The sequence below is a fragment of the Erpetoichthys calabaricus genome, chromosome 2 (genome assembly GCF_900747795.2).
Source record: "Erpetoichthys calabaricus chromosome 2, fErpCal1.3, whole genome shotgun sequence".
Lineage (NCBI taxonomy): Eukaryota > Metazoa > Chordata > Cladistia > Polypteriformes > Polypteridae > Erpetoichthys > Erpetoichthys calabaricus.
Window position 1 is genome coordinate 141,552,071 of NC_041395.2, and position 144,179 is coordinate 141,696,249.

The window sequence follows — 144,179 nt, forward strand, 5'->3', positions numbered from 1 at the left end:
CCTCCTCTCGATTCTGGCTCCCCGAATAGTTGCTACTGGCTCCTTTTATAGCCCACCCAGAAGTGCTCCAGGTGCTCGATTACTTGTTTCCAGCAGCACTTACAGGGGTGGCAGAAGAACTGCCCATAAGGGCTCAGCAGCTCCTGCAGCAGCACCCCCAACAGGGCTGCACCAAACTCCAACTCCCATGCCGCCCTGCAGGAGTCCGAGGCACCGCTGCAACCCAGGGGGGTTGCCATCTAGCATCCTGGGGGAGGTAATGCTCTGGCCACACTTGCTCCCCCGGTCTTCTCAGCGTGGAGGCTTCCCAGCCGGGCAAGAGCCCTGGCTGCACGCTACAAACTCATTGAATTCATTTTCTCGACATCGTTGTATTGTCATAGTGTGCACCATCCTGGATGGGGCCAGTCCGTTGTAGGCCGCGCTATATGCACATCCACGCTGCCTCAAAAAACGAGACTTAACCTAACATTCAAGTCTTTGTGATGTTGATAAAAAACTCCAAATATACAGGCGGAAGAACTTGTCAACACCATACAGGCTGTGGCTGATCAAGAAATTAGATCCTTAAACCCGTCAGGCAATACCGCTAATTGTAACACTGCCATACTTCCATCATCAATGCTATATTAGTAAATATATATTGTGCATTTGTTATTCATTATAATATGAAATACTGTGCTGTTTTGTGCATTGATTTATTTTTTGTATGTTATTTATTCATTATTAGTCTTGACTGCTTTGATTTGTCTTTTGTTTCTTGGAGCTTTTCCTTTGGATATCCTATAACGCACTTTGAGCTATGTCCCGTGTATGAAAATCTGCTATGGAAATCAATGTTGTTGTGTTGACAGTGCCAGTGCTTTCCTCAAAAGAGGCTATCAGATGGCACAGTATTAGATCATTAATGAATTCTTCAACTGGAAGACACAGTGTGCCACAACTGCTTTTTTCTTTTGTCCAGAACACCCACAGTGCAAAGGCCAAACAAAGATTGAGAGGTCCTTTGGACTTTCACCGTGAGGGTAAACATGAATAGAAAACAGGAGGGCCAGCCTTAGCACTCACTGTGGCACATTTACCCGTTGCTCGGAGTCGGGTGGGAATTTGCATGGAGAAGGTTTTTCTTTAAGTGCTCCTCTGGCTTCAGTTAAACGCCTGATGTTTCTCATACTTTAACTCTCTGCCCAGTTTTAGAATGAATTAATGCTAAGGAAAGGGCTGCATTGCTAAATCATTAGTCTTGTTTTGAGGACTTTAATTTACAATTTTACAATTGTAAATTACAATTTAATTTACAATTTTCATCTGACCTTTTTTCCTGTTCGATATTTCATTTTAAGTTAAGCTCTCTGTTGAAGACAGTTTAACACCCAACTGACTGCTCAATACAATATTAATCACTGGGGGGATTCTAAAAGCTTCTACATGTATTGCTTTTGTTGCTTGTTTCAGTTTTTCATTCGCTTTATAGTTTGATACTGGGGGCCTCTCTTCTCAGCGGGAGTATTGAAATATATGCACATCTACTGCAGATATTCATGCCCAGTCCATGACAGCCTATTTGGCTCTTTAATTAAATACTAAAATACTTTTGGGGTCCTGATAAGCAATGTTTCCTTTTCCTTTTTTTCTGTTCAAAATCTGAATTACTGTTTGCAGCACATTTGTCTGGCACTCCTATAAAGATAGTGGAGTCATCTTAGCTCAGTCTTAGCACTAATTAGTCATATTTATCAAAGCACATTTAGCACTTGGCAATTGACACTTCTAAATGGGGACGCTTTTGCCATTACGGAGGCAGATAGGTGCCACACATCAGTCTGTGCCACTCTGGTGACTAATACTGCACATATTATAATGGATTCTGCATTGTAACAGATGCACAGTCTACAGCCCGGCTGCTCTGTGTTACAGTTCTGAGGAGTTTAAAGAAACAGCAGCGCTGACAGTGCCATAATGGGGCTTATGTGAAGGGGGAAGATGTCCATTCTTCATCTGTTGCCAGACTGGAGTATACCCCTCTGTATTTGTGGTTTGTTCTATACCCACAACATTTTCAGCAGGCAAAGTCACATACTGTAAGCCTTTTTATTCTCTCAGGGATGTCACAATGACTGAAAAAATGTGAAAGGAGCATCAGGAATGCATTGATCAGCAGACTTTGGAGCAATCAGAACATGGCTTTGGAGCATTTTTAGATATTTTAATATGGTCAAGTATTATTTGTATATATTTACAGGCTTTTATATGAAATTAGTTTCATGCTTCAAATTGAAAAGAAAAACTTTAGTTTTTGTCACCATTGTATTTTTTCTTTACGGCAAGTTGAGTCGAGTCGTTGAGTCGAGTCACGTGACCACATTTGTTGCATTGATGATATCGTGTTTTATACCATATAAACAGGGCGACCAAACTATTTGTCCACATCCATCAGTGGAAAACATCAACTCTTTGAACTTCATATTGCTAGTTAGTTTCATTTTTCTAGTTGGCCCTAGCAGCAGGGTGTGTTGAATTCTGATTACAACTCCTTTTATGACATTAAATTACAGTATAGTTGTGTCTTTTTTGCTTCCTGTTCACCTGGTTTAGTTTTGCCATTGCACCTTTGATCCTCTACTCTGTCTGATTTCATCTCTTGTCTTAGTAATCATCTCCCGGTCCTTTGCTTACTCACATTTATCCTCCGATACCTTGCATGTCTGTAGCAGGTATGCACCCAACATCAAAAGATAAGAATGCCTATCATCTTTGGCTGAAGGACACTAATACGTTTGAAAACCCCACCAAAACTCCACCAAAGAAGGAGTTCTTGTCTTGCAAGTTCAGGTTTATTGACCTGTACTGTGTACACAAGTCTTACTTGGGTGCCTCTCTCAGACTAGTGACAGTAGTATAATACCAAGAACAGAAAATGAATGCAACACAGGCATTAAGTTCAGCTTCAGATGTAATACGGTATATAAGAAATACACTTGAGGCATAGGCCACAGTTTCAGGGCTTGTGCACTCTGACTTGTCAAGGCAAGGTTTAACATTATTGGCTGGGCTGAATGCATTTTAGATGCTACACCCATTCTTGTTGGAAACAACTGGCATCGAATTCTGAAATTATTTTTCAAAGATAACTTTTGTTTTAATAATAATAATATTAATAATAATAATAATAATAATAATAATACATTTTATTCATATAGTACTGTTCTCATTGGTGGATTCACTTAGTTTTGGAAACCTTTTATTATCCAGAAAGATTTTAAAAAGGAAAAATATGGATCAGGAACTAAGACTAGTAAATCGACTGATCAAACTGTGCTTTTAGAATTGATTTAAATTGCCCTGTGGCAATTAAGGGATTCTGTTTGTGCTCCTGTATTGGCTGAACACTGAATTCTTATGCTAATACTGTGGAATATACAATTCATTAGCTGTGCAGAAGGCTGTCACTTAGGATATGCTTATCTTAAGTAGGTGACTTGCACCTTACACAGATATGCGATCTGCAAACAAACGCCATGCCACCTTGTACTTCTGACTAAACATACCCACTTAAATGCTGTGTATGAAAGTAAAATGGCCTCCTAATCATTCTAATGAAGGTAGCTGTGTGCCTTGATCTAATTTGCCACCCTGCCACAGACCAGCACAACAACTCTGGTTAGTTAAGTGAGTGGAAGGCAGAAGCCTATCATCTCGATGATAAAGCAGTGTCAGGCTCCTGTTATCATTTTTTTCTGTTAAAGTCTTTTCTCTCTTCCTCAGATCTTTTCCCAGTTCCCTTTCATGCCACACGTACACCTGCCACTCTAGCCCCATCCAGAGCTAACGGACACATACACCAAATGTCTGAACCTGCAGTTCCTCTTCTACTGAGGAGGATTCCAATTATGGCAGCACATCATCGGTAGGGTACAGCTAACCTGCCTCATGACGGTCTGAACCCAGCTCAAGTTCCCTATTAGTGAGTGAACAACCCAACGCTTAGTGAAATCTGCCTCACAAAGATAAGAAGAGCTGACATCAAAGGATCAAAAAGCAATGTCGTTATGAACGCTTTGCCTTCACAGGCCAATTATCCCTGTTCTAACTTTTCTGACACCTCCTTCTTGAAAGTCAAAAATCCGGGAGGAATGTGAGGCCCCACTTTCCTGGTATGCACACGTACTGGAAAGCAAGATCAAGCAAGCTTTTGCCCTTCTGCTCCACAGGAGGTTTCTGGCCTCACAGACAGCTTCTCCCTGTGAGGAAAATATTTTCTTACAAAGTCTGCAAAGGGCACTGAGTGAGTTATAACACCATAATATTTTCTTTGTTGTTTAATTTCAAGGACCCAGACAACTCTTATTTTGAGGTTTTCAGGCGGTCCAATGGGTTAATTATGGAGACCCAGAGCCCTAGGACCCCCTCATATTTTGTGCCATCCCTGCTCCATTTATGGCCAGCTAGCATACATTTCTTACCTTATTTTTCAATTGGACATATGAACACAACTATAAGGAGGCATTTCCAGGAAAGTTCAGAAGGCAAGTTCATCGCATGACCCAGTCAGAGGGAATTCATTCTGCGGAATCGCTAATGGCAGCTTATTGAGTGTGTAATGAGGGGTACGTGTGTGTGCATTTGGCATTGTTTATGGTTTCTCTTTGACCTTGTCAGCTAAAGATAAAGAGAAGAACTGCACATCATGTGCACAAATACTCCCTCTGAGGAGTCCTTGCATTATTCTTGCCTAGCGTATACTCAAATGAGCTAATATTTAAAAGTCAGGAAGAAAAAGTGTGTTATTACAACCTCCTCTCAGTATAACTCATGGTCTAGTAAATATGTCAACATTGCTTTATTTGCTAAAGGAAATGAACTAATTTTCTTCTTGTGAGCCTATTAAACTGCTCAATTACATTATGTATCATAGTTAGTTTAAATATAGATTTCTGTGTACAGGATAGCACCACTCAGAGATTCTTTGGCCCCAGGCCATAACTAGAAAATATAACTTCACTGTACCATTAAGAGGTGAAAGATCTAGACAGTTTATAACCAATAATCTATACTAATGTTGTTGTTTGTTCTAAAAGTTTTAATAATAAGCTCATTAAATGCACATATATGCATAGGTTTCTCAATTAGGTAATTGATTGCTGGATTAGGCTCCTGTTGCCCCACAACACTACCCTGGATTAACAGGTTAGGAAGATGGATGGATCAACGAATAATTCAGTCTGGTGTTGCTGTGGTTGATGCGGCTGCCTAACAACTTCATGGGCTTAGGTTTAAATTGTGGCCCAACTAGGGTCATGACTTTCTTAAGTCCATGTGAGTTTTTTCAGGTATTTGAAAGTTTTCCTCCTTCCAAAACACCTAATTGAATCAGAATTCACTTTATTGACCAGGTATACCAATGTGTACTAGGAACTTGCTTTAAAAGTATTGGTTCAACATACAGTACAAGAACAACACAGAATATAAAAGATAAATTGATAAAATATGATGCAGCATACATGGGGCAATACAAAAATTAAAAGATAGAGTAGGATTAAAAAGTCCAGGTAGTCTAGGATGCAGCTATGCATAGATACTGAGTAGAAGCTCAGACCTTGAACATGGAGAAAAACAGTTAGGTGATGGGTTGTTTTAGCCTTCACTGAACTGAGGTGTTTGCCAGAGGGAAGGCTTTGGAACAGGTGATGCCCTGGGTGAATTGGATCAGTATGCTTCCTTACACTGGACTCATACAAGACTTGAATGTGTGGTAAGTTACAGCCCATGATTCTTTCACAGGCTCTGATGATGTGATGCAGCTTGGCCTTAGCCTGAACAGAGGCAGCACCAAACCAGGCAGTAATAGATGAAATGATGATGGACTCGGTGATGCCTGTATAGAAGTGGACCAGTATTGCTTGAGGAACGTTAAATTTCCACAGCTGATGTAAAGAGAAGATTCTCTGATGACCTTTCTTAATAATGTATGTGATGTTATTGCCCCATTTAAGGTTTTCTGATAGCACAGTCCCCAGAAATATACTATAAATAAACGTCTACATGTGGAAGTGTGTGTGTCTGTCTGTCGGGCCCAGAAGTGCGAGGCTACAGCATGACGCTCAAAGAAAGTGACTCTGACGCCAAAGTGAAACTGCTGAGGAAAGAAAACCTTGCTTAGCTGCTAATGCACAACCAAGGCGATTGATTGAATGAAGTGCCAGAAACCATGGTTTATAGGAGCCTGAGCTTTTTACAGCACAGGCTTACACAGTTAGTATACTATAAATGGCTTTGTCATTCCAAAGGCATTTATAGCATGCGATAGGTGAGCAGGTGACTGCATCCTGAAATCTATGATTGTCTCCTGAGTTTTTTTAATGTTATGTAATGTTTTAATTATTATGACTACATTACTATGTCAGATGTTCCACCTCTTGTCTGCAGGTGGACTTTTTGATTCAGAATCAGTGCACTGTGCAATATATATACAGTAGGTGAAGTCTCCATGGTCTGCCTTATGCTGTGTAATTGAGTAAGGAACTGCAAGGTACCACAGAAAAATGTTGGGGTGCCAACCCGATTGTCCCTGTTTAATTCCAGGGTGAAACAAAAGCAAAAGAAACAAAAATGGGCCCCTATGCTTGCCAATGCAAGAAAGTTTGTTCAGAAACAAAAAAGCTGTCAAGCTTGATTAAGCTTGGAAGGGAGCTCCATCCTGCAGTGCGTTCGGTACAAAAGTGACCAAAAAAGGGGTGACTGACTGGGCGTCTTCTCTGTGTTGTGGAGGGAACAAAACAGAAGTTTAGTGCCAGCGTCCCCTCTCGGGGTGTAGTACATATGTCAGATAAGCTCAGGGAGTGATCCAAAGACAAGCAAGTATGACAGCTGCTAGTCTAAATTCTAGCTCCCTATGACTTTGTAACACTAAAAAAACAATTTAGAAAGGGCATGGATGGATAGCTAATTCACCTTGTGTATACAACATATGACTTTCCCGAGAAGAACTGTGAAAAAAGTGCTTCCAGAACTCACCTACAGTAAGATGTTCAGGACAAATGTGACGTCTGACTTCCATACAAGACTATAACTCATGCAAAATTTTCTAAGGTGTTAAATGCAGATTTACAAATATGCACACATACACACAGGGATAGAATTTCAACTTCCTGCATGAGATGAAAATTAATTTCTGCACCAAGGAATGTGGAGAGGGAATACAGGACAGGCATGACCAGACTCTGCTCTATTCATTAAATGAAATGTCAAATGTTCAGCAACGAAATGAGGTGAAGAACAAAGAACTCTGCTGAACAATCATCTTCCCCCACCCCTGACAGTAATAAAAGAGAAATTAATTTCATCACTTTATAGCAATTGAAGCATTGATGTATCTTATAATCAGGGAACTGGGAGCTAATCAGATTCAGGGTGGTAATGCTAAAACATTTGGCAGTTACTTTCATATAATTACAATTACATCGTTTAATTAAGCAAACACCTCTTTTTGACCATTTTTTGCAAATTTCCTTGAGTTAACCTCAAATGTGACAATGTTCTAATTGCTGTCTCTTTTAAGGCTAAAACATAATGGTTTCCAAGTCTGAAGTCACACCATTTTAATGTTACTTCTAGTAAGTATCATCTCACCTCCCAATACATGGCTCGAGTTTGATTGTCAACTGCCATGTTTTCAGCATTAATTTTGTGCACCCCTTCTTTGTTCATTGTGTAATTTCTCCATGAAGACATGGGATCAACATTTTTCTCCACCACCCTTAACCTGCAAGAAGGTCCTCCAACATACATGGAAAACGTGGGGGTTGGTGGCAGGACTGGCACTCCAGTCACAGTGAAAAGCCTCACACTATTCTAGTGTGGTGCTGAGGTGTCACCCACTGCACTCAGGTCCCAATCCAGGTGATTCATCGTGTGCTCATGCTCCCAACCTCCTCCTCCTTCTTTGTTCACATGCAGCCTGGCATAGTCCAAAGTCACATGTGGCCAGTGTGGGTTGATGTAGGTGTGTGGTCATGTGCCCAGCGGTGGGCTGGTGCTTGTTCGCAGTTCATTCCTGCCTATCACTTGATGCTACCAGGCAGGCCCCAGCACCTGCTTACACTGAAATGGAATAAACAAGTTAGAATTAGATAGATAAATCCTACAATAAAAAAAAAAACAAATTAACAAAACTATTTTGAAAACTCCTATTATTAGCATTGGTATTAAATTTTGGGTAACACTTCAGCTTAAATACTACAAAATGCATCGATTACTCATTTATTATTATGTAACAAGACCTTAACATAATCTTCGCATGGGTTTTCATAACACTTACAAAGCATCAATAAGGTATTCATTCATCTCTGTAGTGTTGCCAGTGTTGCAGGAGTCAATGTCTTCCTTTGATTTCAAAGGAGATGAATTTTCTTCCCTTGATTTTCCTCTACTTTGTAATAAGATCGTTGTTTTTTTGGCTGGCTCTGGGTCATCTGACATTTGGAGCTCTGAGTTTTTCACAAGTGGATCCAGACACATCACCTCAGACATGCCTACAGCTTTCTGACAAGATCTTAACAATACTTCTTTAGGTTTTCATAACACCTACAAAAGCATCAGTGTTTATTCATCTCTGCAATGTGACCGACTAACGAAACTTCACTTTGGAGTGGTCTGAGGTGGCCTAACTGAGACACATTTCTCTTGATATTTAGTAGAAGACCTGTGAATCCTTCATATTAACAAGTCATTTTACTATCATGTCAGTACACCACACTGCACAGAGATGAATAACCGATCTACTGATGTTTAACAAGCGTTATGAAGACCAAGTGAAGCCTTTGTTAAGGTCTTGTTACAAATGGGTAATTGAGTAATAGATGCATTTCTGCAGTACCTAAACTAAAGTGTTATCAAATGTTGTTTAAAAATAAAAGTCAAATCACAACAAAGCAGCAAATTGGTCACTTACAGTAATCAAAATCCTTCTAAAACCATCTAAGTTGCATTATATTTGATAAATATCTTATTTAGAAAGACGCATTTGCAGGCTGCAGGTAACTAGAAATACAAATGTCAGGAGTTGTGTTACATTTTTAACATAACACTAAAAAAATCCGAGAGCTATTCTTGGCTACAGCCCTCAATGTGTCCAATTGAAGTGAACTGTACTAAATGTATTGGCTAAATGGGTCTTTAATTCAGCTGAATGACACAGAAGCCAATATCTGCTTTAAAGTAAATTCATCATGTTTTGCATGACACACTTACAAAGGATCTACTTCCCCTCTGGTAATGAGGTTTAGCTATTGCTAATCCCTATTACTGAGTTCACGTGTAACGCTTAGAGTGGTACTTACTGTACAATCATACATATGCCAGCAATAATTTCTGAGACTATAATATGCATTATATAGAGCACTTTTGTCATTCTCAGCACAAAACATTATTTTTGCTCATTTGTATGGTATGTAAGGTGACACAGCTCCCTCCATGGATAGAGCGTTAAATCAAAACAAATTGACATAATAAACTGCTGCTTTACAAAGGCTGCAGGAACTTTGCCCGTGCAATATCATATAGGCTGCTACTTCAAAACCTGCTCTGCCCAACGGGCAAAGAGGGGCATCGTACCAAGTGACTTCATGACAACCTCACCACACACGTTAGGAGGAAGTTAACAAGCAAAGCTGAGAACAATGAAAAGAAATATGGAAATGAAAGCACATTCTTTCACTGTTGTCACACAATTGCACATGAGCATATACTGTATATCTATGCAAAAACATGTGAAATAGTGCAGGGCACTGTGTGACTAAAACCAGAGCCAGCTAACATCAGGTCACCTCTACTGGCACAGGTTTGTGAGAGACATACAGAATGCTCCGATAATTTATACAAATATCTTGTTCTACTCCAAATTTTCATCTATAACGCTGTATATTTTTGTAGGGCTTTATAAAAAACACCATATATTCATTTATTCAATAAGAGAATATGCTACCATAACTACATTTCAGGAAGTCCCCTTACTTAAAACAAACCACTGGCATTTGGCTGATCAGAGACCAGCAAGCCTAGGGTGAGGTAGATGATGATGATGATGATTCTTTGCATTTATATATGGCAACTAACCTACCATGAAAGAGAGCAATGCTGACCGAGACAAGAGCGAGTAGCACATCCTCGATCATCACTCTTAGTACATCGTATCAGAATATAAATGCAAACAGAGTGTATGATAAAAAAAAAGAAACATTCGTCTTCACAGACACGGAGCCGAAACTTGACTGATTCAAAATGGTGGAGTTGGTGGTTTTCAAGGTGGTGAAAGGGAAGGGATGGGCTCAGTAGACCGGAAAATGGTTGCGACATCATTGGAGACCAGTCTATCAATCATCTTTTCTGCAGAGAGATGAAGAGAAGAGTCATTAGATGATAGCGCCAACCCCTGGTTTGGAGTGTAATTACAACTAAATGGGCCCTGAGGTTGTCTCCCAAACACACATGTGTGACAGTAGCCTTTGACTCATCTTAACTCGAAAAAATTCAATGAGCTACAGCATCCAAATTTTCAAGACAGCTTCTTTACATTAATTCATTTACTGTGTTTGTCCATCTGTCATGTGGAATGTGTATGGCTCAGGTGCAGAATAAGTTGGAAGGCATTTCTTCCATTAAAAATGTGAGGATGAGTAATAAATTGATAAAATCTACTGTGAAGAAGAAGGTCGAAAACCAAAAGTGTAAGGAACAGCATACTGAGTCATTGGTACAAAGTAACATGTTACTGTAATTTCATTACATTCCCAAAGTAGTATAATAGCATTACATTTACTAACTTAACTATAACTTTGTAATACATATGCTTCTAAGGAAATAATATCCATCCATCCATTATCCAACCTGCTATATCCTAACTACAGGTTCACAGGGGTCTGCCCGGGATTTGTTTCTGCCTTGCGCCCTGTGCTGGCTAGGATTGGCTCCAGCAGAACCCCGTGACTCTGTGTTAGGATATAGTGGGTTGGAAAATGACTGACTGACTGACTGTTGCCGTACATGACTGGGGGTCAGACCAGGCCGGGATGCCTGGAGGGAACCAGAGGTGGCATATTTGTCCTCCGGGCCACGAGGGGGCAACCGCCCTGGAGCAGAAGAGGGCCACGGAAGGGGAACAGGAAGGCTCAAGTCCGTGGAGGTCCGTATCTACCGCCAGGGGGTGCTCCGAGCCTCATGACGATCCTTCCAGGGTCACCCGGAGTACTTCCGGGTGCTCTCCTGACGCTTCCGCCAAACCAGGACGTGACATCAGGTAGAGCACCTGGAGCTCATCCGGGTGAGGATAAATGGGGCCACCTCCCTCCTATCAATGAGCTGGAGTCAGGAGCAGGAGCAGGATGAAGCTCCTGGAGAGAGAGGACAGGTGGCCCAGGGACGAGGAGAGAGAAGGCCCAAGAGAAAAGTGACTGGGGCTAGAGGTACTGTGAGTTGTGCGGGACTGTGTTGTGTTGTGGAAAAGGAAAATAAAGACAGGATTTGGATAAAGATGTGGTCTCCGACTGATGGTGTCCAGGGAAATATCACACTGTTTTGCAAGTTAATCTTCTTCATCACCAAAATTCAAAGCCAAACAAGCTATATGTTCAAGCCTTCTTTGTTCTTTATGAGAAAAAGAAACACACTGAATGTTACTGGGAAATTTCCAGCAGAATTTAACATTGGACGATAAGACCTCACTCACTTCAAGCTCCCATGACTTTTTAAGTTAAGGACATGGATGTGTGGATGGAATGATGGAAGTCTTCATCTTCTCAGTAAATGAAAATGCCTGCATCAAATGAATAAAATGTAGAGTGAAGAGCCTCCAGATAATGGATGGAATATTTATTTGTTTGGAACTCACAGAATAAGTTTTACCCTGAAGATACTGTCTGTGCCACCAGCCAAGAAGAGTCTGGCTTTGTGTGGCCAGTTTTCAAATGTTGTCCTTATGGCATAGGGACGATGTACGCCTCACACATACACACACAAACACACGCAGACAAGTGGGCACACACATCCAGTAACGGAGAAGCTCTTATGATATTTATCCTTCTCTAATGTCGGCATCTTGCCGGTAATGCTTGCTACTCTCATTAATCTTCACAGCACTTCATCAGAGTCTGTCAATATATCTGCCAACAATTACTCACCTTCTAATCAAAATTCTGTTATATGCACTTATTTCTGGGTACATCAAGAGTAGTGATACGAAATACCTGAGAAAAATAATGCCAAGACAAGATGATTCAACTTTCCGGTTTACCTAACTTTTCCAAAATTCTGTCCAGAGATGAAGGCCATGTTCAAGTGCACTACCTAAAAATGTCTTTCCCACATGTACAGTTCACAGTGTGAACAAATGCATTCTAACCATTAGCTAAATTTACCCTTAATCATCTGCCCCACCCCCCATTAAAAGCCTGAAAAACACTTGGCATCCACCTGACTCATCATAGCATCAAAGTGGATATAAAAATAAAAGTGCAAAAGCCATGTTGCAGATTATTTCAAATAGATAATCCCCCATCAGGCAAGGCACAGCAGAACCAGCAGGATTTGTTACTGTCTGGCAGTTATCTGCTCTCACTATTCCAGATATTCTAAAACTGAATCCCAAGGAAATTAAACATTAACGATACTCATTTTGTAATACATTAAATATTAATTATAATGTTAAAGCAGTCAAACTAACAGTCTTCTTTCTTAATGTGTGCCATTTTTGATACAAAATGGAAAAATTTACTTCCTTGTACACTGCACTAAAATAGTTACTTTTTTACGTAATGTGTGTACAGAGTATTATGCCTTATAATGCTGCTTCTCAGGTTTTCTGACGTCTAGGCTTGACATGCTGCCTCTTTGGAATTTTATTTTTCATCCATTTGCCTTTCATACATCTTCTTTGTTTTGATTTCTTTAGCTGGCAGGGCCAGTCCTGGGGCCTCATGCATAACGCCTAATAATATGATGTAAGCACAAAAGCGGAAATGTGTGTACGCAAAAAAAATTCAGATGCATAAATCTGTGCGAATGCCAACTTTCACGTTCTTCCGCTCCATAAATCCCGGTCAGTGTGAAAAGTAACACACGTGCACGCGCCTGCTGTCCCGCCCCAACTCCTCCCAGAATTACACCTGTTGTGATGTGAGATTTTACATACTTGATAAATGTTTTGTATGTCTTTTTTTCTAATTTGGGCAAAGCAATGTAATTTAGTGTTTGCCCCCCCCCCCCCCCCCCCCTCCCCTTTAGGAATGGGTCTGTTTGAATTTTACGACAGGATTTGGGGGATGTGTTTTAAACCAGTTTGCGAGTGTTTCTTTGCTAAAGTCATTTCTACCCCCGCAAATACGCTAAGGTGTACTTTAACATATGGTTTGGGGGCAGGTGTTAAGATGTTCTATTCCCCTATTGGTCTGAGGTATGGCTGTTTGGAATTGGTTTGTCTCAGAGGCCTTTAAGTACTTCGACGCCCTATTGGCTGTAGGGGTTGGACAGAAAATCTATATATTTACTTGTTTAACCTCACACTCTCTCTCTTACCAACCAACATATGATGAAGAAGAATGATGAAGACAACACAATGAAGAGCACAGTTTAGCAGCCATTTTGAACAGACATGTGGCTGAAAGCTGAGCACCAATGATGCCTTAACTAGAGACATTTAAGTAACTGCAAGTCTGTGTGCCACCTGAACTACATATCACCATTTAATCAGGTTGTATGGTTGCCAATATTCAAATGTACTTTGCATTTTGTTATTATTTCTGAATATTATCAATAATACATTATTTTATGTGTAACTTAACTTCTGCTTGTCTTTTTACTACATCTAATTGCCTGAGGTTATAGATATAGAAGGGAAGGTGGGGATAAGTTATATACAATAATACCTTATAAACAGTAGTAAGTCTGTGAGATTAGGCATTCTAAGGCTACATATTAATAATACAATAGGGGAAAGTAGAGCAATATATATATATTACTCTACCAAGACAAAACAACACCTCTTTGATTATGCAAATCAATATAAATAGCCCTTAAGCTCAGCCTTCTGTGAAAAGGCAATGGCAAAAGCACGAGGGAAAATAGAAGAATTTCAGCGAATACCAAGTGGAGGCAAAGGAAAAACGTACTATTTGTTGGTTTAAACAGTGGTATAAACAACAAAAGGAAGCTGATTGAGTGACATAGCGTGTCGGAGAAACTCGAAAGCTCAAGTTCAAAGTCGCACAGTGCCCGAAATAAAAAGGAAGTTGTGACATATCAAAGTCGGCGTGAAAAGGCAAGTCGTAGCCCACCATCTGAGTGTCATATTAAGCTTATTAGGGTACAGAGAAAAAAAAGGCACACAGTGTGAAAAAAGCACGAAATGTCAACTTTAATCTTGAAATTTCTACTTTAATCACATAGTTTATTTTGTCATTAAAACAGAACATCATAATCTTCATCTTAAAATCATTTAATTTACTAGTTTCTCAATCCCATCGTAACTAAAGTAGCACGTTAAATGCTTTGTTTTGTATTTGATCTTCTATGTGCTCTATGTGTGTGAATCACTACGTGCTTCTGGGCTTTCCTCCGACAGGACACAGAATCCATTACATTCGTGATATTACAGCTCTCTGAATAATTAAAATAATGAGATGTATACGTGATATCATTTTCATGATGATAGGAGTTAAAGCATGTTATTAAACATGGGAACACAGTGGCGCAGTGATTGTTCATGTCTCATGCAAGATGCTTGCTGCGCCATGCGCGACCTTCGATGAAATACTTTATTACAGAAGTACTGTCTCTTTCAAATGTACTAACCTCCAATTCCTGTCCTTACTTTTCTTTCTCCAAATACCCAATTGCCACACAATCAGCTCTGTAATAGACGTGAAGCCATCTGTAAGCTTAGAACGCCGATTCTTCAAAACTTTTAAGGAACATTGAAATATCTTCATAGTACGTGTTTAATTATTCTATTCATCTATCCTTCCAGTGTCACGCCAGCCTCAGCAAGAATACAGCATGAGGCAGGAACAATCCCTGAACCGAGAGCCAGCAGCTCGTTAGCGCTGCGGCACTGTGTCCTCACATGTTTAATTATTAACAATATAGATTATTTAAATGAAGTTAAAGTTTTATCTGTATAATATAATAAACATATTTTGCTGCATTTCATCTTAAAAATGATATCGTCATCATATATAAATACGTGCTTTATAAAGTGGCTCAAGTTGTGCAATATTATAACTGTATCGCAAGTTTACAGTGAGGTAATTGTACTTATAAGTACAAACATGTTCTACAAGGAGCAGTTGATGGACTGATTGAGTGCGTTTAGAGTTCTTGGGATGAAACTGTTTCTGAACCGCGAGGTCCATACAGAAAAGGCTCTGAAGCGTTTACCATATGAGAGCAGTTCAAATAGACAGCATGGCTGAAGCAGCATGTGCTTGATGCTGTATACCGATAATTCTCTTTCTGATCAGCTGCTGTGCAGCTGTGATTCACACTCAGATACAGTGATATAAATACTCTCAGTGGTGCAGTGAGAGTAATATGGAAAAAGATGATCCATTGTGGCAACCCCTAACGGGAGCAGCTGAAAGAAGAAGAAAAAGGTGTAGTGAGAGTAACAACGCTAAAGCAGTTATGGTATTTGGAATAGTTTGGCCATTCTGTGGACCATTATATTGTTACAGGTTAATTACAATCAGATGCATTAAACTAATAAACAATATGCGGTTAATTTCAGTGTATTTATAAAGCCGCGTCAGGGATGTGGATCTAAAAAAGAAAGGGTAACCACACAGGAACAGTAGCACTACTTTGACGCTGGGTTCCGCCAGTCTGCAAAACGGAGCAGAGAACTTGTGTACGACAGGGTATGAGCTACCGTGGAAATGTGCGTGGCTTTACGCCAAGTTTAGGTTTTATACATCGCGATTTGAACATGGAAACGTTGTTGCGTAACTTTTTTGTGCGTATGCACCGTTTATACATGAGGCCCCTGGACAGGACAGCAATTTTTTTTTACGGTAAGTAACCCCAATAAATATTTTCCCAACACATCTGTAGTGTTCAGTGAGGATGGAGCAGAGCTTGAAAGAGTTCTTTCCTGTTTCTGGCTCGATGCTGATGAGACATGGTGCACTTCTCACAATCCTTCATGGGCTAAGTGGGATTCGTTAAATGAAGGAAAGGAAGGTTGGTTCAGTTGCAAACCATACAGAGTTGTTTAAAATATACAACACATCACATCTCATTCTCAAACCTGTTTAGTCCAATTAAAGATAATAGGGAAAAAGTCTTCATCCCTGATTCTTCTTCTTGGACATTTTGTCAATAGAATACAAAAGCTGTTAAGACTCCAGCAAATACATATTGAATTTATTTGTCAAAGATGTCTCAAGAGCATACCATGGAGGATGTTATTCTTGTATTGTAATGACAGCTTTGCTAACAATTCTTGGTTCAGACAAAGCTTGATACATATGAATATAAAAGAGCATCTTTAGCATATAGTTGATAGTATGCAAATTATAGGCAAGTACATTTACTTGAAAAGGTAAGGTAGAATGATCTAAACATGAATAATGGAATACTTTTGTAATGCTTAGACTCAAGGTCAGAGGCTGCTTCCCAGAGAAGCGTCTGCATACTTTAACCAGAGAGACAAAAGTCAATGGAAAGTGGCTTTGTTGTAATGGTAATGTGATGGCCTCCTTTCAAGGATAAGTTCAACACAGCTGCATCTCTTAGAACAATATTTACTTACTTAACACAGAAAAAATGGTAAATTGTTATTAAAAAGGTTTTCTCAAAAAAGGTTATCAGAGGGCCAGAGCCTACCATGTTAATACTGGGAGCAAGGCAGAAAACAGCCTTGGGAGACGGTGTAAGTCCATCGTGGGCTCCATTCATGCATACCCCTCACTTGAGCCAATTTGAGGTTTGCCAATTAACCTTTAGGAATTTAGGGGGAAACCCCACAGAAATATGGGGAGAACGTGCAAACTCTGTGCAAGGAATCACTTAGGGTTGACATTACCACTCTCTCCCAAGCCGTCCAACCTGAGATGGTATAAGTGGAACACAAACCTGTGGGATTGCAAGCCACCAGTTCTACCTCTGCATTAAAGGAAATCTCCCTCAGGCTCTGGCTTATATGGCCACTTAGCTTGTGACAAGGCTGCCCCTCAACAGCGACTATCTCTTTCAGCTGCTTCTGTATGTGATGCGGTGTGGGAATTGAACCCAAGACACCGCATCTGTGAGACAGTAGTGCTACCCACTGGGCCACCTTATACAATGATAATAAAGTTTTAGTATATTTATGGCCTACCTTCTCTATTTATTAGCTAACGAAAAGACAGCAACACTATCTTTCACTGGATTCATTACCTGAGCCCTTTCCTTTTATTATAAAAAAACTATTATGATGATGATGATGATTATGAATCATGTTAACACAATACTCAAAGCCGTCTTAACAGGCACAGTAGTGTGCTGGGGTCCCAGTTTTGACACCAAACCAGAAACATAAATAGGCATAAGAAACTTCGTGGGCTCCTATGCTCCTGGGGCCCCCAGCCAGTGCCCATGCGTTAAGACGGTCCTGACAATACCACAATGTTTGCTTTAGTTTTTTTGGCCACTGTAGAAATTAAGCCAATGCCCCAGCAATGGCACTGGAATTCAAATTCTCCTGCAAGCTTCAACTTACTATGTCATAACTTTTTTCAGAATCCTCACACCACCCAGAGGCACAAGCAGATAGGCGGTTAATGTCAAGCAGAAGGTCAGTAAGACCTAGATATTTTAATTGATAAGTCACAAGTAAAACTTACCCTTAGCTCAAGGGCCGTAAGGAATTACTGTATTCTGCTCCAGAGAAATCTACTGAACAACTCTTTAGTACTTTGTCATTATTTCACAATTATGATAAGCACATTCACAGTGAATATGTGTGCCCTGCCATGGTGTCCCATCCAGGGATAGTTCCTGCCTTACACCCAATGCTTCAGGCCCTGTAATTCTGAACTCTGTGGGAGGATGACAGATAGTTGAATAAAACTGATCCTGTTAAATAAACAGGCTGCTGAAAAAGGATCTACATAAATATTTTACAGTTTGAGCAAAGTAAAGAACTTAATTACATGAAAATGTCTTTTATGGGTTCTTTATCTCGATAAAAATAGAGCCACAGAAGCATATTTACCTGTAACAAGTGCTAATTTGTCATAGAGTCCACATACGTGTAGATGTAATAATGCAAGAGTTTTCTTGCCACTTCACCAAGCAGCATCTAAGAACCCATAAATTGAATTCAAATTCAGATTATCTTCTTCCTGTAGTCAGTGGCATAAATTCTTTTCAACATATTAAAAGCCTCAAGCTTAATCTTAATGTGTAATTTTTTCCAAATCTTCTCAGACTAACCCTGTCTGGAATTTTCTTTCATTAGGCATCAGATGAGAAACAGTCATCATGTACACATGACCTTTACATAAAGTTGTTAGAAACCAAAAGGTTTTTTTTTTGTTTCTTCCCCACCCTGTAAAGACGTCAAAGGCTTGTGAATGCCGGCTGATAAAGTATGCATCCTTTTGTTCAGATGAACAACTTATGACACTGACCTCTTTTTCACACAAAATGATGACTACTACAAGGCAGGGGTGCTTCTTCAACTAAAACTGTTTTCACAGACTTCCACTGTGTATAACAAAGCACTACTATATATTTCAATGCACTGCCACAGATATACCTGATCTTGGTTAGAAACTCACTAGGCTTCTTTGCACAGGTCATGTACAGCCCATAAATCACTGCAGTTTGGGCTTGGCTGTGAGCCAATGTGTCATCACATAATCAGGTTATATTCTCTGAAGATCTTTCCATATGTGCTCATGAGGCTCAATTGATTGTCCTTGTTATGAGGACTCAGATCTTCTCAGTTAAATTCAAACAATCCCATCCAAAACCGGCAAAACTTATGATTTTTGTTCTATAATTTTTACCTATAAGTGGGTATGGCATTTACTCTACGATGGCATGGTGGCACACTGATTACTGCTGTCACCTCACAGATCCAACCTCCTGGGTTTAAATTCTATGTCTGATCTCAGTTGGTGTAGTGTTTGCATGTACATGTGTCTCTGTGGATTTTTCTCCTACATTCCCCAAAGGCTTGTGAATTAGGCTGATCTGATAATTCCAGGGTTGGTTCTATATGAGTGTGAGTGAATAGGCCTTACGTTGGGCTCAATTCTTGTCCAGGATTGACTCTTGCTTTGCGTTACATGTTGGGATAGACTTTGATCTCCCATAACCCTGAATTGAATTAGACGATTTTGAGAATATTAGTTTTAGATAGATAGATAGATAGATAGATAGATAGATAGATAGATAGATAGATAGATAGATAGATAGATAGATAGATAGATAGATAGATAGATAGATAGATAGATAGATAGATAGATAGATAGATAGATAGATAGATAGATAGATAGATAGATAGATAGATAGATAGATAGATACTTTATTAATCCCAAAGGGAAATTCACATACTCCAGCAGCAGCATACTGATAAAGAACAATATTAAATTAAAGAGTGATAACAATGCAGGTATACAGACAGACAATAACTTTGTATAATTTTAACATTTAGTCGCATAGTGTGGGGGAGGAACGATCTCCTCAGTCTGTCAGTGGAGCAGGATAGAGTGCCAGCAGTCTGTCGCTGAAGCTGCTCCTCTGTCTGGAGATGATACTGTTTAGTGGATGCAGTGGATTCTCCATTATTGACAGGAGCCTGCTGAGCGCCCGTCGCTCTGCAGAATATAAATGACTGACTAATTAATTATATGTATATAAAGCTTTTCTAATCTGCCCAAAGTGATTTATATAGAGAGTGGGAAGACATTTCAACCACTACCAATGTGCAGCATCCAGCTGGATGATGTGACAGCAGCCATTCTTGCACCAATATGCCCACCACTCATTAACTATTAGGTAGTGAAGGGGTGAGAGAAATAGTTAGCCAATAAGGGATGGGGAAAATTCCCAGAGAGCAAGGTGTGGGGCCTCTACACTAGGGCCAAAAACAGGCCAGCATCCAACCAAGCCTGACCACAGAAAGCTCACAAGTGACTACTCGAGGGGTTGGCTTCCACCTCTACCTAGGTAATGGCACTTTGGCTTCAAAATGTTCAGAAATATCAGAATAGTCCCAAAAATAATCAAAATGTACACAAGAGGAGAGGATAAGCATCAACATCTGGTTTGTAAAGAGCACAGCAAAAAAATAATTTTTCTGAAAGAAGGCCTTATTAACAACAAATCAAAAATATCACAAAAAGCACAAAAGAACAAAAAGGATTTGCCAACAAGACAATCCTAAGCAAACAAATTACCAAAAAACACAATCCAAATGAAATCCAATTAAACAGGAATGAAACTCAGCAAAACCAGTACATTCAGAGAACATAGAGATAATAATATTTAAAGTAAAGACAAAACCACCCTCACAAGAGAGCATTTGAATGAACTGCAAGGGACTGCAAAACCCATGAGCCTTTGCTTGGCTGTAATGAGGAACTACCCACAAAATAAAAAACAAGACAGACTATACACGCAAAAAAGCTAAACAGTAATCACAATTGAGAAAAAAATATATAATTATACAAATAATAAATCTAAATAACAATAAAAACAAACAATGATAATTACAAAATGTAAAATAAATGACAAAATGCATAAAAAAGAAGTTTAAGATTTAAACATAACAGTCAGAATGATCGGGCTGTAGTGGGCAGTTCAGCTAGGAGACTGGAGTACATCCTACTCTTTTTGAAGGACGCCCAGAATCTTTTATGACCACTGAGACTCAGGGCCTCAATTTTACAACTCATCTGAAGGACAGCATCATTTTGTCAGCACTGTGTCCCTGTCACTGCACTGGAGCATTGGGATCCACACACAGACCACAGGGATGAAACCCCTCGATAGCCTCACCAACATCTCTTCCATCAGCAACCCAAGCTCTTCCTAGTTGGTCTGCCATCCAAGTAATAGCTGGGCCCCAACATGCTTAGCTAAGGATGGATGACCTGTTCTGAAGTTCATTTTAACAAAACACACCAATTTTCCAAACCCACTTTTTCCATTGTGGTGGGTGGCATGGTAGGGTAGTAGATATTGCTTCTGCCTCCTAGCTCTAGGGACAATTACTGAACTGTTTGCTATGGTGGAGTCCGTGCATTCTCCCTTGACCTGTTTGGGTTTCATCATAGGACTTCTCGTTTCCCCCAAAGACCCAAAATGTTCATGTGTAGTTATTTGGAGATAATAATTGATCTGTAATGAGTGCATGTACAGTATGTGGATGACTGAGTGAGGTACTCTTATCTCATAGCAATGCTTCTAGGATGTACTTTGGGTCTCCACAATCCAGTAATGAAAAGTACATTTAGAAAAGTGAGTTGAAGGAAAATCATTAACATCTTCAAGTCATTACCAAATTAAAATGATTTCATACCTGAAAACAACAAATCCAAGCAGTTGCACTCTTTGCTTTATAAGGTTTTAGCTTGCACTACACCACAGAATGTGCATCACTGGTAACACAATCCCCCATAATTGAAATGACTTTTCTACATGTTTCAAGTCCCTCAGCCGTCTGTTAGCAGCCCTCTAAATTCTTTCTCTTAATAAGCACCGAGAAAATTCCCCAGCATTTTCTTCATTTAATCATACGTGAGGCCACAGGAACGTTGGCAGCTGTATGTCAGTTACACCCATTTTATGCTTGACTAAAATAACTATGTAAATTGCTAAAAAGTAAGTTTTTGTATTTTCCATAATGATGGAAACCACATGCTACAGAATGCCAAATCTGTAAAATGTAATATAGATTTAAGAATCCCTGAGGATTATGCAGACATAATAATGTGGAATTTAAAACCAGAATAGTAAACACATTTGCTTAGGTGAGTGCAGTAAATGTATTTTTTGTAAGTCATTATTAGTGGGCTCTGTGCTGAGGAAAACATTTTAAGCAGTATAACAGAGTAGGGAGGCTCAAGCAGAACTGTACAGGAATACAGTGGGGCCGAAAAGTCAGACTTTACTGTTCTTTAACTTTCCTTGTCCAGCTACTTTACTGTCCCAAAGTGAAAATATAAATACACTGATCAGCCACAATAAAACCACCTGCCTGATATTGTGCTGCCAAAATAGCTCTGACTGGTCGAGGCATGGGCTCCACAACATCTCTGAAGGTGCCCTGTGGTATCTGGCACCAAGACTTTAGCAGCAGATCCTGTAAGTCGCGAGTTGGGGCCTCTGTGGATCGGACTCGTTTTTCCAGCACATCCCACAGATGTGTGATCAGTTGAGATCTGGGGAATTTGGAGCCAAGTCAACATCTTGAATTCTTTGTCATGTTCCTTAAACCATTTTGTGGCAGGGTGCATTATCCTGGTGAAAGAGGACACTTCCATCAGGGAGTACCATTGGCATGAAGTGGGGTATGTGGTCTTCAGCAATCTATAGGTAGGTGTTACATGTTAAAGTAACATCCACATGAATGCCAGGAACCAAGGTCTCCCAGCAAGACATTGCTCAGAGCAACACTGCCTCCACCAGCTTGCCTTCTTCAAATAGTGATCCTGCTGCCACCTCTTACTCAAGTAAAAGCCGTACACACATGACCATCCACATGATCTACAATAAAGCAAGATCTCAACAGACCAGTCCACCTTTTTCCATTGCTCCATGGTCCAGTTCTGACATTCATATGCCCATTGTAGGTGCTTTCAGTGGTGGACAAGGAAGAGCTTGAATAATCTAACTGGTCTTATAGCTCCGAACACAGCAAGCTGTGATGTGCTGTGTGTTCTGATACCTTTCTCTCATGTCCAGCATTAAAGTTTCCAGCAGTCTGGTCTACAGTAGCTTTTCTGTGGGATCAGACTCGACAGGCCAGCCTTTGCTCCCCACACACATTAATGACCCTTGGGTGTTAATGACCAGTTCACTGGTTGTCCTTCTTTGGATGACTTTTGGTAGGTACTAACCACTGCATAATGGGAACACCCCACAAGACCTGCCATTTTGGAGATGCTCTGACCCCAGTCGTCCAGCCATCACAATTTGGCCCATTATTAAAGTCACTCAGATCCTTACGCTTGCCCATTTTTCCTGCTTCTAACACATTCCTTCAAAAACTGCCTGTTCAGATGCCATTGTAACAAGATAATCAATGTTATACACATCAACTGCCAATGGTTGATTGGTGTATGAATTGAATACAATGACCTAAAGATTGAAATTAAAAACAGAGAGTTGCATCGTCCTCTTATCAATGAGATGTTATGTTTCAGCAAGGGTGTTTTCCTTGGCTTCTGTCTATTTTCCTTTTTTGTGTCTGCTTTATTTATTTTCATATTTTACTTTTCATATGTTTATCGTAATTCTGTTTTTTTGTTGTTTTTTTTTATTTATTACTAGGAAACACTTGGTCCTTAAAGATAGTTGATTCATGCGCTTTTCACAAAACACAGCAACCCAGGTCACTCTGCCGAAGGTACCACCACCTTTGTCGGCCCCTAATAGTGTGTATGACCGTCTTCTGCAGTTAGACTGTATGACTTCGATTTGTGATGAAAATGTTTTTCACTGTCATTATATGTCGCTGTGGTCATTTTCCTGTCGGCCACACCGGTATTTGCTGTGAAAAGAAACTGAAGCCCAATAACGTGATGGAGCAAAGGTGCACCTCCAAATCATTGGTTGTGTATGATTTTCTGTTGCATTTTCAATGAAAACGATTAGTCGACCTGGGTAATGTACTTCACTGTCAGCAGAGGTCACCACAGTTATTTTTCTGTCAGCAATCCCGTATGTCAGTGCAACTGTTCTTTTCCTGTTAGCCCAATTATGCAGAAGAAGTACCCATACCTCCAATTTGTGAATCATATTACACATATCACATCAAAACCTCTGGAAGGTTCAAGGGCCAGTGGGTAATGGGTTTTTGTGTGACAGACAGACAACTCTTAGCATTTTCTATGTATTTTAGTTTCTATGTATTTTGTATAGTCTCCTATGTTCCTTGTACTTTGTGTGTGGGGCCACCCTGATGTCACAGCTGAAGGACCGCCACTGCCTTTATATTCCAAAGCTGAGAGCAGATCCTTCAGTGGCCCATTACTGTTTGGAAAGTGCTATTTGTTTTATAAAATGTATTCCTTTTATTGCTTTTTAGATTTTTTCTCCTGCTCTCAGATTTTGATTACTGGATTGTAGATTAAGATTTGTTGCTGTGGGTTGCCTTGTGAGGCAAACAATTTTTGCATTTTCATTTTTGCTATTTTTGTTCTTGTTTTGTTTATAAAATACAAGGTGGTTTGCCCCCTGCTTGCTTTGCTCAACAACCCCCCTTGCCTGCACTACGCACCAGCCACTTCGCATCTCTGCTGCTCATGTTGTGAAGAGGGGGGCTGAACGTACCCCAAGGAGACGCAGTCGTTCCTCCGAAACCCCCTCTTAAACGGTGATACAATGGGAAACAAATACAGTTTTTTTTACCTCTTCTTTGCTTGATCAGCTGCTGGCTTGCTACCGCTGCAGTGCCGCGTGATCTTCATCTCGTGTGGCGCTTCGATCATTTAAAAGCCTGTACAGCAGCTGTCTTTGTCATCTACTCTTTGTCTTTTATTTCCGGCCCCGGGTGTGGTTAAATCTTTTGGCACAAAGTCCCGTCTCGCGAGACATGAGTTCTTGATATTTTTTAGTTTATAATTTTAAAACAAAATAAGAATCTGAAAATCTAACAACATCACATTAAAGTTTGATAAATTCTGAAAAGAATGATACCAAACATATATATGTAGATTTTAAAATAAGCCCGATTTAAAACGTGACATAAAAAAATATCACATAAAATCATTGCACTTTTAGGCTTAGGATTTTATATATATAGAGTAAACATATTTCTCTTATAAAAACTCTTTGTGGACAACATTTTTTAGGGGTTTCCTTTCCATTGAGAGGCATATTGATATATTTAAGGACATTTCAACTTTAAAATCCTGTTCCTCATTTTTAGGGCCTGGACGGGCCCATGGCCTGTCTGTGGAGTTAGGAGCTCAGGCTGCATAAGGTGAGGCCTTTTCTAGGCAGGCTAGGGAAGACTTTGGTCTGGTTTTCTGGGCCTTTTAGAGACCTCATAGCATTTTTCTATTTTTTGTGCTGCTTCATCACAACTTGAGAGAAGACAACTTCTTTCACCTAACCAGTTCTGTCTATTCTACTGTGAGGTATGCTATCATATTGCTGCTTAGGCCCAGGCAGCACCTACTGTCATGTGTCCTGTACAGGCTGGTGTGGGTTTAGATGTTCCAGGCAATGTGGTCCAGGGTTTAGATTTGCTGTTACATGTTGCCTTTCACTCTACCTTTATTGCTTTCTCATGATTATATCACTCAAAATGCCTTGTAAATTTAACAAAATCTTCCTCAGGTTTTAATAACATGTCAAGAACAGTATGGTTTCTTAATGTCTGACTGCCTCATTAGTGAAAATAAAAAAAAGTATGAAATGGCCGTACATATGAGAATTAGGTCTTTGCAGCACAACATGTTCAAGCGTGTTGATTTCACAGAAAGGTAATTTGTATATATCACTGTTTGTTACAACCAAATCCCTTCATTTCTTTCAGGAAGAATATGTGTGAATTTGTTCTAATTTCTCCTGGGATGTGGTTTCTCATTGTTCTTATCTCTGCCAATTCACTAAGTGTTAGTTTCATTTTAGCTTTACAGAAATCATTATGTAGGGGACGGGTTACAATCTGAAAGCATCCATTGCCTACTGACACCCTTGACCAGGGGTGGAGCCCTGGAGTGACCTGAGACAAGCCTGCACCCCCAATCTGACAGTGAGGGGGTCATTATTACTAGTCTACTACGGTGACTGCCAGCAAAACAAAAGAGACATACAGTACAACTCCTAATTCAGCTGACTCTTGCTCTTTTCATTGCACTCATGTAGATGTTGGTGCAAGCAGACAAACAACAAATTGCCATGGTCAAGAATATTGTCTTGTAGAGTACACTTGTAGATGGCACCAGCCTTAGTTAACTTCCTTTCATCAGCCTCAGGATCTCGTTCTTTATCCCACTCAGCTATGGTAGTCTCTTTCATGTACCAAGATGTACAACCCACTCTTGTCTGTAGCACTGATCCTGCAGTTAAACTAACTTCCTCCCTTTCCACACAGTCAGCCTAAACTTTAATGCCAAGAAGATTAAATAATTATTAGGACTACTAGTATGTACTACCATGTACCATGACTAATTATAACTTTGCAATACATGATGCCTGTATAGCTATTCTATATTATTGCATATCCTTCCATAGATACTTTATTGATATCCTGCAGTTATAATAATGTTTCACACTGGTCATATAATTTTCTGTAATACTGAAAAATACCCACAAATCTCCATACTATCACCACACAGTGGCACCATCATGTTGTATATACAGTTCTTGCAGCTGTCCTTTCTTTTTGCCTCCTAGGTTTGCCTCATCAGCATCACTGGACTGATTCTCTGTGGCTACTAGTTGGAGCAGAACTGTGGAGCATGGGCAGCGTTTTGTTCTCATTGGGCATTCCTAGCAGGTAGCATTTCAGTTGTTTAATATTTTCATTGTACACTCACTAACCATTTCCCTTTCTTACTAGTCTACACATCGACTAAATTCTAAAGCCTAAAGTTGCCAACGAAAGCGAGATAGCGGTGCTATGTTACAACTCCACTTGTGGGCCGCTAAGCTATTTACAGTAGTTAGCTGATGTTAATGGTGTTGTCATGTGAAACATCAATGTCAGCTAAACCTGGCATGTTAATAATGCTAGAAACTCTCTGCGTTTCAGGCAATTTGGCAGTCTGTAGGGCCAATCACATTTGTTACTTTGCTGTCAGCTAGTGCCACTGAAGTTGTGAACCAATGCAGTGTTGTAAAGCTAATGAATGACTACTTTTTTCACCCATTCTAAATACAGCTGATGTTTTCATGCATTACGTCACATCCTCCACCAGCCCTGTTTTTTTCTTTTTTTTTACCTCAAGTGTCCAGTATAAACTGGTTAAATGCAGGGAGCGGGTTACAAAAATGAATGGTGGGGTGGATTGTTTCAACTGCATGAGTGTGGGCTTGTACCATTTGGGCAGGGGTCACCTCCTTTTCCCCTGGAATGGATACCTGCACATAAAGTGGGGTTATACCACTTGAAGAGGGGATCTCAGTTTTGTGTTCATTTATTTATGAGAATTTGAAAGGGTGTGCATGGCAGCTCAACTGGCTCAGAAACATCACCAGCCCACAAGGAAATTTTACAGTGTCCCAATGACTACTCCATCTCTGCCATAAAGTTCATTAATCTGTAAGCCATAGGATAGTATCAGCCTGTGTTAAAGGCAAAGGCGGTATTTGGATGATATTTATGTACGGGTCTCTGATCAGCCTATGCACCAAGGAACTCACAACAGGTATTTTAGCGGCAGATCTAGTTTGCTGTTATCCAGATTTGCTTCTATTTTCTCTTTATTAAGTGAATTATTTGATTACTCATTGAATGAAACATTCTTATTGCCTGAAATCTTCTCTCTATATATAAAATCCTAAGCCTAAAAGTGTAACGTTTTTATGCAATGGTGTTATGTCACTTTTTTGTCACATTTGAAATCGGGCTTATTTTAAAACCTACATATATGTTTGGTATCATTCCTTTGAGAATTTATCAAACTTTAATGTGATGTTGTTTGAGATTTTCAGATTCTTATTCCATTTTTAAATTATAAACTAAATCAAGAAAGTCGTGGTTTTTAATATCAAGAAAGTTGTGGTTTTTATTTTTGATCGAGTAAACTTTCTTTCACAGAAACATCCATCCCTGCATCCATTATCCAACCTGCTATATCCTAACACAGGGTCTCGGGGGTCTTCTGGAGCCAATCCCAGCCAACACAGGGTGCAAGGCAGGAAACAAATCCCAGGCAGGGTGCCAGCCCACCACAGTCACAGGAACAAACTATTAAAAAAAAAAGATTTATTCATAACACCAATGTTTGTATTTAGGTGATTTAATTAGCTGAAGGTCGAGGCACTGAAGGCACCAGGGGGGCTTACCCCCCTAGTAGTCTATAAAAGCTGAAGTATACATATGTTGATTGGCTAATGTTGTTTTTATAAGCAAATTGACATTCACGTATTTTAGATATATAAACTGACAAAAGTATAAAGTGAATATCAAAAGTCTGTATGTGTTTTTCCTAAATATAAGCAGGCGGAGTGGTGGCACTGAGGCTAGGGATCTGCACTGGCAATTGGAAGGTTGCCGGTTCGAATCCCGTAAATGCCAATAGGGACTCTGCTCTGTTGGGCCCTTAAGCAAGACACTTAACCTGCAATTGGTGAGCGCTTTGAGTAGTGAGAAAAGCGCTATATACTGTAAATGCAAAAATAATAATAATTATTTTTAAAGTAAATAGAATTGTTACAAGATCTTTTTAAAGGTGAAAAATGACTGATGTGGTTTATCTTAATGTCAACAATTCAAAAATGTGATGAGACTTTTGATTCCCAGTGGGTAAGAATTTTAGGAAAGCATCCATTCAGATGTGAAGCTCTATGTCAAGAAGCACAGTGAAATATATGAGGAGACAGTAAAGTATGAAGTATAAAACTGTTTTGATCTAGATAAGTATAACAAGCATGATAATATTTGTTTAATTAATTGTTTTAACTTTACAATCATTTCTTTTGGTTGTAAAAACAGTAATCAAAGTCCTAAAATCCTCTTAACATCAAGTTAAACGTCTATTCTTGTTTACACAATTCTCCCTTACATTTCTTTCTACACTTTTATGTTGTTCTCCTTCGTTGCAGTTGAATTTCCAATTTTTTTCTTTTACTTTATGCTAATTTTGGATTTCTCATTTATTTTACTGAACTCATTCCCACTTGTTGTCTTTAAGCTTATGGCTTCTGTGCTCTTAAGCATTACAGTTAGATATTAGTACCAATATATATTTTCATCAGGTTAATAGAAAGAAGTGTTTAAGTATACAATGCGTTGAAAAGCAAAAGTTGCCCTCCTACGGTTTTTTTACGTCTTCTTTACGGTTTACACTTTTCTCCATTATCAATCTGAGCTGCAGTGTGCTGTGCTTTTGCTGCCAGTAACACATTTTCAATTCCTCTTTTTAATGTATGTCCTTAATCCTACAACTTAACAAGCCAAGCTATAACCAGGAGGTTTCTGTTACTATACATAATCATGACAGTATGAATTGAAAGCCATCCAAACTACAGCTTAGGCAGCACATACCTGATAGAAGAATTTCATGAAAGGAAATGTGGGCTATTTGGCGAGAGCAGTGGCAGCGTAGGCATGTATTCATACGTAAGTTGAAGTCATGTAGAAGAGGACATCCTGGTAGTATGGATTGCAAGTCCAGATTCCACTCAGTCTGGAGCTACTGATCAATGTGACATTCGTTGGACAGCGACACAAAACATGACCTTGAGGAAAACCCCTCCAAACACACGGAGAGCACACACAAACAAACACAATACAGCCCTGAGTTTCACCTACACGCTTTATACAGTAAACACAATGTGGATGCGCCAAAGGAATTCGGCATAACTTAATGACTTACAAGTGTCACTTCAGTCGTTGTTATGGTACTGTCTTGAATTGGTAGTAAACTTCTCTGTCTCTTTCATTATTCACTAGAATCTGATTTTTTTAAATGTGAAACAAAATACTGCATTGCAACAAAACACAACACAATATTACATTTACTTCCATATTTTAATTTACGCAAATATATTTTAGCATATTGATGTAGGTGTGTTGATATCAATATTAATCTGTTCATTTTTATTACTTTTAAGGTTAACACCAACCAACAAGCTTCTTCATTTTTACTGTGAGTCAGTGTTAGGAAGTGAGTAAGGATAAACGTTTCGTGATGAAACTTTAATATCCTCCGAATACAAAGGCCACAACAATAAAATGTGAATGTCCACTGATGAAAGATTCCCGAAGAGGTCCCACACCACCAAAGAGCAAACAGACTCCAGCTTGGGAAACCTCAAAGACAACTGAGATTTGTAATCTTCTTGTCACATCGTTTACTGGGCAAAATAATTTCTATTACAGAATTTTCAGTCATGGCACAGACATTTAAAATGACTTATTCAGGGTCACAGTTGTCAGATTTCATGGTCTGACCTTGTGGTTTCCAGTGCAGCGACTCATCAAACAGATCACAATGCCGGCCCTTAACGTGAAATTCCACCAATTGTCTGATTCATCCTTTGAGAGCTTAGTGACCCCCTTTTTGCAGCTGTATATTAAAGTGGGGGAGTTCCCTCCTCCTCCTCCTCCTCCTAACCACGTCCTGATCTTCACATCTGTGTCTGTGTTTCTAAAATTCATTCCTTACATTCTTGATCGCACCTCCTGACCTCCCATACCCCAGCCAGAGCAACGCTCTTCATTCAGCACACCTCCCACCCCTCCACCCCACCCACTGAATGACATGTGCGACAGAGTAGCAGAGGCTTTGGAGCTCAGAAGCAGTAAAAAAAATGGTAAAACTAAAGCAATCAAGTTAAGTATTTTTGTTTTTAATTAGCAAGATTTAGTAAAATGTACAACTACCAGCATATATTTAGACACACTTTTATTATATGCTTAGGGCATACATAAAAATGTATTTTCCCAGCTTTGAAATCGGTTGGTATAGTGCTTTGTAAAATATTCAGATATGCGCATTTTAAACACATTATATACAGCACATATCCAGGCTTGTACGTTTTTGTGGGTAATTTATACATACTACCTGAATTACCTGGCTTCATCCAGGACATTTGCTAAGACAGTGGGCCTCAGTTCTAGTGCCGAGGGTTATATCAGAAATACTTTGTAACTAGCTGAGTACTTTTCTGTATACGATATTTGTGTGTGTGTTTTTTTTTCCCATTAGTTCACTCAGGATCCTTAGCCTTGAACATGCGACCTACTGTACATTTGCACGTGAGTAAAACATTCCTGCTGTAGATCAATTCTTGCTTTCCTAGTAACTCGGCTTTTGTTGATGATCATTGCAATTTTACAGGAAAGCATATTCATTTGAATTCAAACAGGTAATTAGTAGGAATAATAGGAATTTGGGTATACATATTATTACACCCTGGAGCAGATCCTGTAAAATTAGATTTGAATATAATGCTTTGATCTGTAATCTTGTACCATTGCAATGTTTTGGAAGGTTATGACCAAAAGCAATATACACTGAATCATGGTTTACTTTTTAACTTATTACATACAGCATTGATATTTACGGGCTGTACATTTATTTTTCCAGTGGAATGAAGTTAACATTTTAAGAATTGTACAGAAAAGAACAGGTGAAAAGGGATAATACTGTGAACTATGCACAGTACTCTGTCCACCTCCTCTATATTCTGCCCATGAGGGACCCTTTCACTGAGCAGTGCAACTGTTTAAACTGACCAGGGCATGCTGTCGCCCCCCACAAGTTTGTGTTGTACTCAGGGCTTGAAGTGGGCTGGTCCACCATACCAGCAGTTCTCTGTTTACTTTCTTATATTCAAAGTATAGGGAAAGTATGGTAATCGTCCAAATATTCGACCTCAAGATTTTGATGAATCTCGACATTTTAGACCTCCCGGAGTCCGATTTACTTTCTCGCAGGAAAATTATTGTAATCGTCCAAAAATTTGATTTTGAGATTTTGATGAATCTTGACGTCTTACACCATTTTTTGAATTATGTCAGTGTGTCTGTCTGTGTGTGTGTGTGTGTGTATGTATGTAAACATGATAAGTTGAGTACGCTTTCACTTGGGTCAACCAAATTTTGCATACAAGTATTAAGTACAAAAAATAGATTTCTATCAACTTTTGGGTTATTTCCCCTAACTGGAAGTGGTATTTTTTTATTCATGCAGCTGCAGAGTCTGATTTATTCAAGTTTACTTTTATAATAATTGTTCAATATATTATTAATTTGATTTGAATTGTTGTTGATGGTTCTTTAATGTACATAAGATAAAAATATAATCATTGGCTTGTGGTTTACTCCTCAAATATCCATCCTCATATCTGAGTATGCAAGAAAGTCTAGGGGAGACCACTCCCGATTTTTATTTTGCTTTGTGAACCACAGCATAGCAGCACATTGTGGTCTGACCTCCAAGAGGACACCCCAATTCTTTACAATACTGCATGCATTTTACCATTAGGACCCCACCTCCCAACATCATTTTTTTGCAGTATACAGTATGTATATAAGAGTGCGGGGGCGGCACGGTGGCGCAGTGGGTAGCGCTGCTGCCTCGCAGTTGGGAGATCTGGGGACCTGGGTTCGCTTCCCGGGTCCTCCCTGCGTGGAGTTTGCATGTTCTCCCCGTGTCTGCGTGGGTTTCCTCCGGGTGCTCCGGTTTCCTCCCACAGTCCAAAGACATGCAGGTTAGGTGGATTGGCAATTCTAAATTGGCCCTAGTGTGTGCTTGGTGTGTGGGTGTGTTTGTGTGTGTCCTGCGGTGGGTTGGCACCCTGCCCGGGATTGGTTCCTGCCTTGTGCCCTGTGTTGGCTGGGATTGGCTCCTGCAGACCCCCGTGACCCTGTGTTCGGATTCAGCGGGTTGGAAAATGGATGGATGGATATAAGAGTGCTCAACAATCAATTCCAGGTTGAGTTTATATGTATATTATATCACATTGCAAGGAGAAAAAAGTTGACAGAATAGGGGGTTCCACATGTACCCAAGGGAGGCCATTTGCTAACCATGTCTTCTTTGAGTTTTTCCTACATTTTCTCTGTCCACTTCACATCTCATTTGCCAAGAAGCTCACCTCCTCATCTCTTTTTCCTGTGCAGGGCAGATGCCCTTTTTCATTCGCTGCCAGCCTCATTTCTCTGCACAATAACAGCTACAAGCTGAACAATGCTGCTGTTCTGCTTGAGGCATTCATTTGTCTGAACTACTCACCCCATTTCTCAGTGCAATCACTGCTGAGGCAAATAAGGAGACGCTGGCTAAGAATACATGACTCACTACAGCTTTATTACCGACAAATATTAAGAAATAAGAAACATGTATTGGCTAAATTTTTTTTTCTAGAACATCACCATATTTCAATCAAATCAGTCAAATTGTTTTTGAGAATTTGGAATATTTTGTTTATTTATTGTTGGTGGGTGTTTACCACTAAATATTAATGTATTGAATGTGCTTTCTGAGTAGAAACCTACAGCTCAAGGTGTACCATCTTGCCAAATTTTAGCTTTTTAACTAAATGATAAATAGTGTTCTAGTGAGTGAGTGAATGAGTGAGTGAACGAGTCAACATTTGATATATACACTGTGATGCTGGAATGAAAGCAAGTGCCCCAGCTATCCATGAGACCAATTGAATTGAATTCTCTCAAATGAAGCCTGGAAACAAACATGAATTAATTAACTAAATTTATGTTAGGTAGAATGCCCAGTGTGGACTGGGTGGTCTTTTGGTCTTGAAACCCCTGCAGACTTTTTTTTCTCCTTTTTTCTCCTTTTTTTTTATTTGTTTGTTTCTTCTGTCTTCTGGTGGCACAGTGGCACAGTGGTAGCGCTGCTACCTCGCAGTTAGGAGACCCAGGTTCACTTCCCGGGTCCTCCCTGCATGGAGTTTGCATGTTCTCCCCGTGTCTGCATGGGTTTCTTCCAGGCGCTCCAGTTTCCTCCCAAAGTCATGCAGGTTAGGTGCATTGGTGATTCTAAATTGTCCCTAGTGTGTGCTTGGTGTGTGGGTGTGTGTGCCCTGCGGTGGGCTGGTGCCCTGCCTGGGGATTTGTTCCTGCCTTGCTGGCTGGGATTCACTCCAGCGGACCCCCGTGACCCTTGTGTTAGGATATAATGGGTTGCATAATAAATGACTGACTGACTAACTGACTTCTGTCTTCCCGGCCTTCTGACCTTATTATCGGACATTTTTAAGAGACTTGCATCATGATATTGTATATAAGGACGCTTCTCTTCTACTAGTTATGTATCTGTTTTATAAGATTATATAGATTTCTTTGTTTTTTTTATTGTTACTTTTTCATTAATATTTTGGCCTAATCTTATTTGTTTTTCTTTCTTGTAACTTTCTTTTTGAAATATTGTGAAGCACTTTGAACAAAATTGTTTCTATGACAATGTACTATACAAATAAAAGTTGTTATTTATATATATATATATATACAGTAATCCCTCCTCCATCGCGGGGGTTGCGTTCCAGAGCCACCCGCGAAATAAGAAAATCCGCGAAGTAGAAACCATATGTTTATATGGTTATTTTTATATTGTCATGCTTGGGTCACAGATTTGCGCAGAAACACAGGAGGTTGTAGAGAGACAGGAACGTTATTCAAACACTGCAAACAAACATTTGTCTCTTTTTCAAAAGTTTAAACTGTGCTCCATGACAAGACAGAGATGACAGTTCAGTCTCACAATTAAAAGAATGCAAACATATCTTCCTCTTCAAAGGAGCAAAAAAATCAATAGGGCTGTTTGGCTTGTAAGTATGCGAAGCACCGCGGCACAAAGCTGTTGAAGGTGGCAGCTCACACCCCCTCAGTCAGGAGCAGAGAGAGAGTGAGAGATAGAGAGACAGATAAAAAAATCAATACGTGCCCTTTGAGCTTTTAAGTATGCGAAGCACTGTGCAGCATAGTTAAAAGCTGCACACAGAAGGTAGCAACGTGAAAATAATCTTTCAGCATTTTCAGACAAACGTCCGTATCGTCTAGGTGTGCGAACAGCCCCCCTGCTCACACCCCCTACGTCAGGATCACAGATAGTCAGCGCAAGAGAGAGACAGAGAAAGTAAGCTGGGTAGCTTCTCAGCCATCTGCTAATAGCGTCCCTTGTATGAAATCAACTGGGCAAACCAACTGAGGAAGCATGTACCAGAAATTAAAAGACCCATTGTCCTCAGAAACCCACGAAGCAGCGAAAAATCTGCGATATATATTTAAATATGCTTACATATAAAATCCGCGATGGAGTGAAGCCGCGAAAGGCGAAGCGCGATATAGCGAGGGATTACTGTATATATATATATATATATATATATATATATATATATATATATATATATATATATATATATACAAATAAAAGTTGTTATTTATATATATATATATATATATATTGTGAGTCAGGGGGCTGAACGCACCCCTACAGGTTAAAAAAAAAGACACTGAAAGACTACCTTCACATCGCTCCCTTGCTGCTGGGCTTACTTGCGGCTGATCTATCACGTGATCCACGCGGTACTTCGCAGACTTAAAAGTCCAAACAGTACCTCTCAGATTCGGATTGCTTTTCTCTCTCTCAGACCTTCCCTGCTCCTGGCGCACACTTCTTTGAAGAGAAAAATATGTTTGCATTCTTTTAATTGTGAGACGGATTTGTCATCTCCGTCTTGTCCAGGAGCACGTTTAAACTTTTGAAAAAGAGACATGTTTGTTTGCAGTATTTGAATAAAGTTCCTGTCTCTACCATCTTCTGTGTTTCTGTGCAAATCTGTGACCCAAGTGTGATAGTATATATTGTAAAGGCCAGCCCTGACACAGACAGATGCAGGACACAAGTTCAAAGCACATGGCTTTTATGTCCTTTTTCTTCCCTCGTGGAGAACGTCTTCCCCATTCTCACGAGTACACAACACAGTCCCAAACACAATAGCACACAATAGCAATTCTTTTCTCTTCCTTTTCTCCACCACTCCTCTCCGGCAAGCTTCGTCTCTCTCCTCCTGACTCACGGAGTAGTGGCTGCTGGCTCCTTTTTCCAATGTGACATGCTGCATTTTATTCAGTTCTAGGGGCCTTGCCCCCTGCTCGCTTTGCTCGCCAACACCCGGCCTGCACTACGCGCCAGCCACTTCACATCTCTGCCGCTCATGTTGTGAAGAGGGGGGATGAATGCACCCCATGTAGACGCAGTTGCTTCTCCGAAACTCCCTCTTAAACGGTGATACAATGGGAAACAAATAGGTTTTTTTACCTCCTCTTTGCTCGATCAGCTGCTGGCTTGTTGCTGCTGCTGCTGTGCCATGTGATCTGCATCTCGCGTGGTGCTTTGAATATTTAAAAGGCGGTACAGCAGCTGTTCTTTTGTCTCACTGCCTTGACTCTCTTCTCCCCCAGACATCCTCTGCTCCTGTTGGGGGTCCCACTCCCGAGACATGCCCCTACGAAGAGGAAGATTTTCTATTCTTTTAATTGAGAGACGGAACTGTCCTCCCCAACTACACACAGAGCTCGATTCACTCCTGAAAGAGGCTTATGTTTGTTTGAAATGTCTGAATAACGTTTCTGTCTCTAAAATCTCCTGTGCATCTGTGCAACTCTGTGACACAAGCGTGACAGCATATGTGGATTTCACTTTCAACAAACAAGAAATCTTTTAATTCTCGTGGATATGCCTCTTCATTGGGAAGAAACACAACTTTTCTCTGATGGCAACACGAATTAGACGATTTACAAGTCTCCGACTTAAACTTGAAATCCAAACAATATTTTCAATCTTTTTTTGCTGTTCCGTTATTTAACCGAGTAATAATTTCCATTTGTTTGCGCTAATGTGATCTTTACTATAATTTTTTTTGAGACTTTCGAATTTTCGTACTTCCATTATTTCTAACCTGCTCTGCATGTGTATCACGCCAACGTTTTTGAAATCTTTACGACGTTCTACTTTGTCATCTACTCTTTGTCTTTGATTTCCGACCCCGGGTGTGGTTAAATCTCTTGGCACAAAGTCTCGTCTTGCGGGAATTGAATGTATCTTTCTGAGAAAATCACGTCTCATCTCTCTTCCCAAGATTTTTTTATTATAATAGAGAGATGTGGTAAAGTTACCCTTGCCACCAACAAAGCTGTTACCTAGCAACCATCTTCTCCTAGTTGAGGATATGCACACTCCAAGTAACCTTTATTTAAATACTAAATGGCAGCAGACCCTTGTGGAATTAATGCATGAAAACACTTGCAGACAGGAGCTAAATGCCTTCTTCTTTTGTGAATAGCATTAATTTCATTGCAGGCAAAACACAATTTATTTTTATTGATTTTTTTGATACAAAATGTAGACTTTTGCAGCAAATGTAATTTAGCATGAATTGTTTCTCTCATTGCTAATTCAGTATAGAGGACTAGTGGAGGCAGACTCAGAAGTAAGTTTCTAAATAGCACCAGAGTTTATTTTGCAATAAAGGGCAAAAATAAATAAGTAACTGCAATTTAAAAACAGTCAGTCAGTCAGTCATCTTCCAACCTGCTATATCCTAACACAGGATCACGGGGGTCTGCTGGAGCTTTAAAAACAGTTTCAGGTTACTAATTGAAAAATGATACTGATACAAATGTCTTTTAAAATAGAACAAAAGAAAAAACACAATACATTTTTCTTTTCAAAAAGCTATGCACATGCGTATCTCAAAAATTCTTCCAGTAGAACTGACACAAGCTTGAGCGGCCTCTGTAAATCATTCTTCCATATCACTCTAACCAATGAATTAACAGAGACAGATAGTTTTGTTGTCTCCCACACCATCAGGCAATCATCCCAGTAAGAGGACTCTATAGACCCTATCTAAACTGACCAATATCTGACTGGAGGACCCTGTCCAAATGGCCCCAGATGCCTATATACACTGTGCAGGAACCACCGGATGGTGTATGTCAACCACTGTCACATGCATGCGCCTCTCTTTAAATCTCAGGCACTCGGCATGTGCTCACATACTGTATATACCGGTTCCCACTCTCATCATTTTGTGTTCTTACGTGTGAATCTGACAACTGCACCATCGCAATGCCGAACACCCAACCAGGTTTGCCAGATGTGCAGGTTTGTCACTAAATTTGACTGTTTTTGAAAGCATTGTATAGTTTTTAAGCTAATTTTAAAGTGCACCCCTGCTGCTCAAATTCACCCCTTCACCAGTCTTGAAGTATGCTTGAAACACCAAAAGGGACTATTCCCAAAATCATTGAAAGAGAAAATATTGTACCAATGGTCTCAAAACTCCAAGGGTCCAAGGGGGACCTACTCACTCTTCATCAGCAACAAAAGTTAAAGGGACCCCCTCTCTACTCTTCAGTTTTATATTGTGTATTACGGCCTACACAAAACATACTGTATGTCATTCAATGAACAGCGATATTAGGCAGTTTTTCAGGCATCTCCGCCCCCAGCTCATTACGGCTTGTTTGTGTCTCTACATCATCAATACTGCCAGAACAATGCTGACAGATAGAGAACAGATGTGAGGTGCAAACAGCTGGACTGTCCTCACACCCCCTCCTGAAATGCTCTGTTACTCCATAACACGTGGTGCTGTTGCCACATGTCCCAAACACCTGCAAAGAAAGATACTGAATAAAATAACCTGCTAAAGAAAAGTAAAACAAATACACTGTTGTGATGTGAAATTTTGCACACAACTTCATATATATTTTGTATGTCTTTATTTGTAACTTAGGCAAAGCAATGTAATATTAGTGTTACATTAGTGGGAAGCATTCATGTTTACAACCCATACTCCCCAATAACCCAACCCCCCCAAAAAACACCAGGACAGAGTCTGTTTGAATTTTTACGAAAGGATTTGGGGGAAGTGCCTCAAACCAGTTTGGTAAGTGTTTCTCTGCTAGTCTCTCTCTCAACCCCCACAGGAAAGCCAGGCTCCCTAGCTGCCAAGCTTTACCTTATCATATGATTTTGGGGGCAGGTGTGAAGGTTTTCTATTCCCCCATTGGTCTGAAGTATGGCTGTTTGGAACTGGCTTGTATCAGAAGCCTTTAAGTACCATGATGTCCTATTGGCTCTAGGGGTTGGACAGAAAACCTATAAATTTGCTTGCTTACCTCACACTCTGTCTCTTACCAAACTGATGAAAGAGCATCTCACACCATGAACTGAAAAGGACAACACATTGAAGAGCACAGCTCGGCAGCCATATTGAGACAGGCATGCAGCCTGTTCTGAAGAAAGCTGACCACAAAATGATGCCTTAACTAGAGACATTTTAAGTAACTAACAAGTCTGTGTGCCACCTGAAACTACACATCAGCATTTATCAGGTTGTATGGTTGCCAATATTCAAATGTACTTTGCATATTGTTATAATTTATGAATATTACAGATAATACATTGTTTAAATTGTAACTTAACTCCTGCTTGTCTTTTACTATACCTAATTGCCAGAGGTTATAGATGTAGAAAGGAAGGTGGGGAGAAATTATCTCTTATATATATTTCTCTTCTGGTTCGTCCTGCTTCCACTTCAAAACCGGTCCCACCCACACGCAGCTGACACGCCATTTCTCAATTCCTATTCATCGTCTTCCATGTCATGCACTATACTGGCCTGCTGAGCATAATACATCCAACAAGTACTCGAGGTGCTGCCACAATGGTAAAGTAGCTTTACCACCTTTGCGGGAGCCACCTGTGTCTTTACAACAGCTTCTTACACAGCAAACATCAGAAGCTAAAAATTATCGTGAACACATTCGAGAATACCTTCTCTAGCGTTTGCTTCCATGGGTGCACAGATAACTCAACATCCTGGCCACGGACCATACTGTTTTAAAATACACGGGCAAATTTATCACCAAATCTCTCTACTATACGCTAACACTTCTACCAGGATATGGACAGTTGCATGTTTTTGACACAGCGCAAGCTACTAAAGTACGCTTACAAAATAAAGCAAATTCTGCATGCAGCGAAAATGTACTTCTCCAGCTAGATTCCATGCTCAGAACCATCAACCCCTTCGCTAAATCATACAAACACATGCATGAAATTGCTCGGTCCAATCCAACAGCATCTGTACGAATGGTTTTCATCGGAGAAAATGGCGAAACGCCTGCCGAAAGGGACATTTGCATCTATCCCATAGGCAACTCCTGTAAACAGATTTCCACGCTCAATATGAATTGTGATCCTATGGTTTACCCACTTTTATTCCCTTACAGAGACATTGGCTGGCACAAAGATTTACAACATGTTCCCGATAAAAGAACCGGCAAGCGAATAAGGCTTACTCAATGCCAATTTTACGTGTACAGATTAGCAATGAGGAATACATTTAGTATTTTGCACTCCAGCGGCAAACTATTCCAACAGTACGTCGTAGATGCATATGTTAAAACAGAGGGCTTACTCAGATTACATCAACAAGATCTGCACGTCAAACTATCAGACACACTGCAAGCAAACGCTGAAAATAACAACGTTCGTGTAGACAAAATGATCATATTACTGTCCACATTTCCAGGAAGTCCAAGATACATGCAACAAAACTATCATGATGCCATGGCCATTGTACGTAAATTCGGAAAGCCTGATTTATTTATCACTTTCACATGTAATCCTGCTTGGCTGGAAATTCTACATGCACACTGCGTCTTTCAAGAAGTATTTATTTCTTCTTGATTTCTGAATCCTTTCTCACCGTTTTCTGTTCCTATTCTTACACCGCCGTATGCTACGGCGGGCGTCGACTAGTATACTATAATACCTTAGAAACAGTGGCAAGTCTGGGATTTTTGAGGCATTCTGACAAAGGCTACTTAATAATACAAAAGGGGAAAGTACAGCAATATATTACTCTACCAAGACAAAACATACACCTTCAAATCCACACAGAACAAGCCCAGTCGGGAGCAGCCAGGCAGCAGTACTAATCACTGTACCACCATGCCACTCATAATAATGACTACAGCAATATTGGCTCCAATATTTACTCTCACACTTTAGTTTAACTACTGTAAAAATGTATCTACTATTAATTTACCATTATGTAACAAGACCTTTCTTTAGGTTTTCATAACACTAACAAAGCATCAGTGTTTATTGATCTCTGCAATGTGACCCACTAACAAAACTTCACTTTGGAGTGGTCCGAGGTGGCTTAACAGAGACTAAGTTCTCTTGATATTCCATATTTAGTATATGACCTGTGAATCCTTCATATTAACAAGTCATTTTACTATCATGTCAATACGCCACACTGCACAGAGATGAATAACCGATGTACTGGTGTTTAATAAGTGTTGCAAAGACCAAAAGAAGCCTTTTTAAGGTCTTGTTACATAAGAAGAAATGAGTAATAAATGCATTTCTGCAATAACTAAACTGTTACCCACTGTAAGTCAACAGACAGGCCACGATTAAGGTGACCCCATATAACTGGAATGCTGCACACAATAATTGCAAAAATCTGCGGTGGGCTGGTGCCCTGCCTGGGGTATGTTTCCTGCCTTGCGCCCTGTGTTGGCTGGGATTGGCTCCAGCAGACCCCCGTGACCCTGTAGTTAGGATATAGCGGGTTGGATAATGGATGGATGGATAATTGCAAAAATGTCTTTCCAGACACGACTACCCCAAGATGGTGGAACTTCTGGTCTTAAGTCTTTCCAGCAGGAAGAGGCGGATCCAGGCGGACAGACACCGGAAGTGACATCAGAGGTGTTATAACTGTCAATCATACGGTCTTCAGAGGAAGAAGGAGAAAAGGCATTAGGACACAATGGCAGGGAATTGCAATCACCAGAGCCCTTAAGCTGTCCTCTACATGACAACTCATTAGTCAGAATACACAGATTGAAAAAATGAAGTAGTATCTTCATTTAGTTTGCCTGAAATGGACAGAAAGAATGTTGCTTGATCAGTTGTTCCTAGAATGATTCACTTGTCTCAGATGTATTTTGTCATTATGTCATTATTTTACAATAATTTGCACTAAAATTTAAGAAAGTGCTCTTTCGTGACACCCGTTCAGTTATGTAGCTTGGCTTTTAAATAACAGTAACCAAACAATTTCTCAGCAACACTCAGCAACAATGTAACACGTTTTGGGAAATTAAACAGTTGGTGTTTAGATGCCCAATTACTTTTTTATGGTAGTTTGTAGTAAACAGAAACCCCAGAGCTGTCAATGCATATATTTTGCACGCAATTTTAGTTTTCCCAGCTATTGAACCAGAATATTTTTTTCCTTGGCTTGAATGGAGTAGAATTTCTGTGTTTCAGAATCTGTCTCGGTTCCAGACACTTTTTAAATAGCTAACCTTACAAAACAAACATTGGGCTAGTCACCCGAGTTGCTTAAGCTTATTTCGCTTGCATGAACATCAGCGCGCCATACATGATAGTGCCATGCCATGCTGTTTTAAGCTTTACCCTGCAATTTTCTGGCTTTGTTCACACAAAGAAATTCCTGGAAAATATACTAGACCTTGACCTGAGAAAGAGTTGACTTAACGTTTCTGGTATTCTAGATTGTGCTTTGTTTGTAAGTATTCTCGGTCCATGAATTTATGGGGCAGCCTGCATGCGTTCAAAGGGACTAAAGATTACAAATAACATAAAAATGAGGAGCGGTCATTGGTGGAGTACTTTAGGGGTCTGTGCCGAGACACTTGCACTAAAATCATTTGGATAATAAACACTGGGAAAGCATCGAAAATAATTTAAAAAGGCATAAGCAGGTAAAACAAGCATTCATTTAACTTGAATAATGCAAACAGAGAACAAGGTTAAATGAAAAGAGGTGTTCTATTTTTAAAAAAAACAAGGGAGAGATGTTGTGAGATAACATGTTATAGATCTGCTGGGACACGCTGTCAGTAATTTGACCTGGGGTCATCGGGTTTTGGGTCTTTCAACATATGACATCCCACCCCAGGTTGAGGAGTTCCCAATTGGCCACCTGAATTCTGTAACTAATCTAATGGTCTTCCTCTTCACCACCCCTGTGATGCCCAGCAGCATTAGGGCTTACACAATGAGTGCCCTGCAAATTCCCTACAAACTCCTCAATTGGCTGGCACTTCATTGTTTCACAAGCTCCCGATACTTTAAACATTTCCACTCACTGGCTTCCTCCGGGTGCCCTTCCCAAGGCACTGTGAGTTTCAGCCATTTGCTTGGTGGCCTCTAAAAAGATAATTATCTACTTGGAAAGCTGTCATTGCAATATTTTCTGGGAATCTCAGCTGCTTGCCTAAGTCTACTCTCAGCTGCCAATCCAAAGCTGCGGCTGAAAAGTCTGTCTTTTCTCTAAACTGTGGGTGGGCCTTTTGGCCAGACTTAACAAAGTAGATAGTATGCCTTGTTGGGTGCTGATGATTAATTTCACTGATGGCTTTAGCAACATGGTCCACAATTTCCTTTAGTACCTGATTGTGCCAACAGTAGTAGTGAACTTCTCCAAGGTCTTTTGGGCAAGTGCTCAGAAGGTGTTCCAGGTAACCTTTCCTGGTTCTAAGGGGACAGGAGGGTGATTCACTCATCCCCCAGACATGAAGGTTAGCTGGACTTGTCATTTACCACTTGGACCAGGAAATGGACCCTGTAAAAGTTAGACTGCCAGATGTTTGACCAGGTGATCCACCCATTTTGTCCATGCTCATTTCAACTTACTACTGGCTCTTTCTTCCTCCATGCCTGCACATACTTCTTCCTGAATCATCTGATGTCTTTCTTTGCCATAGGCCTTTCCCACATGGGTCTTTGGGAAGATGCCTAGGCCTGCTCTCCCTTTTGCCATTGTGCCCACCAATGAGTTCCTGTTCATATATCAATACCACTTTGGGGGCTCTTCTTTTGTGCGTTCCAACCTGAATTCTTGAAGAATGGGAGCTTCTGAGCATTACTTCTCCCATATACGGCCTTGCTGCAAAGACACTTAGGCAAGCCAAGCCACATGTAGAGGTAGCTGCAGACGTTCCTTTCCAGAGACTCAACTGTTGTTATACAGAGTATATTTATGGGGGCCACAACAGTCTATGCTATAAGATCTTGAACCTTATTTTGATAAGCTAGGCCTCCAGGTCTCCAAAGGTTCTCTGGGTGACTGCAGTATCTCAGAGTCTATTGTCAAAAACATTCAATGACCCTTCACTAGCTGTTCATTGATGGATGGGACAGTTGCTCAAAAGTGCAACGGAACATATCCACCACTTTTCCTTAGTTCAGAACAAGAGACTTTGTTTTTAATGGTTTAAAGCTGATCCTTGCCCATTTGATGACGTTCTTTAGGTGTTAAGGGATCCTCCTGCTGCCAGGCACAGATGCAGTAGTGACTGTGAGATTACTCATGAAAGCTCTTATTGGGGGCTGTCAAATGCCAGTCTTTGTCAAGGGTTCTCTGCATTGCACCTCCACTGATTTTACTACCATATTCATATAGTGAGAAGTCAAGACAAATGACACCTTTTATTGGCTAACTAAAAAGATGACAATATGCAGGCTTTCAAGGCATCTCAGGCCCCTTCAGTTGCCTCGAAAGCTTGCATGTTGTAATCTTTTTATTTAGCCAATAGAAGGTGTCATTTTGCTTGACTTCTCACTACATTCATAACGGCTAACACAGTACAACTCCCTAGTACTACTACCATATTCATAGCAAGGGTGCAAAGTATAATAGAGATGGGAGCTGATGCCAGTCTGATGTGATAGACCCAGAAGTCTCTCACCTTAAAATTCATGGAGTAATCCAGGATGATGTCCTTGATGTTTCTGGGAATGTGATGTTTGGAGAGAGCAGTCTCAAATACCTTGTGTGGTATGGACCCAAAGGCATTGGCAAGATCCAGCCATAACACAACCAGGTCCCCTTTTAACTTTACAAGCTTCTCTGATGAGTTATGTAACTACACCAGTGTGCTCCAAACATCTAGGCCTTCCAGAAACATATAGAGTACATAAGAGGTTAGGAGCACACGCTGATACAGCGCACTGCCGCACCCACCACACAACAGACTAACTCAAGATCCAGATTAGGACCCAAGTGCAGCCCATGCAACGGGTGATACCTCAGCACCACACTAGTTCAGATGGAGTGGAACAGTGTGAGTTTTTTTATGGTGGCTGGAGTGCCAATTCTACAACCAACCCCCAAGTTTTTCCCTGCAGGTTGGAGGGCCTACATGCAGGGCAGATTAACGTCATACCCAGGATGGAGCAATTGCAGGTTAAGGGAGAGCTTTTGTCATTTACATGAAAATCGAACCAGCAGGGCAGATCCCTAGCCTCAGAGCCTCCACTCCGCCTTATAGAGTACACAGAGGTGCCTATATCTCTGTTCTTCAAGAGAAACTCTGTCAGTCGCATTGTCGAGACGCTCAAGAGTATGCTGAAATGTGAGATGAATCCAAGCTGATCAATTGTCTTTGACTTCTCTTCCTTTGGAGATCCTGACACTCCCTCCACTGGCTAGCATTTTTTTCCCCTGCACCATATCACTTTCAAGATCTTACATATTTGGTGAAGAATTGATGGCCAGCGCTTGTGAACAATATAAGGCACTCCACTGGGTCCAGGAGCTTTGGCTGATCTTGTTCCTTTCACAGAATCTTGAAATTCTTTTCAGCTAGGCTAATTTGTAGTGAATTCAACAGTGGAGAAAGGCAAAAGAAAACAATTATCAAGCAGACAAGCAAAACCCTGCTGCTCCGTCGGAACTGCCTTCTTTTTGTTTTCTTGTTTTTCCATCAGATGGCTTCCCCACTCTCCAACCTCTCCAAGTTGTTTTTAGTGGTGTCCAGATTTGCAATTACTTTATTTCAAGAAAGTAACATAGTATACATTCAAGTAAATACAATTTGCAGAACTTATACAATAAATAATTTCAAAAACCTAACAAAACAAAACATGAATTCAACCCTCACTCAAGAGGTGTTTAGAATGTCTAATGGCATGGCTGGCACCCTGGCCAAAGCTATTTCCCACCATGTGCCCAAGGCTGCTGGAATAGACTCTGAATTGGATGAGGCAGGTTGGCGAGTGTTATGTATATATATGCACACTGTTGTTTGTTCTTGCAGTTTAATTTTATTTACAGAATGGAAAGGAAGTTCAAGAGATGCACCCAACATAGACAAGCAGGTTTTTGTCCCAGGCAGACACAATAATCCATGCTGCTTTCAATTAAACCTTTGGTTAAATTGATTCTTTACCTTATAAGTGGTTTTTGTATAAGGAAAATATAGATCTCGATATCTAGTGATTATCCACTTCTTCTGAAATATGTAGTTTACTATAGAGATATTTTGTTCACACAGAAAAGTGGCTTTTCAGCAGATAAACTCATTCATTTTTTTTTTTCTGTTTCTGCTGCGGTAAAACCAATGTCAACGCCAAGACAGGAAATAACCGCAGATGGGGCGCTAGTCCATTACAGAGCCCGCTGATTCATTCACACTGGTGAGAGGCTGTCCATTTAGAACCCCCAATCTTCCTAAACTGCAACAAGAACATGGAAAGAATGTGCAGACTTCACACAAGCAGTGATCAGGCAAGGAATTGAACCCAGGTCTTGTAAAAAGTGAGTCCAAGCTGCTAGCACATTTGTATCTGTTAGATCCTCAGATAAACTTTCAAAGCATTTCTTTTCACTGTAATTTTATTTCATTGTCATTATTGAAAAGAGTTATAATTTGTGGGAATAAATATGCAGAGATGGTGACATTTAAAATTCATCACATACTGCACTCAGCTCTTTGGAGTCTGTTATGTTGGTTTTTTTTTTTTTGCATCTAATTGCAATTTAGGATTATAATTGATTCTTTCTTTTTATTTCTTTTTTGTTGTACTGTTTCAAAACAGAAAATATTCTATAGGACAATAAGAAATAATAACTCTCCTAGTGAAAGACACGCATAATGTACTCTCTGTTTCTGTAGGACTGTCTCATAGTATTTAACAAAGCAAGAGCTGTCTGTATTTTTAAAAGCCAGGAAAAGCATTTTTCAGAGCACGTCGCACTGTACAGTTCACTCAAGCTCTAATACTCACACAGAGATGTTGGCTGAAGCATCGGTGCAGCATTGCAGTACATTTCACATTTGTCAAAGTATGTCTCTTGAACAGATTATAAGAAATACTTTATTTAAAATAATCATTCAGGAGATTATTAAAACATTTTTTCTCGGCCATGACACACATTTCACAATAATAGAATAAATGAGAAGAAATGTCCTAGAACTAACTGAAGCCAACTTTTGGTACATTTTAAACAGTTTCTGCTTATCCGGATTTGCATAGTAATAAGAACAGTAAGACTATTAGTTTTACTTGAACAAAGGAAGGGCGCACTCATGTCCACCCTCACACTCCAACAGGGTCAATGTAGACTCAGCAATCAAAATGACACACACATTTGTGGTCACCAGAAAGAAAGGACAGGAAACAAGATGGTGTTGTAACATAATTATCAGTCATTGTGGCCACAGAGGTAGAACGAGTGCAGCACCATTGGGTGGGGGTCTTCTACACACAACATGCTTGAAAGAACATGGCAGTCTGCTCACCACAAAGTATTAGTGCAAATTGCAGCAAGACAAAAGAAGCAGCAAAGACATTGATAGAGGAAATATTTGAAATTTTTAACAATTTCAAAATCCAAAAAGACTGATCAAAGGAAAAACAGAGGAAAACAATCAACAAATCCAAAAGGGGCGAAAACAAACTGAACTGAACAGATACCAAAAACGAAAATCCAAAACACTTAACTTTAGACAGAAAGAAAGGCACACACTGCTGAACATGGGAAGGCCAATATGAGATGTTGCTGGGGTATGACATGCAGCGGTCAGTCAAACCACCATCTGAGTGCCCCATTTTATGTCTTCTGGCCCTCCATCACATGACTGCTGTGTATCGTAACATACATGGATGGGGTAGGGAGAAGCCAAATGGTGAGACGAAGTGTCGCAGGTCATTTCTAACAGTATGTCTCTGTTTACTGTCAATTAAAGCGGGAGATGGTTGTGTGAAGCACAACTGGAATATCTTGTCCATAGGCCTCGGATTTCAGGCCTTATCTGCTGGCCTTATCTGGTTGCTGAGTTCTTTTTTTGTTGGTTGGCTCTATCTACTACCTTCTGTTTTCTCTTTCCAGGGTGTGGCAGCAATTTAATTACTTCATTCAATACTTTGTTTCTTATCCAAGAAACAATGGGTACACCTCTGATCAAACAGGTTTTATTCCATCTCTATCTTCATCTCCCTCTCTGCTTGCTGCTGCTAATGTTCAAACATGCCTTTGTCTTATTAAAAATCTTAAATCAATTAACATGCTTAAATGTTTAACAAGCAAAGCATATTATATAGCTATGAATATGTATATAAATGTCAGAAAGTTATACAATCATTTGTATATATATATATATATATATATATATATATATATATATATATACAAATTGCAAAAAATGTTTTGCTTTTATTTAGCAAAAATATCTGCCAATCGGGTAAGCAAAATTTACTTGACAAGATTTCTTAAAATAAATTAAAATATCATAAATACACATTTTTTGATAAGCCAATAATTCTTACAATAAGGAAAACAATATTTAATGTCATGATATGTATCATGGTAGCAGCACACAATATGTAGCAGACTGTAGGTGACACTCATGCTTCGTCCACTAATCCAAATGATGACCAAGAAAGAATAAATGTAACAAAAGAAAAGAGTTTTATTACCTAAGCAGGTAAACAGTCGAAACAATTATCCCATAAATACATAAGGGCTTAAAAAAAACTATAGCCTTCTGGCTCTTCTTGTTCACCTTTACCCTCCTTTTACTTGCCCAGCCACTTAGCAATGGAATCCTCCTACCTCCAAGGCCCCCTGCGTACTGACTACAGGGGCCTTTTAGCCCAGATTAGGAACTGTTTCTGCGTTACCCAACCCACACTCAGAGATCTGCGGGTACCCGTCAGGAGCTCCTTTTACTGGCACTAGGTTTTCCCGAAGACTTTTCATCCCACAGAATGTGATGGTGGAGGGTCAGGCTGTTTGTCCTCCCAATAGTCCTGTGAATCTAACCCCTGGTGTGCTCTAGTGGTCTGGGGGCAATAACATCCATTGTTACCTGTCCTACTTTTGCAATATATACACTGTGGTCATTCTGGAGTTTTCATCTACTGTGGGAAACTGTGAAATACTTCCTTTAGGTATTTTTTGCAGGTTTTTGTACACCTTTCTGCAGCTTATTGGTGCAGTGAACAGCATTGCATTCTTAGACTTGTGACTGAGTGGGTCAAGTTGGTATTTTTAACCTATTTAATTTCATAATGAGCATATTAGATGGATAGGTGTTTCTTTATTTGCATAATATAATGAAGTGGGCATGGCAGTGAATATGGTGGACAGTAGCTCCATCCAGGATTTGTCTCCGCCTTGTGCCTAATGCTGCTCAGATATGTTCCACTCCATAGCAACACTCAGCTGGAATAAGCCGATTCAGAAAATAAATGGATGGATGGATGGCTGGATGGACTGTAATTTTTGGAAACTTGTTATAAAGGCCAAAACTTGAAACATCATACTACTAAGGTCTTGTAAAGTAAGGTTTTGTATACCAAAACCTCACAAAGCTGAAAGATGGCTTATATAATGATGACACATTGCTGATTGCCTTACATTCTCTCAAGTTTAACCTGTTATCATCCATCCATCCATCCATCCATTTTCCAACCCACTGAATCTGAACACAGGGTCACAGGGGTCAGCTGGAGCCAATCCCAGCCAACACAGGGCACAAGGCAGGAACCAATCCCGGGCAGGGTGCCAACCCACCGCACACCTGTTATCAGTCAAACATAATTAACCCAAAGAGCACAGACCACTGCAGGGTTTCAGCCCACTGGGCCCTGGACCCAAAGAGATGTCTTACATTGTTTATCTATGTCTATCAGCAGTATTGGCGGAATTTGTGAATATCATTTTTGTAAACTTTTTCGGCAAGACTTTGCAAAGTATACAACTTGGAATTGCGCACAAATTGAAAGTAATTTGATTCTGATCTGTGTTGTATGCAGTGACATTTTTGCTGCCTACACACAAAGTCACATTCCAGGAGAACAGATTACTGTATCCCCATTGGTTTTGAGATATAAAATAAGGGCAGAGTTTTTTTTCTTTTCTGAAAGGAGCTCAGAGCTGCAGATTACACATATCACTTTTCTCCTGTTGTAAAAATAAATAGACATCCTTGATTTGTCTAGGTTTGTGAAGATAAATGACCTTTTAAAAGGATTTGTCATCAATAGCTCTTTATAGTATGTATAGTCGTCTTATTTTCTGTGTGTGTACATATGGCATTGTCTACATTCCACTTCAGAGAAAGCTACAGAGCCCACAGTTCTTTTTTCTTTTATGTACCATTAATAATTTTCATTTTTTGTTATACAACATTTTCTTCATTATTTGTACTGTAGCTTGTAGAGAACATTCCGGTATTGATGTACCTTTCAACATTTTTGTGACCCCCTTGATGTAGTTTTGTTCATTTACATGTGGTGATGCGTGTTGTTCCCTGACAGACAGACAGACAGACAGACAGACAGACAGACAGACAGACAGACAGACAGACAGATAGATAGATAGATAGATAGATAGATAGATAGATAGATAGATAGATAGATAGATAGATAGATAGATAGATAGATAGATAGATAGATAGATAGATAGACATCAATCTTCTGCAGAGGGAGCACAGAAAAGGGTTTAGGACACAGCACCAATAGATAGATAGATAGAAGTGGTTCAAAACTTGGTTTGGTGTTTTTCCATTTGGTCTTCTCTTGGAAAAGAGTGACTTGGCCCATAAATGTAAGAGGTGAATAACTGCTCTAAGCAGAGGAGGTCGAGTAATTACATTGATGTAATGTTCTCATGTAGCTGCAGAGAAGATTATGGGACTGACTGTTAAATTAGAACAATTAAATTGCAATTTTATGAACATTGTTCCATGGTCTTGAAGCAGAAGCAAAGTTCTTAGACAAATCTTTCTATTTATTAGTAAATCTACAACCCCTACAACCCCCTCATCGTTGGAAGTTCTGCCTAGTGATCAAAACAAAGACTTCATATATTTTGGCAGCCAGAATGAGGTTCCTGTGTAAGGTTTCTGAGTTTACTCTCTATAATAAGGAAGAACTTGACAGTATAGTTGGACCTCAGAATAGAACTGCTGCTTTTCTAAGTCAAGAGGGTTACAGTTTATAGGACTTGGGCATGTAGGAAGAATAAGGCATGTAACACGGACAACCAGTTGTGAGGAGATAAATAAAGGCTTTGTTGGAAGGTGTATGTCTTTTAGCTGACCTGGCAGTGCCTAATAATTCTCTAGGAAAAGCTGAAGATTGAGGGGAAAAATCTGAGACATGGAGACAGCACTCTGAAAAGTCCGACTCAAAGTTTTGCCAAAGTGACCCTAATCTGGATGAGTCAATGAAAAGCAAGAGAGTGGGTCAATGAGTGAATACTTACTCAAGGTGCTTTACAAGACCTGTTACACAATTGTTTCCATTTTAATTTACATCTGAGGCATGGGCAGTCACAGGTCATGTCCCTCAAGGTCACACAATGACCCCAAGGCAGGAACAGGAGCAACAGCTTTATGGTTTAAAGTGCAGTACTTTAAGCAGTAGACTGCACAACCTGCATTTAACACTAGAATCCCTGAAGCCTATGAAAAAACTCGTAATACCGGCCACCTTAAATTCCTTCGCAATTTTCCTCATCAGCGTCTTTTGTTTTTCAAATGTATCAATCAACACAAGCAGCAAGCAGCCTGCTATCCCATCCCCCCAACCCAACGACAGAGCTAAGTCCATTGCAAAATTCTCAGAGTTTAGGTCTCTTTATTTGGCAGTGTGGTGGTTTTAACTCATTGACAGCCACATGTAAATTGAATGGTTTTTTTTTCTTTGGTTATATTCTAGAAAAAAAGTGCACAAGTTTATTTGATATTTGGACTAAAGTCTTCACACATTATACACTTCTTGTCATTATTAGTATAATATGGAAAAAGTTTCTGCTTTAGGTAGGTGTTCAGCATTTCTTGCATTTCTCACATTTCCTTTCATCTTACACTTACCCAGATCATTGTAGACACAGAACACACATGAAATGCATGTATTCCAAATAACGATATACTGTATTATTTACCCTATACAACTCCAGGCACATCACATGCAGATAAGGAGCCTTGGCTTGAGCTGGGAGAACTTTTTGCCACAGGCTGAGCTCCGTCAATGGGACAGCAGGCTGCTTGCTTCTTGTGCTGATCGACACATTTACAAAACAAAAGACGCTGATGGAGAGGTGCGAAGGGATTTAAGGTAGCCCGGGATTACAAGTTTTTTTGATAGGCTTCAAGAATTCTGGTATTAAACACATATCTTTGTGTCTGAAGATGTTTTTAGTGTCTAAAATAGGCATGTGCAAACTGATCATGTGACTTTAAGGAAGATGAAAAACAATAAATGCTATAGTGAGGACAAAAGAAAGCAAAAGCATCCACAATGAGAGATGTTCCAACAGGAAATGTGATGCAATTACTATTATGGATGTGTTGACAAGTGTGAATTGTAAAGCAGAATAAAAAGATTAGCTCAACTTTTGTGACAAAGGTCACACATTTATCAGAAGTGGTGTGACTGTAATTTGCATTAGCAACTGTTTAGTCTAAGTGGCAATTAAAGCACTGCGGGGTGGCCAAAAAAGAAGCAAGAAATCAACCTTTATTTAAAGATGAAAAACATGTTTTATGGTATTTTGTGGTACAAAACTCTTCATATAAGGATAACACAGTAGAAGTCAAAGGCTCAAATGAGAAGCTACCTCAGCCCAAGAGCCAAGCTTGGAACTGCACAGTGGACCAAAGCTGAGGATCACTGTGTTATTTGATTGTTGCAATGTATAATTTACAGTTTATAAATTTAATTCCTTAACTACTGCTTACCACATATTTGACATCCTTCCATTTTCTGAATGTTCTTTTTCTAGTGCAGCCGCACAGGGAGTCAGGGCTGACCTTGGCAGAAAATGTGGCAGCAACAACTCATACACCCACTCTCACTAGCTCATACTTATTTAGCCAATCGAACTAACATGTGGAGAAAATGCAGGCTCCACAAGATAGACACCCCAGGTCAGAAAAGAACTAAATACCTGCGAGGTGTCAATGCTAAATGATATGTAACCTGTGAAAGAGAACACACAGACTATGATAAAGATTTGGGATACCACTCTGGTGACCCTGTTTAATTAGAATTGAAAAAAAAACAAAGAAAACATGCAATAATTGTGGAGATGTCATTCCAGATCCTAGTTCTCAATTGAACTGCCTCGGGATGGCAGATCTTCCCGTGTGAAGTCCTGGAAGAGGAAGGTCTAGGTGGTTGGACACCAGAAGTGACATCATTGGTTAGATAGATAGATAGATAGATAGATAGATAGATAGATAGATAGATAGATAGATAGATAGATAGATAGATAGATAGATAGATAGATAGATAGATAGATAGATAGATAGATAGATAGATAGATAGATAGATAGATAGATAGATAGATAGATAGATAGATAGACATCAATCTTCTGCAGAGGGAGCAGAGAAAAGGCTTTAGGACACAGCACCAACCACTGGAGTGGCAGTAATTGCAATCAGCAGAGTCCTTAAGCTATACCTTATGCACACATGTGTGACACCTTCTAGATTTTTCCACTTTATTTACACGATATAGATGAGATCACTAGTAGAGAATTCTGATGTAGGAATCACCCCCAGTAATATTAAACATGTGTCATATGTAGCAGGATTTTTGAAAAGGCTTAAACTTGTCTGATATTCAAAGGAGACAGTAACTGATTGGATAGTGGATCACATTTTATTGTTACATTTAGGCTTCATCACTTTAAGCGACTCTTCCAGTGATTTTCTGTTGTAGCCTTCATTTACATAATCTTAGCGAGGCAGTTGGTGACACTCTGCCAATAAGGCAATCACCTAATGTGACATACCCCACGACTTACTCCAACTAGTCTGTAACTTGCTCCGATAAAATCAAACAGGACTGGTTTTGTCTTTAGTTGTAGGAATGGACTCTGTGTGCAAGAGAGCTGACAACCAAAGAGTGGTCATCCAAAAATACAATGCATAAAACGCATGACCAGGAATATTAAACACAGGGGCTTTGAACCTCACAAAGAGAGGAGAAGCTTGTCTGTCTGTAGAACCACAACAGAACAGAATGAAAGGAAAAAGCAATAGTGATTGCAGCTGATTGCGGTGTAGCTGTTAACCCTTCATACAGTGCCGGCTCTGTCAAGCAGCATGTATTCGCTGTCAGAAAAAGGGGTGTGCGGGACTGTACTAGATGGTCAACATTCAGTTGGTAAATGTGACATGGGCAGCCCTTTTCAGTGTAAATTGACAAGGTCCAGATACAAGATCAGGAATTGTGGTTGGTAAGTCAGACATACCCCATGGCTAGATGTCATGTGATGTGAAACTGGATTTACCTACAGCAACAGAGCCTACTTGGTATGGGAGGACAGAAGTGACTGACTTATTTTACATTTATTAAATCGAAACATCAGATAACAGTTCTTTTGCATTGTTAAATAAGTATGCAATCAAATCAGTTTACATTAAAATTGTTGTCTGTTGCATTTCCCAGCTGTTTTAGATGAATAAGTTCTCTCTCATCCACAAAATGAATTTTAACTTACTCTTCATCACTTGCATTAAGCCAACTTTGCACACTGGCTGTTTGTGTGCTCAGATGACTCTGTGGGATTTGACAAAGCAAGAGTATCCAGAGATGAATTAGTACAAATAAACAGAGCATGTGAGAATTAAAGGGAAAATAGAGTCAGCTAAATACAAAGAAAATCATTAGACAGTTAGTCAAGGAGTGTAGCAATGTTAAAAAAGATACAAAGACTAAAAAAGGCAATAAAATGAAAGGATCAAAAACAAAGTGAACATCACAAGCCGGCTTGAATGCATTCACATGCAAACAAAATGGCTTCAGGTGGGTTCAAGAGAGCAGCTGTCACACAAATGAAAAGATGAGCTGTGGATGGGGGGCAGTTCTGCACGTGCTTGGTGTTATCAGAGGTGAGTGTCACTTAGGGAGTGTGAGCAAAGGTTTAATGATGGCTGTGACGTACTGATCTCACTCTCTGTGATTTAAGTTACACTTAGTCTTGTAAATGTGGCCTTAAAATCTCATACACATAATGTATCTATTTGCTTAACCGAGGTGTTCCAGCTCAGGATTGTAGTTGAGCAGGAGTCTATCTCATTACAATTAGACACAAGGCAGGCAAGAAACCACCTTGAATGGAACATCTGTCTATCACAGAGCACAACAGGGATAAAATGGAGAATACCTGCTGCAGGAGGAAGGGAACAGCATGAGGTTATTTAAGGCTGGTTGCACAGAACAATTTACAATTTAACTCACACATCTGTAGGATGAATGTGGAAAACCAGAGCACTCTGAGTAAAACTCACAAAGATATCTGAGAACATATAAACTCCATATACATGGTTACCAGGCCAGGATTTGAACTCAGGTTAAAGAAACCAGGAAGAAGCCTCACTAACCACTATAGACCCCTGGGAGTTTGGAGCCTACCCCAGTAGCAAGGAGGGAATGGTGGCATCCAAGCCTGGAGGAGACACCACAGCCTGTCAAAGGCCCACTTACACATACTCATATTCACAACCTAACATGAAGACGTCAGAGGAAAACCGGAGTACCCATAGAAATACCCACACAGACACATAAACCTGCTCTGAGATTTGAACCCAAGACATTTGATCTGTGAGGCAGCAGCATTAATCAGTGCACTACCACACAGCCTAATAAATAATTTATAGATTTATATTTAAAGAAAATGGATAAGCTAAGTCGGATAAATGCCTTAACTAAACATAGACGTATTTACTATGAGGCCATTATTAAAAACAGCAACCGGGGCGTACAGCATGGCAGATTTGTACTGAGGTTGCCAAGCTGCTTGCTTCTTAAACAGCATGCAGAGGAAGCAGCTACTGCCTCTTGTCTTCTAAAATGAGCATTTTTTTTCAAAATGTTTAGAATGATGTCTTTACTATATAAAGGACCACCCAGCTGCAGAGAAATACCAGGATTGTGTTTTATTGCTCTTGTTAACCATTTGATGAAGCAGCTTTAATTAAATCATGCCTATTTTATTAAAATGCTGTACCTCTAGAAAGTGAAGACAGAGCGTCACACTGCAGGGCTGAAACAAAACCATTCCACATACTTTCCGCGCGTTCCAATTTTCCATGCGGCAGACTAAAAATAGGATGTGACCCTTTGATGTTGTTGCTCCAGTGTGCAGCCCTGTTTCCTAGTCTGTTCCTGAGACCATGTGGCCGCTCCCTTCCGAAACACTGAGAACATAGAAAAAAAAATGAATAAAGAGCTAAGTGTTATATAACGAAATAATAACGATAAAGCATGAAAAGAAAATAATTTTAAAGATGTCTCAAAAGAGGTGGAGCCCGCTTTCATGTGCACACATTAAATACACAGACGTCCTTGTTTAAGTGGACTGCGTGCTATAGACTAGACTATGCTTTAGACTACAGCATAAACATTATAAGGGCATGCAAACTATTTCATCATTTAACTCATTTCTATTTGATTTCTTTAGTGATGATGTCATTGTTTATTGACAAGTTCATTTTTATGACTTTATTCTGTAAATTATTGACTATTGGTGCAATTCCCAAATGTGAAGAACAGTAACAGAATTACAAGTTGAACTGAAATCCAGCCCAGCACCTGTATTACGCACCATGCAAACTTTTTTGGATTTGATATGATGGTTTGCGTCCAGCATATCTGGCTACGAAGAAGTTGTCAGGGCATCAGGATAGTGCAGGACAGCCAAGAGCCCCAAAGAGAACTGCCAGAAGCTTCCAGAGAGAAGCCCAGGTTAAATGCACTTGTTTTATTAAATAAGCCCTTTTAAATGGACTTCTTTCATAACAACAACAAAATTATTTATTTTCTTTCCCCCAACCCTCTACTCCTCCAATCAAGCATTGTCGTCTTCTACCTAACTCTGCCTCACCTGGATGAGGTTGAGCGTCTTCTTTTATGCCAGACATGAGAGTGGCCCCATAATATATCCTGGAATCACTTCCAGGTTAGGTAGAACCTCCTTAAAATAAAGACTTCTCCTTTCTGCAGCACCTAAGAAGTTCAGTAGTACAGCCCATTGGAACTATAACTCCCATGTTGGCCTGCGGGTGTGCATTTGGGAGATCTACCTGAGGGATGCTGCTGTCTAATGTACTGGGAAAGGAATTATTCTGGATACACAATCTCCCCCTGTCCATCCCTAATGGCCTCGTGACTAGGAAAGGTACCAGTAATCACTCTGCCCATCCACATCATTCCAATACAGCCTTCTGTCCAAGCATGAAAGCACACTCCCTCCTGGCCAGGATGCCACTTTATCCACTCTGGCACCTACATAAGGAAAATATAGTTTTCCTTTTACAGTTATGGACTAGCAAGAGGCCAAGTGGAATCCTCTGTTCCATTGGAGGGCATCCCACCAATTTTGCCTGGAAGAATTTGGACTTTAGTGTCTCTTTAAGAAAACAGAGACACTCAACAAGGTCGTTTGACATCTTGGGATACAGGGATACCATGGGCTGCTGGTGGGTGTCCAGGTCTGATATCCCTGAGCTTGGCCAGAAATAATCCCAACATTTGACACACTTTGATATGTGACTTAGGAGGTGAGGTGTTGGTGATGGTAGGTGGGTAAGTGGGGAAACCATCCCATTAAGCACATGGGGGCACAAAATGTGTGTAGCAAGACTTAAAGTGACAGAAAGATGTTGTTTTCTGTCCTGTTAGATTTGTCTTTCATGTATTCCTGGTAATTCTCCCTCCCTTGTGATTATTTTGTTAATATAGTTGTTTTTGCTTACTTTTCCTCGGCTATTCAGGTTGTGGAGCGATAACATGAGGGCCTTCTCCTATCACATATGTATTTTGCAACCTAGTATAGATTTCCTTTTCCAGTTTTATTTAAAAATAATCACACAGAAACAAAACCTTCATGTGCAGCTGCAGAGAAACCATTTCGTAAGAATGCATTTTGGCTTTTTGATTCAAGGATGAGTCAGCAAAGACACTGATGCAGCCTTTGGTGTACGGTACTCTAATGTACTCTGTTGAGGTTCACCACCAGTCATTTCTCTTTTAGAGCGTGATAGACTTGCTCCCCGCCATCATTCCTTTAAACACTGCCCTCTGAATACCTGCCCTGGTGCTCCAGATACCAGCAGAAAAATCAAATCCATCTCCTGAATAGCTGGTCTGTACTCTCCACACAGGCTAACAGTGTTTAACATTTTAAACTGGTAAAGTCATAAATACTTTGATGAACAAACTGTCAGGCATGTTATTGATCGGCCAAAAAATAATTAATAACACAAATCTATAGATACATAAGGCTATATAGCAGCTCTAGTCTATGTCTGGTAGTTCAGACCACAACAACTTTAAAAACAGCATGGACAGCATGGTGGTTCCAGGAGCCTGACTTGCTTTCCAGACTCAGAAATTGTACATTTTCCACCTTACAGGATTTGATAAGCACTCCAGGTACGTTTCAACTGTGTCCAGATCCAGCATGGGGAAGTGTAAGTGTGTTATCGATTGGTATTCCATCCTGATTTAGTTCCAGATTTATACTCCTTGCTGCCAGTTTTGTCTCTCTGTAATTCTTTCAGCTTTGCCCCATGTTCCATTAACAGCCTTAAGTAAATGTGCTGTACTCTGTCTCTTCAATAGTAATGGAGAAATGTATTTCATTTCCATGCTGCACAAGGCTCCATGCAAGTACAGTAGTAAGACCATTGTTTTCCTTTTTTAGCACCGTGAATTCTGTCTGGTTAAGTGACTCACTCAGGGCCACATAGTGAATCAGTGGTGAGGAGTCATCTCAGTTTATTCTTATTTAGTGCACCTCCACTTCTATGCTCAGTACAATATACAGTATTATACATATTGCATGGAATATTTATCCATCCATCCATCCATCCATTTTCCAACCTGCTGAATCCGAACACAGGGTCACGGGGGTCTGCTGGAGCCAATCCCAGCCAACACAGGGCACAAGGCAAGAACCAATCCCGGACAGGGTGCCAACCCACCGCAGTGGAATATTTATATTTCTATAAATGTTGTAATAAAATGTAGTAGTGTATTGCTGCTATCTTTATGGTACCGAAGATAATCATGGAATGTGCTTTTGTTCAATATGGCAGTATGTTTGAACTACTCATCAGAACGTTTAGTAGTATAATGCTCTTCTTCCAACTCTGATTCCTCCTTATTAGCAGATGTCATGATGACAGAAAAGAACAACAGGCAAAGGCGTCAATATTCTTTGCCCTTGAATTTTGGCTTTGTGACATACAGTTACACAACCTTGCTACACATCACCTACATCTCCTAAAACCTGCCTGCCAGCTCACTTTTATAACCCCTGTGTCATCACAATGACCTTTAACCCCAACTTTCAGAAATTTTATATATATATATATCCATCCATCCATCCATTATCCAACCCACTATATCCTAACACAGTGTCACGGGGGTCTGCTGGAGCCAATCCCAGCCAGCACAGGGCACAAGGCAGGAACAAATCCCAGGCAGGGCGCAGGCACACTGCAGGGTGCGCACACACACACTCCCACACACCAAGCATACACTAGGGACAATTTAGGATCGTCAATGCATCTATCCTGCATGTCTTTGGACTGTGGGAGGAAATCGGTGTGTATATATATATATATATATATATATATATATATATATATATATATATATATATATATATATATATACTAGTCATTTAGCCCGTTACAATAACGGGCGCTAGAACAGTAGTGCATAAACATTAGTAGGAACAGTCTATATTAAATGACTTTGACCTCATTCTTTTTGTTGGTCGTATTTTTCTTTCTTTCAGCCTTTCTTTTGTTGATGTTTACTTGCTGAGCTGACCGTTCTTCGTGGGCTGCCGCCGTGTATTGTGTGTCTTTAATTTTCTGTGATAGTAATACTGTCTTGTACATACTCTGGCTTGTACGTCCGTAATATACCTTTAATTTTCTCTGGCGGTAATACAGGCGTGCGCGTCGGTAATATGTCTTTAAACTCCTCTGACAGTAATACTCGCTTGTATGTGGCTGTAATATGAGTCACTGTATTGTGTACCTTTAATTTCCTCTCGCAGTAATACTGGTTTGTATTTCCGTAAAACATCTCTAACTTTCTCTGACAGTAATATCGCATGCCACACTGTGCCCCGCGCATGCGCACTTCACCAGAAGACACCCACACACGGACACCTGGACGCACACAGGGATTTTATTAAAGAGGATACTGTGTATTCTTTTTTCTTCTAAACAATGTCTTACAGTAGTAGTACTGTCACATATGCAGAGTACAGTGAAATTCTTGCACATCCGACCAACATTTAGCATGTCACCACTCTCCATTGCCATGAAAAGCTGAAATGTATTAAAATACAGATGTTTAAACATAAACAAAGAAACTACAAAAACAGAAATGCTGCATATTAAGTCCTAGGTAAGCTGCAGCCTGAAACAAGAGCACAGGCAAATGATGACAATGTTATTCAGATAGAAGATATAAATAATAGCAGACAAAATGGGGACAATAAATGGGGAAGAGTTAATAATGGCCAAACAAAGCTTGAAATGCAGTAAAAGAGAGAGCTATATTGCAGCAAAACTAACTATTGGAGCAATGCTAAAATTTTCAGTACTGCTTTAAATGTTGAGACGTCTCTAATGTCGATTGTAGATCATTCCACAGGCTAAAGGCTCGAAACTCTAAACTAGAAACTTATACATTGCTGTCCAGCAACTTAGTAACCAAGCCACACTGTCCAAGACTCCATTTACCAAGATGAAGCTGCTCCAACCAGTCACACTGGAAAAGCCACCACTGTTCTAGCACTGTTGTCTCACAAAATGAGTTCTGGGCTTGAAACCTTCACACAATTGCTCTCTGCAGGAAGCTTGTACATTTTTCCTGTGTCTTGTGGTTTTTTTCTCAGTGTACTCTGGTTTTCTTCCCATATCCAAAAGATGTAAGTGTTGGATTGATTGACCGGTGTACATTAGCTCAAAGTAAGTAAGTGGGTTCCTGTGACAGATTTATGCCTCAGGCGGGGTTGTTTCTTTTCTGCCTTTCACCCAGAGCCACTGGTGTGTGCTCAAGCTCCCCACAACTCTAAATTGAATTAAGCAGATTTTGGACATTCAGATGGTGGGTTTGACAGAGCAAGATGCAGAGGACAGGAAAACTTGAAAAAAGATGATCCTAATGGGAGTAGCCAAAAGAAGAAGAAGATGTTTTAAAATCAAGAAGCCATAATATTTCACTGATTATGCAATCCTCCGTTGTTATTTTTGCATAGCAACACTTGCATATACGCCTAAACTAGGGTTTCTTAAGCTTTTTTTTTCTCATGACTCCATCTTGCCCTTTTCTATGCCTGGATGATTGGTAGTTCATTCACCTTGGAGAAGTGTGTCTGATCATCAAAGCTTGGGGATTGTCCTCCTTGGAGAATCATGGACAATCTTCTGTGGGGTTAATTGAGGAAGATCATCAGAGCAATGTTGATTGCTTAATAAATCTGCTACGACCCACCGTGACCCAATTTGCAAACTATCCATGATCCATTGCCATTAAATACAACAGTAACTCACAACCTCATCACTAGTGTCCCATAGTTTAAGAAACCCTAGTCTAAGCCACTGCGGTGGGCTGGCACCCTGCCCAGGGTTTGTTTCCTGCCTTGCGCCCTGTGTTGGCTGGCCAATGGGCGGCACGGTGGCGCAGTGGTAGTGCTGCTGCCTCGCAGTTAGGAGACCCGGGTTCGCTTCCCGGGTCCACCCTGTGTGGAGTTTGCATGTTCTCCCCGTGTCTGCGTGGGTTTCCTCCGGGCGCTCCGGTTTCCTCCCACAGTCCAAAGACATGCAGGTTAGGTGGATTGGCGATTCTAAATTGGCCCTAGTGTGTGCTTGGTGTGTGGGTGTGTATGTGTGTGTCCTGCGGTGGGTTGGCACCCTGCCCAGGATTGGTTCCTGCCTTGTGCCCTGTGTTGGCTGGGATTGGCTCCAGCAGACCCCCGTGACCCTGTGTTCGGATTCAGCGGGTTGGAAAATGGATGGATGGATGGATGTCTGTCCCATAGGTCCATGGATTGCAGATCACTTCCAGGCCAAACACTATGCGAAGGTCCCATGTTCTTCCCATTTTCACATGGATTATCTCCAGTTGCGTTTACTTCTCTATGCTGTTCCATATATGCATGAGGCTGACTCAGTCCACCCAGGTCTGATTCCTGGTCAATATTCTCATGGTTTCACATGCCATAATTTTGTAATGGGATAGGATGGTTGAGAAGACTGACAGTTGGTTTCATTTTTGTATATCACTGTTGAGGCTTATGTGAAGCACTATGTGAAAGTTTTGTAAAAGACACTATATACAATAACATGTAATTATTTAATTTGTTATTGTGTTCAGCAGTGAAGATTTTTTAATGACTGATTAACTTGCAGTGCTGTGTTCCTTGTTTGAGCGCCCGCTCTGGTCGATGTTTCATTATAGCGCATCCTACTTTTATTTGTATTCCTATGGGATGCAAGTGCATAGGCAGAATCATAATGAAGTCGTATCCCACAATTCGGCACTTTTACAAAAGAGCACACAAGCTGTCATGAGCTGCAAGAAAAGAAACCCTCCAAGGGCTTCAGCAGCATTACAAACCACACTAATGATCCTTCAGGACTGGAACTGTTTTGTTGTAGGCCAATGTTAATTGATTAAAATTCAGAAATATTAAGAATGGTAATTTGCGCTATTGTGTGCGTTTGAATTTTCCAGATTCTGATGAGTTCAACTTAAGACACAATGGATTGTGTTAGCGTCACTCAAGGTCATTGTCTCAGTTTTATTATGTGTAAAGCACTGTTTGATTTTTTTTTTACTTTGATGTTTTTCTGATGTTATTCATTTTTCTGAATGTACAGATAATGTTTTTTTCTTTTCTTCAAATAAAGCAAAGTCATCTTTAAGTCTCTCTAAATGTGAGGTTTAAGACAGCCTTTAATATGTGCCACTTTGGAAGCCTTGTACTTTTTCATTCTGATCAATTATTGTACATCCACTATCATCTTAATAATTATTGTACATCCTTCTTCTTCTTTCTGCTGCTCCTGTTAGGGGTTGCCACAGTGGATCATCTTCTTCCATATCCTTCTGTCTTCTGCATCTTGCTTTTTTACACCCACCACCTTTTTCCCCTCTAACCACATCCATCCTAATACGATGTATTTCAGCACAGAGTTGTGGAGAACCAGAGTTTATCCCAACAGCAAGAAGCTCTGGCTAAAATGCCAGCCAATTGCAAGAGACGCTTTCTCATGTCCCAAAAAACAGCCATTACAGTTATGATCTTGGGTTGGGGAGAAAAACATGGTGAGAACATACAAAATCCAGAGAGACTTTCGATGGGCATGAAGCTGAACACAATCTCCTGGAGCTGTAAGGGAGCCGCACTAACCACAATGCTTCTGTGCTGCCCTCTTTGCCATTTTTAAAAATGTGAGCAGTTGATTGGCATGTTTACGCTACAAATATATACATAAGTCCAAAGGATGTTATTCTGCCAGAGTTCAGAGGTCACAGACCCACACTGCTAATGGTCATGCAGAGCTGTTTTACCACACTGCAGGGAAAATAACATTGGAAACAGATACTCCAAATGAGGCAGGAAGAAGAACACAGACACTTGCCTCACAAACTTGCAGACACTTTACTTCTGCATTGCCAAGAAAAAGAAAGGAGGAGTTCATTTTAGGTTTATCACTCCAATGCCAAGGAAAAGAAACTGACATGGAGGAGTTCAAAGTATATCATTTGAGAAGCAACACTGCACTTCACAAAGACTTTGAGAAAACACTTGGAAAGGCTGCAACTGATACCTTTCTTTTCCTGTCTCTGGATTTTCAATTATTGTAGAAAAATTAATATTTAAAAGAAAAGAAGCTGTGATCCATAGTAAAAGATTGCCTTTTGGTTTGTGTGTGTTTGTTAAATGACAGATTAAACTGCAGTTTGCAGCAGGAGAAACAACTTTACTATAGGACAAACTGTTGGGATTAGCGTTTCTGTCAGCTGAGGTGCTTCTCAAGGCGCTTTACAGCAGCACTGTATAGACAGATAAAACAGCCGGTGTCCAATGTGTGACAGCTCTGCCACTGTTACACAAGGTGATTCAAAGAGACACCAATGAGGTGTTTGTATATGCACAGAGAGCAACAGAACAGATCTGGTGAAGATCCAGACCTGCTCTCCGTCATGGTCGAAAGCAGCCAACAATTTTGCCTTAAGACTTAATCAAAAAGTTTAACTCTCTATCAGACACTTCTTTCAAAAAAGTTACATTAAAAAATTTGAACTACAGTTAGTCACAGACCCTCCACAAGTAAGAATAACACATCAACAGTTGCCTTTTTTACATCACCTGAGTTAATATTTGCTGTTTATGAAAGCTTTTGAGCCACTACGAGCCCACTTAGGCTACATTTTTAAATACATGACATTGGAAAGTGATTTTACAGTGCATGTATTTAATGTAGTCTACTAACACATAAGTAAATTCTGTTCTCTTATTTTTGAATACAGTCTGTGCCAGTCCATATGAAGCTCTAGGTGGAGGAAGGCCCCTCTCTTTGTCTGGAGCATGCACCCCTGAGTTATCCCCTTGGTGCCCATAGTGTTTTGGAAAGGTCCAGAGCGAGTGCCACTTGAGTTACATAAACAGCACCCCTATATAGTGTTCATTCAGCATTATTAGATTAATGCTAACCCTAACCTTAACCCCCCTGTGTCCAAAGGATGCACTGCTTGAATTAGCAAAACAGAACCCTTCAGTGTCCACAGCACAGCAGTTATTGCTGAGTGTGTGCCATTTGAGTTACATAAATGGTGTCCTAGGTAGCTGCCAATGTTGCCTAATGGATTCACCAGCTCAGAATATGATTTATTGGTACAAAAAAATATTCAATAAATAAAAATGCGGTAGCTGCCTCTTTGAGGAACTAACTAAAAAAATTAAAAATACTCCAACTTTCACATCAATTAAATAAGTCGGTTAAACATACCTGAATGTTACGCCATGGATATATTTACTAACCTTTTTCCATATTAGCAAAACACACATATCCATCCAGCGACCACTGGCACTGACAGGGCTGGCTATGCAGATTGTGTCAGTCTCCATGAGTCTGGCGACCGTGGTGAAAATGACTCCATGCTCCTTGGTTTTGAAAAAGGTCAGGGGCTGTGGATCAATGGATCCTGGTTTCAACACCCTAAGCCGCACCCTTGGACTTGATACTCCAATACTGGTGTTGTGGTGAAGGAGATGATAATATCCTCGTGGGCAGATGCTGGAGGCTCCTACAGAACTGCAAGGTCTACAGAAATGGCCAGTTTGTGAATTCTGATCACAGACTTGTTTTTGCTACTCTGAAGATCCAGCTCAGGCCCAATAGGCTACCACCTACTAGAAGAATGAGGCTGAACCTGACCAGACTCCAAGATCAGACTGTTTCTAATGAGTGTGCACACATGTGACTACCGATTCTAATATGATGTGGGAGACCTTCCATGACAAGACCCAGAAGGTTGCTAAGGGTCGTGCTGGTGTTGCCAGTGTTCCCAGAAGGAGGTATTTCATCTCACAGGACACCCTGAATATTACTGAAAGGAGTCATAGTGTACGACTTGATGGCAATGCTTTCTGTACCAGGAACTGAGAAGGACAGCTGCAAGGACTGTGAGGGCAGATAAGAAGGTGTTTGTAAGAGGAATCTGTGAGCAAGTGACACACTATCTGTGGTTTAGCAACCAATACCCTGCTTACAGAGGAATCAAAGCATTACGCACATCGAAATCTGTTCCTCTGAGAATTGCAGTCAGGGTGGGTGATGGAACGGTCCTTACGGATGAAGCTGCAGTTGTGACCTGCTGTCCTGGTACTTTGAGCAGCTGTTTAAAGCTAGGGCATTAGACATCTCTAGATCTGCGGTTCTTGGTGCTGATCCTCCAATTAGCTGTGAACCACCCAATCTCACTGAGATTGCACACGTAGTGAACCAGCTGAAGATAGGGAAGGCTGCAGGGATCTGTGGTATCCAGGATGAACTTCTCCAGGTTAGTGGTAAGGCTGTTCTCCTGGCATTGCAAGCAATCTTTGATTCCATTTGGGAGACGAGCATCATCCCAAATGACTGGAAAACGGGACTTGTTGTCCCTATCTGGAAAGGGAAGGTTGATCGCCTGGATTACGGTAACTACAGGGGGATAGCACTGCTCTCAGTGTTGTGTAAGGTCCTTGCTAGGATAATCCTCAATAGGATCCGTGATCATTTGCTCACCTACCAGCAACCGGACCAGTCTGGTTTCATGCCTAAGAAGTCTACCATCGACCACATCCTGACACTGAGGGTTCTCATTGAAAGCAAAAGTGAATAACAGCAGAGTTTCTTTGCAGTCTTTTTCGATTTTTGTAAACTGTTTGACTCAGTTGATCATGTTGCCATGTGGGACATCATAAGACTTTGCAGCATCCCTCCAAAGTTGCTGGATGTCATGGCAGGCCTGTACACTGGCACTGTGAGTGTTATGCAGAGTGGAGGCAGAACCTCTGCATTCTTCTCAGTTGATTCTGGGGTTCGTCCGGGTTGTGTCCTTGCTCCTACCCTGTTTAATGCTCGCATGGATTGGTTGCTGGGCAGGGTCATGGGGTCCAGCAGCTGTGGGGCATCTGTTGGTGAAGAAAAGGTCACTGATCTTGACTTTGCCAAAGATGCTGTGATCTTTGCAGAGTCAATGATAGATAGATAGATAGATAGATAGATAGATAGATAGATAGATAGATAGATAGATAGATAGATAGATAGATAGATAGATAGATAGATAGATAGATAGATAGATAGATAGATAGATAGATAGATAGATAGATAGATAGATAGATAGATAGATAGATAGATAGATAGATAGATAGATAGATAGATAGATACTTTATTAATCCCCAAGGGGAAATTCACATACTCCAGCAGCAGCATACTGATAAAAAACAATATTAATTAAAGAGAAATAAAAACGCAGTGCAAGTTAAAAAATGCAAGGTGGAGAGTGCAAGGCAGGTATAACAGTCAATAATCTTGTTTAGTGTTAACATTTACCCCCCCCCCACCCCCCCCCCGGGTGGAATTGAAGAGTCGCATAGTGTAGGGAAGGAACGATCTCCTCAGTCTGTCACTGAAGCTGCTAATCTGTCTGGAGATGATACTGTTCAGTGGATGCAGTGGATTCTCCATAATTGACAGGAGCCTGCTCAGCGCCCGTCGCTCTGCCACGGATGTTAAACTGTCCAGCTCCATGCCTATAATACAGCCTGCCTTCCTCACCAGTTTGTCCAGGTGTGAGCCGTCCCTCTTCTTTATGCTGCCTCCCCAGCACACCACCGCGTAGAAGAGGGCGCTCGCAATAAAAACCATATGATAGAACATCTGCAGCATCTTATTGCAGATGTTGAAGGACGCCAGCCTTCTAAGGAAGTATAGTCGGCTCTGTCCTCTCTTACACAGAGCATCAGTATTGGCAGTCCAGTCTAATTTATCATCCAGCTGCACTCCCAGGTATTTGTAGGTCTGTACCCTCTGCACACAGTCACCTCTGATAATCACGGCGTCTAAAATAATAATAATATAATAATAATGGAGGCTCTAATTAGGGCTCTAGACAGACTGAGCGTGGAGTTTGAGTGTCAGGGCTTGCTAATGTCCTGGATAAAAACCAAGATCCAGGTCTTTAACACAGAGTCATCAGCAGAATGCCTGCCTGCGTAGAAAGAGTCAACCACATTGAGAGGTTTAATTACCTTGGCGGTGACATTCTTGTCTCTAGTGACTCTTCCTATGAAGTCAGTAGAAAAAACTGGGAGAGCACGGGAGTTCATGAGGTCACTGGAAAGGGGTGTGTAGCGCTCCCAATATCTTTCCAAGAGCACAAAGGTCTAAGTCTTTAGAGTCCTGGTGCTTCCTGTTTTGCTATATGGTTGTGAGACATGGATGCTATCCAGTGACCTGAGGTGAAGTCTCTTTAGGGAATCCTTGGGTACCGCTGGTTTGACTGTGTCAAATGAGCAATTGCTCATGGAGTCCCGAATGAGGCAAGTTGCATGCATTGTGAGGAAGCATTAGTTACGGTACTACAGCCATGTGGCGCGATTCGCTGAGGATGATCCAGCTAACAGGATCTTCATTGGTGAGGACCTGAGTGGCTGGAACAGGCCAAGGGGAAACACACATAACACCTGTCTGCAGCAGATAGATGGCCATCTCTAGAGGGTGGGACTGGACCAGCTGTCTGCCTGGGGGTTAAGAACTGCAATCCTGATGTGTTTTATCATGTGGTGGGTGCAGCAACGTGCTGTACCAGCGCATCCATTTTATTAAGCACACAATATTACAAAAAAAGCCAAGACAACAAGGTGTCTGGTGTACTTGGTCTTTATTTGGCTGACTCCTTTACACAAGGTGACTGCACTTAATTTTAAAATGATGCCTGTGGTCTTAATGTGATGTTTAGTTCCCCAGGTCTAACCGTTTCTAAAAGTCTTATTTGTTAGGTTTAGTATTAAGTCTTTTATGCAATCCCTGAATACGAGCCTTCAGTTACACTCCTTTTAGACTTCTAATCATGCATTTGCACATTTCCAGCTCTGATTCTTTTATTACCTTTATCTGGCTTGCATTTTGATGGCTTTGACAGAATCCAAGCGCTTCCTCGTAGTTTGCACATTTAACAAACGTTTCTACTGTAAGTATGCGGTTGTGGGTTTGAAATTCTTAATTTTATTTATTCATATTTAAATGCTGTCAATGAAAGCAGATTTCTGTGGTGTGCATAACTCAAGTGCTGAGCCTGCATTTATTAAAAAAAATGTGCACACGAAACAGATTCCAACAAGATTCATGTTGCATTCCCTTAACACTTTAATGCTTGAGAAGATCATTTGTGGTTATAGTCTGGCTTGCAGCACCAACTTATCCCTCTCTCCGTCCGTCTGTCTGCCACGCTCTGTCTTGAATGCACTAGGCTGGCAATCCTGGTAACCAAAAGACCTAAGAATGTGTGGGCTTGTCCCATTACCCTTTGCCTTCTTTTCTCAAACAGGGTCCCTATTTATAAACGTAAAAGTGGACTTGTGCAAGGGAGCTGTGGGAGCCCCTTGTCAAGGTGATATCAGTGGAGACCTCTGTTTTCTGCAGGTGCCGCACACCTCATCATAAGGCAGTGCTTGTTTGAATTTGGTGGCCATATGCTTGAATTTCTTCATTTTTATTTATTTTTTAACAGAGTTCAGTGAAGATTACTTGAAATTTTAAAAAGTGTTTAGGCCCTTAATTAGTGAGCTAATAGCCATATGCTTAGAGTTTTATGTGTGTGGGCTGCAGGAGGCAACAAAAGGTTAAGAAAGAAGCCCAACAGGGGAGAGAAAAGAAAAGTTCCCTGGCATAAGTGGAAGTGAGGCCCTGTTTGGTGTAGCTCGATATACAGTACAGAACATGTAGTTGGTTCAGTTTCCACTTCTGCCACATTGTACCACTGTGGTTGGCAAACAGTGCAGGAGCAGCTAAAAAACAGTGACAAAGAGAGTCACTATATATGGTGTAGGAGTACCAAGCTGGCACTGCCAACTGAACCCGACACAGACACACGTGGGACACAAGTTCACGGCACACATGTTTTATTTTTCCTTTTTCCCTTGTGGGAAATGCCTTCCCCGTTCCCCGCAAGTATAACACAGTCCCAACACCGTCCCAGCACAAGCACAGCTCTTTATCTTTCTCCTACTTCACTCCTCGGGTCAGTCTTCATCGCTCTTCCTCCCAATTCTGGCTCCCCGAGTAGTGGCTGCTGGCTCCTTTTATAGCCCACCCGGAAGTGCTCCAGGTGCTTGATTACTCGTTTCTGGCAGCACTTCCAGGTGTGGCAGAAGAACTGCCCATAAGAGCTCAGCAGCTCCTGCTGCAGCACCCCCTGGCGGCGCCTGTGGATCCCAACAGGGCTGCACCAAACTCCAACTCCCATGCAGCCCTGCAGGAGTCCAAGGCACCACTGCAACCCAGGGGGGCTGCCATCTAGCATCCTGGGGAAGGTAATGCTATGGCCACACTTGCTTCCCCGGTCTTCTCAGCGTGGAGGCTTCCCAGCTGGGCAAGAGCCCCGGCTGCACGCTACAATGGAAAGTGGTCATATCACCCACTGCCTTTTGGGAGATTTCCCTTTAGACCAAAGGTAGAGTTGGCAACTTATAAACCCAATTTTGTTAATTTGTATCCCACCCGTGCTGTCTTAGGGCGGGCAGCTCAAGAGCAAGAGTGAGAGCATTGTCCTCACTAATAACAGTCACCTTCAACAGTTACTTACCTACCTGTTCTACAACTGAAAAAAAATCTGTAAACAGTTGTAAAGTATTCTGATGTTGCACGTCACCTTGGACAAGGGTGTCAGTCAGGTATACAATAATAAGAGCAATTCACTGAATGAGATGTTATTGTTTTACTTTCACCATTTCATTGTTTGACCTATAATTAGTGCACAAAAAACTGGAATGAGGGGCATGACGTATGATGAAAACAGGAGCTGAGATCTGAATTAATAAAATAATTTGCACAGTCAGGTAGGAAAATGTCAGGCAGGGCTTATCGTGTATATTTCTAAAAGAGCCCCACTGATGGAGCATCAGGAACAAAGACTGGTCAGGTTGTCATTTTAATAAAGACCACTATTTAAAGTGACGGTAACTGCGGTTAAAATCACATAATACATGAACCTGGGATTCATTGGTGCAAGTAAAACAGCTAAGCTGTTGTGAACAGTTAAAATCCAACTGGCTGAAGGGTTTGGTCAGCAGGTAGGACAGTCACATGGTGAAGGTGCCAGCAGTCAGAACTCACCTGCCTATTCAAGATGCAACATAAAATAAGGGATCAACATTTTGTCTTGAGTGTCAGCAGGCTATCTATTGAGAACTCCACTCCAGCAGCTTCGGGAGAAAGCGACTGTCAACCTTAGTCCGTCAGAAGGTGCAATGATTCATACAGGGCCAAATAACAGTGACAAATTAACTCAATGAGCACATCTTTCTGAATACCCAGAGAAAACCCCACAGAGATACATGCAGAATGTGCTAATGCCACACAGACAGTGACAGAGTCCACTGTGCCACACAGATAAAAAGAGATGTACGAATTATTATTTTATGTAGTACTTGCCATGGTACCTGTCAAAAATACATAATAGAATAATTTAAAAAGTATTTGCTATCTCTTGCCCTACGTGTACCTTCAGCACCTTTCCTCTTTATTTGCCTGTTTGTAAATATCTCTTTACTGTGTCCCAGATGGGTGAGGACCCTACCCAGCTGGGACGCCTGGATGGTCCCCGTGATGGACAATACTTCCCCTGGGCCACAAGGGGGCAGCCGCCCGGATCTGCTTATGGGCCACTGGACCGGAATTGGGACATTCATCCCTACCGGAGGACGTGGTCACCACCAGGGGGCGCCCAGACAGTCGTGAAGTCCCAGATGGCAGCACTTCCGCCACACCAGGAAGTGCTGCCGGAAGAATTCCCAGGGGCACCCGGAGTGCTTCCAGGGACTCTCTGGACTCTTCCGCCACACCAGGAAGTGTCATCAAGGGGTGCACCTGGAGCTCATCCGGGTCAGTATATAAGGGACCGCCTCCCTCCAGAAGAAGAGCCAGAGTCGGGAGGAGGAGGACTAAGCCTGAGGAGGAGTGGTGGAGCCAGAAGAAGGGTTGTTGTGTTTGCAGTGAGTGTTTGGGACTGTGTTGGGCCTGTGGGACACGGGGAAGGCGTGCCCCACGGCTGAAGAAGAAATAAAAGACTGTTTATTAAGTACGTGCCTCTGTGTCAGTCTGTGCGGGGTCGGGCGCTATATAGCGCTCATATTACAACTGGTACTCCCTTTCTCGAGTGCGCTCCCTTAAACCCTGCTTCTCAGACTCTGTCATTATTTATGAGACGCCTTTCTCACCTCTTGTCCTGTATTATACTTGCTGTCTTTAAAGGCAACTCTCTCAGGACACCTCAGATGCCTTTACTCCTCCTTGTGCGTCTCACACTCGTACTTCCTCTTTTGTCACATCACCAAAGCCACTCTAACCAATCACACCAAAGCCAAAGTGACCAATCAGATTGCTCAGACGGACTGGACACACAGACCTTAGTGTTTTATTACATAGAAGATCATTAACTGCATTGCATAGTCAAAGATAATCAGAAAAAATTCACACTACAAGTCAAATATTTTTATGCACCCAGACATTTTTATGTTTTTGTCAGAAATTGATACTGTTTTTATCAAAATACCATTAAACTGTTTTAAAAATACAGTCAAGACATTACTAGTATTGCTGATTGAAACGACTGATTTTTAATTTATTGTACACATGTGTAACTGCAAAGCCCCATTTTCAGCAGCAATTCCTTCAGTGTCCTAATGCTAAATTCCCTTAGCTTATCTTTAATTAGTCATGTATAAATGATAATTGGTTATTACAGAAACATTTCTAACTGCATTAGCACCACTGAAACCTGTTTTTCTGTCCACTTGTGTCGCAAGGCATTGGCATTCCTAAAGTTCAGATCTGGGTTTAAAATGGCCATAATGGTACACGACAGCCTTCTCAAGAAACATTGTACTATAAAGTGTTTTTTGCAGAATGAATTCATGTGACAGATTGCCAAGAAACCGAAGATTTCATACAGAGGTGTCTGTTACTGTCTCGAGAGAAGAGGGCCAACTGGAACTAACCAGGATCGAAGGAGAAGGTGAAGACCCAGATGCACAACTTCATATGAGTTTAAAAATATCAGAGTAAGTGATTTGAGAAATAAACACATTGCTGGTCCTCAGTTGACTTCTTTCTTAAAAACCAGTGTCATCTGCAAAAGAGAAAAGATGACCCGAGGATGTTGACCATAATGCTCTTTTCCTATCAACTTCTGTCCAATGTCTGTGTTCTTTTGCTCATTTTAACCTTTTCTTTTTCTTTTCAGATATGGTTTTCTCTTTGAAACACTTCCTGTAAGGCTGGCAATTATACCCATTTGCAAGTCTAGTAATGTCTTGGCTGTATTTTGAAATCAATTTAATGGTAAAAAAAGGTATAAACTTCTATCAAAAACATGAAGATTCCTGGGTGTTTGCAAACGTTTGATTGGTAGTGTATACAATACATACTCCTAATGTTCCCAGAACAGAAACCAGTGCTCTGTGCCCCTGAACTGGATGAGCAAATTATTCAGTGGAGGAATAGATGGACAGACAGATGGATGGATGGATGGATGGATGGATTGATGGATGGATGGATGGATGGATGGATGGATGGGTATACTATACATGCAGTATTCTTCTGCACTGGCTGTATGATAGTTTATAATAATTCTTGAGCTTTGTTAGAAGTTGTCTGAAGCTTTATTTATATTCTTTGTTTCAGTAATAATGTATGCTAATATGCAGCCTTTTAAATTAACATGCAGTGAAAATGCAGGCTCACAAAACCTTCACGTGAAGTTGAAACACCAGTTAAAAAAAAGCCAGCGGAATCCATCAAGTGTAAATGACTAAATTTAAAGATCAGCACTGCTGTGCATTACAAACAGCTCCTCCCCTGCTCTTGATCCCTGGATCCCAAATTCAGACATTTTCAGTTTTCTAATACTGCACATTATGTAATTTTGAGGGTTTAACATTACTGATGATTTATGGAAGCGCGTCATTTTGCAGTCCTGACCCATTTCCCTTTTGTTATTGCTCTTAATGTTCTCTCCCTAGTCTGTTTGGCTAGCTTTAAATAGAGCTTCCCTAGTAACTGCTGTTGCTAAGAGGCGCTGGAAATTCCAACACATCTGACAGCCCTCCCTTTGGTCCTTAATGCAGCCGAGTTTGTTTATTTGAAGCTCAACGCTGTAACTAGTCAGTTTCTCAGTAATGACTATTTTTGAATTGATTAAATAAGTTTAGGGGCGTTATAGTGGCACAGTGGCTAGCACTGATGTCTCCCAGCTACACGGACTTCAGTTCACTTCATGATGGAGTCACTTTGGTTGTAGATTTTGCACATTGTTCTTACACGTAAGTGGATTTCACAGGCGTTAAGATGCTTCCACATTCTAAACAAGTGTGTGGCAGGCCAACTGGTTTATTTAAATTAATTTAGATTAGATTGAGTGAGTAATAATTGTAATGATATTGTCAGGTGTTCCCGGTAAAGAGCTGGTATCTCCTCCATGTATTTAGTTCCTTCCTTGATTCCAGATAAGCACCAGCTCCTGATGAACTTATAAAGGAAATAAAAGCATCCCTTATCTAATCCTACTTAGTATTATACAGTCATGGGGGGCAAAGCTTACCCCAGCTGCATCAGGTGCAAGGCAGGTGCCAAACCTGGGTGAGCATCAGTCAAAAATGCACATCCTCACTCACTCACTCACTCACTCACACAGTCATCAATTAACATACTCATCTGTGGGATGATCTGTGGATAGAGGGATGGGTGGAAAGTCTTCAGGGGACTTGTGAGTTTAAATGGAAAGTAAAAATCCGATCAGTTTCCGTGGTGGTGTGGACGATCACTTAGACAAGACAGCAGGTGGGGTCATATAGCAGCTTTATTATTTTACATCATCACAGTGAGCAGGTTTCAGAAAAGCAGGCAATCAATATTACATGACAGCGTCAGGGCTCTCTGAACCCTGTTTATTGGGTGGGGCAGGTTTTTATACCCCTAGAATGCGTGATTTAATGTTCATTATGAAAATGCAACAGTCAACACTTTATTATACACAATCCTTGAGCCCCTTCAATGCTCCTTGTGCAACTTGATTCCTTGGCTCCTTGTTATGGCGTTCAGATGTAAACAAAGGGAGAACGTGATAAGGCAGTCTCAGTGTGGAAGCTTACACCTTGAGTCCTTCTGACAAATATTTTTTCTGTTTGCTCAGCAAAGCATGTTTTTAAAGCTTACTTCTGCTTAACTCCTTAGACAAGGATTAGTACAAGGGAACGAAGAGAACATTCATCTTCCACAGTGGCTACTATAAAGCACGCAAAGTTCAGCAAAACTGTGTCTTTGTTATCTCTTATTTTGGCTTTGTGTCATCTTTAAGTGAGCAAAAAAACACTTGATGAGTTTTGTAGGGAAAGGATTTTCATGTTTACTTTGAAGTTCCCATCTCACTGTACATGCCCCTTTCTTTATAGAATCTCTTTCATCTGAATGAGGTTTGAAAATAAATCATACCCGCTCCCTAAAAGACCCTTATAAAGTGGTGGAAGCAGCTTTTATTGGGAGTTGTACTTGAAAGAGAAAGTACAGTAGAGTTGTGTGGGTGTGAAAGCACATGTAGGGGGAGGTGGCAACACAAATAATTAAAGGAAACATGCATTAATTATGTAATTGATTGATCATTTTGTTCTATAGTACATGAATCACTGTAAAAGCAATGCAAAAAAAAAATCTCAAATACAATACTTTAAGAAATGTTTCATATTTTGTAATGGCCTCAGTGTAGTTAAAAACCTAACTCAGGATTGGAAGGAGCCTGAGGCTCCAAGGACGAACTCAGAAAAACATTCACAATCACAAATCACATTTCAGAAATCTACAATCACTAATCAACCTAGTAGCCGTCCTTTGAACTATAGAAGGAAACCACCATACCCAAAGGAAACCCATGAAGTGCAAAAATATTTCATAATAAGACACTCATGCTGGGAAACTCAATGAGGCTGCAAAGCTAGTACAGAAATATTTTATCTAACCTTAATGATTTGTTGAAAAATATAATGAAATTAAATTTTTATTTTTTATAAGGAGCTATAACCAATCCTGATAGGATACCAGGCCATTGCAGGACATACCAGCGCAAACTTATATAGTGATCAGTATGGAGTCGTCATTCAATCTTAAGCCCATGTCACATTATGTGACTCTTCCAGTGACTTTCAGTCGTACCCTTCATTTAGATAATTTTAGTGAGTGAGAGGCCAGTCACATAATGCGATATACAGTACTCTGTGACTCGCTCCGACTGCCTGTGACTCTCTCCAAAAAAATTAAGCAGATTTAATTTTGTCTTTAGTTGTAGGGATGAGCTATGTGTCCGTGACAACTAATAAATGCTCATCTGGAAGTTCAATAAATAGAATGTAATGACAAGGAAGGAACGCGGGTGTTTTGGATCTCATAAACAGAAGAGAAACTTGTCTGTCTGACGTTTATTATTGGCTGTCACTAAAAGGGGTGAGCATGACTGTGCTAAAAGGCTGGCACTCAGTTACTAAATCTGACATGCTCAACGATTTTTAGTCATTTACATTGACATGGCCCAGCCACAAGATCAGAAACTGCAGTTAGCAAGCCTGGCAAGCCCTGTGACTAAACGTTGTGCAATTTGACATCAGCAGAGTGTATGGAGAAAACCCATGATGTTAGGGAAAGAACCTGCAAAACCAATACAAACGACAACCGAACTCTGGATCAGAACACAGGACTCCTCAGCCACCATATGGCATTGTGCCCCACTGAAATTAAAAGTAACAAAAACAGAAAGTTGCTATAAGGAAATTGTAGCTATGGAGTAATCCCTGTACCCACCTTGTTACATTAATGTTGTGTAATAGTACAGTATAAAAAAGAATATTAATTACACAGATCAAAGGAGTAAATAGCAAAGTTTGTTGAGGGAATTTAAGCATTGTAAAACAACATGAACTAAATCCATCCATCCATCCATCCATTGACCAACCCGCTGAATCCAAACACAGGGTCACGGGGGTCTGCTGGAGCCAATCCCAGCCAACACAGGGCACAAGGCAGGAACCAATCCAGGGCAGGGTGCCAACCCACCGCAGGACACACAAAAACACACCAAGCACACACTAGGGCCAATTTAGAATCGCCAATCCACCTAACCTGCATGTCTTCGGACTGTGGGAGGAAACCGGAGCGCCCAGAGGAAACCCACGCAGACACGGGGAGAACATGCAAACTCCACGCAGGGAGGACCCGGGAAGCGAACCCAGGTCCCCAGATCTCTCAACTGCGAGGCAGCAGCGCTACCCACTGCGCCACCGTGCCGCAATGAACTAAATAACAATGCAAAATTTAAAAAACACAAATATATCTGGTAATGAATTCCTGCATCATATGGAACCAGTAACGGCACACTGCACAATAACATGCAGTAAATATACTTGACTTTCTTTCTCTGTATGTTTAGCGTTTCTTTGCTCAGAGGTTGATGTGCTTGCTGCTGCCTGAGTAGCTCTTCTTTTCTCCACCCTAGCGGCCCGCTTCTTCTCTTCTTTCGTCTTTTTGCGTTAAAACTAATTAAGTCAGTGTTTGTGTTGCAATTGCTTAGTATGTTTTCCTTCATTTTTCACTTAAGCTGTCTTCAATCTGCCTCAAGAATGATTTAAGATATGAAGAGGTAGGGGAAGTGACGACGAAGGTAGTGGGGATGAGAACGGCGCTCGTACACATGCGCCACACGGCCACCCTGCTGGCCGCTGCTGAAAGTTGATTCTACAATAAAATAAAATAAAATAAAAAGAGAAACAATTCCAAAACTCTTCGCTTTTAATATAAAGCTGTAGTGCAGAGTTTCAGAGTAGTATATGTGTACCAGATTTCAGGCTACAGGTTATTTGATTTTTGACCTTGACCTTCCTGGGTTGACCTTTGACCTTGGAGGTCAATCATCACCCTGAAAGCGGATAGTAGAGGTCACATAGTATATGTGTACCAAATTTCAGGTCAATAGGTGAAACGGTTTGCAAGCTACAGGTGATTTAAAATCCTGGACAGACAAACGGACAGCGTATTATATAAGAAGATAGAAGGTTCTGAAAATGGAGAGTTAGCAAAGACAAGAATTAAGAAAAATGCACTGTTAGAACGAATATGTAAAGTAACTGGGCTATAGAAGAAGCGAGTGGGTAGAGAATATCACCAGCTAATATGACATGTACTGTATTTCAGTTCCATCAGATTGTCAAGGCCATTAAATGAGTTCAGGGTTGGTCTTTGATGTCTCTGTATACATAAGGAACTACTTCAAATTGGCTATTTCATTATGTTGTTGTCTGAGCTGGATGGAAGATGAGAGCTGAGCTACATGTGAAACTTCTATGTGTGACCATTAGAAAACTAGAACAATCTACACAAGAACAAGCTCGCCAGTCCTATCAACTTAATTCTTCCAAAATAATATCAACTCGAGATTTGAAGGTCTCTAAAGTCCTACTGTCTGCCATACTACTTGTTATCTTATTTACATGTATCTATGGTTCTCTGTGCAAATAAAAAATTTAAAAATTCCCCTTATATTTAAGATAAATTGACCCTTAACAAGTTTCCAACTGTGTCCCAATGTTCTTGACGAACTCATTTTAAAATAGCAGTCTCGATCAACTAATTTTAAACACTCCAATCATGTCACCTCTTAATCTTCTTTTGCATAAACTGTAAAAGGCTCAGCTGTTGTAATCTTTCCTCATAATTCAACCCCTGTAGCCCTGGAGTCCGCCTAGGTGCTCTTCTCTGGACCTTTTCTAGTGATGCTATGTCCTTTTTGTAGCCTGGAGACCAAAACTGCACACAGTAGCCAAGATGAGGCCTCACCAGTGCATTATAAAGCTTGAGCATAACCTCCGTGGACTTGTACTCCACACATCATGCTATATAACCTAACAATCTGTTAGCCTTCTTAATGGCTTCTGAACACTGTCTGGCAGCTGATACTGCCGAGTCCACCACAACTCTTAAATCCTTGTCATAAGGTGTACTGTTGATTTTCAGATATGAGATTTAATACTGATAGCATTCTTGATTAATCTGTGTCTCACTTGCTGTAATGTTACTTATAAAATTAAAAAAAATTATAATGTGTACAGAACCAGTGAGTCACACTAGGTGAACATAGATACTATATAACAATGATGATGTTATTAAAAAAATATTAAAAATTGGAATTACATTCAAAAGCAGGTCACACAAAAATAACAGCGGATGGCCATTTTTCATCAGATACAGGCACCATATCATAGTGATTAGAAGAAATGGCTTTAAATCAAAAAATTTGTGTGAACCTGAACAAGTTGTGAAATCTGCCAGTTGGTCCACTTGTGAGCAAAATACGTGAGCAATAATGTTAGAAGGCTTTTTTCATATGGAGAGCCATAGACACATGGAATAAGTTATCTAGCAGTGTAGTAAATGGTAGAACTTTGGGGAACTTAAAATCTTGACTTTTTTTGAGATCTTAATGAGCTATTCAGGTCTGAATGACCTATTCTCATTAAAATATTGTTTTATATTCTTATGTTCTGAGGCAGCTTGCACCCTTGATACTGTGACAATATCAGAGTTACAGTTTCCTCCAGGAAGTGCGTAGATAATGTGTGTGTTTGTATGGTCTGTGCTACTGCTGTGTATTACTGGCTATAGGTTTATACGTGGGGTCTTTATGGGATTGTGCATTGTCACGGTGTTGCTTATAATGATGTGATGGAGTTGTTGTTATATAAGTGGCTCTTGTGCTAAAACAGATTCCTAGAAGTTCTGTTAAGAGGCAAGTGTTTCATGTTCAAGGCTAACCAGGTCTGTTTTTGGAGCTTATGCTAGCAGGTACAGGTAGGAGACATGACCCAGCCTCATCAAGGTCACCAGTCCATCACAGCACTACACACACTGACACACTCCCCCGGGGGCAATTTAGACTCACTGATCCATGTAACAGCATGTCTTTGGACTGTGGGATTACACCAGAGTTCCCAGAGGGAATCTTTCTTGACAATGGGAGATTGTGGAAGCGCCATACAAAGGGCACCTTAGCCAGGAATCAGACTATGCAATTCTAACATAACCTAAAATACGTATTTTCTAAGACTAATAATTTAATAAGTCATTTTGTGTTAAAACTGTAAAGCATTTCTAAGAGCTGCACTATCCAAGTGCTGCCTTGCTGGTTTGTTGTAATTCATGGGTGTAAGTCACAGTAGACAAGTTGCTTAAGGCCAGACATTATGAATCACAAGGACTTTCTGGTTGTTTATATGTGCATTTTCTGAGGTGATTGATTTTAGTTTTAAACAACAGGGCTGAAACACTTTCTTATGCATGCAGATATCATTGTCTGCAGATCAATCTTGTGATGAGCTGTTAAGAGTCAAAATAGCAGCTGCTTTCCACTATGTAAATGTACATGTACAGATAGCATCACTTGAGCACCGTTGATTTTGTAACCTCAGGCTTCAGTTCAGGTCAAGTCAGTGATTCCATCATTGATAATATGCAGTGAGTGGTTATTTCCATTATCTGCAACATAAACCTATTTAAGGGGATGCCCAGGGAGCTAACGCTGAGTCAGCACTGAAATGCTGCATGCTCTAAGGGCACTGGCTAGCATAAGATATATATCACAAAACATTTGTTGATTGAAACAGACATACATTAAAAATAAGAAATCTACCTGTGCAAGATGAGGGAAGTCAGTTGTACACTATTTAATTATATCTCACATAACAGAAACACAATCACAACGCACTGTTACTTCCACTGGCTCTTTGTGCTTTATCTTAAATGTTGGCCTGGTGGCGCAGTGGTTCGTGCTGCAGAGATCTGTTTGGGTCTCCAGCCTGGTCACAGCATGTTCTCCATGTATCTGAGTGGGTTTTTAACTGGTGTGACACTAGAGGGCGCTGACGCACCTCCAAACCCACAGACAACATGTCCAAACACCAGGTAAAAGTACCAGTAATCTTTTTAATATCTTCAATAATGTGCACAATGCACCTCCACAATACACAATAATCAATAATAATGCAAATAATCAATCCTCCTCTCCTCCCAGCAGCTCTGTCACACTTCCTCCCAACTCTGGCTCAGCTTGCTGGGTTTCCCATAGTCCTTTTTATAGTCCATGACCCGGAAGTGCTTCTGTTCTTCAGGCCATATGATTCCATAGTACTTCCGGGTCAGATGAAAACTCTTGTTTTTATTCAGCCCGGAAGTACTTCAGTTCTTCTGTCCCCGTGACTTGGGAGTACTTCCGGGCTATAGGGAATATAGAAATCCCTGTGTCTCCCTGCAGCATCACCTGATGGCACCCATGGCACCCAGCAGGGCTGTGAAGTAGAACTCCATCTCCCACGATGCCCTGCGGGAATCTGGAGCACCAAGATGCTGCAGGGAGAACTCCATCTAGCGGCCTGGGGGTGCTGGCCGGGATAAACTGCAGGCCATTTCTCACACTGGTATCTCTGAATTGGCCTGGTGTGAATGAGTGTGGGTGTGCATGAGGTGTGCCAAGTGATGGACAAGCGCTGTCTCCTGGGCTGGCATACACCTTGATAATGGTGCTGCAGGGACAGCTTCCATGACCCAGAACTAGATTAAGAACGTCTGAGAATAAGTGTTGACTTTTGGTGAAAGAAAAACCTGGAATACCCTGATTAATGCATTGGCCTGGCACATTTCTTTTGTGCTTCATGATTGACAGCACAAAGGCAGCAATGTCTAAGAAAGCATGGGGATGGACAACTAGAATCCATTGTATGGAATGGACTGTGGGCGGCATTCTGGCTGGGCTGGTATTTGTGGTTTTGTATAAGCCAGGCTGGCATGTGGGTGAGACGCTCTGGCCTGTTGTTATGCTGTGGTCAGTGGAGGGGGGCTCTGTGTTTTGTTTGAGAGTGGCAGAGTGGCAGGCATGCAGTTGTCTAGCCATTAGAGACAATAAACATGAAAAGATGGGGGTCACAGCCAGGGAGTCCCTGTTTAACTGTTGATTTGATGTTATTTTGTTTAAGTGAATATAAGTTGTGATTTCTTAGTCAAACAGCACAGGGTGCACAGAAATGCTGGTCAAATGACGATGGCTTTCTGTTGCTTCATTTAGGCCACCAAGAGTGGAAGGGGGGGAGTGTGAGAGAAGTGGACATGATGTCGTCATTTGTCTGTGAGTGAGAGTTCATGTGTCCAGGGAAGGGGAACAGAAACTTACTACACACAGTGTAACCCACCCTAAAACCCATTGGCAACCTGATAAATCATTCCATGAATTACACATATAAAAGTTGTAATGTAGGCAATATAATAAAATATAAGATGGATATGGATATATGAAATAGTTGAAGTTCTATGTTATCTCAAATAGGAAAAAAAATTTATTTGCTATTTTTAGGATTTATAATTTTTTTCAAAACTTGGCAAGACATCATCAATGTAATTCTAAAATAAAGTTTTGGACAGGACTTTTTAACTGTAAGCAATGATGACTGAGTGCCAAGTTACATGGATTACTTTTGAAGCACACTATTGTACTTGTTACATTATCTTCATTCATTTGACTGAGTTGGTTTCCTTTTTAACTGAAGAAGCCTTTTTTATTTTCCTCACTTTTTCATAACTGTAATACTTTAAACTTTAGTACAAGTTTGAAAATGAATTTACTTGGACTGTGGAATTTCTTTTATTTCATGTCAAACTTTGTATAATTTTGAAAACATTGAAAAACTGCAGCCACACAGATATCATCTGCTTAAAGATGAAATATGTAATTTGGGACTACCCACTGATCCTTCATTTTTTTCCAGTCAAGAGACCATTTATCAAAGGGCTTCTGGTTCAGATTAAAACACTTCCACAAACACATGTGCATCCTGTCTCCGATGTACCTCTTTCTACTGTGTTGCACGAGGCACTGCAATGGGCCAATGCTCTTCTAACTCCTGTCTCGTGCTTGCTGCTGTCATTCTAGGTTCCGTAACACTCTTGTAATGAATGAAGAATGGAACTGAAAATAGAGATATTAGCAAATTGTGTATATTGATGTCTCTGCCATGACCAGGCTCAAGCCCAGGTAAGAAAGAGGAATGGTTAGGTGAAGAGTTAGCTACAACAACCTGTAAAGATACATGCTAGCTAAATCAGCCTTATGTGAGTAACATGCTTCACGGTTGGTTCCTGCCTTGCACCTAATATTACCAGGAAGGCCTCCAGTTCCCAAACCCTGTACTGCAAAAGCAGGACCTGAAAATAAACTGAATTATGAAGGGCAACAATTAGCTTTGCTTACATAATTTGACAAACTGTGCATCCCAATCACTATCATGCTAAACCACACAACATGACCTCCTATACTTCCTTGTCTTAGTGGCCTGAGAAGAAAACCTGGTAGACTTAACATGAGTTCATTCTTCAAGGTCCTGCTCAATGTAAAACAGCAAACATTAGATTATAGCATGATTTTTAAGGAGAGCATCATCTCAAGGGTCTCCATAGGTGTAGTATAGTACAATTATCATGTTCCAGATGTGAACTGAACCGCCTTTTCATGACTGTTTTATTAGTTCGCTATTCCAACAAGGACTTGCTCATCCAGCAGTCAGTATGGGACAGGAGGACAAGAAGGATGTGAAGATGCTTCCTTGTGTAAGGTTCACCTGCATATGATTTTGATGGATCTTATATTTACATAATGGTCATCTGATTACTGCCATGATTTTTTCCATTCAGATGGAACTGCTTTTGTTTCTTGCAGTTGCCACTACGTTTGCCGGTGCCACCATTACGTTACTTACAGGCTAAATGACTTGAGTTTGAGATGTACAGAGGCAGCTAGTTTACAATCCAGTGTCTTAACAACTAAGCCATACTGCTTGTAGAAACCACCCAGATGTCTAACAGCGGCACCATTAGCACAACTGTCATGACTTTACAAGTGCAGACCCCTAAGGCCTAAAGACTTCAATGACGCTACCCAGTTGGACACAGCTCACCCAGTATAGTCAAACCTTTGATATTTAATCACAAAAAGATGTACTTCAAAAATACAGTACATTTGAGTGAGTGTCCTTTCTATCTTTATCTGCTGACAATACAAAATGACTTAAAAACACTCTGGGCAGTAAGTATCACTTTACTCCATGAATAGTCATTCTTTTTTATTGCTTTGTTTAGCACATTTCTGATGTAAGTGCATGCCTAGGTTTTTCAGTGCTGAGACTAGGCTGCTTCCACTAATTTAACTTTTCAGTAAAGGAGGCCATTTTGATAGTCATAAGATGCCCTCTAGCCCCCTTTTTTATTCAGATGTTTATTTAAAGCGATCCCCAGAGTAACATTTTCCGCAATGCTCATTTTAAATGCAATGCTTCACTCACATGCCTTTCTTTTCTATTTTTTTTCACACTTCCTTCATTCTAAATTACAAAGATTTGAACTTCCGTGCCTTCTTGCTCCCTTTTCGCCTTCAGGGAGGTCTTGCCTCTAGCCTCATAAGATTTCATTTTAAGAGCACATTTTTAATTAAAACTGATGGGACTAAAATAGAATGCCTCCTCGCCAGGTAAGTAAAAATGTCAAATTTCCCCTTTTTGCATAAAGCAGGTTAGTGTAGAGCCATAAAATGATTACCTTAGAGAATACAGGTCTGTACTGATGTTCTGTAAAGCAACTGAGCAGTAAGAGTGTGCTACACAATGAACCAATAATGCAGCACTGCATTGAAATGGCAGGAAACCTTCAAGTTCTTGGTGCCATTCTGCTTGAATTCTGATGTTCAGAATGAAAATGTGTTATTACATCATTGCAATCATTTGGCTGAACCAATTTTTCTATTATAAAGCCAAAAGAGCTGGACCCTGTATGGGCAGTAACAGGCAAGTCACCAGTTTGTCACAGGGTACACTCACAAACACAGAGGTGTCCATACCAGGCCAGCAAACCCAATAATGTATTTAAGGAAGGTGTGAGAAAAGCCACACAGACTGTGCCTGGCAGGAGTTTGAAGCTCGAAGTCCTCTGATAGCAGTACTGTGCTTCTACCAGAGTTCTTCTCCATCTCATGTGCTCAAGTGAAGAGACTGTCTGCGAAAATAGGTCAGTAAGCAGCATCTTATCCATCCTTATGTAGCACGCTTGTTTCATTGAGTTTAATAATAACTTAACATAGCATTGTCATACCTGGTTAATCCAATTCAGTGTGAGTTCCCAGGGAATACAGAAAACAAGAAGTTTGACAAATACCAGATCAACAAGCTCCCTATGAATGCATTCATTTTCCTCCAGGTAGTCAGGTTTTCCTCTTACATCCCCAAAGATGTGCAGGTTCGGTTAAATCGCCTCTGTGTTGGAATGTAAATGCGTTGGCCCTGCAATAGACTGGCTCCATGTCCATGGTTGTTTCCTGCCATGCAACCAAGTGCTACCAGGATAGGCCCACCACAACTCTCCACTGGACTACATGGGTCTGAGAATATTACGCTAGGTTATGTTCATTTGTGTAATCTAGCACAAGAGGATTTGAAACTTGTTTTACATGTTGTGATGAAATAACAGATTAAAAACTTCAAATAAGAGTTGGGGAATTGCCCCGTATAATATCTGCTAGTTTTCTGGTCAAAACGTTTTCAAATAAACCAAACAGTTGACAGTTTACAGTAGTGGAATGATCGTTTAAATACAAAATGGCTACAGGATATGAGTTGGCAGCAAGTGAGGTAAATCCGGAAGTGATATTAATGGGCCTCGTAAGTGACGTTATCTTGAATGGCCGGAAGTGACATCATCAACAAGGGACCGGAAGTGGTGTCATCCAAATGTGCCGGAAGTGACGTCATCACAGAAGGAGTGGTTTGTATGGAGCCATTTTCGGTTATCGGAAGTGTTGTTGGTGAGTGGGTGTTGTTATTTTTCTTCTTTTGTTCTGAAGATATAGAGAGAGAGATATCAGTACCCCAATTCAACCCCCCGTCTGATATTATATTGCTCACCTCAGGGCTTGTTGACTGCCTCCTAAGCACACGTGTGTGACAATGTTTATTTAATTTGATTTTTGAACCATTTCATTTTTTTGTGTGCTATTCTGATATGAATCTCAATGTTATACACCACATACCTTACTTCTATAGTGTACAACTTTTCATTCTGACTATTGACATGTCTGGACACTGTCACCCACGTGCGACTAGGAGCAAGCCGAGTGGACCAAGGGGAGGTAATTACCCGCCAGGCCAGGGGGTGGCAGGGTGCTCTAAACCTATTTCTGTTATCTCTGCAGACCAAATATGGGAAAACCTGCCTGATTTAATGTCACATACTGTTCTGGTGCCCAGACTGACGTCCCTTCCTGTTCCGGTCAAATGACATCACTTCCGGTTCACAGCATATAAAACCTCCATCTTTCCAAACCAGTTCAGTTCAATCCTGGAACTCTACTGAACAACGGCTCGTTTTCTTTAAACCTTTTGCAGCTAGGGACAATATACGGGTGGCTGCCCCAAACCTTTCCAGTGTGTTGAGACTCATTCTTTCTCAACACTTAAATATGGGTATTGTTGGGAGAGGGAGGGCCTCCACTTTATGATATGATATCCTCCTCATAGCAGTAGAAGTCAACAGACCTGCCTGCCTAGATGAGTAGAGGAAAGTCCCATTAGCAAGGATGGATAAGCATTCATCTCTGACTTGAAGGCCTTAGATTCGCAGCTGGCCTCTCCAAGTGAAGATAGAAAACAGAGATGGACTCTGAGCTATTCCCTGCCAGTCAATGAGAGCTAACCTCACAAAGATGGAATTAGTCTGCTTTTTTAACCCTGACTTGAGGAGTTGTGAGACATCAATGCTAACCACTGTGCTGTTCTCAAACATGTTTGCAATTTGTAATTGCTCTTAGTTCTTTAAGCAGTGAAGCTTATGAAAGACAGTTGCCTCATCACTCACTTTCTGGGGATGCTGGATGTGCACGCCTTCCACATCAAGACATTGCAAGGGAAAAAAATGAAATATTCAATAACAGGAGTTCCTTGGACCACCCACATGCTGCACCCTGTAAGTGTCATGCTACACTGAATTGTGAGTGTCTGAGCGTCTACACACCAGGTGGTCTGGTGTACTTTAACCTTTTTCAAGGTTCCTGCTAGATATCCACACCGTCACATGAGCCAGCATCAGTCATTTGAGCTTCATTGCGCAAAAGCTCTTGATGAGTTCTTCGACAGTTTACTAGCTATATATGGGTCCACAATTTCAGAATACAAATGGAAAGAGTTTAAAAATAAAGGCTCTCTTTCCAGGGAATGGCTACTAGTGTTTTGTCAAATTTATTAACCTGAATCTGATCCTTTATTGCTTTTGCCTTTTCATCCCTGGTGTATCTGTGCAATCCAAACATTTTAACTTAATTAGAGGCTGCAAACTGACATTTAGCTAGCTCCCATTTATCAGATGAATCACTGAAACACACATACTGCACTGCAGTGGGCTGGCACCCTGCCCAGGGTTTGTTTCCTGCCTTGCGCCCAGTGTTGGCTGGGATTGGCTCCAGCAGATCCCCGTGACCCTGTAGTTAGGATATAGCAGGTTGGATACTGCACCATTGCCTTTCAAATGGTGTGGAGGGAAAGGATTTGGAGAATCTCTGTGTGCTGGGACTAAACACCAGTGAGTATGGTGCTGGCCCTGCAGTGGAGGCCGGTGAGTAAGGCCGCTTTGTCTGGTGATGCTGTTTACATTTCCCTTTTATTGGGAGCAAATGTTCTGTTTGCTTTTGAAACTGGCACACTGCCAGATGGTGCATTTCAAAATGCCAGTTTGGAGGAGCAGTCAACCTTCATTGTTTTGGAAAATACAGAAAAACATGTTGGTTTGTGCCAAGACGTCCAGTCTTGTCACAGGTTATTATTGAAGGTGCGCTGGTGCCTAACCAGGTTCCTTTGGCAGCTTGTGTTTGTTATCATTTCCTCATACTTACACCTTCATACGCCCACATTATCGTCGATGGAATCTGAGGAGAGCTGAAGCAATGGGTGCAGGAGCTCATCCTGAGTTCAGTAAGACAATAAGCACTATGGTGCTAAACCCTAGGTTGTGGCATCTGTCCCCTTCTGTGTGAGTAATAGGAGTGAAAGAATAATTTGAATACAATTACAGTATGTTTTTGGTGGTATCTCACTTTTATTAACTGCATGATTTTTACCTAGAGGTGAAGTTTTTTGGGGAAAATTAAAAAATAATATAAATAACCCTAAATTTGTACAGTGTTTACTGTTTGTAGTGCACACATTGATTATGATCACACTTTAAGCACACCATATACACATCGTATCATGATAAAATCTGCTGGCAACGGTGTCAGACAAAGCCACAGTACAGCACAGATGTCCCAGCTACAGCAGGAGAAGAAATTATTGAAATATTTATTCTCTTGTACAAAATTACAGTCTGCCTCTCTAGCAGTGCAGATTCCATGTATTGCTTCTTGCCAAGTAAGCAGCGAACCATTTTTATGCTTGGCTTGCTAAATCCTCATTTAACCTTCTAATTTGTTTTTAATATTTTTAATGTCTTTCCCTGGGAACACTGGTTTTCCTTCCACATTTAAAAAATTATTAGCACCCTGTTTATAGTTGTTGCCGCCTTGCATCTAGTGCTGCTGGGATAGGCACTGGCTCCCTGTGAATCAGAACAGGATAAGCAGGTTAGAAAATGGATAGATGGGTATTTATAAGGAGCACTGTGGCTTAACAGAGAGCACTGGCACCTCACGGCAAAGGTCTCCCTCCTGGGTACCTTCAGTGTGGAGTGTGGATCTCTGATGTTCACATCCATTATTTTAAGTGATATGGTGTGCCACTGTCAGGATAATTGGCAGCTGTAATTTAATTCAGTGTGACACTGAGAACGAGAAGGTGGCCTGCCAGGATCCAAAGCCTGCCATGCACCCAATGCAACAGGAGCATGTCCTAGTTCACTGTGAACCTGTAATGAGTAAAAGGTGGAAAAAAATAGATTTTTTAAATGAATATCACAAAGGTCTCTATAGCCTTGAAATGCTGAATTTCCAAAGTACAAATGTCCTGAATTGTCATGGCTTTACTGAGGTTTGAGTCATTGGTTTCAATGCTTAAACAATCTCACTTTTGTTTTTTTCCAGTTATCTAAACATTCTAAATGACTTTATTTGATACTCATGACTGTAAAATGGGAAAAAGTAACAATCTGAAAACATGGACAATAGAGGATGATCAGTCAGGATTTATTATAGGATTCCTTTCACAGTGAACACCTGCTAATCGCACTATAGAGAGCAAACAAATGTGAGAGATAAGGGATAATACCAAAAAGTTCAAATGCACAACACAAAGGAGGGCCTGCAAATGTCCAACAGTTAGTCAGTTTATAAAAACCGTAAAATGAACATCAAAGACTAATGAGAGGCAGCAATGCAGAGTTGCCAACAATGCTGCAAAAAAGCAAGTTTTAATGACTGAAATGTGTGAATACTGATCCAAAATGTAAGTGAGATACAAGCATCATGAACAGTGGAGTTCATGAGATAATATTTGTATTTTTATTTTCATAATTTTTTTTTTAAATCATATGGAATTTTAATTTAATTTTATATATTGTTGCGTTCTGAGGTTCTGAATTGCACAAGCTGAATAACACGCATTATTCCTCAACAGAAAAATTACAGATCCCAACACAACTTAAAGCTTTAAAGATTGCTTGATTACTCTTCCAGAATTAGTTGACTCCCCTCACAGTATGTAACACCAGGCCCGGTCTTAGGTATTATGGGGCCCTAGGTGAAAGGGGGGTCCAGGGGCCCCCTGGAAGCTCTGCGAAATGCGTGAAAATTAGACCAAGGAGACGTTTTCTTGTAACGTTACGAGGTCATCACCCTGCTGGCCCACGTGATTTAAACATGCGAGGGGAGGGCCGGGGGCCTGGCCGCCGTCTATCCGGGGCCCACCGGACGCCGGGGCCCTAGGCGGTCGCCTACTTCACCTATGCCTAAGGCTGGGCCTGGTAACACTGAGCAAGTTTCAAAGACATCTTTGTCAGAACCACTTCCTGTACTGTGGCAGGTAGGCTCCATCCGACCACCAAGGCATTCTGGACAGAAAAAGCAGAAAGTTCTGGCACGAAGACTTCTGATTGGCAAATAGTGTAAAGGGTATTGGATTAAAAGTAACAAGCATTAGGTAGTCAGATTACTTAAAGTAACATAATTTAATGCAATACTAAAATAACATATACATTACTGTGTTACTACAGAAGATTATTCCTGCCATACCAAAATAAAAAAACATACTGCGTTATCCTGCAGAAGTATTGCCTTCTCTCACAAATATATTACCTGCTGCAGTCGGTGTAACATCATGCACACACGCACACACTCCTAACTTCTGGTGACATTTTTGCAATCAAGGAAAAAGAACTGAATAAAAGTTATAGGTATAAATTTTCGTGGCCCAGTTTAGGGTTACAGCGAGCCAGTGATTATCGCTGCACCACTGGGTGTAACGTAAGAAGCAAACATGGTGAGCGAATAGTATGCCAGTCCCTTGCAGGCACAGCTACACATCCAAGCAATCCATTGGCAGAAACGTATAAAAAAACTGTCAATTATGTTTTAATATATTTCCCGGCCGGGACGCCCTCCTGGGCAGCTGTGGCAACACGGATTCCCACAGGGCACACTGGGACTTGAACTTTGGTACAGCCCTGTTGGGTTCCGTAGGGGCCGCCGGGGTGAGCTGCAGAATCCTACAGTGGACTTCCACCACACCTGGAAGTGATTCCAGGTAATGCTGATGAGCCACCTGGAGCACTCCGAGAAGAGTCAGAGTCGGGAGGAAGAGGACGAAGCTTGCTGGGAGAGGAGTTGAGGCCGAGAAAAGAAAGAAAGAAAGAAAGAAAGAAAGAAAGAAAGAAAGAAAGAAAGAAAGAAAGAAAGAAAGAAAGAAAGAAAGAAAGAAAGAAAGAAAGAAAGAAAAGGAAAAAGACTGTGCTTTTGTCTTGTGGACATTGTGCTCTTGTAGGGAGTGAAGAAAGCACTTCCCCACCTATAAATAAAGGTATGCTGTGTGGCATTTGTGTGCTGACTGTCTGTGTTGGGGTTAGGGCGGCCGTAAGCACCCCAGTGGTCCACACCAGCTAATTGCTATAGATATTTTGAAACAGTGTGATCGGATGACATAGCAGACAATGTTCATACCGCAAATTAATGGTGGTTCAGTACTTCACAGCACATGAAGGACTAAACATATTTGTAAAACACAAGAATATTATCAAATCTGGTTGTTTTTCTGTTCAGTTTCATGAATGTTCATATATGAGCTTAGGGATTAATAACAAGTGCTGGCCAAAGAAACATGCAATTTTTCATACAAAAGAAGAAAAAGTAACAGAAAAATAACACACTGTAACACATTACATTTTATAATAACTAGTTACATAACATATTTAGTTACATTTTGTTGCAAGTAATGAGTAATGTAACTAAGTTACTTTTACAAGTAATGTTCCCCAACAGTGTTGGCAAATAGGCACCGCCAACATCTCAGCATAAAAGGAAGGCAGAAGGAACCTAATAGAAGTCTGAGAGATAGCAAGTGAACACTCATTTTGAGCTACAGCACGCTGCTCGTTTTGTTTTTTGACTGCAGCCACATGGTGCCTAGTGTATTTCATTTTCCCCACATTACATGAACAGGTCAAGGAGAAAAGGTAGTGTCATAGACCCAGTTTGAATCATGTGCCAGGTTGCTGTCTCTGTGGGATTTGCATATTAAAGCTGTGTTTGTGTGAGCCTTTTTCTAGATAAGCTGGTTTTCCTCCTACATCTCAAGGACATGCATGTTAAGCTAATTAATTTTTATAAATTGACTCCATGTATACGTGAATGAGCTGTGTGATGGAACAAATCTCTGCCCAGGTCTGCCTCCTACCTTGTGCCCTGTGGCTGTGAATTGGATTAAGTGAATTTGAAAAGTTATTTTATGTGAGGCTGTGAAATGCAGTAATAGTAGTAGTAGTAGTATCATGTGTACAGTGTAGAATGTTATGTGTGATTTGATTGTTTCGGCCTTATTTTCACTGAGAGTTGATAAATAGATGTACTATATAGAGTACAAATAAATAAATAAGCTGTCTGTTATTCTGTTGAGTATTTGCTGTGTTACATATATATAGAATATAGTGAAATATCTCAGATAATCATTAAAACTAAGGTGTCTGATGAGATGAAAGCAGTCGCATTGTGTTTCCCTTGTGCCGTTGCCCAGTGTTTGTCTGTACTGCTGAATTTGTGTGATTTCCTGGATCACACCCTAATGATCTGATCTGTCCTTCTGTGTCTTTTTTTAATTATGTTACGAGTCAAATGTACTCAGTCTTGTGAACTGTCCTTTCCTCAAGAAAGATTTGTAATGTATACTAGACCTTCAGATTACTAGAGTATATTCAGCCTTTACAGTTTTCTGTCTAAAATACCCTCAATGTCTATTAAATTGTCAGGAATGCAACTCCTTCAAGTAGAACTAATAAACTGTCACATAACAACAACCTGTGGCTTGTCATCAGAAATTGACCAAGTGTCATACAAAATGTTGCTTGGTTACCTAAAATACTGAAAAAAGTGTTCATTAAAAGGTTCAGATTTCTAGGAAATCCTCCTTTCAGACTGCCAGGCAATTCTCAGAGCTAACAAGGAGTCTAATTAAGCAACAAGTTCAAGAGCAGGTATGAATTAGTCACTCATTTCAAGGTTGTAATGAAAGCCCGGGGCCACCGGGGCCCTTTAGGACTGAATCTGCCTCCCTTCACTTTAGGCAATTAACTCTCAGCAGGAATAACTTATCTCGCCTAAAAACACAACCATTTTAGTCCTGTTCCCTGTACTTCATTCTTTATTAACTGATTTTTTGGGCCTGCATACTGACTCCTCTATATGAAATGTGACATCCATGTTGATTCAGTTCACTGCTGTGTATTCTGCTATGACATTTAGAGCCTTTAGCCAGTGTCTGAAATTTCTTGTTATTTATCTAATATAGGAAGTTTCCTGGGCCAGAATTTGTGATGGTGCCAATTACGTTTTAACAGTGCACTGCTTGCTGCTGCTCTGATAAAGCTGTGTACGGCTAAGGATCAGCACAGGTCAGGGCAACAAGGAGCAAAAACACACGTGCGGGGGAACCTGCTGGAGAAAGTGGTCAACTAGTGTAAGGCTGTGAGAATGGCAAGTGCCAGCTGGTGGAGCTCTGGCCTGTTGTGGCTTATTCACAGTTATTTTAGCCCCTTATCCAGAAGGGATTTAACCCTCGACAGTCTTATGAACTGGGGTGTAAAAGGGCCTTCCAACAATAGCGTCACTGAATTTGAAGCTAGGTGTGAAGGCATTGCCAAAAGCTCAGGTGGTAGAAGGAAGAAAGGGAGGGCAGACATGGCCATAGATATAACAGAGGATTATGTGTTTTGATATGTTCTGGATAGCATGACCCCATGATAGTGAGGGACAAATATTGTTTAGCTAGGCAGCAGATTACTTGTTTTCTTTATCCATTTTGATATTGTGTTCACTCATTATCATTTTTTTATTTGTGTGCTGAATAAATGGCAAAAAAACTGTCTAATTCATTCACTCATGGCATTCAGATTTTGCATTAAAGCTACTTTTAAAACATCAATAGCAGAGAAAATGCCTTTTCATGGCACTCATCCTTTAATTCCTTGGTATTTATAACAGATGTACTGCTTTAAAACTACAGGGTCTTTCATTTCAATCTAATCCTGGCACTCACAGTCTCTGTGGAGTTTGCATGTTCTCCCAATGCTTGTGTGGTTTTTCTTTCACTGTCCTCCAAAATCCATAAGACGTGCAGGATCGGCCAGTTGGTGACACTAAAGTGAGTTCAGATGTGTATATTTGTGTACAGGTATGTCCTCTGATGGACTGGTGTCCGCTGCATCCCTGATTACTTTCTTACTTTCCCCACAACCCTATAATGGACTAAGTAGATATCTGGAAGATGAACTGAGGTTCCAATCTGAATAAAGGTGTGGCAACCAAGCAATCATTTTTTATTATAATTAAGGACATTTCATGCTACATAAGTAGGCACTCTCAAGCATTATGAGCAAGTCCATTGTGCTTGTGCATTGAGAGACAAGATAGATAGATAGATAGATAGATAGATAGATAGATAGATAGATAGATAGATAGATAGATAGATAGATAGATAGATAGATAGATAGATAGATAGATAGATAGATAGATAGATAGATAGATAGATAGATAGATAGATAGATAGATAGATAGATAGATAGATAGATACTTTATTAATCCCAAGGGGAAATTCACATACTCCAGCAGCAGCATACTGATACACAAAACAATATTAAATTAAAGAATAATAAAAATGAAGGTATACAGACAGACAATAACTTTATATAATGTTAACGTTTACCCCCCGGGTGGAATTGAAGAGTCGCATAGTGTGGGGGAGGAACGATCTCCTCAATCTGTCAGTGGAGCAGGACATTGACAGCAGTCTGTCGCTGAAGCTGCTCCTCTGTCTGGAGATGATACTGTTCAGTGGATGCAGTGGATTCTCCATTATTGACAGGAGCCTGCTGAGTGCCCATCACTCTGCCACAGATTTCAAGCTGTCCAGCTCCATGCGTACAATAGAGCCTGCCTTTCCCACCAGTTGGTCCAGTCGTGAGGCATCCTTCTTCTTTATGCTGCCTCCCCAGCACACCACTGCGTAGAAGAGGGCGCTCGCCACAACTGTCTGATAGAACATCTGCAGCATCTTATTGCAGATGTTGAAGGACACCAGCCTTCTAAAGAATTATAGTCGGCTCTGTCCTTCCTTGCACTGAGCATCAGTATTGGCAGTCCAGTCTAATTTATCATTCAGCTGCACTCCCAGGTATTTATAGGTCTGCACCATCTGCACACAGTCACCTCTGATGATCACAGGGTCCATGAGGGGTCTGGGACTCCTAAAATCCACCACCAGCTCCTTGGTTTTGCTGGTGTTCAGTTGTAGGTGGTTTGAGTCGCACCATTTAACAAAGTCCTTGATGAGGTTCCTATACTCCTCCTCTTGCCCACTCCTGATGCAGCCCACGATAGCAGTGTCGTCAGCGAACTTTTGCACATGGCAGGACTCCGAGTTGTATTGGAAGTCCGATGTATATAGGCTGAACAGGACCGGAGAAAGTACAGTCCCCTGCGGCGCTCCTGTGTTGCTAACCACAATGTCAGACCTGCAGTTCCCAAGACGCACATACTGAGGTCTGTCTTAGAAAGCTACTAGAATGGACCATGACTCTCATTTTCAAAAATGAGCACTTTTGCTTGAAGTGGGACTGTTTCGCAGATTTTCAGGGAAATCCATGTTAGCACTATCCTGTGCCAGGTTCACTCATTTAGTACTTCATTTTAATATAAGAACAAAAAAATTTCAAACACACTTAAACCAGTTCAGGGTTGCAGGGAACACAGGGCTTTTCCCAACAACATCTGATGCAAGGCAGGAACCAGCCATGAATAGAGCGCCATTACATCACAGGGTCTGCTCTCACACACACACACACACACACACGCACACACACACGCACACACACACACACACATGCACACACACACACACACAGGCCAATTAGGATCACACATCATTTATACATCTGCTGATAATACTCCCGCCAACACAATGTATCATGGCCAGAGACAATCATAGCACGACGCAACCCACGTCAGCACATTTAGTGAATGAACCAATTTTGTTTTGGTCTTCTACTTATGGGTTGCTCATTATGAGAAAATGACATTGTTTTCTAAAGGTAATTATGTATTTTTTTTCACACATTGAAAAGGAATTATGTTTGACAAGTGCTGCTTTACAACGTGCATGGCAGAAATGTGTAAGGTAAAAGGTTGCAATAAATTTAAGCTACAACAACAGCGCCCAAGAGAAACAAGCCAACATCCCATTGAGAAGCCTGGCAAATGTAAAAACAGATTAGGTTTTGTTGAGCCATGGATTAGGCTTTGCAGTTCTCTTAATGCAGGCCTCAGGTGATAGCAAAAGTGAATTTGAGAACATCAGCACTCAGCCAGGACAGCTTTCATTAATCACGCTTCATTTAAAACCAATTTCGGTATTGTACATGAAAGCAAGAGGAAAAGAAAAGGCACAAGGCCAGTGGGTTGTCATGAATTAAATCCACCTTTTAAAGCCTTGATTATGGCAGCTTTCAATGGCATGTGTGCTATGATGATTCACTTGGGCTTGGTATTTTTGACAGTTGTAAAAATAAAAGTAATAAAAATATTCATTCATTGTGATAGTGACTTGCTTAACCTCTAAAAACAGTTGAGTTGATTTGGGCACCTATTGAGGAGGCTCCTGTAGATCCTCTGACGACAGGAGATGAACACTGAAAACTGTAAAGTGATTGTATTTCCTGGACTGTCCAGGAATTCAACTCAAAACTGTTGGTGGGGAAAATGTAATCATCTGATTATTCCACAACCCTCAAAAGTAAAACATGATGAATACATTGAAATCAAACACTTTCTCAGTTAAACACGCAAAGCAGCAAGATACACCATAACCAGGGGTGTGCATACATATCATGGCGGACATTATTATGTGCTACTTCATCAATTATTAATTTTCTTGTGCATTCCTAAACCTTTAATAGTGTAATTGAATGCTATTGGGGTTTAATTTCATACAGAAGTAACTTGGATTATCTTATCTTTATTATTTAAACGTATTTATGATTTTGAATTTAGATTCATGCCATTTCTGTTATTATTTTGTTTCCTTATGGCTGCAGCCAGTTTATGTTACTACTTTGTCTGTCACTATAGAAAAGTCCCCAATTGTGCAGCACATGATGTCTGTTGTGTGACAGCATAAAGGGCCACCACTCCCATATGACCTTTATCCAAGATTGTGGATATCAAACGTAAAATAAACAAACCCTCTTGTACATTCTGATTTTTCTGGTCTTTTTGATCTCTCAGTGGACTTTTTTACTTGATTTCTGTCACTTGCATTAGGCTTTTGTTATTTCTCCTTTTGACTTTATGGTTTAGACCAGTGATTTGTTCTCTGACTACATCTCATCTTCTGTTTGTAAAATCTTTTGCTGCATTTTTCAATGTACTATAGCATACAAACATATGTTTTGAAAGAGTACATTCTGTCTCCACACTTTTCAAAGGAAATTAAACAAAGAAAAGCATAAAGTGTGTCTAATTGTGATGGCATGAGGAAATCAAGACTGCACTCATGAGAATGTGCAGCACAAAACAAATATTGCGTAAATAGCTGGAAACTGGACTTTTCAATTAGACTCTCAGGAAATGAATGGAATTCAACTCAAGACAGAATGCATTTATTTCTTAATATATGCAAGACAGGGTCTAGTTTTGTTTAAAATTTACATTTCATGGGTTTTCCCCAGTGTCACCTTGGCTAGTCCCTGCTGTTGCTCATTTTAAGTCTCTTTTCTACCTGTATCTCTGTTTTTATTTATTTGAATCATTTCTAAAGTTGTGCTGCATTACATTTGATTGTCTTTATTTTAATAATTTCCTTTTTGTTTTGATGGTGGAACCCCCACGTCACCATTTTGGGTCTCTGTTTTATTCACAGGAAATGCCATTTTTTTGATCTTGTCACAGGCACGGCATCTTGTTAACTATTGTTCTGGCATTTACAAGTCATGTGCCAAAATTATGCAATTGTGTGATGTCAGTTTCTTTTGTAAGATTGCAGCATCACAACACCCTCTAATACACCTAGACCTCTTGAAAATACCACTCACATTTTTTAGGTTAGTCAGGGATTCAAAATCCATGTTGGGACCTTTGGGAGAGTTTTTCTGACTTTGTTTTTGACTTTCATTATGTCTTTGTTGTTTGGTTTGATTTGCTTCTCTGGTCTCATCTACTACTCAATCACAACTTACCCATTTTGCTAATTCGTCTTCTGGTTTCCTTGTCTAATCATTTGGCCTGTGGGGTGCCGTGCCCTGCCAAGATCCTTACACCTACTTTTACACACCCATATCTCTAATCCACTTGTTTGCACAAATTTCCCCACTTAAACATTACAGGGCTTCAGTTGTCACCTACTTATAAAACATGATAGAAGACCAGAGTTTAGTTAATTGTCTGTCATGATTGCAACATTTCACACATTTTATTTTGACAAAGCTTAATTTCATTCCTGTCCTGGTTATGAAACACGTCACATGACTGCGATCACTGCAATCACCATGGGAGGTAACATTATAAATATGGTGGCATTTCCTGTATGCGTTATCTATGAGTGGATTCATGTCTTGTAGCGCAAAAACTCTATTAGTAATAATTAGTTTCTATACGAAATAGGCCCTAGCATCAGGTTTTGCTTCTGGTTACTTTTTAAATCCTTTTTAACCTCAAATTCAATTCCTGTTTCACCCTCAGGTTTTGTTTGCCTGATCTTTCAAACCTCTCAGCTATGATTCTTGCATTCCACTACTATAATTTTTGCCCATATTTATTTATTTTTTTAATTTCACAATAATAAAATTGACATTATTGAAGAAATAAAAAATATTTCCACATATTGTGACCACACACTAATGCCATCCTCAATGCAAACCATTAACAAACGGAACTGCGAAGGAACACTCTGATTCTACCATACTACCTCCTCCTGTGCATGTCTCCTATTTGGTGGGGAAGCTTTGGTTTTCTGAAATATTGCATGTATGTACGTGTTGTGAGGGTCTGCTGGGAACGTCTGGCAGAGCCCCCTGTCAGAAGTAGCTTCAACTCCCACCTCCGGCAGAACTTCGACCATGTCCCGAGGGAGGTGGGGGACATTGAGTCCAAATGGGCCATGTTCCATGCCTCTATTGTTGAGGCAGCTGACCGGAGCTGTGGCCGTAAGGTGGTTGGTGCCTGTCGTGGCGGCAATCCCCGAACCCGTTGGTGGACACCGGCGGTGAGGGATGCCGTCAAGCTGAAGAAGGAGTCCTACCGGTCCCTTTTGTCCTGTGGAATTCTGGAGGCAGCTAATAGGAACCGGCAGGCCAAGCAGAATGCAGCTTCGGTGGTTGCTGAGGCAAAAACTCGGGCATGGGAGGAGTTTGGGGAGGCCATGGAGAACGACTTTCGGACGGCTTCGAGGAGATTCTGGTCCACCGTCCGGTGTCTCAGGAGGGGGAAGCAGTGCAGTGTCAACACTGTATATGGTGGTGATGGTGCGCTGCTGACCTCGACTTGGGACGTTGTGGGTCGGTGGGGGGAGTACTTCGAAGACCTCCTCAATCCCAATAACATGCCTTCCAATGAGGAAGCAGAGCCTGGGGACTCGGAGGTGGGCTTCCCCATCTCTGGGACTGAGGTCACCGAGGTGGTCAAAAAACTCCTTCCCAGAGTTCCTCAAGGCTCTGGATGTTGTAGGGCTGTCTTGGTTGACACGTCTCTACAACATCGCATGGACATCAGGGACAGTGCCTCTGGATTGGCAGTCCGGGGTGGTGGTCCCCCTCTTTAAGAAGGGGGACCGGAGGGTGTGTTCCAACTACAGAGGGATCACACTCCTCAGCCTCCCTGGAAAAGTCTATTCGGGGGTTCTGGAGAGGAGGGTCCATCGGATAGTCGAACCTCGGATTCAGGAGAAACAGTGTGGTTTTCGTCCTGGTCGCGGAACAGTGGACCAGCTCTACACCCTTAGCAGAGTCCTGGAGGGTGCATGGGAGTTCGCCCGACCAGTCTACATGTGTTTTGTGGACTTGGAAAAGGCGTTCGACCGTGTTCCTCGGGGAATCCTGTGGGGGGTGCTCCGGGAGTATGGAGTACCGGACCCCCTGATAAGGGCGGTTCGGTCCCTGTACAACCGGTGTCAGAGCTTGGTCCGCATTGCCGGCAGTAAGTCGAACCCGTTTCCAGTGAGAGTTGGACTCCGCCAGGGCTGCCCTTTGTCACCGATTCTGTTCATAACTTTTATGGACAGAATTTCTAGGTGCAGCCAGGGTGTTGAGGGGGTCCGGTTTGGTGGACTCAGGATTGGGTCACTGCTTTTTGCAGATGATGTTGTCCTGTTTGCTTCATCAGGCCGTGATCTTCAGCTCTCTCTGGATCGGTTCGCAGCTGAGTGTGAAGTGGCTGGGATGGGAATCAGCACCTCCAAATCCGAGACCATGGTCCTCAGCCGGAGAAGGGTGGAGTGCCCTCTCAGGGTTGGGAGCGAGATCCTGCCTCAAGTGGAGGAGTTCAAGTATCTCGGGGTCTTGTTCACGAGTGAGGGAAGAATGGAGCATGAGATCGACAGGCGGATCGGTGCGGTGTCCGCATTGATGCGGGCTCTGCATCGGTCTGTCGTGGTGAAAAAGGAGCTGAGCCATAAGGCAAAGCTCTCAATTTACCGGTCGATCTATGTTCCTACCCTCACATATGGTCATGAGCTATGGGTAGTGACCGAAAGAACGAGATCGCGAATACAAGCGGCTGAAATGAGTTTCCTCCGCAGAGTGTCTGGGCTCTCCCTTAAAGATAGGGTGAGAAGCTCAGTCATCCGGGAGGGGCTCAGAGTAGAGCCGCTGCTCCTCCGCATCGAGAGGAGTCAGATGAGGTGGCTCGGGCATCTGATCAGGATGCCTCCTGGACGCCTCCCTGGTGAGGTGTTCCGGGCACGTCCAACCGGGAGGAGGCCCCGGGGAAGACCCAGGACACACTGGAGGGACTATGTCTCCCGGCTGGCCTGGGAACGCCTCGGGATTCTCCCGGAAGAGCTAGAAGAAGTGGCCGGGGAGAGGGAAGTCTAGGCATCTCTGCTCAAGCTGCTGCCCCCGCGACCCGACCTCGGATAAGCGGAAGAGAATGGATGGATGGATGCATGTATGTTGTACACATTATAAAAAGGGAAAAAAAACAAAGCTGCGACCCTTTAAAATTTTGCATATAGTTACACCACTCCTTTTATAAAATTCTGTATCCTTTTATTATAAAAACTAGCTGCCCCCCGTGGCTCTGCCCGCGTGGTAGTGAAACAGGACAAACTTTAAAAACCAATAAACAAACAGGTATCGCTAGCTAAGCGGAGGCAAGGTACGCTCCAAAATGTGGTGAAAGGTAGACCGACTCGAACGGAGGTTGGCGTGTGAGTGAGGAGGGCCCCATCCAGCTCCCCACTCCTGATGTCCCGCGTGGTAATGAAACAAGACCAACTTTAAAAATCAATAATCAAACAGGTACTGCTAGCTAAGCGGAGGCAAGGTACGCTCCAAAATGAGGTAAAAGGTAGACCGACTCGAACGGAGGTTGGCGTGTGAGTTAGGAAGGCCCCATCCAGCTCCCCACTCCTGATGTCCCGCGTGGTAATGAAACAAGACCAACTTTAAAAATCAATAATCAAACAGGTACTGCTAGCTAAGCGGAGGCAAGGTACGCTCCAAAATGAGGTGAAAGGTAGACCGACTCGAACGGAGGTTGGCGTGTGAGTTAGGAAGGCCCCATCCAGCTCCCCACTCCTGATGTCCCGCGTGGTAATGAAACAAGACCAACTTTAAAAATCAATAATCAAACAGGTACTGCTAGCTAAGCGGAGGCAAGGTACGCTCCAAAATGAGGTGAAAGGTAGACCGACTCGAACGGAGGTTGGCGTGTGAGTTAGGAAGGCCCCATCCAGCTCCCCACTCCTGATGTCCCGCGTGGTAATGAAACAAGACCAACTTTAAAAATCAATAATCAAACAGGTACTGCTAGCTAAGCGGAGGCAAGGTACGGTCCAAAACGTGGCAATAGGTAGACCAACTCGAACAGAGGCTGGAGTGTGAGACATCGTGTTTCCACCCTCCCCTTGGCCCACAGCCACCGTCTTGGATTAGTGCGAATAAATCGCTCCTGCAAATTATAGAAAAAACCCGATCTAAATCCGTTAAGTAGTTCTCTCATGAAAAGCAGACACACATACAGACAGACATAGAGACAGACAGACAGATGTTGGATTTTATATATAGAGAGATGACACCCAGTTCATCTGCAAAGCAATGAAGTGAATCCTTTTCCCATTCATGGAGCCCTGCAAGTGTCCTCTGAACATTAGAAAACAAAGTAATGGTAATGAAACAGGAATGGAAAAGATTAAGGTAATGACTCTTTCTCGCTCATTTCTTTATTATTTTTTTTTTAAATTTACACTGCTGTCAGACATTCTTCAAATTATTTAATAAGGCTATTACAAGGTATTTGCTGTTCACCTAAGCATGTTACCAAAACAAAAATAGGTCCCTATTCAGAGTAAGGAGGGAAGCATAATGGCTTTAGAATCCCATTCAACTCACCAGAAACGAATGCTTGTTTGCTCTTCCCTGTGTTGCCATGGTGCAGGCAGTTATTTCTGTTTATAAGCAACAGCTGGTTTAGGTCATCCCCTTGAATTTCTTTTCTTCCTGTCTTTCTTTAAGTAGCAGATGAAATGCCCCTAGAAACAGATTTAAAAATATCATTCCTAATATCTATTCTGAGAGCGATAAGCATGTCTTCAGTTAAGTCAGTTTGGATAAAAACAATCAGATAGCAAAGAAAAATCTCTGTGTAACTGATCAGTTAATCAAGCAATGACTGTTTGAATCCCTACTCTAATACCACTTGCAAAATGATAGTCTAAATAACACATATTCTAGTATCAACTTACAGTATATCTTATGTATTGCCTGCACAGTGAAAGATTACATAATTACACACTATGTACAAAATTACCAGATGACCCACAGAGTGCCTTGATCACATGCCACAAACAAAAATAGAGAACACTTTTGAGTCAGCAAGGAAGTACATACATGAGCAGACATGAGGGGACCCTTTACGGCCAACAGCTAGTGAGACAAGTCCCAGAAATAGTAAGAATCTGCCTTCATTTTTTTAGATAATTAATACAAGGGCCTGACAGAGATATCTCACACGAAAAGAAAATTGTTGTGTAGCTACGACACTACTACCAGTTATGACACAGAAGTGTTGGAAATAAATGTTCTTAACTATACTTAATGCACAGCGGAAGACAAAACTTGTAATGAGACTCCGTTTTGTCTTTAGCATCAAAGCCTTAAAACAGTGATTCTTAACCTTTTTGAGTCACAGACCCCTTTAAGAATCTAATGAAAGCTATGGGCCCCCTTCCCCAGAAATATTCACATAAACACAACTTTGCATGCAATGAATATAATGTACGTTATTTTTTGAGATTTGATTGTCTCATACATATATGACATACACAAAGTATTATTAAACTTTAAAGTAAACAATCTAAAAAAATAGTCCTTTATTATGTAAAAAGTACTGTAATGGCCACTCATTATAATTATGAAATACAATCCTCTTGTGCAAATTAAAACAGATCTAATACTACTATGTTTTCTACTACCATTACTACTACTACTACTACTACATTATACTCTAAGTATAGTGTATATCCAGCCATCCATCCATTCATTTTCCAACCCGCTGAATCCGAACACAGGGTCACGGGGTTTCTGCTGGAGCCAATCCCAGCTAACACAGGGCACAAGGCAGGAACCAATCCCGGGCAGGGTGCCAACCCACCGCAGGACACACACAAACACACCCACACACCAAGCACACACTAGGGCCAATTTAGAATCGCCAATCCACCTAACCTGCATGTCTTTGGACTGTAGGAGGAAACCGGAGCGCCCGGAGGAAACCCACGCAGACACATGGAGAACATGCAAACTCCACGCAGGGAGGACCCGGGAAGCAAACCCAGGTCTCCTAACTGCAAGGCAGCAGCGCTACCCACTGAGCCACTGTGCCGCTCTATAGTGAATATAAATGTTCATTTTTATCTGACCCTCACGGACCCCCTGAAACCCATCCATGGCCCCCCTAGGGGTCAACAGACCTTAGGTTAAGAACCCCTGCCTTAAAACATAACGAATGAAAGTGGCACATCTCCTTTCTAAACTTTTGAAACATTTTCAAGATAAAGTCTTCACACTGGAACTAATCTCACAACATGAGCCTGTGTACAAAATGGGGTAAGTTGAAATATTGAGTTTTACCTATAAAACTTGTTTTGAACAGTAAGTTAATAGCCATGTTGTGTAACCTCCCCTTCCTACTTCATCTTCTTCTTTCGGCTGCTCCCGTTAGGGGTTGCCACAGCGGATCATCTTCTTCCATATCTTTCTGTCCTCTGTATCTTGTTCTATTACACCCATCACCTGCATGTCCTCTCTCATCACATCCATAAACTTTCTCTTAGGCCTTCCTCTTTTCCTCTTGCCTGGCAGCTCTATCCTTAACATCCTTCTCCCAATATTGCCAGCTTCTGATGATCCACAAAAATCAAGCATGTATCCTCCCAAAAAGCCTGCACTTTTCACTATGTCAGTTGTGATTGTGCTTGTAATAGTTTTACGCCAAGTCTTGTTACACTCTCCAGCACTAAATGTGGTTATCTGTGGCAAAGCCTCAAGGTTGAGTTAAGATGTAGGCAATATTGGTGCATTCCTTGGCTACAAAGGACACAAACATGTAGTCCACAGCATAGATCTGTGCTAAAGCGCATTTAGGGGTCAGTGGCAATGTGCGTATTTTTATTAAAAACAGTGTGCTCAGGCTCATTGCGGGGCATGGGAGCACTGGAAGTGTGGTTGAGCAGTCCCGGAGTATTGATAAGGAAAGTCGCTAATCACACATTTATGTCCAGATGCGGACAGTCCAGCCAGTAATCCGAACACCTACACCTACATTTGTAGGAAAGGGCCTGAGCAGGATAAACGAGAAAACAAGAAAGGAAGAAAAGAATAAAAATTAAACAAAAATAAAGAAAAAGGGAAGAAGAGGCATGATCGTGGTAGTGGGGGTGGTGTAGTGAGGAGGCATCCGGAAAGGTGGACAGCGCTCAATGGGCAGGGTCACTCCTGCAGAACGGCCCAAGAACCAGGAGCGATCAACTGTTTCAAGTGGCAGGGACATGAGCCAGACTGAAAGATGACTGCACTTGCCTGTGGACATCTCCTCTTGCTGAAGAGACCTTAAATGGTGAGCAGAGGAGATGCTGGTTTAGAATGGGTACAACATGGCTCATATTGGATTGTATGGCAGCTGAAGCCCATCATGGCAATCACAGGTCACAAGAGAGGAACAATCCCTCCCTGTACAGGTCACCAGTCCATCGCAGGGTGAATACAAACACACAAACTGACACACACATTAGGGCCAATTCACCAATGCTAATTTACCTAACTTGTATGTCTTTTAACCTTGGCTTTTAATCTATTTTTGGTTTATTTATTAATTGGATGTTTAACCTCCACAAGAACACTGTTTTTTTGGAGTATTTATTTAAAGAAGAATGGACTGCACTTTGGACACTGATTGATGATTTGTAATATAAGCAATGAGTACTTTTAACTGGAAGCCTTTATCATCACTGCATCAGTACAATGAAATTGTAAAAGCTGCATCTGTAAACACTGCAAGTACACCAAACAATGACAAACAAATAAAATAAAAAGTACACATCCTATAACAAATAAATACTGTGCCATACATAAATAAGGGATGGCTGCTGCGTGTGTTTCCTCATTGCCAAGTCACATCTCTATCGATGTCCCAGGTTTAAGAGGAGTATGCCAACTGCTGGCACCCCAGACAACACAAGATCATCAATCAAAGCACATATACAGTATTGTAATTTTTGAGAAAGGACTACCAGCACACCACTACTACATGATACGATCTTTCAAACCATGTCCATTAACATAGGAAAAGCATCCATTCATCTGTCTGCTTCCAAACCACCTTAATACAGTTCAGGGAGGTTGGGACCAGAACTTGTTCTGGCAGCATCTAAACCAAAATAGGGCATCAGTTCATCATAGAACAGAGAAGGAAAGAACAGCTTTGAAAAGGCTACATTTTGAGGGTGGTCTGTCTTACTTTTTCTTTTTCTTTTCAAGACCCTTTCTTACTTGGTTGTCTTCTGTTTTTCCTTTATTTAGTCTACACAAAAGTGATTCTGATATTTAATATAGCTGAAGTTAGTTAAATTGCCAAAAATGAACCGTGTGACTGGGTGTGAATGTGTTTGTGAAAGTGCCTTGTGATAGACTGCCATCACATCAGTGGTTGATTGCTGCCTTGCCTGCCATTGCTTCCTGGTGAATCTGTACCATCTTATTACCCTCAAGTGGATAAGCGGGCTTGGCAAGTGGATAGATGGACGTTTCTACGAAGATGGCAAAGCATTCACTGTAAAAAAAAATGACTGGGCTATGTGAATAAGAGTCTTGTTGTCTTTTAAATAAAACATCTTCCTTTTTCTGCTTTACAAACTACGTCTGAATTTCTCCTGTATCATTTTCCTCAAGTATTTATGTCAGTGATGAGCTCTGTTAAACTAACAGCTTGCGCTTCTTTGACTTCTCACATATGTACTGCTTCACTTGTGAATATATTTCCACAGAAACTGTGACTCAACATTCGGATCCAGCCACAGGGAGAACGTTCAAACTCCATACACATGCATGGGGATCAGGTTAGGATTTGAAGCTAAAATTCGAGGCTTTGCATCACGTTTATGTGTAACAACATGCATTAATTACTTGACTTATTTTTCTTTTCTTAGTAACATAAAGATGTGCCTTTTGGGTTAATAGGTGAATCTAAATTGGCTTTTTGTGAATGCAAATGTATCTAATGATGAATTGGTATCTTATTGAAGGTCTTATCCAATTTGACCTCTGATGAATTAAGCAAGATCAAATATAAATGGATGGATGGATGGATGGATGGATGGATGGATGGATGGATGGATGGATGGATGGATGGATGGATGGATGGATGGAAAAACAGCAAAAAGTTTAGTAAACAACATCACTCCCGATACGTGCATGATCACTAAATTATTTCTGTAAACAGAAATCAGGTTGTCAACCCTCTGGTTCCCAATTATGATTATTTGCAGTAATTTTAGTCTAGTTCAGTGTGAGCATCTTTTACAAGTACAACAGTTTCTCCTCTAATCTCAAAGTCATCTAGACAAGGAACCGTGGTACACATCAATTTAATTTGGACAGTGTTTGCCAGGAAAAACATTCTTGGCATACCATCTATCTATACCTTAGTCATCCAGCAAAGGAAAGTCAAAGTGATTTGACCTTGCTGTAGCCATCAACTCAATGCCTGATGTTTAACGATTAATACCAAAAATATTTCATCTAGTAAAATGAGTGATGTAGAAGTGCAAAAGGAGAACTACATGGAAAAGATTAATGTTGTAACTTTGTAGCGGTTAGGTGTTGTTTTCTCCTAAACCTTTCATCACACCTCATTGTTTGAAATCTCTTCTTATTAAGGGTGTACCAAAACCAGGATACTAACTGTTCCTTGACGGTCTGTTCATTTTTCATTTTCTTAATAAGACTTTTCCAGTCTTTGATTTTTCCAGACCCACTAAAATCCAGTTTGGCTGACAATTAAGAATGATCTGGAGCAGCAGCAGTGACCACTAGTTCATTTCAGACCCCATTTTTAATCTGCTTACTAAGGCAAACATTTATCCGCATTTGAATGTAGTAGCACTGGTGGTTAATTTGCCTTTTTTATCCAAGGTGAGTTAGATGTTTGTTTTACAATTTTGCTTTTAGTTTTTTGGTCAGGTCTCTTGATTAAATAAAAAGAATACACAAGTATGCATGGAAAAATGTGCGCACCCAAAATATAAAGACACAAACAAAAATAATCTTTATTGATTATCTTCATATCATGTTTGTCCGTTAATTTTTCTGATTAACTGCTGAAAAATGATGTGATAAACTGTAAACAAACAGCTGTTTATACAGCTAAGTATGTCATATGTGTCACAGGTCTCCTCCATGTGCTCTCATACACCTTTTTCCATCAAACCACACTTCTCATGGGTTGATTCCCCCACAGTTGTGCTTTTTGACTCTATGCTTAAAATATCTGGGTTGGAGTGCAAGTGTGAAAGGGAACCGATATTTCTGTTCTTTGACTGCAGTAAATACAGCCACTTGCTGGCCAGACATACAATATCAAATGACTAAACAAATCAATACATCAATAAATTCCTCAAAAAGGTCAAGTTCACATTGTTTTTTAGCTCCTCATATAATAATAAAATGTCAAAGAAAGACTAAACTGAGTCAAGTCTTCTAAGATTATTGGGAAAAAGGAGCAAAATTGAAACTGTAACATGTCCATAGGAAGCCCATTGAAGACACGGTGTAAATGTAGTAGGATCATTCACTATGATATTCGGTGTTTAAACTAAAAAGAAGAACCATTTGAATGTAAGTGAAAAGAGCTAAATACAAAGATGAATAAAGATTAGTAAACACTAAGAAGTCCACTGCCACCAGATCCTGATGAATGAAAGAAGATCACTAGTCAGACAAGGAGTGACAGCAATGGCCATTAGTACCGGGTCAGTGCCATCATTACTTCGTGTATGCATGGTTGGGTTCTAAGAATGTGACAGCAGACATTTTGTAAGGCACTTTTCTGTTTTATATCAGCTGTTAATTGGCACACCATTACCTTAGTAGCTCTTTGTATACTTGCAGTAATACATAAGCTATGGTCAAGGTTTTCTTTTTCTCAAGGATCAATTTAGCGGTCCCAGTAAAAAAAGCAAAGATCGTAGCATCAGCCGTGATGGTTCATTATTTAGGTCTGAAGGCATTGTTTTAATTGTGATAAAATACAGATGAACAGTACAGCAGAATCACATGTTGAGCCACATGTCACATGACGTGAGGTGACATGTCAGTATGGCCTTTACGTTCATCCAGATTCATTCCTCAATCCAGACATTCAGGGTAAACTCATTGCATCAGTATATATATATTTATATATATATACAAGGGGTACCTCCATGCGCCTGCTCCAACACAGAATGGAGCAGTATAGTTCTTTTTCATCATACCAAGAAAATGCATTGTAAAAATGAAGAAAAAACATTTAAAAATATTTTAAAAAATCACAAAAAAACTAATTTCATTGCCAAGGGTATACCATTGTCTGTCCCCGTCTGTCCACATGGGATGACTTCTCCACCCATCTGTTTCCCAAACACTTCCCTTCTCTACCCATTTCTGTTTCCTCCAAGTGTATGACACTTTTTCTCACTGTCAGTTGAAAGCATGTCCAAACTCACTCTCCCAAACCTAAAATACATTTTCTTCTTCTTTTTTATGGTGTTGATAGTCCAGCTTATCATTATATATGAGGCAATTAGTGGTTTTTAAAAGCCCACTCATTCACCTGCTAGAATCACTTCCTGGGTCAGACACAACGTTCGGCAAATGGCTTTTTGCTTTTTGGACAATGCAAAATGTGTGTGCAACACAAACCACAAAACGAACACAGTTGAGTATACCTACCAGCAAGCGAACAAAGAAGTATATTAACCTTCAAAAGAAAAATAAATTCTGTACCATGAGAACAAACAATACTGTAAGTACTGCCAGTCTTCTTCAATGGTGGAGTGGAGATATCATTTCATCAGTCACTCTTCAATACCTTATATACAAGACTGACACTGACTGGAGTTGATGTTTCCCACTCTTTTACTATCATCTGGCCATAGTGCAATAATAATATTAATCAGCATACTAAATATTGTTATAATCCATTTCATTTAATAAGCTTGAATGTGTTATATTTTACGGTATTTTTAACCTGACCTGAATTCTTACGTGTGTACATTATGTAATCTGTAAAGTTTGTCATTTTGTATTTTACCTAGAAATTTGTTATAGTGCTCTGAGCTTGCACTCAGTGGAGAACGCTGCAAAAAAAGTAAGATGAATTGAATTTAATACAAGACACAGACTGTGATAACAATAAGGATTTCACGTACCATGTGACGTGAATGGTTAAATTCAGCAGTGGCCAGTAACAACATTGAGATTGCACAAGCAACCATCATTTGCCACTCGTTGGCTGTTGACACATCCATGATCCCATGCTAGCAGACATACTTTTGGATGCTCTGTGTACAGTCTGGAGGATGATCAAAAACAACATTGCAGGTGGGACTGTGCTGGCAGATAGAGCAGTTCACAGGTAATGGAGTTCTTTCAGCTGAGGAAGATACATTTTTGAGGTAATGTAGTTATACTCACTGATCATGGTGGTGGGGAGCGTTGAATTGTTGCTTGTTGATTAGTACATGCAACTAAAAGTTTCACAGTACTCTTTACTGTATACTTAATAATAACAACCTTACAAATCTATAAACATGCCAGAGATACTATCACATCCCACAAGCAAGTTTCTCTCCATATTTTCAAATAGTTCTATTCTATTCCATCGTCCATCTCCCTAACTCACTTATCCAGGGCAGAGTCACAGGGCAGCTGGAGCCCAGCACAGCAATCATATGGCACAAGGGAGAAACAATCCCAGGGCAGATCACCAGTCGAGGGCAGGCTAAACACACACACACATACATACACAATAGGGACAATTTAGCAATGCCAAATCACTGGGCCCTGTATCTCTTTGGACTGTGGGAGGAACTGGAGCACCTGAAGGAAACCCAGCTGGAATCCATCCTACTCTGCAAAGTGTCGGAAAGAAGTGAACCAAGAGACTGGTAGAGGCGAAACCAAAGTTTATTTTCATTTCCTTTCCTGAAACAAAAAAAAGAACACGGCTTCATATACACAGCTTCTTGCCAGTGTCCCTACAGCATCCACCATGTGTCTGGCCTCTTTTTTTTTTTTCATAACATAACATACATATTATATGGAATTATTTACAATACATTATACACACATCACCAAAAAAAATATTTAAAAAATACAAAGCCTTGCATAATAAAAATATTTTAACTTTATAATCTTATATAATCTTAACAAAAAATAAAATAGCATACCTTTCCAGAAACAAAAAAAAGAACAGAGCATCATACATACAGTACAGCTTTTTGCCAAAGCTTATTAAACAATAAATCAAATTCATCTCTCTATTATCCATCCATTCATTATCCAACCCGCTGTTATAAAAAAAAAAATCTTGGAAGGACACTTTCACGTTCTGCGAGACGAGTCTTCGTGCCAAGAGATGTAACCATGCCCAGGGCCAGAAGCCCCGCGAGACAAGAGCATATGCAAAGAGATTTGGAAAAGTCCTGCCCACATAGCCACTGTAAAAAGGCACTATATATGCGCCCGACCCGACACAGACTCACACTGGAGGCACGTATAAAATAAATAAACTTTTATTTTTCTTCAGCTGGAGGGTATGTCTTCCCCGTGTCCCCCAGCCACAACACAATCTCTAAAGCACCAACACACCACACCACACACTTTCTTCTCCTGCACCACCACTCCTCCCAAGCAAATTCGTCCTCTTCCACCCGACTCTGGCCGCTGAGTAGTGGTTGCTGGCTCCTTTTATTGGGCACCTGGAAGTGCTCCAGGTGCTTGATTGCCAACATCCGGCTGCATTTCCGGGTGTGGCGAAACTAGTGCCCAAAAGGGGCCAGCAGCTCCTGCTGCAGCACCCCCTGGCGGCGCCTGCGGAACCCAACAGGGCTGTACAACACTCCAACCCCCATGAAGCCCTGTGGGAGTCCAAGGCATCACTGCAACCCAGGAAGGCTGCCACCTAGCATCCAGTGGGAGATACTGGGTCTCCCATCCTTGCTCTCCATGAAGATATGCTGCAGGGGTGTCCCGGCCAGGCACACAGTTCAATCATTTCTCATTTGTGTGAATGCTATTGTCAGACACATTTCTTGTAGAGAGAAAGAAACGATATTCACTCACGGGCAGTTATACGTTTTCTTGTCACGATGTAATTCCAAACACGGAATCAAAATTCAATGCAATATTGAGGAAAAGGTAAAAGCCAAAGAGATCGAATATATGGACATAGGTGATATGACAGAAGTGCACCGTGTGAGATGCAGATCACTCAGCACGGCAGCAGCAGTAAGCCAGCAGCTGATCGAGCAAAGAGGAGGTAAAAAAAAACTGTATGTGTTTCTCATTGTATCACCGTTTAATAGAGGGTGTCGGAGGAACAACCGCGATTCTCCTTTGGGTGCGTTCAACCTCCATCTTTACAACACGAGCAGCAGAGACGCAAAGTGGCTGGCACGTAGTGCAGGCCGGGGGGTTTTGGGGTAGACGATCGAAGCGAGCAGGGGGTGAAGCCCCCTAGTTAATAATTAACATTGATTACTATTTATTACTTACAAACATAAACTGTTACTACAAAATTAATAAAATTAATTTTCAAATTAAAATTAAAACTTGAAATATACACATGGCCATATTGTACAACACTCTGCATTACATTCAAATGCAGTGGCACCATGCTAAAAGAATAAACATTAACTTTTTTTAATAAAACTTCAATCATAACTCATACAAAAATTTCATGAAAGAACTCAAAGAAACACATGCCTTGCTATACATTTGAGCCTTTCCACATAATATACATGTCAAATTAAATAAGGCTTGGAGAGATCTGAAAATATGACTGACCCCTTCAGCATCCCCCATGCGTCTGGCAGGTTAACAGAGAAGCCTGGATCACGTGATCTGTGGGATGTAACATTAATTATACCCTGCAGACGCACTACAAAATACAATTGGTATGCTACTAACCATATACAGGAACAATTGATTCTGGGGAAGTTCCTAACTGAAAGCAGAAAAATTGCAAAAGACAGAATACACTTTGCTACACAGATACAGGGAGAATATGCAAATTCCATGGAGGAAGCCCCCAGGATCAGGGCCATCTTAAAAGCATTATAGGCACCCGGGCAAAATAGTGTGCTGGGGCCGCTGTTTTGATAGCAATACAGAAACATACATAGGCATCAGAAACCTTGTGGGCCCCTATGCTCCTGGACCCCCAGCCAGTGCCCGTTGTACCCAGGATATGAATCCCGATCTCCATACTGCAAGGCAGCAGTGCTATCAGTGCGCCACCGGCTTCCATCATAATAACAGTGTGACGTAGTGATTAAGGCTTTGGACTTCAGATCCTGCTGCTGACTCTGTGACCGTGCGCAAGTCAATTCAAAACAAATGGAACCAATTGTACCTCAGATGTTGTCAATTGCCTTGGACAAAGGCAATAATAATAATAATGGACAGAAAAAAGCTACAGTTTGTCCATGCATGTAGAGTTTTGTGTACAAAGGCCATTCCTGGTATACCATATGCTCCATATTCATCATCCGTATGTAAGGTGAGCAGAATTTTTTGGGCCAAACCGGGGACATGGGGGAGGGGGGGCTAGAATCTACAGATCACAAGTAGGGACTCTAAACACTACAGAGTACAAAGCGAAAGCTTATCACGTGATTTCTCTTCAAAGTTGCAGGATGAGGTAAAGTAAAGTGACCATCTGCCCCCGTTTTCCGGGGACAGTCCCCTTTTTTGGACAACTGTCCCCACTCAGAAACATGTCCCCGTTTTGTCCCTGGTTTAAGATGTCGCCCCCGGTTTCAGCTGGTTAACTTTTTTGAATGTATCTCATCACCACGATAATTTGAACTCGGCGCGCGTGCGCGGTGTTTTGACGGAGGTTATGCTTTACCGCATCCTGCAACTTTGGCGAGAAATCACGTGATAAGCTTTCGCTTTGTACTCTGTAGTGTTTAGCCCTCCCCCCCCCCCCATGTCCCCGGATTGGCCCAAAAAATTCTGGTCACCTTAGGTAAAGCATAACCTCCATCAAAACACCGCGCACACACGCTGAGTTCAAATTATCATGGTGATGAGATACATTCAAAAAAGTGAACCAGCTGAAACCGGGGACGAAATCTTAAACCGGGGACATGTTTCTGAGTGGGGACAGTTGTCCGAAAAAGGGGACTGTCCCCGGAAAATGGGGACGGATGGTCACCTTACCGTATGTGATTTACTTGTAAATTTTGACCTTTTAGGTTAATTAGTGGATCTACATTGACTCACTATATGTGAATGGGCCCTACAATGAAATGGCAGTGAGCACTGTCCCCGGAAAATGGGGACGGATGGTCACCTTATCGTATGTGATTTACTTGTAAATTTTGACCTTTTAGGTTAATTAGTGGATCTACATTGACACACTATATGTGAATGGGCCCTACAATGAAATGGCAGGGAGCAGGTTTCTGGCTTACTCTGGATGCAGTCAGGATCAATGTTCCCACATATAAAAATAAAAATGAGAAGGTGGAGTCTAGATGACATTCTAATCATCCATAAAAACACAGAATTGCAATTTAAGCTCAAGTCCTTCAGACCTCCAGACTCTGTGTCCCTACACAAATATAACCAAAAATGTTCCCATCTGTCCATTTTTGTAACCCAGCTAATGTCATACACGGTTTGTGTCAGTTATTATCTTATGATTCATACATCTTAAGATTTTACTCACCTGACACAGAAAAAGGGCTGTTCTGTATTTTGACAGAACGTCTCTGCCCTTTTCGTATTTGCAGTAACCTAACACAGGATGATGCATCTTCTGCTGACGATCCCCTCCTCCACCTTTCTCCCGTGGCTATTAAAAAAAAAAAAACAAAAAAAAAAAAAAAAACGGAGTGCTCCTCTCTTCGAAGATGGTGGGTAGTTGGAAAGTAGCAGTGTAATATACAAAGCAATGATGATGTCAGCTTGTTATTGACTTTCCAAGTCTGAATGACTGAGCAAAGGATAGGGGGTGGGGTGGAATCAATCTATTGCAGGCTGTGCCCAGCCAGGCAAAAATGAGCCGAGCTGTCTGTAGTTGGGGGAAGGGGAGAGCTGCTCAGGAAAAAACTGAACTCGGTGTGTGTTTTTTTTTTTCTTATTCGCCACACCAGACAATCGTTTATTTAAAAAAAAAAAAAGTCTATGACATTTAGCACATCAGTGACTTTTGTTTCTCCATTTTATAGTTACAGCATGCTGAGTTACTAAATGAAAAGAGCGAACCACTGGATTTTTTTTTCTTTTTCAAAATGACTCAAGCTCCAGTATGTGTGTGTGTGTGTGTGTGTGTGTGAGAGAGAGAGAGAGACAAGAAACAGAACAAATGTGCACTTGATTGCAGATTATGTAACACAATCCTGTTGGATGGCTTCCTCTTGGGCCGTGAAAACACAATCCCAGGGTATATTGTAGAAAGTAGTAAAGTGCTGAGGCCACCCTAATCACCCCTTGCCATTTCTTATGTATATATCAGATTCACCGGCTGATATGAAACTTGGAATTTCCCCAGGAAGCCATTTCACAATGCATTGTTTAGCCACAATAAAAAAGAAAAAAGATCAGATAGTGAGGCTTAGAGTAAGGTATTAATTTTAAAAATGTTACACACATACATATAAAAAAATGATTCTTTGTAGATTCCAGCTAAATAACTGTATGGGCTTCAGATATAATTGGACGTGGGACAGAAGTAGCCCGCTGATCTTGTTTTATGGTTCATTTAGTGACTAATTCACAAACCTTCCATTCATTCTCATTGCACCACTCAGGCTGCCTTCACTTCTCATAGCTGCTGTCTCTGCACCCACCGTCTCAAAGCCTCCAATATCCCAAGTCGTAGCTCTACCCCTGCTCACTTAACTGGTGGACCCCCGTCCCGAGAAATACCTTTTCAGATGACATGGTTGAAAACAAGCATTGCAGGACTGAGATCGTTAGTACATGTTATCGTCAGCGCACAAAGAAACTTTACCCATTCATGCAGACATCTTCTAATCCACTTATCCAGTTCAGGGTCACAGGAAGCACAGCCTACCCCATCAGTGCTGGACATGAGGTAAGATTAGTCGGGACAGGGTGCCGGTCCTTTGCTGAGCACTTTCACATACACGCTCACCCACACTCTCTCATTCACACTGAGTCACCGTGCACTTGTTTGAAATGTGGTAGGAAATCCAGAGCATCCAGATGACAAAAAAATATTTAATTGGCATTCCTCGACTTCAGATGGGACACTTCAGGAAGTATCATAAATGGATGCCAAAAATGCCATTAAACCTTCAAAGATAATCTGCATAGATGTGATACAGCCTACAAGAAAAACAAGGTGATAATATCAGGTGGACAAGCCTTAGTATTGTGACGCGTGTGTGCTTGGGAGGCAGCTTATGGGCACTGCTGATGGTAATTACCCATCAAACCAGAGGTTGGCACCCTGTGTACTGATGCCTTCACTCTTCCTCCCTCCTCAGAACAGAATTAACATCCATTCAACCGCTGGCGTCACTTTCGTTGTCTGCCCTCCTGGACCCACCACTTCCCGTATGACCAGAAGGGCGGCCATTTTTTAATTAGTTCTGCATTAAACTCCCATCTTTGTAAAAGTATTTTCATTATACGGGATCACAAACATTTTTCGTGTCTGCTTCTTGTCTTATATACAGTACTAGCTATCTCTTGCGGCTCCGCCCGCGTAGTAGTGAAACAGGACAAATTTTAAAAATCAATAAACAAACAAGTAACGCTAGCTAAGCGAAGGCCAGAGGTACACCGATTCGAATGGACATGGTTCGTGAGTGAGGAGGGCCCTGCCCGGCTCTCCACTCCTGACGTCACCCTTCCACCTCCACTCGGCCCGCAGGCTCTGTCTCTTCAGATTAGCACAAATATATGGCTCCTGCAAGCGAACTATGATACTTAGCGCAATGAGAGAAGTTGCAAAATCAATGTTCAAGCAAAGTATAGAAAAAAAACCCAATCTAAATCCGTTAAGTAGTTCTCTTGTGGCATACAGACAAACAGACAGACAGACAGATGTTGGATTTTATATATATAGAGATAAGAAAACGGGTTTGATAATTACAGCCGTGACATGTCAAAATTTCAGAGATTCATGAAAGTACAAGCAACACAAGTATGGGCAATTGTGTTCAAGTCTAAACTCAGTCTGGCAATCCCTATCATTTGTGTTCATGTCAGTAGTGTGAAGGCCTCAGCCAAGTCTAGCAGATTATTTGTAAAAATTCTTCAACTGCTCTGTTACGTACAGGAATCACTGAACTTACAAATAAGTGTAACTGTGACGAGTCACACTATACAGCGTTGGTGTTATTTTGTGTGAGTATAACTATATATAGCCTTTTCATTTTGTTTAAATAGTTACGAGGGGCGCTTACCTTTTGAAAGTGGAGCCAATGAGAGCTCTGGTGAAGGGAATGCGAGGGTAGTGTGGGGGCTGGGTGGTAAAGTGCCACACAGCTCATCCAAACCTGGATGAGAGGAGGCATCCTGGTGAGAAATACTAAGCTGTGAGAAATAGAAGAGAAGTTAGCAAAACCATTTCCAGTGTGAATTAAAGGGCCCAAGAGAGAAAAGAGACGTTACTTACCAGAGAGTGATGGAAGTTGGAGTGGCTGTGGCTGCACATGCACACACTGTAATCCAGAAGGGTTCCTGCATGTAGAACAAACTACTTGAAGGAACCCTAGGTAATTAGAAGGGGCTGAATGAAGGGCCCGATGGAGAAATGATATATAAAATGAGGAGATGGTTGTTAGAGTTCGCCTTTATAGACTGACGTGAGTGCATCATTAGCAGAGTGAGCACCACAGTACTTCTAAGAGACAGGAATAAGGATAGGAGGAGATGAATGTTACTTATTGATTATCCCTCAGATAATTCACAGAGATAATCTGACAATTGTCCTTAATCCCAAGACTCTGACGATCATCCATGATGCTCCAAGGGGGATCTCCGCTCTGATGATTAACAACGATTTTGAAAGGGTTTTCAAAGGTGGACCATAACCTCCCCCCCACTCCTGCGTAGACAGTTGTCTAGGCATTCAAGAAGGAATGGGTCTCAAAGATACTAAAAAAGGAAAGATTGTGTTGCGACAAAAAATGTTTCTGAAATCCTGCCTTGGAGCATTGAGAAGTGGGGAAAATTAAGAGAGCGTGGACTTTAAATTAGCTTGAGTTAGTCCTTTGTTCCCTTGAACAGCCTGGAAAAGAGAGAATGGAAAAGGACTGGGATTATTTTTATGTTTTTTTTTGTTTTATTGTCTTGATTTAGAAAGTCCTTGCCTCATTTCCAGTAGCCTGAAGAAGTTGTGTTTTTGTCTGTTTTGGATTTTTTTTTTCAGATGGCACACGATTTGAATTGTGTCGAATAGTTACACTAATGCAGTTTGCATTACAAACCCTTGTATCCTAATTTCAGAAAAAAAACATTGCTGTCTACTCTTGGGGGGGCACCAAAAAGTCTCGGAATTGTTACAAAAAAACTTTATTATAAACTTTTAGAAATTCCATTTTAGTCACCTTCAAAACACATTCTTGAGATTCAATACACCAGCTCTTTTCTCTTCCTGGAAAATTTGCCTATACCTGTACTGCTGGATTTCTTCAAAATAGTAAATCTTCTTCCCTTCTGTCATGATTTTAAATTTCGGAAACAAAAATAAGTCAGATGTAATGCAGGTGTGTTGCCATTGTGCAAAATCCTGTTTTGGGTACACCACATCTGCATTCCCATAGATGTCTCAGCAGTTTAATGAAACGTTATTGATTAACAGCATGTTCACTAAGAACAGATTGCATCAATGTTGAAAAACACAGTCATTGTTGTCACCTGAAAATCCGCCACGGTGGCTTGGAAAATAAAAGTCACCAAAATTATGTGCATGATTGTGATATTAATGCCAAACATACTCAATCAACTCAACAAGATGCCATCATCAGACTGATTAACCAGACTGTAGCAACATATTTGATAATTACACTCTGCAATTGAGTGATTCCTGTAACTTTTAGGTCCCACTTCGTTTAAATGGACCTATATTTACATTTGCTGTAAAATGTAAAGTTCCACCTAAAAGTCCCTTCACACCACGCAATTTTTCCTGTGACTTTTTAGTCTCATACTTTATCTGCATAACATTAATGAGTCGGGGGCAGTTGCAGCCCACTCCCATCACCTCCATTCACATATTTTGAAATCCCCAGTGTTTCAGTAGGACCAGTCTCCGATTCACCCTGACTATATCAAACAGGTTTGATTTTACCTTGAGTTATAGGCCCAGGTTTGTGTTTGTGTGAGAGCTAACAAATAATGAGCACTCATCCAGAAGTACAATGCATAGAGCACAGCCACAACGAGTAAGGAACATGGGTTTTTGGACTGTGCAAATAGAAGAAAGGCTCATCTCACTGATGTCCCATGTCTGTCATATCACAACAGAACAGAAGAAAGATAAATCAAAGGGTCGAGATTGCATCTGAGCTTGCCATACCTGAAAAGCATTAGTACAGCACTGGTGCTGTCAGGCAGAACGATAATTGGCTGGCAGCATGTGGCAAGCTTATGATATTTTGGAAATTTGAAACTGTGCCAAAGAAATGATGGAATTGTATAATTTGCCATCCCCTGCAATTTCTAGTTGTGTAATGTAACATCCTCAAGACAATAAGATCAGCTACTACAGTCGTCAAATTTAAAATCCTCTCTGACTAGAAGTTGTGTAGTATGCTTACGGCTTAACAGGCTGAGTAAGCAGCAGCAAAGCAGCTTCAGCACTGGCTTGATTTCTCTAGAGTGCATGTGATTTCTGTTCAATCTGCTAGTAAGGCTGTTGCTGGCTGAAATGTCTCAAATATTTCAGAAAAATGACTGGATTCTAGAATGTTGTTATTTCTAGGCAGTCCAACAATTGCACAATGTGATTCACTCTGTGGAATGCAGCAATTCAGATTTATAAAGACCCACTCGAGGCAAACTAACGATGGTAATTTCCAGATGATTCTGTCTCATTTTACTTTCAAGTAACCTGCATTGTTTATACATAAAATATGCATTGGCCCTTTAAGTCCAAATTTAGGGTTATTAGCTTTACCCTCTCCATTCAAACAAAATATTTAGTAAGACCAGTCTCTTCCAGCCATGGAAGCAGCTCTTTGTCTCTCATGCTCTCTTTCTGACTATTTTGTGATGGCCCTGTGACAAAGTAATTATGCTCCAGAGTAGTGTAAATGTAAACTTTGGTCCTCCTCAGGTAGGAAAATCTTACCGTAACTCTGGCCTCAGTAGCTGGTGTTACAAATGTGTCAGAAATAACTTCATGACATGCAAATTAAAAGCTTTGTTCAGATAAAAAAGTACCACTTTTCCTGCACATTTAGCTGCTTTCTGTTCCTCAGGCAATACTGACTGGTGTGCATGAAGATTCATAGCAGCATCTCCAAAATGTATTAAAAACTTATGAGGTCCTTACCCTTTACTGATTATAGGGAACAATGGGAAGTAGATCTTTCAGTTAAAACTTTAGAATACGAAAGGAATTCAGCCATCCATAAAATCTATTCTATCTCAACATGCATCAAGCAGGCCATAATTCAGCTAAAAACTTTTCATCAGTCACATATATCTCGTTCATAACTGTCAAATGTACCCAGGGCAAGGCTCAACCTCAGAATGTCTTGAGGACTTGGCAAGAACTCATTAATAACAGACTTTTAACTCCATTGGCTGTTTCACAATGCACAAGGATTTGTTGTAGATGAGTCTCCTTATTTATACTGCTGTCTTACTGGGTGGGGATTGAATATAAAGTTCTTTCTGGATCATTTATGAAGCATGTCTTACATTCATTTTTTTTGACAGAGCTGTATTTTGTTATAATCTTTTCTGTTTAAATAGAATTAAATGAAAAAACCTTATGAGACCTTTTTAGAATTGGGTGAATTGCAGCCTTGATGTCTAACTGTAAAAGGCTAAGATTAAAGAAATCCACCAGTATGGCTGTACTTATTAAAATGAAAATCCATGGTGTGGTTTCTTTTGGTCTGCTTGGCCCGTCTTATATAGTTCCTCAGCTGCCAAGATTTTCCAGCTATGGCTGAGAAATAAAAAGAAAGGACTAATTTTTGTTTTTCCAATGCTCAATTCCCGGCGGAAACCTCCTTCTAGTTTTTGGCAAAAATAATTACCCAGAAACACTATTCCTTTAATTCCTCAGGACTTGATGCTGAACTGGAATCTCAGAGGAAGTTTGACTTTTTACTCAGTCATGTCTAAGGAAAAAAACAGCCGTTTACTACCTGGATGAGAGGGAGGAACCCCTTTGGCTCTTTAAAGAAAGAGAAGAAAAATTAAGCAGAGTTAATATCTTTTAAAATATTTTTTTATTATCCATATAAAAGGACAGTTTTTATTTTAGAGCAAGAGAGCTACTAAAACATGATGTAAAATGTACTAAGAATAGTAAGCAGAAAATAAAATATATAAAAAGGGAAACTGCAAATGCTTTCAGTTCATATTTTTCTGACATTTTCCCCTATGAAAATGTCAAAAACCTTTTATTCTCTTCAGAAAATCTAATAAAATACTACATAATTTGTAGATTACAGAAATAGAAGTACAGTTAGGATTAAAAGTGCTAGAAACGAATGAAAGGCTTGTCAGGGAGCTGTGAGGTCAGTCACTATAATGGGGTGAAGGAGGAGGTTGTGCAGAATTATAAATACATGGGGTCCGTCTGAACAGTAGATTGAATGTGATGGACAACACACACCCGTTGTACAAAATGGGACAGAGAAGCTCGAGTGCAGCCAGTTGGGCTTCATGTTCTGTGCTATGGTCTGAGGAGTAACACCAGCCCCAAGGATGCCAAGCACATAAATGAACTGAGCTGGAAGATCTGCTACATTACAAAACTGACCCGGGACTAGATGATAGCAATAGTGGAAAGGAGGATGCAAAATCAGAGGCCATCATGAATAAAGCTGCCCATTCTTTCCATGACGTGTTCTTTTGAAGCACCTTTAGTTACCAACATATTTCACTATGGTTTGCTTACAAAAATGCTCCTTTTTGCTCATGGCTATTAGCTTATATAATGCCTGCATCAGCCTTGCCAGTTATGACATACACACTGGTAGAGAAGCAATATTTTTATGGACACTAAACATTACATGTACACTGGATTTATTGTGTCTGTGCCTTGTATTTTATGTAATAGCTGGCACTTTGCTTTGTACTCTATGACTATCTATCTATATTATATAGTGCCTTTCAGATCTATCTATCTATCTATCTATCTATCTATCTATCTATCTATCTATCTATCTATCTATCTATCTATCTATTGTGAAGCCCGGGTGCATACAGCCGCCCTAACCCCCACACAGACAGACAGGACACAGATTAAACACACAACATTCAGTTTATTTACACAGTGCACAAATCACCATCACAGTCCCTTCACCACCACCTTTAATCCTCTAGACAAGCTTTGTTATCCTCCTGACTCTGACCTTCAACTTCTGCCGACTAGCTCCTTTTTATAGGACACCCAGAAGGACTCCAGGTGCCCAGCAAGCTACTTCCGGCAGCACTTCCAGGTGTGGTGGAGGTGCTGCCAAATAGGGGCCTGTAAATGTCCATGCAACCATTGCCGGTGGCCACGGGCCCCAACAGGGTTGAGCTTCTATGCTCACAACCTGTGGCTCCACTGGAAACCAAGGGTGCTGCCCTCTGTCGGTTCAGGGGAGAAACGGTTTTGAAAATATTCTCTCCCCCAGTCCTTCCATAATCAAGGAGTCCTGGCCAGGTAAGGGCCACACTATCTATCTATTTTTCAATCATATAGTACATTTCTTATCTTTCTCACCAGTAGCCATACCACATGCACTTCAGAACAGGTCATCCATCTGAAGCTAAGCATGTTCGGGCCTTGCCAGTACTTGGAAAAGCTTGAGTTTTTGCTGAAGGAGGTGTTGGCGAGGCCAGTAGGGGGCACTTACCCTGTGGTCTGATTTTGTATCCCAATGTCCTAGTGCAGTGACTTGGACACTGTTCTTTAAAAATCTCACCGCCTTTAGAATGAGGAGTAAAATCGAGGTCCTGACTCTCTGTGGTCATTAAAGATCCCTGGGCATCCTTCATAAAGAGTAAGATGTATCCGAATGTCCAGGCTAAATTGCCCACCATGGTCTAGTCATTCTGGCCCCCTAATCAATCCCTGTCTCTAATGTGCTAATTCTCTCACCACTTCACCATTTAATAGCTCTTGTGTGGTGAGCGTACTGGCACAAAAATGGCTGCCGTTGATCATCCAGGTGGATGGTGTTTGAAGTGACTCTCCTTTGTCTGTGTAAAATGATTTCAGCATCAGCATCTATCTATCTATCTATCTATCTATCTATCTATCTATCTATCTATCTATCTATCTATCTATCTATCTATCTATCTATCTATCTATCTATCTATCTATCTATCTATTACACAAATCAAGACCAGATTAAATGTACATTAGGATTTTCATGAAAGATGGTGATAATATATAGCATTAAACCTTTAAAAGATATTTTTAATAAAGATAGGAAGTTAGCAAACACATTGTCACATTATTTAGAAAAAGACATTGGGTCAGTTGTAATAAACCTAAGCCAAAAATGCCTAAGTGGCTGATGGGAAAATTAATGGAAGAAAGTATTGCAAACAGCCCTGACTAGTACATACTGCATGTGGGAGTATTAGCAAAAAGTCAACATGGGTTTAGACTGAGCTAATCTTCTTTCATTACGTAATATGCTGAATTTTTATGAAGAAGCAACAGAAGTATTTGACCACACTGGTGCAAATATTTATAATTTCCAAAAAGCTTTTAATAAGGTGACACATGTGAGGATCATGATAAAACTAGAAGAGGAGAAGAATTCAAAGGCATAGTGTTTCAGAGATCTTTAAAACAATTTTGGTAATATATTTAAATTTATGATTTTTTTTTATTTCTGTTTTTATCTTTTTTGTCGGGTTCTCTAGTGATACCACTTGCCACTGTTGAGTTTTTCTTCCCATGAGCCGTCACCTTATGCCACCACCACCGCCATCTTATTAAAGGACGGCTATTGGAATTCCACCTGTCTAAACTTTCCCTTTGCAAAGTCTGCTCACTTATCAAAAAAATTCATAATTGTTAAAATAAGTTTTTTTATTTTCTGTATAAAGAACTTGAGGATACATCTTGGCTTTTATTACTCTTTCAGTTAAAAAACGTTTAATTTTTAAAAACCCTTTATCAACTGAAAATAGAGGCTTTTATTATGGATAAGTGTTTTTGGTCACAACAAACATTAACAGTGTGCTAGTGAGCACAAACTGACTTGAACACAAAAAGCAATGGTTCCATTATTGACGGGCGTCCTAACAGACTAAACTAGCAAATGTAGTTGTACAGATTTTTGGTTGGGATGTTAAATAAGGAAGCTAAATATCATCTTGCTCAAAGCGGAAGAATTCAAGATTCATAGTCAAAATTAAATTTTACATCATGTGTTGCTTGGTAAAAAATCTGGAAAATAAACTGTGTTTCACTTCCAGGAAAATTTGTGCAATTCATGGAAGAAGTCCAAAGACATGCAGGTTAGGTGCATTGGCGATCCTAAATTGTCCCTAGTGTGTGCTTGGTGTGTGTGCCCTGCGGTGGGTTGGCACCCTGCCTGGGGATTTGTTCCTGTCTTGCGCCCTGTGCTGGTTGGGATTGGCTTCAGCAGACCCCTGCGACCCTGTAGTTAGGATATAGCGGGTTGGAAAGGCATCAGTTCCTGTCTGGAAGCGTTTTCATACAATTCCACATACCTCTCCTGGTCATTTAGTACTTAAATAATAATCTTTAACCTGGAATAAAAATAACTCATCGCAAGTGGGGAAACTAAGATAAGGCAGTTGCTGAAGTTAGAGGGTTGGCAGCAGTGACTTTTCATACACTGCAACATTGTATAAATTAGTAGTAAAATTATTAGTTTGCGGTGACTTGTGTCATTGTGCTGCATTACAAACAATTAAAAAAGAAAGCCAACTGGATTCTGTCAGACAGTAAACATCCTCATTTCAGCAGTTGCAATCAGATTTAGGTTCCAGAAGGTAAAGACCAACAGATTTTATATTATTTGTTCTTCTTTGTACTAATCTTAAGTAGGTGTGCTTATGATAACACTTGTTTTTCACTTGTTGTGTCTTTGCTTATTTTCTTTCATCTGTCTAACAACATCTTATGTTTTGTGCTTTCCTGACGCAAAACAAATTTCCCTCTGGGATAATAAAGTCTACCTATCCTATGCGTTTTTCTGCAGATAAAGTACAGCAATATGCACAAAGGTGTGTTTTTGTGTGGAAAATATGCAGCATATTGCATTTTGTAATAGATGTACTGCACTCCTCAGTGGTGATGTGGACTAGTGACATAAAAAGAATTTATTTTACTGGGGTCATATGGATTGCATACATTACACAGCTGTAGTAGAGTACACAGGTGAACGTTATAGAGTAGTAACCCTTGTTTTCCACACACAAAAAAGCTTTATAACCCTAAAAAACTCCTCAGTGAGTTTCACAATTGCAAAATCACCTGCAAAAAGAATGTTAGTGTGCAATGAGAGAGGATGTGACCTTTCCCTAAATACAGATACTGTATACTACTGACCAGAATGCAGAGCACAAATGGGAGCCAATTTCATTAAAATCCAGTCCAGACTGGAAAATATAATATGACCGCAACATAATTGATCATTCCTGGTAAAAGCTGACATTATTAGATTTTAGAGTTTTCGTACAGGATGTGGTCAAAATGAGCTAGGACAGAATCCTGCACCTTATTATGAACTATTAACACATCTAACCCTTCTAACCTTCCATTTTTTAACAACCATCCCCTAATTTTGATTTGAGTTTGCAGAGGACTGTAGCTTATCGAGCCAGTGGGCTGATTGCAGGGTCTAAACCTGTACCAGTCTACTGCTATCTCTTCTCATGCCAGTGATCATATCTCCACCTTTTGTTTACCAGTTCTGCTTTGACTATGTCTGTGTTTTCTGATACATACTATTAATCAAAGAAATTGGTAATACATTTTCTCAAAGTGTATTGAAATGATCTGTTGACAGTCTAACAATGTCTAGCTGCTTAGGATTCATGATCTTAATGTGATCAATGATCCTGTTTAGGTCCTCAGTTTTAGTTTGACTTAGCACAGATTTTTTTGTTCTTTGATCACGTGTATCTAAATGGTTCTCACAGTGAATTTTTGATGAGCAGTTTATGAGTAGAAATTAATATAAATTTTAAATTTGGAGTGGGGGGCAAGCTATTTCTAATATATCCTTTTAATCTTTATAATTGTAAGAGCCAATGTAACAATAGACTTTATGGATTAATTAAGGTCAAAGTTATCTTATGTAATCTTAAATTAACACTACAAAACGTCAACAAACGTTCAGAAGCAATGTCTCCATGACCAAACAGTGAGCTGGAATGTTAAAGGTCTCAATCGTGTATTAAAGAGAAGAAAGTATTCTCTCACCTAACAAGTCTAAACACCAAAGTAGTATTTTTACAGGAACCCCACTTATTAAGCAAGGATCAGTTTCAGCTACACAGAGACTGGACTGACCAAATATTCCATTACAGCTTTACAAAGAAAACTAGAGGTGTGGGAATTCGTATACATAGAACAATTTAATTTTTAGTATCAGATGTAGTATCTGATTCTGAAGGGCAATATGTGATAGTCATGGGTAATTTATTTAACTGTAAAGTGATTTTGATAAATATATACGCACCTAATGTGGATGATAGGGACTTCATCCATGGGTGGAGGATGACTTGACTTGAACTTAGTTCTGTAAAAGTTGATTTGCTTGTATGGAATATTTGCTTTTAAAAAAAAAATCAAGTAAATTTAAAACCCACTTATGGTCACAGAGAATCAGGGCAGCATCAGGCATAAGACAGAAACCAACCCCAGATGCGATACCAGCCAATAATTCTACAAAAACTCCCACATAGTTCAGTTTGGAAATGTCAGTCAACTTACTACAAGGTCTTTGAAATGTGGGAAGGAAACCAGACAACTGGAGAAAACTAAAACTATCAAGGAAATGGTGATACTGGTCCTTCTCTAAATATAGTTCTAACTAATGGTAATATAGTTATTTCAGACACAAGTTTCAAGGTAAGGAAACAGAAGGTTCGAGGTTGTCACACACGTGCACAAAGGAGATGGTTTACAGGTTCTAACAGTGTTATTTCTCAGCCAGACCGAGGGTTGGTACTGTCATCTGATTCTTTCTCCTCAGACTCATCCTTTTAATTAGTTTGGTTTTGAACTCGTCTTGTAAAGACGTGTTTTCTTTATTTTTTGACTTGTCAGTATAGGTGGTGGTCAGACTGTTCCAGTGTGGTGCTGAGGTGTCACTCGCTGCACTTGGGTCCAAATCCAGGTGGTTTGTCATGTGATGGGTGCAGCAACACGCTATCAGCATGCTCCCCACCATCCCCAAAAACTTTTTCTGTCTTTTGCATATTTTTTACCACAAGGTATAGAAGACAGACATATTGAGGTAAGTAGTACTTACTGATCATTGCACCTGAGAGTGATGACGTGTTGCATGTTTATTAGCATAACAGTAAGAATTTTGCTGTACTTGGTACACATGACAGTATTAATCCTATGACCTTTATATGTACATACACATACAGGCACACAAAGACACTTACACCAGTCCAATTTTGAGTTATTAATTATTGTAACCAGAGAAAAAATATTTTTAACCTACTTATTTTAAAACTGATTTGAGTGGAGCATAAAAAAGAAAAGTGATACAAGCTATTAGTGAGAATTCTGAAAACTAACCTTTCTGCATTACAATAGGAAAAACAAAATAAGCACAGCCTAGAATATCCACAATGTATTCTGACTTAACTACAGTTGGCCCTTAAAATGGAAAAACAAATTGATCGTCTGGCAGAGGCTTAGTAATTGATTCAAACTCGTCTATATTGCCAGATACCAAATTGGTTTCCTCAGGTCAGAATTTAGTGTCACAGAGAGACATATGGAAACTTTGAACCAGCAGTTGATTCAGCGCATCAGGGAATTTGTTCTGACCAAAAATAACAACTTTGAGTACCTGTGCAAAAGTGGCTGCTTATTTCACTCATTCAATTACAGTAACTCAATAAAAACAACTCTGAAAAGCATTAAGTAGAGAAGCACGTTCTTTAAAATTTAAAAACATATTCTATCCCATTGGATTCTTCTTTGGTTGACTCTTTCACAAAATCACATTACTAAAAGCGTGTTCTACCTCTTAGTCATTCACCTTTATTATTGTGCTGGCTGTCCAGGCTTTATGAGCACTAGGCCTCCTCAGAGTATTGTTAGGGAATGTGTCACTAATGTGTTTTTTGCATCTCGCTTTTGTTTTTCTACAATATTCACTTTTCTTTCCTCTTTTTGTTGTCATGTCACCATTTTATTCCCTCGTTTTTCCTATTGGTGCTGCCATTTTGTGCGTTTTGTTTTATGACACTCTGCTTTAATAATGCTACTTGATTGCTAGGCACGTGACACATGAGTTATGTGATGTGTGAATTTACAGTGACCCTGATATAAAAGGTCACTCCTTGTATCTCACAGGAAAACTTGAGAGACCAGTACTCAAACATTCAGACTTCTCTTTTTGTTTTCTACCTGAAAGAATGTTTTCATCATTTCCTGAAAAAATATCTTAGCTAACAGCTACAGCTATGCGCAGCTTTTGTGTCTAAAGAAAGACTTCTTTAACCTTCCTCCACTGTCTAGTGAAATCTTTTCAGTAGGATACACCAACATGCCTTGTTTGAGCCTAATAAATAAGAAATGATAGAAAGTGCTCTTGTTTAAGTAAAAATTTAAATACCTGAGATGGAAGACAGAGTCACTGACAGCTGGCAATATTAGTATATGGATGGAACATAAAAAGCAAAAGGATCAGAATACTTTTACACAATTGGATCACTAACTGAAATTAGGGTGACCTAACTGTGGATTTGAAACTTTCCAGAGACATGTTGTTAAGATTATGGCCTACTGCATCAATTAGTATTTCCTAGTATTGCCATTAATTCTTCCTACAGTATGTATAAAGTATCCTTTGAAACCAATAGATACAAATTATTCTATTTATTGGCAGCAGTCACACCACATATATAAACAGTAACCAGCTTATTTGTGAGTTTTTGTATTAGCCTTGCACAAACATCTAAAATGTAAGATATGTATGCAGGTAATTTCTCTAAACTGGATGCGCTGATGACTCCAGATCAGGGAGAAGAACTGTCGACTGCCATCACTTTATTGTTATGTGTGTGCTAATATAAGCTGCTTTGGCTTTCCATATTAATTAAGTATGCAGCAATTAAAAATAGGCACTGCTTTGAATAACAAAAAGGTATTAAACATTTAGGAACCTAAGATAAAACAATACCCAAGTGCTGCATAAGGCATAAGGCAGAAACCAATCCCAGATGTGACACTGGCCTCTAATTCTACAAAAACTCCCTCATAGTCCAGTGTGGAATTGTTAGTCAGCCTAAAACAAGGCCTTTGAAATGTGGGAAGGAAACCAGACAACTGGAGCAAACCATCAAAGAAACAGTGCTGTATAAGGCGTAAGTCAGAAAATAGGCACTGCTGTGAATAACAAAAAGGTAATAAACATTTAGGAACCTAAGATAAAACAATACTCAAATGCTGTAAGAGGACACAGTTTCTACTGGACAGGAGTAAGCCGAACGGGATACAGCATGCTATTCCACAGTCTTGTACATACAAGGGAAAATGGGGATGTTTTAAAAAACCCATAATTTCTAGTAAGCTTATTATATAAACATTTTAAAATAACCAAGAAAATTGAAACATTCATCTAGTGGGTTAATTTTGGTGTTGGGGATGGGTTATATAAATCATAATTCCTTCTGTAATCAATTAGTTGGAACTCTCATAAAATATATTTCAGAGGGGTCCAGACTGTAGCAGAAAGCCTTTTTGTAACACTTTCAAGCTTGTCAGTAGCATTTTTTGCAGCGAGTATGCTGCATTCATTGCTGACCTTGTTCAACGAATATTTTCCTGTAAATTTGCTTTACCACTGGCATTTTTCCCAGCATTCCAAAATGCTCTGCGAGACCACTGTGACATCACAGAGTTGTAGCAGCCATGCGTGCAACTTTCATGCGTGCATACAGTAAAATCGTTGTGGAGCTGTTTCGGGCATGCATGACGTCATGCCCCCAATCAGATCTTCAGGCTTTCATCCTTGCATATGTTAAAAACAAAAAAAAAATTCATTTGAGGTGTACATTAGCTGATGACCATAATGAGAATGTTAGTACTGCCACTGGAAATACGATACTAATCCCCATCACTCAGTGCTGTATCCTAATTTGCATGCATAATTAGCCATATGCTGGAGCTACAATCCAAAACAACCTCCCCCCCCAGAAAAAAAAAACATATGAGACTCTGCAAAATAATACTAATAATAACAAAAGATTTATTGCTGTTTACAAGGTGTTTCTGTCTTCTTTATGGAAGGGAAAAGTGCAAAGCATCTGCACAGATAGATCAGAAACCAAAAGACGTTCCTGCTGTGTCCGGTGCCACGACTTTAAATTAAGGAGCCAGACTTACACCGCCACTTCATCAAACGGTTAATGTGTGCCCCCAAATTGGAACTCTGTTAGCGTATTAATAAATATTAATTTTTTTACTTACTGCTAGTTTGTGGTCATTTGATGTGTTCTGTTTGTGTCTTTTGCTGTCTGAGGCATGGCAGTGCTGTGGTTAGCACTGCTTCCTCACAGTTTAGTTCACATTTTTGGCCAGAATAATCAGCCGGGAATAATTAGTAGATGCTCCCTTAACCGTCAGGGACAATTAAAACAACATTGCACTACTATAAGCCACTCAAAACTAGTTCACTTCTTCCTTCCCCACTTCATTTTGAGGAGTTTAGCAAAGTTCCTGAACATTTCCATGATTTTGCCAAAATTATGGTGATGCGGACTCTGCAGGGTTTGCTCATCACAAGTTTTCAGTTATGCTGCCTTTTGTTAAAGCTGCTGAAGATGAATCATTCTGTAATGTAGACCCCAAGGAAGCATCCGACCTTGAAGTCAAGCATATATCTTTTCATGTAACTCAAAACAGGATGATCAAATGTCCCATATATGAATCTATTATCTTATATTAGAATGTCATCAGCTATATGCTAAGGATACTCTTGCATATTCATAAATATAAAGGCTCTGTCTGAACAAGGGATCGTTAGCACAACCGTGATTATAACATACTAGTTATGTAAGCCGTGCTGTAAAAAGCCTGGGCTCCTAGAAACTATTGAAATCGTCAGAAAAAAAAGAGATGTCAGGTAATTGAAAGGAACTGCTCTGAGCATCTCTCTCCTAGGTGGTTTTGTTTTTCCAACGTGCTTGCATCGCTTATGTGTTAGTGGCTAAGCGACTTTGTCTTTCTTCAGAGGTTTCGTTTTGCTGACGTGCTGGCTCCACTTGTGTTATCAGTGGCTAAGTGAGTTTTCTGTTTTCTCGGAGACGGAGCCCTTACCCCGACTCCACCTCTCACTTCCGGGCCGGACAGACACACACATTTCCACGTGTAGACATTTATACATAAATTGCTTCTTATATGGTCTGCTCCATAAGTGTCTTTGTTTAATAAATTTCTTATGCTTATAAATTGCTGGAGTGTAAAGACCGTTTTGTGTCTGAGTGTTGATATGAATTGAAGATCAACATTTTTCCCTAACAAATCTCCAAAGGTCCCCCTGCAGGCTATGCTTATGTATCCACCACGTTAGTCTTCATGCTGATTTAAATTCTGATTCAGTCTTTAGCTATATGCAATACAGACCTGCACCCTTATAGTTACAGCTATGCTCACTTTGTCTCCAAGACTATCTTCTTTCTGGCTTGGCTGAAGTATTCAACTATTTGTCCACGTAATACATTAGGTTATGTGTACTAACTTGTGCCCCTCTAGTGACTGCTCCCTTTCTTTTCACATTTGACTTTTCAGAAAAACACTATTGCTGATAATTTCCCTCCTAATTCAGTTTAGATTTTACTTTTGCTCTCAGTGTGTGGATGATGGGCATGAAAATTCTTTGTGTAAGTGCCCAATTCACAGTCTGCATTGTTTGCCTCGATATTAAGTATTTTTACACCTCACATGTATATTGTATTGCTAAATTACTTCAATTTCTTCACATTGCAATGCCATCATTGCTGCTCCTCCATCAGAGTGAATCAAATTAATTTAATGGAAACATTCAAGTTGTCCGTCCTTTCTTCTAGATGCTTTCAACAAGAGCTATCAGCTGAATTACAAATGCTCTCCTGTAGGCCTCTTTAGGCCCGTAAGTTGTTTATGCATTACATGACAGGTGTCATTAGTTTGATTTTAACATGTAATTCCCTTTTTACCTGTAAACAAGCTAAAGGATGTGGTTAAACCTTTATGAATAAATATGTGCACATCAGTTGGTAATGTGGACCTGTTTCGCTTTTGGCATTTAATTTGACTTTCAAGTTCAAGATGCCTGCAATTTAACATTGGAATGATTTCACAGCCAAAACAGCCATAAGGGAAGAGGAAAAACTCCAATTAAAATACTTTAAAAAAAAAGAAGGACATTCAGAATGAAAATCATTTCTGGGTGCTTTTACATACAGTATAGTAGAACACAACTTCAAGTGATAACGTAATCATACAATCAGGGTTTTTAGTTAAAGGACAGACTCAAAGAAAGTGTAGCTGCTTAGATCATGCTGCCCACCAAACTGACCAATGTAAGAAAAATCTGTGTGTTGTAAGAAGACAAAACTAATGAAACTCACAAGTGCTGGCATTTCACCATAAATTCGAATCGTTTGGATGTGAATGGGGCAAATAAGTAACTAGACTGAAACGATGATAAAATGACACAAGCAAAGTTCTTGTAAGTTTTGTTTCACTGTGAATTCACTGAGAAGGCAACTCATCAGTTCTGCAGCATGTAGTAACAAGATGGCTTATCTTCACCAAGGGGGAATGCAAAGGGATTTGATTTTGAACAGTGCAAGGTAATCCTGTACTACATTGACAAATCTTAAATATTATCAAAATATAATAAAGTTTAAATGAAAGTCCATTATTATATGATTTCATTATGTATTTGATCTGAATATCTTTCTCATTAGGCTGAAATTTTTAATATAATAAATATAAATAAATATATAATAAATATTCAAAATAAAATACTTTACCACATATTATACAGTGCCTCTTGAAAGTGTTCACCCCATTGGAAGTTTCTACATTTTATTGCTATACAACATTGAATCACAGGGGATTTAACCTCCCTTTTTTGACACTCATCAACAGAGAAAGATTTCTTAATGTCAAAGTGAAAACAGATCTCTGCTAAGTAGTCTAAATTAATTACAAATAAAAGACACCAAATAATTGATCACATAAGTATTAAGTGAGTATTCAGGAGATGTGCCCTTATCAGCCATGACAGCCATGAATCTATGTGTTTAGGTCTTTGTAAGTTTTGCATATCTGGACACTACAGGTTTTTCCCTGATTCTTCTTTCCAAACTACTCCAGCTCTGTCAGGCTGTGTAGGGATTGTGAGTGAACGACCTTTTTCGAGTCCGGCCAAAAACTCTCAATCGGATTGAGCTCTGGAGTCGGCCACTCCAGAACATTAATGTTGCTGTTTTTAAGTGATTACAGCGTAGCTTTGACTTTATGCTTGGGTCATTATCTTGTGGGAAAAGAAATCTTCTGCCAAGCCATGGGTTTCTGGCAGACAGCATCAGATTTTCCTCTAGAAATTTCAGGTATTTTCCTTTCCTTGTTTTACCTTCTACTCTCATAAGCCTTCCAGGTCCTTCATCAGAGAAGCATCACCCACCGTATGACGCAGCCACCACCAAGCTTCATGATGGGGATGGGGTATTTTCAATTATGTGTAGTGTTCAAACACATCATTTTGTCTGAAGGCCAGAAAGCTCAGTTTTGTTCTATAGAACCTTCTAGCAAACTCTAGCCAAGATCTCATATTTGTTTTTTTTATTCAACAGAGGCTTTCTCTTTGCCCCTCTCCCATGAAGCTGAGAGTAGTGAAGCACCCAGGCAACAGCTGTTGTATCAAATCCCATGTAACACCTTCAGAATTCTTATAGGTCTCTTGGTGGCCTCCCTTCTTCTTGCACAATCATGAAGTTTTTATAGACAGCCTGCTCTGGGCAAATGTATAGCTGTGCCGTACTCTTTCTACTTTTTAATGACTGATTTAACTGGACTCCAAGGAATATTCTGTGACTTGAATCCATCCTTAGACTTGTGCTTTTCAATCACTTTTTCACTGAGTTGTTTGGTGTGTTCTTTTGTCTTCATTGTGTTGTTTAGTCCACCATGCTGACCCACCACTAGTTGGAGACTCCAGTTACAGGTGCATTTATACTACCATTCATTCAAATCCCTACAGGTGATCTCCACTGAACTAATGTTGCAACGTTTAAAATCAATTGGCTGCACCAGTGATGATTTGGGGTGTCATAATAAAAGGGGCGAATACTTAAGCAATCAATTATTTGTAATTAATTTAGACCGCTTTGCAGACATCTGTTTTCATTTTGACATTAAAGAGTCTTTTTCTGGTGATCAGTGTGAAAAAAGCCAAATTAAATCCACTGTGATTCAGTGTTGTATAACAATAACATTTCCCAGACTTCTTATCGACAATGTATATGATTGTTTAAACGTTAATAAAATTCATACCAAGTTAGAACTTTTCGTCTAAAATGGACAAATGTACAAACACTAAACAAATACACAAAAATAAATTCTGTGTGCAAAGACAGGCAGATATGGCTGTAGCAGTAAAATACCTGTAAGCATGTACATTTGGATTTCAAGCTCAGGAGTTCATATATTTTTCATTGTTGAGGTTCTGTGACTGCAGCTATTCCTTTTTTTTCTATTAATAATACTATTGCATTGTAGAAATGCTGTTGAGGAATAGTATAAAAAAAAGAGTTTGTATGCAAAGTGTCACCCATTTGCAAAGTTACATGTAAAGTTCCCAGATTTCAGGTATTTCACACATCCTCCGGCCTTATTGTTAGGGGTCCTTTCAACAAACTTTCTATAATTTTAATGTTTTCATAGTGTGTTATCTTATTTTTGGCAATTCAATGTCTATTTTTCAGGGAATGCAGCGTTCCTATTAACTAGACTCTTTAGTTCAAACCTCATGTTAGCCCACAAATGCTCAAACACACACCTCAATACACCCAAAACAAGTACTTTTAATGCTGATTCACCTTCTGGAAACTAACAAATGTGAAGGTTCCACATTAACTTCATAAAACAAGAATGTCTTGTAGAACAGCAACATGGGCACAATTTGAATGAGAGGTTTTGTCTGTCCCACAATGTCTAGGTGGCTTGGTTTGGAATGTAAAAGTAAGCAAAGGACAAGATAAAGAGGGGTTGGGTCCCAGAAGATGTGCCATTTAATTTGGATGGCTGACAGCACAAACGTGCCTAACCAGGTCTAGGGTAACAGCATTGTATAAAAACAAGGCAATTGCCAAGCTCTGTGGTCCGGTAACAAATACAGACTTCTGTTGTTGACTTTGGTTAAGCAGGGGCGGGGTCTCACAACCACAGGAAGTGACCTCAGTGGTCACCCACCCTAGGGAAACAGACAGAACTAGTGTCTGTGTATTAAACTGGCATTAACCCATAAAACACGTCTGACACAAGAAAATGGAAAAAGGCTTGATGACTACCAATAAGACAGCACTCACATGTTAAAACAGTGTGAAAAATAGAGAGCAGTGATGGCGAGTGGTAGCTGCACCCTTTTTATCATCTTATCTGGAAATTGTTGTAAATAATATTTCAATAAATGAAACAACTCCATCCACACCCTTCTTCATAGTCTTTCTGATGGTACCCGGTAAATTATGGTCATTTTTAGGCCTTAATCTGTAATTTTATTTTCCAGTTTTTCTATGGATGTTTACATTTCATAATGGCCTTGGTCTACTGTGTCTCATATTATTAGTACCACCATAATTCCTTATTACATGGTCAAGTAAGTGCAAGATCCAAAAGGGCAAAAAGTTTACTTTTTTAAGTGATTATATTACATTGAGGCAACTCTGCTTTTTTTTTTAATTAGATTTAGCTTTTGATTGATAATGATATTTTTAATTATTTTATACAAAAATATACATTGCATGTATTGTATATAACAGTGCATGTGTATCTTGTGATGGACGGCCAGCGGTTCAGTCTGGCTGGGACATCCTAGAACGGGAAGAAGGGAGAAGAGCAGCCTTTTCAGGACACTGAGACCCCCGTGACGCTAGGTGGAAGCTCCCCTGGACGGCAACGGTTCCCTGGATTCCCTCAGGGCATCCTGGAACATGGAGTCCATTTCCTCAGCCCTGTTGGGTGCTGTGGGTGCCGCCAGGGGGAGCTCACAAAGAATCTGGGGACTCCTACTCTTACTACAACCCGGAAGTACTTCAGAGTCACGAGGATGGAAGCCCGCAGTACTTCCAGGCTACTTGAGGACTGAGGATGTGGTATTTGACCCGGAAAAAGAGAAGGAACACTTCCAGGTCATGGACTATTTAAAGGACTGGGGCATACCCAGCAAGCTGAGCCGGAGTTGGGAGGTTGGGTGACAAAGCTGCGGGAGTGGAGGATTGTTATTTGTATTGATTATTGTTGGAGAATTGTGGCATGTGTGGTGCTTGGTGCACTGTATTTGAAGAAAAATATTAAAATTCTTCTTGGTGCTTTTTACAAGTGTGTCTCGGATGTCTGTCTGGTGGGTTTCACGGGGCAACAGCAACCCCTAGCGTTCACAATCTTTTGTTGGTATTATATTATTGTCACTGTTCCAAGGAGACATACAAGTAATAATTTTGCTGTACTATTTACACATAACAATAAACTTTGTCACACGTGTGCGTCAGAGGAACACTTTCCCAGCTCATCACAGGCATGCAATACCCTGTTGGGGTGAGAGGGGGTGCTGTCACTAACAGCCTTGTCTTTTGTCTCCTCCTCTCCAGCTGACTTTTCCAGTCTCAGGGCTATAAAGGTCCGACGTCTACTGATGTCAGCGTCTCATTTGGACGCAAGCCTGGTGGAAGGACAGAGCTCCCTATGACAGACCGTCTCTCAAGAGCTGAAATCTTTTCTCGAAGCCAAGAAGGCTGCGTATTTTGTTTCTATTTTGTGCCATCATGCACTGATTTGTATAATTGCAGACTTAAAAGGGGCACCCCAATGCTTTTTGGACTCTACCTGCAATTATTCACCTGTCTACAACTTTCATTTTCTGTTACGACCTTCTGTTATTTCTTTGTAAATTCTAGCCCAGTATGTGCCTATAATTCTGTTTGCCGTGGTTAATTCTTACTTTGTCATTTTCACTGTTCTTTGCTGACCTTCTCCAAACCCCGTTGTGGTCAATCCCTGAACATACAGTACTTTCTCTCATTTGGGTCTTCTTCAGATAGCACCGCAAATCGCTTTAAATTGCACCTAGTATTCCGTTTTATGTCCATGTGAATGAAAGGCAATGGGAAGGTCAACCAATCAATAAAGACCCCACTATCTGCCACTAACATGTGAATTTCCCCTTGGGATTAATAAAGTATCTATCTATCTATCTATCTATCTATCTATCTATCTATCTATCTATCTATCTATCTATCTATCTATCTATCTAACGTGGAATTTAGCCAGCTCTGCATGAGACAACAAAACAAGAACGTCACAGTGATTATGTTTATAGTTCATGAGTTCATGGAGCGTGAAAACACATCTCAATTACTCAGCTTTACAGCAACCTTTATGGTGAACATAAATTGCTTTACAAGTGCAATGTAATTTATTTCCACTGTAAGTGACATGGTCAGGGTAACACACCAGGCCATGCATGCTAACTGAATAAAGCATCTGGCAGGTTCAAATCTTTCCCGGCAGGCACAATGTTCAAACCGCCTTTGCTTATTGTCGGTTGTATTAGCCCTTCCATAAACTGTTAAGAGAAACAACACATATGTTTAAGACATGAGAAGAAGTAAACTTTGAACAATGTTTCATGGCATCTCTCTTTTATGAAAGGAAAAACAGCATGACTCATTCATATGTCGAGAATAGGAACAGAAGATGATGTAGCTGCTTTCTGTTTTCTGGATCATTTGTTACAGAACATGCAAGATTATGAATATTGTTCAGTCTCGATTCAGATGAGTATTCTTCACCCTGGTTAACCTTAAGCTCTTCAGCTGGAAACTTTCATCGTGATCTAACAAGAATAGGTATGGCAAGTGTGTCACTAGTCACTGATCTAATTGCTTTCTCTTTAAATACAGGCTATACTGCATTTTTAGCCAGAGATACAGCAGACAAAAAACAATAGAGGAACAGCGGAGTGAAGCACACCAAGTTAGCATCAAAGATTAACATAAAGAGGTGCTCAAACAAATCAAACACCAAGACTCCTATTTTGTCCTCTTTAGAAGTTAAACGTTTATAATTACAATGCAAATCCCCCTGATTTATAAAGAAAAAGGTGTAAAGCCCAAATAACTGTTTATACAATACCTTTAAGGATTTTTTAGGAGATTTGGTTAAACATGCCGGATCTTAAGATGAAGGACTGGGTCAGTGAGCTTCCTCGTTTACCGAAGGATGACTCCAGGTATTGAGGTAATGAGCTTGCAGTCATCAGATTCCACGTTGAGATAAAAGCAAAGCCATCTGCTATGTAAGACTGGAAATGCTTAGCCTCTCCCTCTGGTTTTCAGGTCACTACAAGACAATCTGACCCAAATTCAAAGTCAAGACCCTGTTTGCTATAGTGAGATAAATAACATTTAAGCCAGGATAATGCCAAGGGCTTGTTGCACGTGAGTCAAGGGTCAAAAATCAGGTCAGTAGTAATGGCAACCAGAGCAGGGACCAGTGGATATCTTCTGAAATTTTGATGGGTGGAAATAAGACGATGACATGTACACTAAAAAAAGGCTTCTGCGTGCCTTTACTATATCTCAGTGTGAAGCACTGAAAAAATGTATCGGGGTTTATAAAATTCCTTTGGTCCTAAAGCACTTTACATTCACAGGCACTTGGCAAAAACCGACATGTAAACTGAAACAAGGTGTGGCCTCTGAAGGAATAAAGAAATTAATGTTTCAGGACGCTTGAGGTAATTTTTAGTAATGCCATGCAGGTCTTGTTGCCTATAATTATGTTAAGTATGGTGACATTAAAAGATGAATCACTGATATGGCATATTTAGCTGGGGCTTCACTGATGTTTCATTAGGGAAATTATCTAAGGATGGCATGAAGAGGACATAATGAACAAAGGATAAGGGGATCAAAAGTGTACACTCCTGGAGTTTGATGTGTCTATGCACTGATATAAGATGCAAGGCTAAAGAAATGAGTGACTCTAGATCAGTTAACTAAATAGTTCACATTTGATTTTCAAGCAGGCAATTTCATGAAGAAGAGGCTATTATGAAATGAAGCCCAGTACCATAGTCAGACTGCAGGGTGCACATCTCTCATTTCAAGTCGGAAAACGTTTCTGTAAGAAAAATGAGGCCACAGGATACTGAGCCATGAATAAATATGTTTGGGTAGAATTTATCTACATAGGCACGCACTAAAAGGGGCCTACGGGTTTGAGTGCATGACTTCAACAGGGAATGATTCTGGTAATGATCCAGAGTGCATTCTGGTGATAGGGTCAACGTTCATCACTTCACAGTGATTACAAGTGATCCCAATAATTTCAAGAGAAGTGCTTTCTATGAGCATAATGTGCTCATCCACAAAGCACGGTCTGATGAGCATAAGCACTCATTTATCCATATATCACAGCCCTCTCAGTCAGACATTTGAGCCTCACTGAACACTTATGGAAGAATCTAGAATAACATTTGAGACAGGCTGCGTTTATGCTACCACTCTAATGCAACCTGATTCTGATTTTTTAACATACTGTATTGGCAGTGGCATAGCTAGGGGCATGTGAAGGGGGCGGTCTGCCCCGGGTGGCACATTTTTGGGGGCAGCATTATTGGTCAAAAGGCTCAGTACAATTTGTGTGTAAGCAGCAGGGTTCGGAAAAATATCACTCATGAATGAAAAAAGTAAAATTCTCGCTTCAAAAATAATTTTCAGACTGTCCTTCTGTGATGGCATCAGACATAGCAGTTGAAATTTATGAGGTAATAATAAAACTAAACATAAACATTACACCGATAATAATTTCTAGGAAGATAAACGACTCATTTACAATTTATAATTTTGTTTCGTTATCAATCTGAATGCGTTCTTGCTCTGCGCAGAAAACATCCCCACCTATCACTTGTAAACTACACTGCTTCTGGTTTTCGCAGCGTATTTATATTAAACTAATAATTAGAACGCGGCTTATCAGTGAGTCTATACTATATTCTTGTCTAGTTGATGCTTATAAAAAATTATAAGTGAAAAATTATCAATGTTTCTCTATATATGAGTAAATCTATGCAAAATGCATCTTAATTTGTCTCTATACGTCATTTTAATTTTCTATTTAAATAGGTTAACATATGCAGATATATTGGAGGACGGCAAATTGGAGCACCACCCCATCTCGAGCGGGACGAACTCCAGCTACGCCACTGCATATCTGGTAGATTTTGGTGTAAGCATCCAAAACCACATGCTATCTAATTTTTTGAGATTGGATCATTCATGTTTAGTATTGAACTCTACTCAGTTCCAATTGCCCACATCCTTTCTGCATTTGCACAGTCGGATCAGATTTTTGCTCAAGGATGCAGCTTGATTACATCATATTTGTGTATCATTAAAACAAGCATGGCAGATGAAGCGAATGGTGAGCGGTGCAGTGAGGAAATAAAGATTTTAACAATCTGATAAAAGTTCTTACTATATGAAGGAATGATTCCTACTTCTTGAATATATAAAATCAAAGAGCATCGGCAGAAAAAATGTGTGGGAATCCATGGTTATGTCTTATCTACTGTCATGATTGAGTTCGGATTGGCCTTTTTCTATATTAGACACCATTTTGCGTAACTGGCATTAGTGTTGCATCCCACATTTCTAGGGGCGTGGTCTCTGGGGTTGTGACCTCGAGTTGACAGAATAAAAGGTCAGTGTCTGCACCAAGCTTTATCCAATCTGCAGATAAATCCTTTTCACTTTTAAACAAACCCTCTCTTGTTATTGATATTTATGTTTTGCCTAGTTTTTGACTTCTTGCCTGTTGTCTCTAATCTGGGTGTCAGTTGCTTCATTTATATTTTATTTGTTTTGTTTTGCCTTTTGCATGCATTTCCCAGTTCAACTCAAAAAATGAGCTATTTGTTTCCTGCCTAGCCAGGACACCTACGTCATCAAAATGCACACACAGCACATACAGTACATTCCACAATAGTCAAGCCCTTAGAATGCTTAAAGTGCGTTGATTCTACAGTTAAAGATTGCAGAGACGTCAGATAACTCCAAAAATATTACCCCGGGCAGGGGACGTGGACCCAATGTAGCGGTGGTGTTATTTTGTAAAAACTATTGCTTCTTCCAGAATTTGTTGCATTGGTGTGATCAATACTAACTACTAATTGATTGTTGTGAGCTGTGCTCATTACCAGCAGCAGCCAAGATGACTTAATGCAAATACATTTTTCCACGCTGACGTTCACTTTGATGCATGCTCATGTATAATGCATTTGCTGTACATGCTTCGCTCTACATGACTATGTACATTGAGTCAAGATGCAAGATGCTAAGTGAATAATGCACACCAAGAAGTGCAAGTATTTAAAGGGTTTCCACTTTCTTAGTATTGCCATCCCCATTGCGTCCTTTTAATGGTGACCTGGAGCCAGTAGCCTTTGTAACCTTTAACCATTAAACTTTTATGAATTTGCAAATTCCAGCAATTGTGGGGCTCTGCCTATAAATCATGTGTACATGACAGACAGAGAACCCTGCTTCATTTTCCATTAAAAAGCACATCTGAATACCAGCAGAAAATCCCACTACAGAAGACAGTGACTCGGGGTGGGATTCAGAGTTCTTCTTCTGGAGCTACCAGGCAGCAGTGCTAGCTAGTGTGCCACCATGCCACCAAGCACTAAGCCCTAACTCAGTAAGTGGTTCCAGGCCTTTGCAGGGCACCGGGACATATAGTATGTATCCACACTATTTTATACTGGGATGATTTAGAGTTGCCATTTTAGATCAAATGCATATACTGTACAGTAGTTACATTTAGATGAAAAGTAGATAGGAATTCAGTTTGCACCTGTGAACTTTAATGATCAACTCTATAAATGCCAGACTGCTTGATGTCCAATAATCGATGGCTCTTTCTGCCTATTATCAAAACTGGAACTAGAATTAAAAAGTAAAAAACATCTGTGCCTTAACTTACATGTTCAGATAAAAAGGCACTGTTAAAATAAATGTCTTCTTCTATAATACGCTACCGTGGCTGTCCGTTTGTCTGTCCAGGATTTTAAATCACTAGCAGTTCGCAAACCGTTTGAACTATTGACCTGATATTTGGTACACATATACTACATGACGTCTACTATCTGCTTTCGGGGTGATGATTGACCTCCAAGGTTATTCCTCGTTTTATTTTTATTTTATTTTATTGTAGAATCAACTCTCGGCAGCAGCCAGCAGGGCAGCCGTGCGGCGCATGTGTACAGGCACCATTCTCATCCCTACCACCTTCTCTGTCACTTCTCTTACCTCTTCATATCGTAAATCATTCTTGAGGCAGATTGAAGACTTAAGTGCCACCTTAAGTGAAAAATTAAGAAAACATACTAAGTAATTACAACACAAACACTGACTTAATCAGTTTTAACGCAAAAAGATGCTGACGAAAGAAGAGAAGCAGCGGGCTGCTAGGGTGGAGAACAGAAGAGCTGCACAGGAAGCAGCAAGCGCATCAACCTCTGAGCAAACAAATGCTAACTGTTGTCACGCACGTGCGCATAGGGAGCCACAGAAGGACCCAAAACGTAGCGTGAAACCTCATGCCAAAAGGGAATGGCCGGGCACTAACCTCTCTCTCTTTGTTCCAGCAGAAAGAAGGAAGCACCACCACCATGAATCTGCTCCGAGTCTCTGACCACGCATTGCCACTTCCACATTCTTTCCCTTCCCTCTGATGATGTCATGACTCCCAGCTTCCATTTCGGTCCATTCCCAGCATCCCTCTGACCAATTCCGGTCCCTCACTATAAATATTCCCCACCACGCCATCTTGTTTGTCTGATGATAATTGTATAATTTCTTTGGACTGTTTTTTTGCAAACTGTACAGTATATGGGGCCGGAAACCCCAAACCTTTATGCTGAGTTTGTGTTTCTTTACAGTGGCGTAGTTGGCAGGATACAAGTTTTCCGAAAAATGACAGAAGGACAGGACCTGAACGCCATCCTGACGACCCTGGCGACTCAGCTCCAGACCCTGCAGCTTGAGCATGCTGCGACTAAGCAGAAACTAGAGGAGACCACAGCTCGCCTGGATACAGCGGAAGCGGTAAGACCGGAGCCTGCCCGGCCTCCGCCTCCTCCGATCATTCCCCTCTCGGAGGCGGACGACATAGAGTCGTACTTAGGATTTTTCAAGAGGACAGCCTCTCAGAACCAGTGGCCGCGGGCGGAATGGGCGTCCATACTGGCGCCGTATCTGAAGGGAGTCGCGCAGCGGGCCTATCACAACCTCCCCGAGGAGGAGGCCGCGAGTTATGACCTCCTTAAGGCCGAGATCCTTAGCCGCTACGGCATTACGTCGGACCAGCAGGCGAGTGACTGGAGGCTTTGGCGTTTTGATCCGGATCGCCCTGCCCGAGCGCAGGCATTTGACTTCTGGGGCAAGATGGGTCACTGGCTACGGCCAGAAGGTCCCCAGGCACGCCGGGTAGTTGAACAGGTGGTGTGCGAAGGCCTAGTCAATGCCATGCCGGATTATCTCGCCCAGCAGATCCAGCGACACCCTTATAAGGATATGAAAGGCCTCCTAGAGGTCTTGGAGCGTCAGCTCGCGGTACACCGAGCCGGGGTGCTGGAGAGGCCGGCTCGCGGGGCCCAACAGGGACGCGCCGTCAACCCCGAGCCCACCTGTCACACGGCGGAAGCTCCGGTGAAGTTCCGGCCCTGCCGC